Source organism: Oncorhynchus keta, chromosome 28, assembly GCF_023373465.1.
Source record: "Oncorhynchus keta strain PuntledgeMale-10-30-2019 chromosome 28, Oket_V2, whole genome shotgun sequence".
In the NCBI taxonomy this organism is placed as follows: Eukaryota; Metazoa; Chordata; class Actinopteri; order Salmoniformes; family Salmonidae; genus Oncorhynchus; species Oncorhynchus keta.
The window spans coordinates 38,650,157-38,770,878 of NC_068448.1; the positions used below are offsets into that span (position 1 = coordinate 38,650,157).

General features: G+C 42.8%; 8 protein-coding genes and 1 non-coding gene across 11 annotated transcripts; 5 read left to right on the plus strand and 4 right to left on the minus strand.

The window, feature by feature from the left end:
* The first annotated feature begins 14,032 nt into the window (after positions 1-14,032).
* LOC118361285 (protein RCC2 homolog) lies at positions 14,033-50,778 on the plus strand. Its single transcript, XM_052482961.1, has 11 exons — positions 14,033-14,055; positions 34,591-35,036; positions 35,257-35,350; positions 35,594-35,737; positions 37,175-37,395; positions 39,413-39,527; positions 47,122-47,288; positions 48,205-48,385; positions 49,065-49,243; positions 50,114-50,191; positions 50,316-50,778. Exons 2-11 carry the CDS (start codon positions 34,611-34,613, stop codon positions 50,418-50,420), a joined length of 1,710 nt encoding a protein of 569 aa, XP_052338921.1. The 5' UTR covers positions 14,033-14,055; positions 34,591-34,610; the 3' UTR covers positions 50,421-50,778.
* Positions 14,038-20,505, plus strand: LOC118361284 (protein RCC2 homolog). 2 transcript variants are annotated; one of them, XM_052482962.1, is made up of 11 exons: positions 14,038-14,055; positions 15,947-16,167; positions 16,386-16,479; positions 16,724-16,867; positions 16,996-17,216; positions 17,334-17,448; positions 17,598-17,764; positions 18,054-18,234; positions 19,056-19,234; positions 19,381-19,458; positions 19,586-20,505. In XM_052482962.1, the coding sequence occupies exons 2-11, from the start codon at positions 15,961-15,963 to the stop codon at positions 19,688-19,690; spliced, it is 1,491 nt and encodes a 496-aa protein (XP_052338922.1). In that variant the 5' UTR covers positions 14,038-14,055; positions 15,947-15,960; the 3' UTR covers positions 19,691-20,505. The 2 variants fall into 2 exon arrangements, with proteins under 2 accessions (XP_052338922.1, XP_035596999.1); XM_035741106.2 differs by lacking the exon at positions 14,038-14,055 and adding an exon at positions 15,138-15,468.
* A 5,997-nt stretch (positions 50,779-56,775) lies between the features above and the next one.
* Positions 56,776-61,679, minus strand: LOC118361286 (60S ribosomal protein L22-like). The gene is made up of 4 exons (XM_035741107.2): positions 61,566-61,679; positions 60,898-61,011; positions 60,362-60,486; positions 56,776-56,962 (listed from the first exon to the last, which is right to left on the minus strand). The coding sequence occupies exons 1-4, from the start codon at positions 61,575-61,577 to the stop codon at positions 56,818-56,820; spliced, it is 396 nt and encodes a 131-aa protein (XP_035597000.1). The 5' UTR covers positions 61,578-61,679; the 3' UTR covers positions 56,776-56,817.
* Positions 61,680-65,770: 4,091 nt separating this feature from the next.
* On the plus strand, positions 65,771-86,618 carry rnf207b (ring finger protein 207b). 2 transcript variants are annotated; one of them, XM_035741108.1, is made up of 19 exons: positions 65,771-65,887; positions 66,200-66,390; positions 70,971-71,103; positions 80,381-80,431; positions 81,118-81,262; positions 81,447-81,528; positions 81,620-81,695; positions 81,874-81,999; positions 82,397-82,443; positions 83,376-83,448; positions 83,590-83,658; positions 83,798-83,866; positions 84,214-84,338; positions 84,593-84,770; positions 84,972-85,157; positions 85,410-85,461; positions 85,551-85,668; positions 85,849-85,956; positions 86,069-86,618. In XM_035741108.1, exons 2-19 carry the CDS (start codon positions 66,200-66,202, stop codon positions 86,211-86,213), a joined length of 1,974 nt encoding a protein of 657 aa, XP_035597001.1. In that variant the 5' UTR covers positions 65,771-65,887; the 3' UTR covers positions 86,214-86,618. The 2 variants fall into 2 exon arrangements, with proteins under 2 accessions (XP_035597001.1, XP_035597002.1); XM_035741109.1 differs by lacking the exon at positions 80,381-80,431.
* Positions 86,619-88,699: 2,081 nt separating this feature from the next.
* LOC118361289 (protein-S-isoprenylcysteine O-methyltransferase-like) lies at positions 88,700-92,233 on the minus strand. The gene is made up of 5 exons (XM_035741110.2): positions 91,931-92,233; positions 91,430-91,518; positions 91,157-91,326; positions 89,322-89,539; positions 88,700-89,233 (listed from the first exon to the last, which is right to left on the minus strand). Exons 1-5 carry the CDS (start codon positions 92,147-92,149, stop codon positions 89,048-89,050), a joined length of 882 nt encoding a protein of 293 aa, XP_035597003.1. The 5' UTR covers positions 92,150-92,233; the 3' UTR covers positions 88,700-89,047.
* A 7,685-nt stretch (positions 92,234-99,918) lies between these two features.
* On the plus strand, positions 99,919-101,312 carry LOC118360432 (transcription factor HES-5-like). The gene is made up of 2 exons (XM_035739685.2): positions 99,919-100,016; positions 100,127-101,312. Exons 1-2 carry the CDS (start codon positions 99,957-99,959, stop codon positions 100,547-100,549), a joined length of 483 nt encoding a protein of 160 aa, XP_035595578.1. The 5' UTR covers positions 99,919-99,956; the 3' UTR covers positions 100,550-101,312.
* An 8,786-nt stretch (positions 101,313-110,098) lies between these two features.
* LOC118360433 (transcription factor HES-5-like) lies at positions 110,099-111,305 on the plus strand. The gene is made up of 2 exons (XM_035739687.2): positions 110,099-110,217; positions 110,343-111,305. The coding sequence occupies exons 1-2, from the start codon at positions 110,155-110,157 to the stop codon at positions 110,796-110,798; spliced, it is 519 nt and encodes a 172-aa protein (XP_035595580.1). The 5' UTR covers positions 110,099-110,154; the 3' UTR covers positions 110,799-111,305.
* A 906-nt stretch (positions 111,306-112,211) lies between these two features.
* trnag-ucc (transfer RNA glycine (anticodon UCC)) lies at positions 112,212-112,284 on the minus strand. The gene has a single exon. It is a non-coding gene; the product is annotated as a tRNA-Gly (tRNA).
* Positions 112,285-112,462: 178 nt separating this feature from the next.
* Positions 112,463-118,130, minus strand: LOC118361290 (taste receptor type 1 member 1-like). Its single transcript, XM_035741112.2, has 6 exons — positions 117,476-118,130; positions 116,998-117,301; positions 115,536-116,291; positions 115,128-115,349; positions 114,823-114,946; positions 112,463-114,054 (listed from the first exon to the last, which is right to left on the minus strand). Exons 1-6 carry the CDS (start codon positions 117,643-117,645, stop codon positions 113,129-113,131), a joined length of 2,502 nt encoding a protein of 833 aa, XP_035597005.1. The 5' UTR covers positions 117,646-118,130; the 3' UTR covers positions 112,463-113,128.
* Positions 118,131-120,722: the final 2,592 nt, after the last annotated feature.

Consider the following 120,722-nt stretch of genomic DNA (forward strand, 5'->3'; position numbering starts at 1 on the left):
AAAGTCCCAGAGAAGAATAGGAACCAAGAGAGACTGCTATAAAGTCCCAGAGAAGAATAGGAACCAAGAGAGACTGCTATAAAGTCCCAGAGAAGAAGAGGAACCAAGAGAGACTGCTATAAAGTCCCAGAGAAGAAGAGGAACCGTGAGAGACTGCTATAAAGTCCCAGAGAAGAAGAAGAGGAATCATGAGAGACTGCTATAAAGTCCCAGAGAAGAAGAAGAGGAACCATGAGAGACTGCTATAAAGTCCCAGAGAAGAAGAAGAGGAACCATTAGAGACTGCTATAAAGTCCCAGAGAAGAAGAAGAGGAACCATGAGAGACTGCTATAAAGTCCCAGAGAAGAAGAAGAGGAACCATGAGAGACTGCTATAAGGTCCCAGAGAAGAAGAAGAGGAACCAAGAGAGACTGCTGACAAAACAACTAACTACTAAACACACAGCAAGGCAGTGCATTTAAACTAGCTGTGTACATATGCTCCTCAGTTTAGGATGAGTGTGTGTTTATTAACCCAACTGTAGTTGAATTAAACACTCATACCTTTTCAGTGGAGGCTGCTGAAGGGAGGACGTCTCATAATAATGGCTGGAAGGGAAACCATGTGTTTGATGTTGTTGATAGCTTTCCACCTATTCCGCTCCAGCCATTACCACGTGCCAGTCCTCCCCAGTTAAGGTGCCACCAACCTCCTGTGGTTTGTAGAGTCAAGTGTTAGCATATTACACCATAGGGCTACTAGTAAAGTTGGACATGCATACTAAAATGCTACTACAACCAAAACCTCTATTGGTTACAATTTGGGATTGAAAAGTGATGTGCATTTGACTTCATAATATGATTTTCATATGATATTTGAGCCTACATAGTACTGCTATATTTTGAAAAAGACATAGCAACATACCATAGAGACCAGTGGAGGCTGCTGAGAGGGAGGACGACTCATAATATTGTCCGGAATGGAGAGAATGGAACGGTATCAAACACTCCATTCCAGCCATTACACTCCATTCCAGCCATTATTATGAGCCGTCCTCCCCTCAGCAGCCTCCACTGATAGAGATGTACAGAGATTGCAATATTGTAACTGTCCCATTATGTTGTGTGCGAGCGCACAAGCAGTACCATTTTGAAGTAGTTAGCTGAAAGGGTACGTACTGCCACCTGTAGTGTGTTGTTTGAACAGGTATAAAGCCAAGATTGGCGATTTACTGCCACCTGCAGTTATGGAATGTTTGCTCACAAGTATAATTCATTGGTTGATCCATCCTGATGACCCGGATGGAATTATGTGATCCTTCCTTAACCCATAGGAAGTTCTACCCAGTTGACTACTTCAAAATGGTGAAGTTCTCAATGGCGCTGCCCATGCTAAAACAGGCTTTTGGGCACTTGAGTCCTCAATACATGTCCATTCAACAAACAACAATGCTTACATTGACGCAACAGACATCCTTGGGTGTCACTAAATAATTGTAGCACCAAGTTATGTATAGTATCAAGGTCTGAATAACACATACAAAAAAATATAGAGATTGCAAAAGCAGCTGAGTATACAAAATAAGAGCCCTCCCTATCTTCCTACTGCTGTGGGCCATGCAGGGTCTTGACTTTGGTCCCACTGTCTGACTGCTCATCATAGCTCTCAAACTCACTGCCACTCCAGCTGTTGTTGGTGCCATGATGGTCCACTTGCCTCTGAACGTTCTCATAGATGCAATCTGACACACAACTGGGGAGACATTAATCACATACATTATTTTCTCGCACAAATGCATCTGCAGATGCACACACACACACACATGTATGCACACATGTGTGCACTTACACACACACACATATGCACACGCACACACCACTGTATGAGTCCCCACCTTCCACAGGAGAGAGGAGGCTCTCACAGGGCACGTCATCATAGTTGACCTCTGGACGACTGGTCCTGAAAATGACGTCTGGACTGGTCATGTAGGGCAGGTCGGGCTATTCAGGATGTCATAGCGGCTGGTCGGATTGGTTGTGATGACGTCATCGGGGCCAGTGGGGCTGTCTGTGCAGGCCATATCATCTGGACTTTGCAGGCCCTCCGGACTAGACACGTTTTCCTTTTCAGAACTTGCTGCATCACCTGGACCTCCTACATCAAGCGTGGGGGAGGTTTCCCTGCAAGAGAGCAGTGCGTCATTCCAACCTTAGTTAATTGGTTTGAATGCATTCAGATCAGGGGTCAGCAACAGGCGTTCTTTTGGGCCATTGTCAAAAAGTTGTTACATTTTGGTGATTTTAGTTTTTGGTAAAGCAAAGACTACAATTATCAGAAATTCAGGTAAAACGTAGTTTAATTTAAGAAATTTAAGAGACGTGATCGTGTAATCAAGGTATGAAATGATTGTTATTTTCAATACAATCAATCTCATTTCGGGCTCAGTTGTTGTCAATTTGCAATGTATAAATGATCAGAATTATCTTCCAGCCTCCAGACCATCTGCTCCGACAGAAATCGTCCCCCGGCTGAATCTAGTCGCCTACCCCTGAGTTAGAGCATGCTACATTGGACACTACTACCACTCCCCAGGGTTTTTAGCCATGGGTGATTAGCTAAGTAAAAATAGTGACTAGCTAAGTAAACAGATACAAATTGTGGGTTACAGGTCAAGAGAGGACTTTCAAGGTTACTACAAGATTACCAATGCAAGGTCAATCTGGTGTACAATCCCACTGGATTTTCCACTGCAATGGGTATCGTGGGAATTTCTACCCAGCATCAAGAGCACTTACAGACAGGAGACTGAAAATCAAAACTATCCCTACAGCCCTGACTAGTGTGGAGCGAATTAGCTTTGGGCCCCTCAGGTTTGAGAGAAAGCATGTTTCCATGTGGAAAAGTCTGCCCTATCGCTGAAGAATAGGTTTCATGTCCTGGTCAATATAGCATGGCCAATAAATGCACTCCTATTACAAAGGTGAAGGTGACAGCTGTCTCTTGCCCCTATAGGAAATCAAGTTGTATCTCTCCATATGTAGGACCATAATTTGATCACTCTTTTGTTGCTGAGAATGATCCTGTACTGCAGGCCATGCAAACTTGTAGTGCATTTGAGTTTTAAAAAGGCTTCTAAAGTATGTAATTTTCCACTGAAAATTCAGACTTGATTTTCCCTAACGAAAAATGTATCACCCCAACAAAAATATCCATCAATTATAATCCACTGAATAATTTGCATTTCCTGTTGCTGCTGAATTATTTTTCCTATTGTAGCACACTGGCTCAAATTAAGATCCTACATCTGTAGCTCTATAGTACTTGCATGTTTTGTATCTATATCAGGGAGTATTCTGTTTGCAAAGGGGTGTAATATGTCAAATATCCAATAATTGTCACACCCTGATCTGTTTCACCTGTCTTTGTGCTTGTCTCCACCCCCCTCCAGGTGTTGCCCATCTTCACATTATCCCCTGTGTATTTATACCCGTGTTCTCTGTTTGTCTGTTGCCAGTTTGTTTTGTATTGTCAGGTCTTACCAGGGGGCTTTCCTGTCTTCCTTTTTGTCAAGTTCTGTTTCCTCGGTTCTGACTATTCTGCCTGCCCTGACCCCGAGCCTGCCTGCCGTCCTGTACCTGTTTGACTCTGACCTAATCAGAAACCCCTGCCTGTCCTCAACCTGCCCTTTGCCTGTCCTGTGTTTACAATAAATAATCTGAGAACTGTACTATCCGCCTCCTGTGTCTGCATCTGGGTTATATCCTGAGGCGTGATAATAATGAGGTTGGCTACTTTACCCACCAAGAAAGACTATTGTTAATTCCCAATTTCACAAAGTTACTTCACAATAACAATGGTCAATTATTTTCTAAATGAATTTGGCAAGGCCGACATTGGGTATGATTTTGCTACACTGTGTAGGGTTGAGGTTGAGATGATAGTGACAGAGACAGGTTGCTTATACTAGAGGAGCTCAGGACTGTGGATCATGTAGGGCGGCTAGACTAGTCTGGGGTTTAGTAAACGTTTATGCAGTCGCAGAGTGAGCTCTGACACCACACTGAACCACTCCTTGGCTTAGGTGGCTCTGTACGGTGCTTGAACTGAACAAATAATGCACACGCTGCTGTGAGGAAACACACCACTGAGCTCACACACGCACGCAACTGGGATATCTCATACACTTCGCTTGCTCGCATGCATGCACGCACACACTCCCACATGACTGAGATCACACGTGTAAATGAGATTCTCATTGACATGCACACCAGTGGAGGCTGCTGAGGGGAGGACGGCTCATAATAATATCTGGAATGGAGTCAATGGAGTGGTATCAACAACATCAAAGACGTGGTTTACATGTGTTTGATACCATTCCATTGACTCCATTCCAGACATTATGAGCCATCCTCCCCTCAGCAGCCTCCACTGATGCACATGCACGGCTGAGAGACAGACCCCGCTGTGTTCTAAATGGGACTTGTAGCCTGTCATGTACTATTATATTTAAATAGATGTTTCCTGTTTTAGAACAATGATTTGTCTGTACTTAATTGATACAGCTTTGATTTGTCTGCATTTGATTGATAAGGCATCCATTTCCATTCGTTTGATGAGGATCTGATTAGTCCTGGTTTGATTTGTTCAGTGTGATTGTGGGCTGGTGTCCCAGGCAGTGCTGATGTCGTGCTATATTCGTGATTGTGCTGCTTGTAAATTTGTATGATTGTAAAAGTAGGGGAGTGCCCAATGTGTGACACCACAGCCCTGCTGGAAGATGGTCACGAACCTGTCTGAGTGTCTATACGGTCAGCCTTTTTTAAGACAGAGGTGTACTAGCACTCATTCACAGAACCTACAGGATATGGCATTGACAGACACAAGGCTAGATATTGGGTAAACATAACAATGTGATCAAACAAAGCTTCGGACGTCATTGATGACACATTGCTTCAAAGTTAGCTGCTTAGCGATTGCGACGCATTCCTCGGAGCTCCAGTATCAAATGTAATATCACTAGTAGTCTCCTTTATCAATGTTTATAACCCTGACAGTCATTCTGAATGCAGCTTGCGGGTGACTGAAAATTCCAACTGTTGGCTATCCTAACTCAACAGGAATTACACATCACTTTGTAAGCCAGCATAATGTGTCTTGATGTGACATGTAAACAAAGAGTTTCAGGCCACTGTGTTAGCGTAAAACTAGGCCTCAAAATAAGGCCTCATGATATACACTACCGTTCAAAAGTTTGGGGTCACTTGGAAATGTCCTTGTTTTCCATGAAAACATACGTAAAATGAGTTGCAAAATGAATAGGAAATATAGTCAAGATGTTGACAAGGTTATAAATAATCCTTTTTTATTTAAATAATAATTGTGTCCTTCAAACTTTGCTTTCGTCAAAGAATCCTCCATTTGCAGCAATTACAGCCTGGCAGACCTTTGTCATTCTAGTAGGTAATCTGAAGAGATTTCACCCCGCGCTTCCTGAAGCACCTCCCACAAGTTGGATTGGCTTGATGGGCACTTCTTACGTACCATACGGTCAAGCTGCTACCACAACAGCTCAATAGTGTTGAGATCCGGTGACTGTGCTTGCCACTCCATTATAGATAGAATACCAGCTGACTGCTTCTTCCCTAAATAGTTCTTGCATAGTTTGAAGCTGAGCTTTTTGTCATTGTCCTGTTGTAGGAGGAAATTGGCTCCAATTAAGAATCGTCCACAGGGTATGGCATGGCATTGCAAAATGGAGTGATAGCCTTCCTTCTTCAAGATCCCTTTTACCCTGTACAAATCTTCCACTAAATCAACCTAAAACCATCACATTGCCTCCACCATGCTTGACAGATGGCGTCAAGCACTCCTCCAGCATCTTTTCATTTTTTCTGTGTCTCAAGAATGCTCTTCTTTGTGATCCAAACACTACAAACTTAGATTTGTCTGTCTATACACTTTTTTCCAATCTTCCTCTGTCCAGTGCCTGTGTTCTTTTGCCCATCTTAATCTTTTATTTTTATTGGCCAGACTGAGATATGGCTTTTTCTTTGCAACTCTGCCTAGAAAGCCAGCATTCCTGAGTCGCCTCTTCACTGTTGACATTGAGACTGGTGTTTTGCGGGTACAATTTAATGAAGCTGCCAGTTGAGGACTTGTGAGGCATCTGTTTCTCAAACTAGACACTCTAATGTACTTGTCCTCTTGCTCAGTTGTGCACCGGGGCCTCCCACTCCTCTTTCTATTCTGGTTAGTGCCAGTTTGTGCTGTTCCGTGAAGGGAGTAGTACACAGCGTTGTACAAGATCTTCAGTTTCTTGGCAATTTCTTTCATGGCATAGCCTTTATTTATCAGAACAAGAATAGACTGACGAGTTTCAGAAGAAAGTACTTTGTTTCTGGCCATTTTTTGCCTGTAATCGAACCCACAAATGCTGATTCTCCAGATACTAAATTAATGTTAATTTCTCTACCATAAGCCACTTCTCATTTTAGAGAATTTGGCAGTACGTCCAACTGGCCTCACAACCGCAGACCACGTGTATGGCATTGTGTGGGCGAGCGGTTTGCTGGTGCCCCATGGTGGCAGTGGAGTTATGGTATGGGCATGCCTAAGCTATGGACAACAGACACAATTACGTTTTATCAATGGCAATTTTAATGCACAGGATACCGTGATGAGATCCTGAGGCCCATTGTCGTGTCATTTATCTGCCACCCTAACCTTATGTTTCAGCATGATAATGCACGGCTCCATGTTGCAAGGATCTGTATACAATTCCTGGAAGCTGAAAATCCCAGTTCTTCTATGGCCTGCATACTCACCAGACATGTCACCCATTGAGCAAGTTTGGGATGCTCTGGATCTACGTGTACGACAGTGTGTTCCAGTTTCTGCCAATATCCAACAACTTTGCACAGCCATTGAAGAGGAGTGGGACAACAGTCCACAGGCCACAATCAACAGCCAACTCAATGCGAAGGAGATGTGTCATGCTGCAAAGGCAAATGGTGGTCACACCAGATACTGACTGGCTTTTAGTATCTATCTTAAGGTATCTGTGACCGGGCCTCCCGGGTGGCGCAGTGGTTAAGGGCCACCAGAGACTCTGGGTTCGCGCCCAGGCTCTGTCGTAACCGGCCGCGACCGGGAGGTCCGTGGGGCGACGCACAATTGGCATAGCGTCGTCCGGGTTAGGGAGGGATTGGCCGGTAGGGATATCCTTGTTTCATCGCGCACCAGTGACTCGTGTGGCGGGCCGGGCGCAGTGCACGCTAACCAAGGTTGCCAGGTGCACAGTGTTTCCTCCGACACATTGGTGCGGCTGTGTTAAGAAGCAGTGCGGCTTGGTTGGGTTGTGTATCGGAGAACGCATGACTTTCAACCTTCGTCTCTCCCGAGCCCGTACGGGAGTTGTAGCGACGAGACAAGATAGTAGCTACTAACAATTGGATACCACGAAATTGGGGAGAAAAAAGAGGGTAAAAAATAATAATAATAAATCAAATTAAAATAAAGGTATCTGTGACCAACAGATTCATATCTGTCTTCCCAGTCATATGAAATCCATGGATTAGGGCATAATGAATGTATTTCAATTTGACTTCCATATATGATCTGTAACTAAGTAAACTCTTCGAAATTGTTCCATTTATATTTTTGTTCAGTATAGTTAGTTTAGTTTCACCTGACCGTTAACTTAGCAAGTAGAGTAGGGAACTATGGAACATTCAGCGATGTGAGGTTATGAGGTCAAATCCCATTGAAGGCACATTATTTCAAAAATTGTTTTATGTGAAACCAAACTTTCTGCACTGTTGTTAAATTGTTTTATTTTATTTAGTATAGTATAAGCTTATATGTTAAGCATCATAAATAATGCCATAGATTCCTTTAAAAAAAATAGTAAACTTGAATGCAAAAAAGTGAAGAATGATGTAAACCTGGTATTCCAACTGATTATAGGCTACTATTGCCAACGATTTACCACTGCGCAATGGAGTTTTGATGAAAACAGTGGAGAAAAAAATGTATATATCTGATAATCACAACCTACTATTTATTGCTGACCAGCAAATGTCACTCATGTGAATTGTGCACAGATAATGAAGCTATGAAGCTCTGAGTAATTATCCATTTTCCAGCACAGTTTGGTGAAAGCCCCAAAACCTTCAGAAATCCTCAGGTTCACATCACTAGTGGAAACACACCAATAGTGGGAAAATGCACATATTTTCTTCATGCAGATTTTAGAATATGGGTATGAAAATGTGTCGCCAATTGGATGGAAACCTAGCTATTGCCACTAGCAAATGCAGTCATGGATGGTAACTCTACAATTCACTCGAAAATGCAATGAACACTAGGAAAATATATTGGAGGTGTGGCTTAGTCGGGGCATAGCTTTCAGTTAGTTATTTTTGGCCACCCGTGAGTGGAAGTGTTGTATCAGTTTAAGTGGTCTATCATTATGTTAATACACTGACAAAGTGTAACAGTGTCAGCACTAAGCACAGTGCTAATTTAACGCTGAAAAGTGTGAACCCATATACACACTGGCCCAGTCTTAAATTTAACACTTTTAGTGTTGATTCAACACTGTAGAATTTTCTGTGTGAACAACTCCCTCACATGCTCTGTAATAGTTTTGACACTTGATCTCTTTCAACCTCAAAACTACTCTGTTTTCATCTGAGGCTGTAGAGGCTACATGTACAGTACAAACACAAACACAAATAATAATAACTTTATTTGTATGGTGATTTTTAATACAAGTAACAAAGTGATTCCAAAAAATAAATAAAATAATAAAAAGTACGAACAAATAAACAAAAACAAGAGGAAAGAGAAATTAAGAAAAAAAAGGATTAATTAAAATCATACATTGAAATCATACATTAAAAGCGTGTCTCCAGCAAGAAAAGAGGCACTGAATCTGCAAGAAAGTGACATTTGCTGACCATTCCAAAGTCTAACCCAAATGGCAAATTCCCAGTCTCCTTTAGGTCTCAACCTAGACTTTGGAATGGTCAACAGTGCCCTGCCAGAGGATCTCAGGCTGCGTCTTGGCTCGTGGGGATATAAACGATCTGAGATATAGGATGGTGCTAAATCAAGCTTAGTCTTAAACGTGATTAATACCATTTTAAAATCTATTCTAAAAGTGACTGGTAGCCAGTGTAGAGAAGCTAAAATAGGTGTGATATGGTTTCATTTCCTGGTGCCTTGGGGTTCTATGTATACCGAGCTGTAGCGTTCTGAACTTACTGTGGACGATGGAGTGATTTCTGACTGAGACAGCAAATAAAAACGTTGTATACGTTTCTCTAGATCAATGATTGAGATAAAAATACTTGACTTTAGATATATTTCTTAGATGATAAAAGCAGGACTGGACAACCGTCTTTACATGCAGCTCACGGTTTAGGTCAGGGTCAAAGAAGACACCAAGGTTTTTGGCCGTATGATTTACATTTGTGGACAATTGACAAAGGTTATCTACAATCTGAGTTATAGCATGGTGGGGGCCAAATACAACAACCTCAGATCTTTTTTTAATCATTGAGCTGGAGAAAATTGTCAGACCACATTTGATGTCATCAAGACACTTGTGATGGATAGCTACGCTAGCTTGGTCACTGGGTCTGATTGGTTAATAGAGCTGCGTGTCATCCGTATAGCAGTGAACCTGAATGTTATGATTGCAGATGATACAGTATCACCAAGGGGAAGCATATACAGTTGAAGTTGGAAGTTTACATACACCTTAGACAAATACATTTCAACTCAGTTTTTCACCATTTCTGACATTTAATCCCAGTAAAAATTCCCTGTCTTAGGTCAGTTAGGATCACCAATTTATTTTAAGAATGTGAAATGTTAGAATAATAGTAGAGTGAAAGATTTATTTCAGCTTTTATTTCTATCATCACATTCACAGTGGGTCAGAAGTGTACATTGCCTTTAAATTGTTTAACTTGGGTCAAATGTTTCGGGTAGCCTTCCACAAGCTTCCCACAGTTACTACTGACAGAGCTGGAGTAACTGAGTCACATTTTCTATGGGATTGATGCCAGGGCTTTGCGATGGCCACTCCCAATACCTTGACTTTGTTGTCCTTAAGCCATTTTGCCACAAGTTTTGAAGTGTGCTTGGGGTCATTGTCCAAATGGAAGACCCATTTGTAACCAGTCTTTAACTTCCTGACTGATGTCTTGAGATGTTGCTTCAATATATCCACATAATTTTCCGTCCTCATGCTGCCATCTATTTTGTGAAGTGCACCAGTCCCTCCTACAGCAAAGCACCCCCACAACATGTTGCTGCCACCCCCATGCTTCATGGTTGGGAGGGTGTTCTTCGGCTTGCATGCCTCCACCTTTATCCTCCAAACATAACGATGGTCATTATGGCCAAACATTTCTATTTTTGTTTCATCAGACCAGGGGACATTTCTCCAAAAAGTATGATCTTTGTCCCCATGTACAGTTGCAAACCGTAGTCTGGCTTTTTTATGGTTTTGGAGCAGTGGCTTCTTCCTTGCTGAGCGGCATTTCAGGTTATGTCAATATAGGACTTGTTTTACTGTGGTTTCCTCCAGCATCTTCACAGGGTCCTTTGCTGTTGTTCTGGGACTGATTTGCACTTTTCACATCAAAGTACGTTAATCTCTAGGAGACAGAACGCATCTCCTTCCTGAGCGGTATGATGGCTGCGTGGTCCCATGGTGTTTATACTTGCATACTATTGTTTGTACAGATGAACGTGGTACCTTCAGGCATTTGGAAATTGCTCCCAAGGATGAACCAGACATGTGGAGGTATACAATTTTTTTCTGAAGTCTAGGCTGATTTCTTTTTATTTTCCAATGATGTCAAGCTAAGACGCACTGAGTTTGAAGGTAGGCCTTGAAATACATCCATCCATACATCCAATTGACTCAAATTATGTCAATTATCCTATCAGAAGCTTCTAAAGCCACGACATCATTTTCTGGAATTTTCCAAGCTGTTTAAAGGCACAGTCAACTTAGTGTATGTAAACTACCCATGGAATTGTGATACAGTGAATTATAAGTGAAATAATCTATGTGTAAACAATTGTTGGAAAAATTGTGTCGTGCAGAACGTAGATGTCCTAACCGACTTGCCAAAACAATAGTTTGTTAACAAGAAATTTGTGGAGTGGTTGAAAAACTAGTTTTAATGACTCCAACCTAAGTGTATGTAAACTTCTGACTTCAACTGTACAGGGGAAAAAATATGGGGCCCAGAATTTACCCCTGAGGGACACGATAGTGAATAGGTGCTGGGGACGATACTGAACCACCCACGCTCACTGAAAAACATCTGCCACATATACATGACCTGAACCAGTCGAGAGAAACGCTGGAGATTCCCAATCACCTCTCCAGCTGGTCAACAAGGATGTTATGATCAATTGTGACAAATGCGGCAACTAAAATAGAGAATGAATCGGTAGCCAACAGAAGGTCATTAATGACTTTCAAGAAAGCAGTTTCCGTGCTGTGAAGTGTGGGTAAGCCCGACTGGAATTTTTCAAATACGTTTTTCATTCTCAAATTAGCTACCAATTGCTTGAAAACAACAGTTAATTGCATCCTTGCAGTTGATTGTTCTGCCATAAGATACCTGAGTGTGTTACATTCCTCAGAAGTATATGGCAGATCCAGACATGCAGTACAGACTGAGTCAACACCATCGTGAGATGGCCAAGGCAGTCAGAGACCTTAAACACAACTAACACAGGATGACTAGCCGCTCAGGCATAAAATATCATATATACTCTTACAATCAAAATGGCTCCCAACACGGTGGACCTTTTCATTCTAAAGACACACCTACAGTTTGACTTACTAACTAGGGCCTTGAGCTCGCCTACAGCACCAGGACCGGTCTGGTAGGGCTTTCTCACTGACAACAGACAATTGACTTGTGAACCCTCTCAATCACGTGTGAATGTCAAAAACAAGACGACATGGTGAGGCAGCAGCAATGATTCCACCGGTGGAATTAGGGTGACCACATCTAAAATGCCCAAATGCAGGACAAGGGAAATATGCTGTGGGACATTCGCGGAACAGGGGACAGAATGCATTTTTGGGGCAGGTTAATGGATCACGTTCAAATGGTGTCATAGTTCTGCTGTATGAAGGTCACTGCCTGTTAAAAGGGCAACCCTTAGTTGCTACATCAATTTTTGGACTTATAAATGAATGATATGTACCCATTGATTCGTGTAAATGCCTCATGAGCATATTTCAGCTGTCGTACCCCATCAAAAACCAAAATATAACTTGTTTGATTGACTCCAATGTTTGTAAACAAACTACATGTAAACAACCTAAAAACATGATTAAAACTATTGACATCATGGATGGTCAGCCCTTGCACTCATAGCGTAGTGGATGGATTCGAGAGTGGTTGCATTTCTCAAGCCCCATCCCTCAGCTTTTTACTGAAACTGTGGCGGGGAGGACACTTTGTTAATGTTTCAATTAAGGATTGCTGCTTTAAACACCTTTAATAGAGTCATAGTGTTATTATATGGTGCAATCCTCTCGTGAGTGAGTTACTTTTGTGCTGTTAATATCAAGCAAAGTTGAGAAAAAAATTCTTAGTATTTGCAAACAAAAATGATGATATTGAAGGCAAAACATAAACACAAAGGTATTGATAGCGAAACTAAATATTGCAAGGAGTTTCTTTCAAAATGTGAGAACAAATGAACGTATATGGATGCCCCAAAAATAGTTTCCAGTGATTTTTTTTGTCTGATAACGCAATTAAATAAAACGTCTTTGGTTATGTTACCCTGGCCTTTGCTTTTTCTGCCTTTTCTTTCTAGTTGCAAGTTTTGGCACATTCCAACAACATAGTATCCTGTATCCCACTGCTGGTTTGCCTCTGAAGCTAAACAGGGTAGGTCCTGGTTGGTCCCTAGATGGGACACTAGATGTAGGTGAAATGTACATATGAAACTTCACACACGTCCGACAACCACGTGTCTGATTCGTGAAGACCCCCCCCCCAAAAAAAAAAAAAATGTATAAGGGCTCTCTCTTAACAGTCAAAGGGAGTTAACTTCAGGCATTTGAAGACCCTCTGCAGTATTGCATAATTATGTTTTTCCTCTTTGTTATCTACATCTATTTCAGAATGCACATCTCCTCGCAATTGGTTGCTCTGTAAGCCAATCAAATGCATCAGGTCACTCTCCTGAAATCTGGAGGTCACCCCCCACCACACCACAGGAGGTTGGTGGCACTTTAATTGGGCAGAACAGGCTCATGGGAATGGTTTCCATGTGTTTGATGCCATTCCATTCACACCATTCCAGCCATTATTATGAGCCATTCTCCTCTCCACTCACTAGTGGGGTCGAGGCTCTATTGTGATGATGCAGAGTGTAATGGACAGACACAGACAATGAGGTCTCACACCTTGTTCTCGGTAAAGACAGTTTTAGCTTCATGAACTTAGTGCAACTCAGCTTACCCTATCATACAAATCTAAGGCTGTTTTGCCCCCCATTTTGTTTTTACATAGTCTACAATGTATAGCTCCAAATATGTTTCCAACGATCATGTCAGTCTATTTGACCTTCAGGCATTCTGAATTTCAGAGTGGTTACCTAAGCCCCATCCCTAAGCGTACTAGCTTAGCAAACAAAGTGGAAGGGTCAGGCTGCTGAAATTAACACTTTCAAGTATGTAATTCACTGACATTTAGCAATGAGTTCCAGTCAAAGATTTCCTCTTTCATCTGTAGCTCTAGCCTAGATAATACAAAAATGTGCTTTTGGATGATATGCACATTCCCGTCACAAGAGGGCGACATGATAATTTGGTCGCTTCATGGGTTGTAGTTTTCTTGACATTTTCCAAGTCCCATGTATTTCTATTTTGTAGTACCCGCCAGGCCGGCATGTCACGTCTCGGCACATTCACATTTGAACAAAAAAGACAGACGACAAAGGGGGAGGGCTCATAGCGATAAAGCAGGCCATCAAACAAAAGACTTGTAGGCCAGACATCCACAGCAAACGAATCCCAGGTAAACATTGAAACATATACTGAACAAAAATATAAACGCAACATGCAACAATTTCAAATATTTACTGTTCATAAATTCATTAGGTCCTAATCTATGGATTTCACATGACTGGGAATACAGATATGCATCTGTTGGTCACAGATACCTTTAAAAAAAAGTTAGCGGTGTGGATCAGAAAACCAGTCAGTATCTGGTGTGACCACCATTTGCCTCATGCATGCAGTGCATGCTACACATCTCCTTCGCATAGAGTTGATAAGGCTGTTGATTGTGGGCTGTGAAATGTTGTCCCAGTCCTCTTCAATGTCTGTGCCAAGTTGCTGGATATTGGCGGGAACTGGAACACGCTGTCGTACACCTCGATCCAGAGCATCCCAAACTTGCTCAATGGGTGGTGATGTCTGGTGAGTATGCAGTCCGTGGAAGAACTGGGACGTTTTCAGTTTCCAGTAATTGTGTACAGATCCTTGCGAAATGGGGCCATGCATTATGCTGAAACATGAGGTGATTGCAGCGGATGAATGGCACGACAATGGGCCTCAGGATCTCGTCACGATACCTCTGTGCATTCAAATTGCCATCAATAAAATGCAATTGTGTTCGTTGTCCGTAGTTTACGCCTACCCATACCATAACCCCACCACCACCACGGGGCACTCTGTTCACAACGTTGACACCAGCAAACCGCTCGCCCACACGATGCCATACACATGGTCTGTGGTTGTGATTTTGGAGGCGGCTTATGGTAGAGAAATAAACATGACATTTTCTGGAAACAGCTCTGGTGGACATTCTTGCAGTCAGCATGATTTTGCATGCTCACACAAAACTTGAGACATCTGTGGCATTGTATTGTGTGACAAAACGGCACATTTTAGATTGGCCTATTATTGTCCCCGGTACAAGGTGCACCTATGTAATGATCATGCTGTTTAACCAGCTTCTTGATATGCCACGCCTGTCAGGTGGATGTATTATTTTGGAGAAATGTTCACCTACAGGGATGTAAACAAGTTTGTGCCATGTCTGGGATATTTTATTTCAGCTCATGAAACATGGAACCAACACTTTACATGTTGCGTTTATATTTTCGCTCAAGCTGTAACGTATACATAAGGGAGAGTTATGGCTTTTTGCATTATCCAACTGTAGTTAATTATAAATGTAGGCAGTACTCACGTGGTTTCATCGAGCCGGAGACTGCAGATTCTTTTGTTCAAAAAAATCCATCAAAAAAAACGAGGAAGACGGACAGACACTAGAGAATCAGGAAATCCTTCTGCAGACGTTAATTAGTCACCGAATTAGAAGTCAAATAATCGGAACTCAAGAGGTTTAGCAACTTTTAGTTGGAGAAAGCGAAAGTTTTTCATCGGTGTATTAGCTAGCTAACGTTAGTTAACGTTACCCAAGGTTTGTGTCTTTGTTGAGATATCGATAGCTCACACTAGCTGGCCTTAGTTAGTGACGTTAGCTGGCTAGCTAAATTAGCTAACTAATTCATTTTTTTATCCAGTGAACCCGTGCACTGTGTAGCTATTTTCGTATTTTACCGTAGTTTAATAGTTGTCTGTTGTTCAGTAGGTAGTAGCCTCGGATTATGTTAGCACAAAGACAAAGAAATGCGGACAACTGAGTGCTACAATTCATTACTAGCGCGAGTTGCTATGTTAATCGTGCCTAAGATAGGTGGCTTTCTAACTTGTGTGTACTTGGACTTGAATTTAACGTGTAAATGACAAGCCATTTTACGCATAGGTTTCCTTTGACTGTTGACATGTCTTTCCTCTCAAAGAGCATTGCGTTGTCAGCAATTCAGCAATAATAGTTTGGTTTCGGTTGTATTGATATCTAAATGCATGTCTGTGTTTTCACCCCCACTTTAATACAGATATTTTGACAAACATGCCACGCAAGAAGGTAACAGAAGTCTCAGGGAATGGTGGGATCAAGAGGAAGAGGGCAGGAGGCAAAAAGAAGGAACGGGAGTTCAGCAGTGATGATGAGTTTGACGATTATGAAGAGCAGGAGAACACAAAGAAACCTGGCAAGCCTGCTACAAAGTCAGGCCTTCAACCAGTCACTGTCGCGGACGATATCAAGGAAAAAATAGTAAGTCCTCCTGACCTGCATGAGGTTGTCGAACATTGTTCAGATAATCAAGGGAGGGGGTTTGTGATGTGACTATATAGAATTGTGGTTAATGTGAATGGAGAATGTAACAACATGTTATTAGTCACTTGTAAATCAAGGGTGCTTATGCAGTGCTAGGACAAAACATCAGGAGAAACGTTAAGCTAAAGCTGATCCCTGTATTGTCATTTCTATAGAAACTTGACTTACCTAAAGTCAAAGGTCAACTGCTCATTTTCGGCGCCACCAACTGGGATCTCATCGGAAGGAAAGAGGTGCCAAAAGCACAAGGTATAACCCTGCCCAGTCCTGTACATTGTTGTATGCAATACTCTACTTGGTTGTTCCTCAATAGCACTCGTGCTACCAACTTTGAAAGTATTTTTTTCCTGTCTTTCTACTGACAATCTTGAAACAATCCTCATAATTGACTGCAGTATTGAACTGTTCCTGTTTCTTATCAAATCAAACTTTAAAGTGCATTTACAATCGCAGCAGACTTTACGTTAAAATTGTGATGTGTGGGGTCTCGCAGCGGCCTTCAGGAACCTAGGCCAGAACTTGTGGGGTCCTCACCGCTACGGCAGCATGAGTGACGTGCAGGTCAGCAGTGTGGTGTCTGGGCCCTGTGCTGCCCACAGCCTCCTAATCACCACTGAGGGCAAGCTCTGGAGCTGGGGTAGGAATGCTATACTGTAATAGCTCATAGTTTGTACTTGTATGTATATGTTTCATAGATGTAATCATTCTAGCTTGTTTTGAGTCCAGGAGAAAGGATCAATATTGACTTCTTTCTCCCTTTGTCAGGTCGAAATGAAAAAGGTCAGCTGGGTCACGGGGACACCAAGCGCCTGGAGGCCCCAAAGCTGATTGAGGCCCTCGCAGACGAAGTGGTGGTGGCTGCAGCCTGTGGACGCAACCACACCCTGGCATTGACAGAGGGTGGCACCGCCTACTCTTTTGGAGAGAACAAACTGGGCCAGCTGGGTCAGGGCAACCAAACAGATGCAGTCCTCAGTCCGGCCCTGGTAAGCAACATCAACCTCATTATTCATCAGCCTAATTATTGTGGCTGATTTATTATAGGTTTAATATGGCCACATGCTGAGCCTGTGCTTATGAAAGCTTCTCCTTTCCCCTCTCAGATCCAGTACAATGGGCAGCCCTTGGTCAAGGTGGCGTGTGGGGCAGAGTTCAGCATGGTGGTGGACTGCAAAGGAAACCTCTACTCGTTCGGGTGCCCAGAGTATGGCCAGCTAGGTATGTATGCAACTAACGAGCAGGACTGGACAGATTTAAAATGTTAAAATGTTTTTCTAATGACACATTTTAAAGATTCACAATGACCCCTTCAAAAATCATTCTAGATCAAACACTGGCATTGCACTTATTTTTGTTTTGGGTCACAGGACACAACTCTGACGGCAAGTTCATTGCCCGCGCCCAGCGCATCGAGTTTGACTGTGAGACCATTGCACGCCGCGTGGCCATTTTCATCGAGAAGAGTAAGGACGGCCAGGTGACGCCTGTACCTAACGTGGTGGTCCGAGACGTCGCCTGCGGAGGCAATCACACGGTGAGGAGGGAAGACCAGGACGCGTATTCAGCTTGGAGAACGATCAGTTTGGCCTTTTTTAGATCGTAATGAATAAAATGACATGTACATGGTGGACCTGATTCTAGATCAGCACTCCTACTCTGAGACACTTTATAAATACAGGCTCTGATCCCTATTGTCACAAATACCCCTTGAGCCAGAAATGTGCATTTTAGAAATAGAAATCAAGCAATGATATAGAGCTTTATGTCTCGCAATAGTGTTTGTGTATATTAGTGATGTTAGCGCGAGGTGTGTGTGTTTCCAGCTGATATTGGACTCCCAGAAGCGGGTGTTTTCCTGGGGCTTTGGTGGTTATGGACGTCTGGGTCACACGGAGCAGAAGGACGAGATGGTGCCCAGACTGGTGAAGCTTTTCGACTTCCCCGGGCGCGGGGCATCCCAAATCTACACTGGCTATCAGTGCTCCTTCGCTATAAATGAGATGGGTATGGGACACAATGCTTAACCCCTTGAATGTCGCACTGATGAGTAAATCTTTTTAGAATTATTTGATTGGACTATTATCAATTTATACCACTTTAAACCAAGAATACTACCGTTACTTCCCCACGTCTGTTGCTCTACCTGATATACACTCTGTACAAAACATGTGTCTTTCCATGACAGACTAACCAGGTGAAAGCTGCTATCTCTTATTGATGTCACCTGTTAAATCCACTTTAACCAGTGTAGATGATGGGGAGGTCTGGTTAAAGAAGGATTTTTAAGCCTTGAGAAAATAGAGATGCGGATTGTGTTTGTGTGCCATTCAGAGGGTGAATGGGCAAGAAAAAAAGTGCAGTTGGAACGGTATGGTACGGGGCTGGTAGTAGGTGCCAGGCGCACCGGTTTGAGTGTGTCAAGAACTACAATGCTGCTGGGTTTTTCACGCTCAACTGTTTCTCTTGTGTGTCAAGAATGGTCCACTACCCAAAGGACATCTAGCCAACTTGACACAACTGTGGGAAGCATTGGAGTCAACATGGGCCAGCAGCCCTGTGGAACGCTTTCAATACCTTTTAGAGTTCATGCCCCAACGAACTGAGGCTGTTCTGAGGGCAAAAGGTGGTGCAGGTCAATATTAGGAAGGTGTTCTTAATGTTTTGTACACTGAGTGTATATTGTAGTGATTTTCAAGGGGTGTGCCAACTGATTTTGAACCTTACATCCGTCAGTCTAAACAATATAGCCATAACGCCAAAGAGTTGGACAAATTTTACAGGTGTTTTTTGATTAGGAAGCTGCAATATTAACATTTTGTGTGCAGGAGGGCTATTTTTCTGGGGGGTCACCAATACCTCGCGGGAGTCTACCATGTACCCCAAGGCCGTGCAGGACCTGTGTGGCTGGAAGGTCCGCAGTCTGGCGTGCGGGAAAAGCAGTATAGTTATCGCTGCAGACGACAGCACCATCAGCTGGGGACCCTCCCCCACCTTTGGAGAACTGGTACGTTTTAATTGGTGTATTTATAAAGCAGACTTCTCGCACCCAAAGTGCTGTAGCATTATAGAAATGTACTTGTGTGCTCAAGGGACTGCTGAATTGGCACACCTGTTCCGGCTTCACCTCTTATGCCATGGGTTTTGTTACAGGGATACGGAGACAACAAGGCCAAGTCCTCCACTACTGCTCAGGAGGTGAAGACCCTGGATGGAGTTTACACTGAACAGGTGTGGAGCAGCAACAGAGAATGAAAACCGTGATGAATTTGAATTCCCACTTATGTATTCTGAAGATGGGAACTGCATTTAGTAGGTGCATGTTCACTCTGAAACTTTTTGTTGTTTGTGGTTGCAGGTGGTGATGGGATACGCACACTGCCTGGTCATCGCCAGACAGGATACTCCACAGGAACAAGACAAGCTCAAGAAGCTGCCAGAGTACAACCCACGCACGCTCTGATAGGGCACCATCCAGCTGCCTCTTTTTTTTTTTCTCTCTTTTTTTTTTTTTAACTCCAGAGACAACCGATTCTCTCCAGAATGCACCCGCCCTTTAGGTCACCTTTATAAGTCATGATGGATGGCTGGGGAGGGTGGGCTCCCATGAATATGTATGCATACACTTTGAAAAACAAGTCGGGTCTAGGCCATAGATTGAGGTTAAATGAACAAAAATGTGCCACAACTAAGACTGAAAGAAATCTACTCTGGGCAGAATACATCCTGCTCACAACGCCTGTCAGATTTCTACAGCTGGATAGAGGAACTCTACCACTCAACTCTCCCAAGCACATTATTCCTCTCTGGGTTCTACTCCTACCCCAAAACCCATGCAACTCCACTGAAGCGTTCACTATATTTTCATGAAGTCTTTTTTGCTGTTGTTATTATCCTTCTGTTGAACTGATCAATGTCCTCTCCCTCACCATAACAGGTGCTACATCAGTCCTTCATTGGGCAGATTCATTTCCAAGTGAGGGATCACTTCAAGACCAACACTTCATGCCTTTTGAAATTGTCGTTTGGGGTTATGGAGTAAATGTGTTTGTTCCCAAAGACCAATTGCGGAATTTAGTTTAATTTGTTCATGAAGTCCGTGGCAGTATTACTCTTTGTCAGGTCGATCTGTATGCATTGTCAAAACACAATGGGCATCTGAGACATTTGTGCCACCAAGTTGATGCTCTCCAGCCATTGACTTGTGTTTCATTCCTTGGTTTCTCATCACTTGTATGATTAAATGTTGGCGTTGGGGATGCGCAACTGTCCCTCAAAGGCCAGTGTCTGCTTGTTGTCATTCCTGGTGTTTTTTTTTTCTTTTTTCTCAGTGACTCCTTTTTAGCCTGGGAAACCAGCTGTGGACACTGCAGTCTTGGGAATGAAAACCAGCATGAATGTGATTTTGGGAGGACTCAAGTTGTGTGCCTCTGTTTTAGTGTGAAACTACACTTTCTGCACTGCTGTTAAAATTATTTTTCATAAACTTCTGTGTTGAGCATCCTAAATAATCCCATAGATTGTTATATTTGAAGGGGGGGAGGGTGGCATGATGTATGACGCTAACCTGGTATTCCAAATGATGTATTGGCTACGAAAACCACAACTTACTGCTGTGCCATGGAGTTTTGATAAACAGTGGAGGGGAAAAATCTGAATCAAATGCTACTATTTATGCTGCCCTAATTTGAATTGTATACACAAAATGAAGCTGAGTAATAGTCTGTTTTTCTGGCACAATTTGGTGATAGCGCAGATGCCTTCAGAAAGCCTTGGTTTCCCCATTTACTAGTGGAAACACCACTGGTAGGAAAATGCAGATTTAATTTGTCTGTAGATCTCTCAATTACAGTAATCTAGGCGTGAGCAAAAAAAAAAGCATTGTACAGTGCATTCGGAAAGTATTCAGACCCCTTTTTCCACATTTTGGTAAATTTGTATTAAAATGAATTCAAATTACCCACCCCCCTGCAATCTACACGCACATAATGACAAGGCAAATGCAGGTTGACATTATTGCACAATTATTATTAAAAAAAATAATAAATCACAAGTATTCAGATCCTTTACCGAGTACTTTGTTGAAGCACCTTTGGCAGCAATTACAGCCTCGAGTCTTCTTGGGAATGACGCCACAAGCTTGCCACGCCTGTATTTGGGGAGTTTCTCCCATTCTTCTCTGCAGATCCTCATGCTCTTTCAGGTTGGATGGGGAGCGTCGCTGCACAGCTATTTTCAGGTATCCAGATATGTTCGATCGGGTTCAAGTATGGGCTCTGGCTGGGCCACTCAAGGACATTCAGAGACTTGTCCCAAAGCCACCTCTGCGTTGTCTTGGCTGTGTGCTTAGGGTCGTTCTTCTGTTGGAAGGAAACTTTCACCCCAGTCGGAGGTCCTGAGCGCTTTAGAGCAGGTTTTCATCAAGGATCTCTACTTTGCTACGTTCATCTTTCCCTTGATCTGACTAGTCTGCCACCACCATTCTTCACTGTAGGGATGGTGCGAGGTTTCCTCTAAACGTGACGCTTGGCATTCAGGCCAAAGAGTTCAATCTTGGTTCCATCAGACCAGAGAATCTTGTTTTCATGGTCTGAGAGTCCTTTAGGTGCCTTTTGGCAAACTCCCGAGTGGGCTGTCATGTGCCTTTTACTGAGGAGTGGCTTCAGTCTGGCCGCTCTACCATAAAGGCCTAATTGGTAGAGTGCTTCAGAGATGGTTGTCCTTCTGGAAGGTTCTCCCATCTCCAGAGAGCAACTCTGGAGCTCTGTCAGAGTGGCCTTCGGGTTCTTGGTCACCTACCTGACCAAGGCCCTTTTCCCGATTGCTCAGTTTGGCCGGGCCATCAGCTCTAGGAAGAGTCTTGGTGGTTCCAAACTTCTTCCATTTAAGAATGGAGACCACAGAGTTCTTGGGGGCCTTCAATGCTGCAGACTTTTTTTGGTACCTTTCTCCAGATCTGTGCCTCGACACAATCCTGTCTCAGAGCTCTACGGACAATTCCTTTGACCTCATGGCTTGGTTTTTGCTCTGAAGTGCATGGTCGACCTTAAACATGTGTGTGCCTTTCCAAATCATGTTCAATCAATTGAATTTACCACAGATGGACCAAGTTGTTGAATCATCTCAACGACGATCAATGGAAACAGGATGCACCTGAGTTCAATTGAGTCTCATTGCAAATAGTGAATATTTATGTAAATATCAGGTATTTCTATAAAATATATATACATTTGCTAAACTTTCTGAACCTGTTTTTCCTTTGGAAGCTTAGAGATAGGTCTATAATTATTCTGTGAGGCGGGATCTGGATTGGGATTTTCAATGAGGTTGGACCAGAGCAGTTTTAAAGTAGGCTGGAACAGAGCCAGAGGTCAGACAGAATGTTGGGGCCAACAGTATGCATAAACCTCTTTTAGTAGTCTAGTAGGGACCATGTCACAGGGTTAGGAAGAAGTTGCCACATTACATACACTAGGCGACAGTTCCTTGCATTCTCGCCATTGACTCTTCTGCCATATGCTACCTGAGTGTGTTACATTCTTCAGGGGTGTGTGGCAGATCCAGATATGCAGTACAGACTGATTCCACAGGCAGGCAGGGACCTCAAACACACAACACAGGATTCCTATCCCCTCAGGCATGAAAAATCATGACAACTAGTACTCGTAAGGAAAATGGCTCCCAACAAGGTGGACTTTTTATTTCTTAAAGACATGCCCAGAGTATACTGTGGTCAGGTCTTTATCTCAAGAACGCTTAGCAACAAAACGGCTGTAGCAGAATGCAAACGTTCCGATAAGTGAACGTGGTACCAGTGTGCTGTTTGAGGGGTCATATTACACTTTTAGCTCTCAAAACTCCAATGAGGGTCATTCCTGAGCTCAGGCCAAAAGTAGTGCACTATGTAGGGAATATGATGCAATTTGGAATGCAGTTGTTAGGAATAATTCACAAGGCTTTTGGGAGAAGGACGGCCATAGATGGAGTGGTCTTGTGATTAGACCCCAGCAGAGAGAAGCCTACGTGATCTACGGTCAGTCAGAACAGTGCATGGATTGTTTGGCCGAAGGGAATCCCAGTCAGTGGCTGGCTCTATACTCCCATACCAAGGACGTTACTAAATCAAAACCTCTATCCTGGTGTCTGGGATGTAGGTCGTAAACAACATTGCCCCACTGCAGCAAGAAAGTAAAAACAATATATACAATTTCGTTTTTTTTTTATTCACCCAAAAGTTGTGTTGATAACTAACCCAAATGTGCATTCTTGCAGCACACAAAGAATGTTGTTTTGAACCTGGGGACCAAGTTTGACTTACTAAGTTTGACTTACTCTGTAAGCCTATGCAGTCACTTTCCTGAAATATGGAGGTCACCCCCACCACCATACACACCTTCCCATCCTCCCTAGTGGGGTCCGGGCTTTGTTGCAATACGATGATACAGAGAGTAATGGACAGTCACAGCATCCAGGGAGGGCTGTAGATGTCCTCTGTACGGTCCACTCTCACACAACAGGGTTAGCCCTGAGCTCCTGGCTCTAACCACACAAAGGCAGTCACTAGTTGCTGCTCCCACACTAGGATCAGGAAACGACCCTCTCTCTATGGTTTTAGCGCTCTCCCCCCGTTTCCCTCTCTCCCTGCAGTGCATTAACAGGCGCAGAACCTACACTACTGATGTACAAATACTCACAACACCCCATCAGCCAATCAGGAGCATAGGTTCAGCATTTCCACCAATCACAGCTTTGTGTGAATCCTGGGACCTCATGCTCAAAACGTGGGCTGGGATAAGGAGGAGAGCATTGTCAGAGGCAAGACTGGCACCTATAGGCCTTTACTAAGTAACGCTGGCACAATGTATCAACTCATTATACTATTGAAGTCACATTAAGATTTCCCACTGTTCAATGGTCAATTACTTGATGATACCCACTGATTCTTGAAAAATATTTGTATTGTTTATTGTTTTACCTTAACCTATCATACAAATCCATAGTTTTTTGCCCCATTTTTTGTATACATTATCTACAATGTATAGCTCCAAATATGTTTCCAACGATCATGTCAGTCTAATTGACCTTCAGGCATTCTGAATTTTAGAGTGGTTACCTAAACCTCATCCTAAATTTAGTAGCTTAGTAAACAAAGTGGCAGGGTCAGGCTGCTGAAATGAACACTTTCAAAGTATGTAATTCACTGACATTTGGCAATGAGCTCTAGTATAAGATTTCCCCTTTCATCTTTGGCTCTAGCCTAAATATTCTCAAATTTGCATTTGTTAAAAATAAATAAAAATCCACTCTTGGATGGTATGCACATCCCCGTCACAAGAGGGCGACATGATACTTTGGTCGCTTCATGGGTTGTAGTTTTCTTTACATTTTCCAAGTCCCATTCTATTTTGTAGTACCAAACGGGCCGGCATGTCACGTCTCTGCACATATTTACATTTTAACAAAAAAGACAGACGACAAAGGGGGAGGGATCATAGCGATAAAGCAGACCATCAATCAAAAGATTTATAGGCCAGACATCCACAGCAAACGAATCCCAGGTAAACATAAAAACATATGTGTTACAACTTGCATCACACGCTGTAACGTTAATATACATAAGGGAAAGTTGTACGTATTTTACGAGTTATGGCTTTTTGCATTTTATGACTGTAGTTAATTATAAACATAGGCAGTACCCATGTGGTTTCATCGAGCCGGAGACTGCAGATTCCTTTGTTTAAAAAAATATTTTAAAAACTAGGAAGACGGACAGGTACGAGAGAATAAGGAAACCCCTCTGCAGACGTGTTAATTAATTCGTCACAGAATTAGATAGAAGATAATCGGAAGACTGGTTCCTATATAGTTCAATGAGCTTGTTACACAGTAATCTGAACAGATTCGGGGGAGTGGGTGTGCATTTGTAACGACGAACAGCTGACACAAGCTTAGTTCATTTTCATTTTTTACTATCAAGATATAATTTCGAATCGGTTTTTGTATTGACGAAACGTGAATAAATCCGGTGGAGGTGGTTGAGCAACACTGGGCTGTGACTGGAACAGAGATGGATGGAAATGTAGGCGGGTTAGGAGTTGAGGAGGACCGGATGGAGTGGAAAAGGTGGAGGTAGAGTAGTAAAGGTTAAGAAGAAGAGGACGCCCGAGGAGCCTTTGCAGGTCTTGTGGGGGGGAGAGTAGTGATGACAGAGGTTCGGTTCGCAGTGTTGTATTGGCGTTCAAGGTGTTGGTGAAATTTAAGGACCATATTCAGATGGTTTAATGGTCGCATGTACAGGTTGCAGGTGTGATTACAGGGCGCAGTGGAAATCTTAGGCTTTGAGCTCCAAAATGCAGGACTAGGGAAATAAAATAATGAAAATGGTAAAATAAACAATATGCATAATAACAAAGGTGGCAGTGATGAATAAATACATTTCTATTGGGGTGGAGGCAGAGTAAAGACTTGAGGGGGTGGGGTGGAATGACCATAGGGGGACAGCAGCATGATCATTGAGTGAAATAAAAACCAAAAAGTAATAATATACATATTAACAACTACAACAGTGATGAATGTCATTATGGGGAGGGGGGGGGTTAGCCGGTAGCGGGTGAAGGTCCATAAGAGGAGTAGCAGTGGAGCGGGGAGCAGGTAGCTGACTAGTGGTGGCTATTCAGCATCCTGAGGGTATAAACTGAAGGACTGGACAATAGTTTTTGCCATGATGCTCCTGTTCTACCTGCGTCTGAGTGATTTGAAGCGGGTAGAACAGGGCAAGGCTTGGGTCGCTGGGGTCCCTGATGATCTTCTTTGCCTTCCTGCGACACCTGGTGGTGTAGGTGTCCTGTAGGGCATGGAGTGTGCTCCCAGTGGTGCGTTCGGCTGCACGTTTTAACATCTTCTGAAGAGCCTTGCGGTCTGCAGCGATGGAGTTGCCATACCGGGCTGTGATGCAGCCCGACAGTGTGCTCTCGATGGTGCTCCTGTAGAACACTGAGCATCAGCATCCTTAGGTTAAATAGTCACTGTCGTGCCTTCTTCACTATGGTGACCGTGTGTTTAGGCCATTTCAGATTCTCTCAGATGGTTTCGCAGAGGAATTAGAAGTTATTGATCGTCGTACACGGCGGCGCCCCGTTGATGAGGTGGTGTCACGGCGGACTGTACAATCACTTTGACTAGGGATTTGGAGAGTAAAGTAGGAGAGGATGTGTCTGCCGAAGCTCTTCGTGATGGAAGTTTGGTGGTGCTGTGTTTCAATGTTAAACAGTATGAGAAGGAGCTCAAACTCAAGCAGGTATGTAAACGTGTGGTTGATAGTAGCATGCCGGATCAAGCTGGACGGCAGTGGGTGAAGGGACTTATTACAGGAGTTCCATAAATGAACGTGAAAGAAATAAAGGACCACTTGAAGGGAGGCTCTCTTATTGAGGCAAAGTGCCTGCAGGTGACACAAAATGGGAAGAAGGTGGATAGCTTGTCAGTGCTACTAAGATTGGGTTTATGAGTTACTATGTGTGACCATGCCGAAACCATTGCGTTGCTATAACTGTCAATGGTTTGGGAACGTTGCGGCGGTGTGTAAAGGCAAAAGGAGATGTGTGGGGGAGAACATGCATGTGGAGATGGGGTCCAGTTAAAGTGCTGGTAAAAATAATCTGTCCTCATTTGCAACACTCACTACCGAGTTCAAAACTGCCTCTGGAAGCAATGTCAGCACAATAACAGATCGCCGGGAGCTTCATAAAATGGGTTTCCATGGCCGAGCAGCCGCACACAAGCCTAAGCTCATCATGCACAATGCCAAGTGTCGGCTGGAGTGGTGTAAAACTCGCCGCAATTGGACTCTGGAGCTGTGGAAACGCTTTGTCTGGCGTAATGAATTATGCTTCACCATATGTCAGTCCGACGGACGAAGCTATGTTTGGCGGATGCCAGGAGAACGCTACCTGCCCGACTGCATAGTGCCACTACCAACTGTAAAGTTTAGTGGAGGAGGAATAATGGTCTGGTGCTGTTTTTCATGGTTCGTTCTAGGCCCCTTAGTTCTAGTGAAGAGAAGTCTTAATGCTACAGTATACAATTGCATTCTAGAAGTTTTTGGGCTTCCAACTATGTGGCAACAGTTTGGGGAAGGCCCTTTCCTGTTTCAGCATGATAATGCCCCCATGCACAAAGCAAGGTCCATACAGAAATGGTTTGTTGAGATTGTTGTGGAAGAACTTGACTGGCCAGCACAGAGCCCTGACATCAACTCCATCGAGCACCTTTGGTGTGAATTGGAACACCGACTGTGAGCCAGGCCTAATCGCCCAATATCAGTGCCACTAATGCTCTTGTGGCTGAATGGAAGCAAGTCCCCACAGTAGTCCCATTTGCTGTTGTAGCAGCAAAGAGGGGACCAACTCCATATTAATGTCCATGATTTTGGAATGAGATATTTGACGAGCAGGTGTCCACATACCTTTGGTTATGTAGTGTAACTTGGGATCACAGGACTGATATGGGAAAATGTACAGGATGACCTCCATAAGATTATCAGTCCAGCCAGGAATCATGTATTGGTTAATTATCACAATGGTGTTAATCCCTCAATGGAATGTCAGAAGTTTGATGGCTAATGGTGTCTTGAGGAGATACCAGCCGAACCTGACGTGATATGTCTCCAGGGGACCTGGCTTAAACCTACTCTCAATTTTGTATTACAAGGTTGTGTTGCAGTCTGTAGAGATAGGGTGGCAGGGGAGGAAGAGGGTGTGTTTCCTTTATAAAGTGAGGGCTCCCATATAGGTGTGTGGGAGTTGAACAGGAGTATGTAGTGTTAGAGGTGTGGTTGGCAGGGGGGGGTATGGAAATAGTGAACTTTTACAACCCGTGTAAGAGACTAGAGTTGATGGCCCTTGGGAATGTAGAAGGTCCAGATAGGAGACTGGTAATGTGGGGATGTTAGTGCTCATAGTACACTCTGGGGAGGGTTAAGGACTGATGTAAATGGACAAGTGTTGGAGGAACTACTGGATGAGAAAGATCTTGTGAGTCTTAATGCCGGCCGGGGAATCAGGATTGACCCAGTAACTGGAAAGGAATCTGCTCTGGATCTTACCTTGATCTCAAGTTCAATGGCAGGCAGATGTAATTGGGAGGTTTTTTGGAGGAATCTACAGGGGGTACGGATCACTATCCTGTTGTGCGCTATAGGCTTGAGGGTGAGAGATTCAGTAGGAAATGGATTGAGGGGATGGATATTTGGGAAAGCAGAGTGGGCTTAGTTCCAGGAGTTGAGTAAACAGGCGCTGTCTAAGGTCGATCTCAATTCAGATACAGAAAGAGTTAATGATGCAGTAAGAGGAGCAGCAGTAGGAGCGACAAGGCAGGCGATTCCTATGGGTACAGGGGGGAGAAAGAGTAACGCAGTCCCCTGGTGGACTGAGGAGTGTTGAGAAGCAGTGAAGAGTAAGAACAGGGCTTTCAGAATGTTGAAATGGTTCATCACCAGCACCCGATTCAGTATAAACAAGCACAAACCGTAATAAGGAAGATCATTAGGACAGCTAAGAGGAAGTGTTGGCGCCGGGTTCTGTGGATACATAGGCAGGACCACTCCTATGGGGGATGGGTGGGGTCAGATGGGATTGGGATCTCCCTGTGCTGTGGGGAGATATGGAGAAGGCAGATATGTTAGCCCAGGCATTTTAAGGTGCATTGCTAAAATAATCTGACAGCAGCGTCAGAGGAGAACATCCTGCGGTCCTGGATCAGAGAGAGATGGTGGTGGGGGGGATGCATTGAATGGCCCTTTCCCGTTGGCTGGGATGAAGAGAGCTTTAGCTAAAGCTGGGGTAACATCTCCTGGGAAGGATGAGATGTGTTACATCATGATGGCTCATCTCCGCGACACTGCAATGAAGAAAGTATTGGGCCTTTACAATAAGGTGTGGCAGGAGGAGAAACCGCCTGGAAGTTGTAAGCAGGCTGTAGTGGTGGCGCTACGGAAACCAGGGAAAGACCCAACTAGCCCTTTTAATAAGCTGTAGGCCGATAGCGTTGACATCTCATGTATTTAAACTTATGGAAATGGGAAATGCTGACTTACTTTCTGGAGTGTAGAAGACTAATGTCACCAGATCAAAGTGGGTTCAGGAAAGGCAGGATCCTGTACTGTGCTTTGAGTCAGTCATACGGAAGGCACAGGCAATAAGGAGGTGGTGGTAGCCGTTGTCTTTGATGTAGAAAAGGCTTATGATGTGGAAGGAAGGCCGACTCATCAAGCTGGATAACATGGGGTTTGGAGTAGAGGTCGACCGATTATGATTTGTCAACGCCGATGCCGATTATTGGAGGACCAAAAAAAGCCGATACCGATTGATCAGACAATTTATTTATTTATTTGTTATGACAATTACAACAGTAATGAATTAACACTTATTTTAACTTAATATAATACATCAATAAAATCAATTTAGCCTCAAGTAAATAATGAAACGTGTTCAATTTGGTTTAAATAATGCAAAAACAAAGTGTTGGAGAAGAATGTAAAAGTGCAATATGTGCTATGTAAGAAAGCAAACGTTTCAGTTCCTTGCTCAGAACATGAGAACATATGAAAGCATGAGTCTTCAATATTCCCAGGTAAGACGTTTTAGGTTGTAGTTATTATAGGAATTATAGGACTAGTTCCCTCTATACCATTTGTATTTCATTAACCTTTAACTATTGGATGTTCTTATAGGCACTTTAGTATTGCCAGTCTAACAGTATAGCTTCCGTCCCTCTCCTCGCTCCTCCCGCTCGAACCAGCAACACAACGACAATTAGTGCGTGCTAACTAGCTAGCCATTTCACTTCGGTTACACGAGCCTCATCTCGGGAGTTGATAGGCTTGAAGTCATAAACAGCGCAATGCTTGACACACAACGAAGAGCTGCTGGCAAAACGCATGAAAGTGCTGTATGAATGAATGTTTACGCGCCTGCTTCTGCTAACCACCTCTCAGTCAGATACTTGTATGCTCAGTCAGATTATATGCAACGCAGGACACGCTAGATAATATCTAGTAATATCATCAACCATGTGTAGTTAACTAGTGATTATGATTGATTGTTTTTTATAAGATAAGTTTAATGCTACTTAGCAACTTACCTTGGCTTACTGCATTCCCGTAACAGGCAGGCTCCTTGTGGAGTGAAACGAGAGAGGCAGGTCGTTATTGCGTTGGACTAGTTAACTGTAAGGTTGCAAGATTGGATCCCCCGAACAAGGTGAAAATCTGTCGTTCTGCCCCTGAACAAGGCAGTTAACCCACCGTTCCTAGGCCATCATTGAAAATAAGAATGTGTTCTTAACGGCGCCCAAAAATACCGATTCCCGATTGTTATGAAAACTTGAAATCGGCCATTCCGATTAATCTTGGGGGTCTGGTTTGACACTCGAGTGACATGGGCAGAGCATATTAACAGAGTACTTGTCAAAGGAAAGAAAATATTGAATGTGATGCGTTGCTTGTCAGGAATGGAGTGGGGGGGCAGATAGAATGGTGTCAAATGCTATATATAGTGCTGTTAAAGTCATCACTGGATTATGGAAGTATGGCATATGGATCAGCAGCTCAGAAATCTTTTAAAAAAGCTAGATGTAATCCAGCTTCAAGCCCTAAGAATATGTTGTGGAGCACTCGAGACCTTTCCGATGGCAGCGATGCAGGTAGAGTTGGGAGAGATGTTGTTTAAAGTTAAGACATTACCTATTGGGTAAATCTACAAGGACATAAGGTTACACACGCTACAAGAAAATGTGCTCCTAGAACCTTAACGAAATCTGAATACAATTATTTGGGTGGATAGGCAATGGTATGGCGAGAGAGATGGGGTTGTTTGGGAGGGAGTTTAGCCCCTCTGTGGTTCTTCCTACTGATTGCGAGTGTAAGATATGGGAGGACAGGTGCAGAGAGGACAGGTACAGCTTTTAGTGTTACTGAGTTTAAGGTGGCAGTGACAAAAAGAGCAACGGATAATTTATCTGTTTGCACAATGGAGTTGTTGGCCATACTGTTGGCTGCAGAGTGGGTGGAGGAGAGGTAGTCTTCTGCTCTGACTCCTGTGCAGCACTGATGAGCGTAACTTAATACACCCTGTCTGCTGCGAGATGCAAATGATGAGGTTTTGCAGTATTTGTATAGGGGGAAACAGGTTGGGGGTATTTGTGATGTTCCTCTGGGTACCAGCTCCAGTGGGAGTAGAGGGGAAGGAGGAGGTAGGTGGGTGTTATCACCAAGCAGGCTCTTAAACATCCTAATGTTGAGATGGAATTGTGAATTAGTAAAGCAGAAGCCAAGCGGTTTAATAAGAGCAGTGGTTAAAAACAAATGGCAAGAGTTGTGGAACAGGGAGAGGAAGGGAAGACGCCTGTTTCAGATCCAGGAAAAGGTGGGGACAGGGAGGTCCTCAAGGTGGGGACAGGGAGGGAAGTGTAATCACAAGGCTGAGACTGGGACACAAAAGGCTCAATAGTACATTGAAATTGGTGGGGAAACATCTGACTAGGAGGTGTGATCATTGTCAGGAGGAGATGGAGACAGTGGAACATGTTCTATTTCAGTACCAGAAATATCGGAGGGAAAGGGAGTGATTGTTATTAGATTTGAGATGTAATTTGGGGCGGCAGGTAGCCTAGTGGTTAGAGCGTTGGGACAGTAACCGAAAGGTTGCGAAATCGAATCCCCGAGCTAACAAGGGAAGAAAAAAATGTCGTTCTGCCCCTAAACAAGGTAGTTAACCCACTGTTCCTAGGCCGTCATTGTAAATAAGAATTTGTTCTTAACTGACTTGCCTAGTTAAATAAAATAAATAAAAATAATGGGGTTGAAGAGCCAGGATTCATTGAACTGCTGGGGGAAATCTTCAGGGGATGTAGTATTTACTTATGTATTTAGTTTCCTTGGATTGATGAGAATCTTGGGTAGGATTTAGACCTTCACTGTCTCTGGTCCACACTCCAGTCCAGTTGGTGGCGGTAATGCACCTTAAAATTGGTTGCCAACTGCCATATAAAATCCACAGAAAATCTGAAGCCAGGAGATTTAGCAACGTTTTAATCTCACCTTCAACTTTTAGTTGGGGAAAGATACTGTTTTTCATCTAGCTAACTTTACCCAAGATGTGTGTCTTTGTTTAGAAATTGATAGCATACACTAGCTGGCCTTAGTTAGTAGCTGGTAGTAAAACCCGTGCATTGTGTGGGTATTTTCATATTTTTCTGGAGTTTAATAGTTAGTTGTCCGATAGGTAGTAGTCATTGATTATGCTAGCATGACGATAAAGAAATGCGGAGAAGACTGAGTGCTAGAATCTATTACTAGCTAATACAAATCAAATCTTAACGTTTTGTCACATGCACCGACTACAACATGTGTAGACCTTACCGTGAAATGCTTACTTACATGCCCTTAACCAACAGTGCAGACCAAGAAAAAAACAAATAAGCTAAAGTAAAAAAATAAAATAAAAAGTAACACAATAAAATAAAAACAACGAGGTCATATATAGGGGGTACTGGTACCGAGTCAATGTATGGGGTTACAGGTTAGTCGAGGCAATTTGTAGATGTAGGTAGGGGTGAAGTGACTATGCGTAGATAATAAACAGAGTAGCAGCAGTGTACAAAACAAATGGGGGGGGGGTGTCAATGTAAATAGTCCAGTGGCCATTTGATTAATTATTCAGCAGTCTTATGGCTTGGGGTAGAAGCTGTTAAGGAGCCTTTTTGTCCTAGACTTGGCGCTCCGGTACCGCTTGCCGTGCGGTAGCAGAGAGAACAGCGACGAGTCTGACATTTTTTGGGAGCTTTCCTCTGACACTGCCGAGTATATAGGTCTTGAATGGCAGGAAGCTTAGCCCCAGTGATGGTCCGTAATGTAGTGCCTTACGGTCAGATGCCGAGCAGTTGCCATACCAGGTAACCGGTCAGGATACTCTTGATGGTGCAACTGTATAACTTTTTGAGGATCTGGGGACCCATGCCAAATCTTTTCAGTGTCCTGAGTGGGAAAAGCTGTTGTGGTGCCCTCTTAACGACTGTCTTGGTGTGTTTGGACTATGATAGTTTGTTGGTGATTTGGACATCAAGGAACTTAACTCTCGACCCGCTCCACTACAGCCCTGTCCATGTTAATGGGGGCCTGTTCGGCCTGCCTTTTTCTGTAGTTCACGATCAGCTCCTTTTGTCTTGTTCACATTGAGGGAGAGGTTGTTGTCCTGAACAGGGAGTACAGGAGGGGACTAAGTACACACCCCTGAGGGGCCCCAGTGTTGAGGGTTGAGGATCAGCGTGGCAGACGTGTTGTTGCCTACCCTTGCCACCTGGGGGCGGCCCGTCAAGAAGTCCAGGATCCAGTTGCAGAGGAAGGGGTTTAGTCCCAGGGTCCTTAGCTTGGTGGAACAGTTTGTGGGCACTATAGTGTTGAACGCTGAGCTGAAGTCAATGAACAGCATTCTCACATAGGTGTTCCTTTTGTCCAGGTGGGAACGGGCAGTGTAGAGTGCGATTGAGATTGCGTCATCTGTTGGGGCGGTATGCGAATTGGAGTGGGTCTAGGGTATCTGGGAGAATGCTGTTGATATGAGCCATGACCAGCCTTTCAAGCACTTCATGGCTACTGACGTGAGTGCTACGGGGCAGTAATCATTTAGGCAGGTTACCTTTGCTTCCTTGAGCACAGGGACTATGGTCTGCTTGAAACTTGTAGTTATTACAGACTCGGTCAGGGAGCAGTTGAAAATGTCAGTGAAGACACTTGCCAGTTGGTCCGTGCATGCTTTGAGTACATGTCCTGGTAATCTGTCTACCCATGGATTTGTGAATGTTGACAGGTTTTAAGGTCTTGCTCACATTGGCTACCGAGAGCGTTATCACACAGTCGTCCAGAACAGCTGGTGCTCTCATGCATGCTTCAGTGTTGCTTGCCCCCGAAGCAAGCATAAAAGGCATTTAGCTTGTCTGGTAGGCTTGTATCACTGGGCAGCTTGCGTCTGGGTTTCCCTTTGTAGTCCGTAATAGTTTTCAAGCCCTGCAACATCCGACGAGTGTCAGAGCCGGTGTAGTAGGATTCAATTTTAATCCTGTATTCACGCTTTGCTGGTTTGATGGTTCGTCTGCGGGCCTAGCGGGATTTCTTATAAGCGCTATGACGTTACTAGCGCGAGTCGCTATGGTTAATCATGGCTAGGATAGGTGGCTTTCTAACTTTTGTGTACATGGACCAGATCATTGCAAATTGCATTGGCAGCAGTTCAGGTAGAAGACTTTGGTTAAGGTTGTATTGATATCACAATGCATGTCTGTTTTGTTTTCGCCCCAACTTTTCTCCAGTGACAAACATTGGCAGTATAATGGTCCGTACTAAAGAGCTCAGTGACTTTCAACGTGGCACCGTCATAGGATGCCACCTTTCCAACAAGTCAGTTCGTCAAATTTCTGCCCTGCTAGAGCTGCCCCGGTCAACTGTAAGTGCTGTTATTGTGAAGTGGAAACGTCTAGGAGCAACAACAGCGCAGCCGCGAAGTGGTAGGCCACACAAGCTCACAGAACTGGACCGCCGAGTGCTGAAGCATGTAGCACGTACAAATCGTCCATCCTCTGTTGCAACACTCACAACAGAGTTCCAAACAGCCTCTGGAAGCAAGGTCAGCACAAGAACTGTTCGTCGGGAGCTTCGTGAAATGGGTTTCCATGGCCGGGCAGCCGCTCACAAGCCTAAGATCACCAAGTCAGGCCTTCAAGCAGTGACTGTCGCTGACGATATCAAGGAAAAAGTAGTAAGTCCTCCTGACCTGCATGGGGTTAAGTCGAACATTGTTCAGGTAATCAAGGGAGGGGGTTTGTGATGTGACTATATAGAATTGTGGTTAATGTGAATGGAGAATGTAACAACATGTTATTAGTCACTTGTAAATCAAGGGTGCTTATGCAGTGCTAGAACAAAACATCAAGAGAAACATTAAGATAAAGCTGATCCCTGTATTGTCATTTCTATAGAAACTTGACTTACCTAAAGTCAAAGGTCAACTGCTCATTTTCGGCGCCACCAACTGGGATCTCATCGGAAGGAAAGAGGTGCCAAAAGCACAAGGTATAACCCTGCCCAGTCCTGTACATTGCTGTATGCAATACTCCACTTGGTTGTTCCTCAATAGCACTCGTGCTACCAACTTTGAAAGTATTTTTTCCTGTCTTTCTACTGACAATCTTGAAACAATCCTCATAATTGACTGCAGTATTGAACTGTTCCTGTTTCTTATCAAATCAAACTTTAAAGTGCATTTACAATCGCAGCAGACTTTACGTTAAAATTGTGATGTGTGGGGTCTCGCAGCGGCCTTCAGGAACCTAGGCCAGAACTTGTGGGGTCCTCACCGCTACGGCAGCATGAGTGACGTGCAGGTCAGCAGTGTGGTGTCTGGGCCCTGTGCTGCCCACAGCCTCCTAATCACCACTGAGGGCAAGCTCTGGAGCTGGGGTAGGAATGCTATACTGTAATAGCTCATAGTTTGTACTTGCATATACACTACCGTTCAAAAGTTTGGGGTCACTTAGAAATGTCCTTGTTTTTGAAAGAAAAGCATTTTTTTTTGTCAATTTAGAAGAAACTCAAATTGATCAGAAATACAGTGGAGACGTTGTGAATGACTATTGTAGCTGGAAACGGCTGATTTTTAATGGACGATCTACATCGGCATACAGAGGCCCATTATCAGCAACAATCACTCTTGTGTTCCAATGGCACGTTGTGTTAACTTATCCTTTTTTAGACTAGTTGAGTATCTGGAGCATCAGCATCAGGGTTCGATTACAGGCTCAAAATGGCCAGAAACAAACTTTCTTATGAAACTCGTCAGTCTATTCTTGTTCTGAGAAATGAAGGCTATTCCATGCGAGAAATTGCCAAGAAACTGAAGATTACGTACAATGCTGTGTACTACGCCCTTCACAGAACAGTGCAAGCTGGCCCTAACCAGAATAGAAAGAGAGGCCCCGGTGCACAACTGAGCAAGAAGACAAGTACAAGACAAGTGTCTAGTTTGCGAAAAAATACGCCTCACAAGTCTTCAACTGGCAGCTTCATTAAATAGTACCCACAAAACACCAGTCGCAACGTCAACAGTGAAGAGGCGACTCCGGGATGCTGGCCTTCTAGGCAGAATTGCAAAGAAAAAGCCATATCTCAGACTGGCCAATAAAAATGTAAGATTAAGATGGGCAAAAGAACACAGACACTGAACTCTGCCTAGAAGGCCAGTATCCCAGAGTTGCCTCTTCACTGTTGACTTTGAGACTGGTGTTTTGTGGGTGTTCTGCTTCTGTGAAGGGCGTAGTACACAGCGTTGTACGAGGTCTTCAGTTTCTTTTCAATTTCTCACATGGAATAGCTTTAATTTCTCAGAACAAGAATAGACTGACAAGTTTCAGAAGAAAGTTCTTTGTTTCTGGCCATTTTGAGCCTGTAATCGAACACACAAATGCTGATGCTCCAGATACTCAACTAGAAGGACAGTTTTATTGCTTCTTTAAAATAAGCCGTTTTCAGCTGTGCTAATATAATTGCAAAAGGTTTTTATAATGATCAATTAGCCTTTTAAAATGATGAACCTGGATTAGCTAACACAATGTGCCATTGGAACACAGGAGTGATGGTTGCTGATAATGGGCATCTGTACGCCTATGTAGATATTCCATAAAAAATCTGCCTTTTCCAGCTACAATAGTCATTTACAACATTAACAATGTCTACACTGTATTTATGATCAATTTGATGTTAATGTAATGGACAAAAAAATGTGCTTTTCTTTAAAAAACAAACTTTTGAACATAGTGTATATATATGTCTCATAGATGTAATCATTCTTGCTGAGTCCAGAAGAAATCGTCAATATTGACTTCTTTCTCCCTCTATCAGGTCGAAATGAAAAGGGTCAGCTGGGTCATGGGGACACCAAACGCCTGGAGGCCCCAAAACTGATTGAGGCCCTCGCAGACGAAGTGGTGGTGGCTGCAGCCTGTGGTCGCAACCACACCCTGGCATTGACAGAGGGTGGCACCGCCTACTCTTTTGGAGAGAACAAACTGGGCCAGCTGGGTCAGGGCAACCAAACAGATGCAGTCCTCAGTCCGGCCCTGGTAAGCAACATAAACCTTGAAAAAGAAAGGAGAGCCGCACACTCTAGGAGCTCAAATGCAATAATTGAATGACCTAATAACCAACGTGTCTTCATCAGGGTATGACGACAAACACTGCGGTCACTAGTTTATATAGTGTCAAAGGACACACAAGTGTCTGTAATCATGGCCGGGTGTGGCTTGATACCATTGGTTCATTTACAGATATAAGTAGAACATATAAACATAAAGAACATAAATGGAGAGCATACGATCATAGATTCAATTTGGCTACATAGGCCTACAAACATGTACAATGAATAGCAAAATCACAATGGCTTCAGATCAAAGTCTACGTTGAGACCGAAGGGAGAAAGGGTCTTTTAAATGAAAGATCCAGGCAGCCTCTCGTTTTAACAATAAATTGTCGACGTCACCCCCTCTCGTAGGGAGGGTGACGTGTTCGATGCCGATATAAAGTAGGGCCGAAATCGAGTGGTTCGCTTCCGTAAAGTGGGCCGCAACTGGGTACGTCAAATTTTTGCACCTTATGGTGCTACGATGCTTCGTAGTTTTAATTCACACATCGTTTTACCCACATACTTTTTACCATAAGGACAAATGATAAGATAAATAACTGTCTTTAGTGGAGCACGTAATCACACCTGTTGATTTGTTTCCCTGTTTGGGGTTGTTTGAAGGATCTACATTTGTAAGTGTCATTGCATTGAGTGCAGCCACTACACTTGTAGTTTCCATCTGGTAGAGGCACGAATAGAGGGATATTTTGTGGCGGTAAATCAGAGTTTACCAACAAACAAAAAAACTTTTATTTTACTAGGCAAGTCAGTTAAGAACAAATTCTTATTTTCAATGACGGCCTAGGAACAGTGGGTTAACTGCCTGTTCAGGGGCAGAACGACAGATTTTGTACCTTGTCAGCTCGGGGATTTGAACTTACAACCTTTCGGTTACTAGTCCAATGCTCTAACCACTAGGCTACCCTGCCGCCCCGATTGATCTCTGAGATTTCTTCCCCGCGAGAATACGACCAAGGGAGGGTCGGAAAACACATGACTAATACTGTCATCGGATCTTAGAACAGCAGAGTAGATAACAGGATGGTAACAGCAGAGTGGATAACAGGATGGTAACAGCAGAGTGGATAACAGGATGGTAACAGCAGAGTAGATAACAGTGCCAATGTTTGAACGATTCCCTTAATTTGCTCAGAGCACTTTGAATAGCGGGTAGTAAGAACACAAGAATGCTTATTTTTGGGAGACTGTCCTTGAAAGAGATCATGTCTCGATTTATTTAGGATTTTTTTCAATGACAGTATTAATCTGACCATGTTTGTACCCTCTCTCCTTGAATTTTCTTTGCGTCTCAGCAATATTTCGGTCAATCTGATTGTTTTTTGCAAAGTCTTTTGATTTGACAGAATTGGCTGAAGGGACACTGTTTTTCAATGGAAGCTGGTGACAATTACCAGCCCTCAACAAACTGTTACGATCAGTAGGTTACCTGTAAAGATCAGTGTATAGACAATTATCCTCACACAAAATCAGAAGATCAAGGAAACTGATTTGATGTGTGTCAGATTGCATAATAAATCTCATAGTGCTCAGGACAAGAGTTAAGAAAAGCATGGAACGCCTGGAGCTGTTTTGCATCACCCCTCCATAGAACAAAAATATCATCAATGTACCGTTTCCAAATAATTATGTTAGGCAAGAAAACATTTTTGATAGGATTGAGAATTGACTGTTTCTCCATGTAACCCACATACAAATTAGCATAGTTAGGAGCCATAGGGGATCCCATAGCAGTACCCTTCATCTGAATAAAGTAATCGTTTAGAAACATGAAATAGTTGTGTGTGAGTACTATTTCAGCCAATTTTATAATGCATGCACTGGTAAGCAACATCAACCTCATTATTCATCAGCCTAATTATTGTGGCTGATTTATTATAGGTTTAATATGGCCACATGCTGAGCCTGTGCTTATGAAAGCTTCTCCTTTCCCCTCTCAGATCCAGTACAATGGGCAGCCCTTGGTCAAGGTGGCGTGTGGGGCAGAGTTCAGCATGGTGGTGGACTGCAAAGGAAACCTCTACTCGTTCGGGTGCCCAGAGTATGGCCAGCTAGGTATGTATGCAACTAACGAGCAGGACTGGACAGATTTAAACTTCTAAAAAAAGGTTTCTCCAATGACACATTTGAAGAGTCACAATGACCCCTTCAAAAATCATTCCAGATCAAACACTGGCGTTGCACTTGTAACAGGGTTATATTGGTGATTCCCCTTGCCACTTTATTGTTAAGCCAATGGGTTTTTGGTTATAGTTTTGTCTTGCCTTCACCTACTCAACATGGCATCTTATTGGCTGGTTTGCGTAGCTTGCTTACGACGGAGGATGTTTCAGTTAGAATCGTCCCAGTGAACAAGCACCAAACCAGCGGTAGTATGGCCAGCTAGTTGGTTGCAAAGCACTGTATGTCAAAATTGATTTTTATACTCTCAAGTGATGATTTAAATGTACAATTTACAGTGGGGAGAACAAGTATTTGATACACTGTAATGTTTATCATGGGTATACTTCAACTGTGAGAGATGGAATCTAAAACAAAAATCCAGAAAATTACATTTAAGTAATTAATTTGCATTTTATTGCATGACATAAGTATTTGATCACCTACCAACCAGTAAGAATTCCGGCTCTCACAGACCTGTTTGTTTTTCTTTAAGAAGCCCTCCTGTTCTCCACTCATTACCTGTATTAACTGCACCTGTTTGAACACGTTACCTGTATAAAAAACACCTGTCCACACACTCAATCAAACAGACTCCAACCTCTCCACAATGGCCAAGACCAGACAGCTGTGTAAGGACATCAGGGATAAAATTGTAGACCTGCACGAGGCTGGGATGGGCTACAGGACAATAGGCAAGCAGCTTGGTGAGAAGGCAACAACTGTTGCCGCAATTATTAGAAAATGGAAGAAGTTCAAGATGACGGTCAATCACCCTCGGTCTGGGGCTCCATGCAAGATCTCACCTGTGGGGCATCAATGATCATGAGGAAGTTGAGGGATCAGCCCAGAACTACACGGCAGGACCTGGTCAATGACCTGAAGAGAGCTGGGACCACAGTCTCAAAGAAAACCATTAGTAACACACTACACCGTCATGGATTAAAATCCTGCAACGCACGCAAGGTCCCCCTGCTCAAGCCAGCGCATGTAGTTTGCCAATGACCATCTGGATGATCCAGAGGAGGAATGGGAGAAGGTCATGTAGTCTGATGAGACAAAAATAGAGCTTTTTGGTCTAAACTCCACTCGCTGTGTTTGGAGGAAGAAGAAGGATGAGTACAACCCCAAGAACACCATCCCAACCGTGAAGCATGGAGGTGGAAACATCATTCTTTGGGGATGCTTTTCTGCAAAGGGGAGAGGACGACTGCACCGTATTGAGGGGAGGATGGATGGGGCCATGTATCGCGAGATCTTGGCCAACAACCTCCTTCCCTCAGTAAGAGCATTGAAGTGGCTGGGTCTTCCAGCATGACAACGACCTGAAACACACAGCCAGGGCAACTAAGGAGTGGCTCCGTAAGAAGTATCTCAAGGTCCTGGAGTGGCCTAGCCAGTCTCCAGACCTGAACCCAATAGAACATATTTGGAGGGAGCTGAATGTCTGTATTGCCCAGCGACAGCCCCTAAACCTGAAGGATCTGGAGAAGGTCTGTATGGAGGAGTGTGCCAAAATCCCTGCTGCAGTGTGTGCAAACCTGGTCAAGAACTACAGGAAACGTATGATCTCTGTAATTGCAAACAAAGGTTTCTGTACCAAATATAAAGTTCTGCTTTTCTGATGTATCAAATACTTATGTCATGCAATAAATTGCTAATTAATTACTTAAAAATCATACAATGTGATTTTCTGGATTTTTGTTTTAGATTCCGTCTCTCACCATTGAAGTGTACCTATGATAAAAATTACAGACCTCTACATGCTTTGTAAGTAGGAAACACTGCCGATTTTAGCAGGTTATCAAATACTTGTTCTCCCCACTGTATATCGATTCGTTCGAATAACATTTACAAACATCACACATAAGATGCAGCGTTTTTTGGTGCATATTTGTTATGCATTTTGTTGTAGAGAATTCCAGCTAATACTAGCTAGCAACTTACTGTGTCTGGTGGGGGGGTTTGTATATTTTGTACAGTGCGGCACGTGCAGAATTGGATGGTGAGCTGTGCATTGCATGACGTGCAATTTTGTGCTACAAATTGGAGCTCGTGTCGATGATTGATTGTACACAACGCAAGAAGAGTACTGTTACAGTGGTGCCGTGACCATCCGTCGCTGGATTTCCATCTCAGAACTTCGCCGTGGTTGCCGTTGAAGAATCAGATAAGACGTTGCTGGTGCAGTTTATGGCGATATTGCATTTCGCCACAAGAGGGCGCTACTGCAGCGTTTTATTATCGAAATTGGTGATTTCTCTGGCTGAGACTCTCCTCACAGATAAACGATAACTTTTGTAATACTTGTTTATTTGCAATTCTAACGTATATCTGAAATAAGTAGGGTGAGTTTTACCAGTGTACTAGATATAGGTTAGATTTTGAAGTGAGGTTGAAAATATATATAATTTTTTGCTATTTACATTTTAATTAGTGTGTTGATTTCCCATTGTTAAGATGGAAGGCGTTGGGAGAGGTAGGGGTTTCCTGTCATTTAATCTGTCACCATCTGTTGGTAGGGGTTCAGCCAAAATTCCATTTGCTTCTACACCTATGCCTAAACTGGAGGTTTTTGGGAGAATTGATGATAGTTTACCCATGGAAACGCCCAAGGATGTGTGTGTGATAGTTTTGCCAAATAGAGGGAGTGGGGAGGTCTCCATGGATTTCATAGCAGACATAGTACAGCAGATTGGTCATTCCATTGGGGAGAACATTGCCTCCTGTTTGGAGTCAAAGGCAATCGTTGGACATGTTGAGGACAATGTTATGGGGAGTGTATGCAGTTCTAGGGTTATGGATGTGTCAGGCCTGAACCTGGTATTGAAGTCTGATATCAGGGAACTGGTGTACTTTTGGGGGGATGGCTCTGAAAAGTGCACAGTGCATGAGTGGGAGGATATGGTCATGGTTTACATGCGTAAGAGGGGCGTGTCTGTGATGGACCAAGCAGTTGAGGTTATGGGAAAGCTTATGGGAAGGGCCCATTGTTAAAGTGGGCATACGCAGCAATCCCTCTGTTGATATATCTAAAGGCCGAGTCCCATCTTTGACATACTGAAACAACATTTTAGTGACACTGCTTTTTCAAGCATGCCCCTCGCCGACTTTTATGCCACATTACCTCTGACTGATGAACAACCATTTGAATATTGGCTCAGACTGAACAGGGCTATGGAGGTTGCTGAAGATTGTCTAAAGAGACAGAAAAAAAAAGTGTTGAAGACCCATCTCGTTAGCTCACAGTCATGTTCATCAGACATTGCCCTAATGCTGAACTGTCGCTTATCTTTAAGTGCAAGCCATTACAGCAGTGGACCGCTGCAGATGTTCATGAGAGGTTGAATGAATACAGGAGGGAGCAGAGGTACTCTCACTTATCTAAGGTGACCCCAGCCATCGCAACAATGAAGCAGGAAGTTGGTGCTGTCTTTTGCCAATCACCATGCCTGCTGTGAGGCCCCACATGGAAGTACCCAATACATTGCCTTACCCAGCCCAGACTATTCAGGGCTCAGCTGAGCCCATGGAACGTATCCTTGCAATGCTGGAGCAGAGGCCACAACCGTCTGACCATAAGTTCCAAAAAGGGAATAGGAGCAAATTGAAGTCTAATGGGCCATGTAACGTGTGCAGGGATGCTGGACATGATACTTACTTTCACTGCAGGGCCAATCACCTCTGTTTTCTTCGTCATGTAGCTGGCCACGCACGCTCTCAGTGCCCCAAGGCCGCAGCTCTGAGCACAGCTGGTGGAGTCCCTACAGTAACTACTGCTCAGCTCCCGGAAAACTAGTAGGCCTGCATGTAGAAGGGGAGAGTGTTGGGCCTTTTGTAGAGTCCCCATCAGTGAGCGCTGTTGATTTGGAGTCTGTATATAAAAGTGTTTGTGATGAAATGAAGACTGAGAAGAGTATCATAATGCAGAACACACAGAGACGTTCCCCATATGATTATTTATTCTATGCCGAGGTGTTAATAGGAGGGGAAGTAGAAGTGAGAGCTATGCTTGACAGTGGATCCATGGCTTGTACCTTGAGCTCTAGGGTCTTACCTGAACTGTTGCATGCAGGAGGAGTGTTGAAAAGTCCATCATTGAGTCCTACAGAGGTAGTCTTGGTTGGTTGTGGTGGGTTGAAGATGAGGCCTTTGGGAGTATGTGAGCTGGAGATGGAGGTGTAAGGATGTAGAGTTGCTGTGCCTACACTGGTGGTTGAAGGCCAGAGTGATGACCTCATCTTGGGCAGCAATCTTCTAAAGCACTTGATTCGCCACCTGAAGACGGATGGAGATCTCTGGAAGAGGGTTTATACTCCTGTGTGTGACGGGGTGAGGAGAGCAAGCTAATTGATATGATGGCTAATGTGGAGAGATGGAGAGACAGTGAAGTACCTGACAAAGTTGGAACTGTGAGACTAAAAGGGGCTGTGACTCTAGAGCCTATGCAGGAGCACTTAGTCTGGGGCAGACTACAAAACACTCAGAATCTATCAGCGGGCAGTGCTGTCTCATTGAGCCCAGCAGTTCAAGGTCAACACCAAGGTCAATACTGGTAGGGAGGACAGTAGCTCTATTGCGGGGGAATGGGTGGCTCCCTGTTAGAGTGATAAACCTTTTTCAGAAGACAGTGACTTAGAGACGAAACGCCACTCTAGCCAATGTCTTTCCTTGCATGGCTCTAGAGGACTTTGACTGTTCGTGTGTGAATGATGATTCATCAGCAGCTTTACAGCAGCAAGTGCAGAGAACGGCTGATATACTCACTGACTGCCAAGATGACTTGACACTGACTGACGGTTCCAGCCAACTTCACGATACTGACGGACCTGACAGTTCAAGCGATCCTGAGGTCTAACGTGACTTCGGTTTGACTGATATTGATGTCGACTCCTGTCAAGTGTCTCCTGCTGGTAAGAAGAAACTCATCCAGCTCATAGCTGAGTACCAGTCCATTTCTTTCCAGGCACAAGTTGGATTGTGGAAAAGCTTCCGGATGTCTTCGCCACATTCAACTGAGTGATGAGAAACCCTTTCGGATGCCCTACCGACGTCTTTCACCAAATCATTATGAGAAGCTCAAACAAGCATTGAATTAGATGGAAGAACGTGAAATCATAAGGAAGTCTAGTAGTGAGTTCGCCTCTCCCCTTGTCCTTGTATGGAAGAAGTCTGGAGACCTGAGACTCTGTACTGATTTTCGTTTGCTCAATGCTCGCACCATCAAAGACGCCCACCCACTCCCTCACCAGGCTGATGCACTGGCTGCTTTAGGTAGAAATGCCTTTTTCTCGACGATGGACCTTACCTCTGGCTTCTACAATGTGGAAGTGCATGAGGATGACCGGAGATTCACAGCTTTTACGTCGCAATTTGGATGGCCACATGGGTTAGGTAATAGTCCTGCAACCTTTATGAGGATGATGCTAAACATCTTTGGGGATCAGAACTTTCTTAGCGTGCTGTATTATCTTGACGATGTCACTGAAGATCTGGCTATACAGCGCCTGGAAATGGTTTTTGAGCGTCTCAAGGCGGCAGGGTAGCCTAGTGGTTAGAGCGTTGGACTAGTAACCGGAAGGTTGCAAGTTCAAACCCCTGAGCTGACAAGGTACAAATCTGTCGTTCTGCCCCTGAACAGGCAGTTAACCCACTGTTCCTAGGTCATCATTGAAAATAAGAATTTGTTCTTAACTGACTTGCCTGGTTAAATAAAGGTAAAATAAATACAAATAAACAACCTGAAGTTGGCGCCAAAAAAGTGTAACTTTCTGCAGAGGTCTGTGAAGTTTCTGGGTTATATCATTAGTGCGGATGGTGTAGCTACAGACCCTGAGAAGGTGAAGGCCATTAACAGTAACAGAAGCTGATCTGATGGAAGATGGCACTGACATTCCATCTCAGAAGAAATTGAGGTCATTCCTTGGGATCTTTGGATTGACTACTGGACACAAGGCTCCACGCTGGAAAAAGAAGCGACGCTCACCTGTCAGGAAGTTGACGGCTGCCAACTGGACAACAGAATGCAGACAGGCCTTATTCCAGCTAAAGCAAGCCTTACTGAACCAGGTTTTGTTGCTCTCGTCCGGGCCCTGCCGACGAGAGCAAAGCACAGAAGGCCTCAGGCGCTGAAGTCCCTCACGTTTTCGTACAATTGTACAATACACGAGACCACAGGCTTTGCCCCTTTCCTGCCAATGTTTGGGAGGACGCCAAGACTGCCTGTTGACATAGTCTTTGGCTCTGTCATAGAGAACCCAGAAGTTGTCTTCTATGACCAGTTTGTTCAGTCTTTGAGGCGAGATCTGAAAGAAGCCATGAATACAGCACAGCGAAGCAGTTGAAGAGGCATGCTGACCTTTATGACAGCAGAGTCAGAGGAGCACCAGCGGAGATTTGGGGCTAACAAGGGGGAGCGAGGAAAGCGGAAGCTTGCTGACCGTTGGGAGGATACTGTCCACCTTGTCACTGAATTGAATGCTGACAGTCACACTTAAGATTCAGAACAGCTCCACTGGACAGGAGAAGACGGTACATTGCAACCTGATAATGCCAGTCAACTTTCTTCCTCTTCCCCATGCTGCCGTTGATGAGGGAACAGACATGTCTGGATTAACAGAGTCTGAGGACATGAATGACAGCCTTGTGGTCTCAGCTGCCAGGGACACTGCAGTGGATGATGATACTGAGTACAGAACAAGAGTGTGGGTGTCGGAGGTGCCTTCTGAAGGAACAGGTGACACAAGCCTGGAGGGTGATGTGCGATCCTTGGATGCTCAGGATATTCCACCTTTGGATTCTGTGGATGATATACTGCAGCTGGAAGGTCTGCCTCGATCAGAGAGTCTTCAAGAATCTGACCGAGACCGTAACAGTGTAGTGAGTGAGCTAATTGACCAGTCTGCTTACGATATCCATACTGACCTACCAAACGCAGACCATTCCTTACCTGATCAGGTACGCACTGACTGTGTTGACAGACCCACTATTGCAACAGTACACAACACTGTTACCTCTTATTGAAGGTAGTCGGGGTCGTATTAGGTCAAGGGCAGGAAGGCTATTTAAACCAGTGTCAAGACTGATTGAGATGATGAATCAGCAGAAAGTTAGCTCTTGAAGGTTAAATAAGTGAATAGAGGGACAATGGTATTGACATGTTTTATTTGTTTTGCTTTTACCATTGTGACCGTGATTAGAGGTTGCAGGATGGTAATGTGACGGATATGATAAAGTCTCTTATGGTTGTTTATTTTATTACTTGGATGTTTTAAAGTCACTGAGTGTACTTAACATGTAACAGGCATGTTTACCTATGAGGGCTAAGGGGATTGATCAACCACTTTTCACTCTAATTCTCATGGAGTATAGTCTGACTGGAATATTTAGTGACTGTTTAAAGCAGGGTCTGCATCCTCGATATACATAGCTTTACCAACGCAAGAAGAGTACTGTTACACACTTATTTGTCTTGTGTTTTGGGTCACAGGACACAATTCTGACGGCAAGTTCATTGCCCGCGCCCAGCGCATCGAGTTTGACTGTGAGACCATTGCACGCCGCGTGGCCATCTTCATCGAGAAGAGTAAGGACGGCCAGGTGACGCCTGTACCTAACGTGGTGGTCCGAGACGTCGCCTGCGGAGGCAATCACACGGTGAGGAGGGAAGACCAGGACGCGTATTCAGTCTGGGAGAACGATCAGTTTGGCCTTTTTAGATCATAATGAATAAAATGACATTTACATGGGGAACTTGATCCTAGATCAACACTCCTACTCCTGAGGCGCTTTTATGAATACGGGCTCTGATACCTACTGCCACAAATACACCTTGAGCCAGAAGTGTGCATTTTAGAGCCTCCCGGGTGGCGCAGTGGTTAAGGGCACTGTACTGCAGCGCCAGCTGTGCCACCAGAGACTCTGGGTTCGCGCCCAGGCTCTGTCGTAACCGGCCGCGACCGGGAGGTCCGTGGGGCGACGCACAATTGGCCTAGCGTCGTCCGGGTTAGGGAGGGTTTGGCTGGTAGGGATGTCCTTGTCTCATCGCGCACCAGCAACTCCTGTGGCGGAACGGGCGTGTTTCCTCCGACACATTGGTGCGGCTGACTACTGGATTGGATGCGCTGTGTGGCTTGGTTGGGTTGTGTATCGGAGGACAAATGACTTTCAACCTTCGTCTCTCCCGAGCTGCTACTAAACAATTGGATACCACGAAATTGGAGAGAAAAAAGGGGTAAAATTCAACAACAAAAAAAACACAAATAGTGATGTCTCCATCCCCCAACCTTTGCATAATCACTGAATGAAGAGTCATTCAACAGATGCTCTTATCCAGAGCAAGCTACAGTGTTCCCTTAATGAATGAACCTGCAGATGGAGACCTCTTCACTCTGGTCCTTAAATCTGGACACTGAGCGGGTCTGATAACATTTGGCACCAGCCTGTGTTTAAAGGGACAGTCCAGTTTTCACTTATATTGGCCGTAGTTGATTCGCAAAGTCAGGTTTCTTTTCTTCTCACTTTTTGTTTTGTTAGCGTGAGGTATGTAAACTGTGTTTGTGTGTATCCCCAGCTGATATTGGATTCCCAGAAGCGGGTGTTTTCCTGGGGCTTTGGTGGTTATGGACGGCTGGGTCACACGGAGCAGAAGGACGAGATGGTGCCCAGACTGGTGAAGCTCTTTGACTTCCCCGGGCGCGGGGCATCCCAAATCTACACTGGCTATCAGTGCTCCTTCGCTGTAAATGAGATGGGTATGGGACACAATGCTTAACCCCTTGAATGTCGCACTGAAGAGTAAATCTTTTTAGAATTATTTTATTTATTACCCCTATTATCAATTTATACCACTTTAAACCAAGAATACTACCGTTACTTCCCCACGTCTGTTGCTCTACCTGATATACACTCTGTACAATACTTGTATATGGTTAAAGAAGGCTTTTTAAGCCTTGAGACAAGGACTGTGTGTATGTGCAAGACAAAATATGTAAGTGCCTTTGAACAGGTTATGGTAATAGGTGCCAGGCGCAACGGTTTGAGTGTGTCAAGAACTGCAATGCTGATGGGTTTTTCACTCTCAGCAGTTTCCCATGTGTATCAAGAATGGTCCACCACCCACAGGATATCCAGCCAACTTGACACAACTGTGGGAAACTTTGCAGTCAATATTGGCCAGCAGCCCTGTGGAACGCTTTCAACACCTTGTAGAGTCCATGCCCCAACGTACTGAGGCTGTTCTGAGGGCAAAAGGTGGCGCAAATCAAAATAATGTTTCGTTGTGTATGTTGTAGTGATTTCAGGGCGTATCCCAACTGTGATTTGAACATAGCATCTGTCAGTCTAAACAGTGTAGCCATAACGCCAAGAGCTGGACAAATTTTGCTAGTGTTTTTTGATCAGGAAGCTACAATATTAACATTGTGTGTGCAGGAGGGCTGTTTTTCTGGGGGGTCACCAATACCTCGCGGGAGTCTACCATGTACCCCAAGGCTGTGCAGGACCTGTGTGGCTGGAAGGTCCGCAGTCTGGCGTGCGGGAAAAGCAGTATAGTTATCGCTGCAGACGACAGCACCATCAGCTGGGGACCCTCCCCAACCTTTGGAGAACTGGTAAGTTTTTTATTATACAATTATACACTGAACAAAAATATAAACGGAACAAGTGTTGGTCTCATGTTTCATGAGCTGAAATAAAATCCCAGACATTTTTCATATGCACAAAAATCTTATTTCTCTCAAATTTTGTGCATAAATTTGTTTAAATTCCTGTTAGTGAGCATTTGTTGTTTGACAAGATAATCTATCCACCTGACAGATGTGGCATATCAAGAAGCTGATTAATTATACAACTGCACCTTATGCTGGGGACAGTAAAAGGCCAATTCATAGTCACACAACGCCATGCCACAGATACCTCAAGTTTTGAGGGAGCGTGCAATTGGCATGCTGACTGCAGGAATGTCTACCAGAGCTGTTGCCAGATAATTGAATGTTAATTTCTCTACCGTAAGCTGCCTCCGTCGTTTTCGAGAATTTGGCAGTATGTCCAATCGGCCACGCAACCACAGACCACGTGTAACCACGCCAGCCCAGGACCTCCACATCCGGCTTCTTCACTCATGGGATGATCTGAGGTGGGCAGGGCTGAGGAGTATTTCTGTCTGTAATATAGACTTTTGTAAGGAAAAACTCAATCTGGTTGGCTTGGCCTGGCTGCCAAGTGGTTAGGCCTATGCCCTCCAAGGCCCACCCATGGCTTCACCCCTGCCCAGTCATGTGAAATCCATAGATTAGGGCCTAATGAATTTATTTCAATTGACTGATTTCCTTATATGAACTGTAACTCTCAAATCTTTGAAAATGTTGCGTTTTATATTTGTGCTCAGTATAGAAATGTACTTGTGTGCTCAAGGGACTGCTGAATTAGCACACCTGTTCCGGCTTCACCACTTATGCCATGGGTTTTGTGTTTTGTTACAGGGATACGGAGACAACAAGGCCAAGTCCTCCACTACTGCTCAGGAGGTGAAGACCCTGGATGGAGTTTACACTGAACAGGTGTGGAGCAGCAACAGAGAATGAAAACAGTGATGAATTTGAATTCCCACTTATGTATTCTGAAGATGGGAACTGCATTTAGATACATGTTCACTCTGAAACTTTTTGTTGTTTGTGGTTGCAGGTGGTGATGGGATACGCACACTGCCTGGTCATCGCCAGACAGGATACTCCACAGGAACAAGAGATGCTCAAGAAGCTGCCAGAGTACAACCCAGGCCCCCTCTGATGGGGCACCATCCAGCCACCTTACCATTTGTCAACAGATTCTCTCCAGAATGCATCTCCCCTTTAGGTCACCTTTGTAAGGCTTGATGGATGGCTGGGGAGGGTGGGTTCTTGTATGTATGCGAACACAAACAAGTCAGTTCTTTTTGTGTTTGTTCCCAAAGACCAATTACATTTTCTTTGTTCATGAAGTCCATAGCAGTATTACTTTTTGTCAGGTCGATCTGTATGCATTGTCAGAACACAATCGGGATCTGAGACATTGTGCCATCAAGTTGATGCTCTCCGGCCATTGACTTCTGTTACATTCTTCTGTTAATCTCTTCACTTGTATGATTAAATTGTAGCGGTATTTATTAGAGAGGGGTAAAGAATGATTTTGTTCGGGCGCCAGGCAGGTATTAATCATGCCGAAAGGAAAAGAGTAGAATAGAGAGAGTACCACTACCAGATCCACACACATCAGCAGAAGAGACTGCCTAGAGTGTAGCCTGTTTAGCAGATAGCCAGTGGAGAGAAAAAAGAATACACACCATATAAAACCCACATCACAGCACAGGGGTAACCCCAACAAGAATACCTCATACAATAATAATAATACTAATAATGGCAGAGCAATTTAACAGCAACTTCATACAAGAAAGAACCCAGTCATCAACAGGATTTGCAATCATATGTATTATCGTCCAGTGGAGGAGGGCAGAGGGTATGAATGTGGGGGGTGTTCATAGACACAACAAAGGCCTTAAAAAAAGTCCACAATCTTCTCGGCCACATGTCATTAGTATACCTCAATACAGTTCACATAACAATACACAACTTGCAAGCAACCTCCCTTTTAACTAAAATGTCCAAATACTTCTGGCAGGGCAATAATAGTCCAGCTCTAATGAACTTCAATGGGAAGTGCATTGGAAAAAATAGAGAGTCTGTTGCAGGGTAAAGCACTGGAACGATAGAGGGAAGAGAGAAAGAGAAGAAGAGAGATCTTAGCTGTGGTTTTCAGGCGTTCAGGTGTACTGTCTGACTGTCCGATGGTTTGTTGGTTTGTATGTTAAAGCTTCGCAACAATGTTGCTACTAATCCATGCGATCCATAACGGGCGCAGTCCCAAAAGAAAACAACCACGACCTAGAGCGATTACACCAATGATTGAGTTAAATACTTTATAAACTACACACACTGAAAACAAACAAAACTTCTGCAGCACAGCACACACACACACAATCAAACTGTCGCGCCACCAAAGAGCTCCTCCCCAAAGAGCTGAATGAGCTCTCTTTATTTCCTCCTTCCTTACTGCTCATGCGCTCTTAAAGTGGCAGTGCACGGTGAAGGCTCCATGCAGATTTCGCCACACTCCTCCCCCCATGAAAAAACAATGCCTGTAGAAAAAGAGAGGCTGCAGGCTTTGACAGGTTCATGTTCCTGCTACACAAAACCAGGGAAGTCCTCATCAGAGTCCTCCACGAAGAGGTCCTGCAGGTGTTTCTTTTGCCTGCGATCCAGCTCTTCTGCCGTAGGGTAGCAGGGCTTTAGGTCAACAACATGCACTGTCCTGACATCTTCCCCAGTGTCCTCCAAACATACCAAGTAGTTCACTGGTCCCAACTGCTGCATTACACGGTATGGACCTTTCCATCTCGAAGCTAGCTTGGCAGTGAACTTCTTAGATGCCTTTGACAGATGATGTGAACGTACCCAGACACGAGACTGGGGTGGAAAACACACGTCTTGTCTTTGTCATAGTTTCTCAGCTGTCGTTGTTTGGCTTTGGTTTTGCTGGCCTCCACTCTGGCTAGCAAGGTGTGGTGGTGTTGTACGGCATCAAACGCTGGGCAGTCAGGTGAAACATTCGAACTTTGCAAGACCCTGTCCATCGGACCTTTTAGTGATCATCCCAGGTGGAGTTCGGCGGGAGTGACCCCAGAAGTCTCCTGCACGGCAGAGTTCAGTGCAAAGCGAAATTCTGGAAGATGCTGATCCCACCTTGTGTGCTGATCCCCCACGAATGAAGCAATCATCCCCTTCAGGGTTCGGTTTACCCTCTCGGTCAGGTTGGTCTAAGGATGGTAGGCTGTGGTCAGCTTGGCAATTACACCCCAGTAGGTACAGAGCTCTTTGTATATTCCTGAAATGAACTGCGGACCTCGGTCAGAGAGGATTTGGTCGGGAATTCCGAATCTGATAAAAACCTCCCTTCGCAGAATTAGAGCAATGGCTGATGCAGTGGCTTTGCGGAGGGGAAACAACTCCACCCAGTGTGTGTAGTAGTCCACTACCACCAATACAAATTCATTGGCATGATAAACTTGGATTATCTGATCACTCAATGTAGAGGGAATGAAGACGCGATAATGGGTGCTGTGTATTCCATCTCCTATTGGAGTTTTTCGATACACTTTATCCTGAATTATGCTATACGTATCATTGAAGCGACTCTTGGAGTCTTCTTCAGACAGACTCTTGTGGATCGCCATGATGGCAGCATCCTTCTGCTGTGCTCTCCATACACTCTCATCATCCAGAGGAAAGGAATCATCCAGACATTTAGCGGTAGTATAAGTACTGCACAAGGGAGGACAAACATTGGCAGTCTCTGTAATCCGAGAAAGGGCATCTGGTACAACCTTCAGTTTTCCTTTGCGATACTCAATGATGAAGTCAAACATCTGCAGTCTGATGGACCAGCGAATAAGACGGCTGTTGGTCTTGCCTGATGCCAGAACCCACTGCAGAGCAGTGTGGTCTGTGACAACGGTGAAGATCTTTGCCTCCAATTAGTAGCTCCATTTCTCCAAAGCCCAGATCACAGCGAGGCACTCCCTTTCAGACGTTGAATAATTCCTCTCAGCTGAATTAAGGGTGCGACTTGCATAGGCAAGAACTTCTTCTGTTCCAAGTCCTGTTTGTTGAGCCAAGACTGCTCCATGTCCTGTTTGACTTGCATCCGTGTACGCAACGAAATGAGCATTCAGGTTAGGATGTCCAAGCACTGGAGGAGTAATTGCTGTTTTTGAGTGCTTCAAATGCACTTTGGCATGCAGGGGTCCATTGGAATTTCACACCTTTCTTCTTAAGGTGGATGAGGGGTTCGGCTACCTTTGAAGAGTCAGGCACAAACCTTTGGTACCATCCAGCCATACCCAGAAACCGCTGAACAGCCTTGAGGGATGTGGGAATTGGGAATTCATGCACGGCTGCAACTTTGGCTGGATCTGCATGGATACCTTCAGCATTAACCACATGACCAAGGAACTTGAGTTCTGGCAGACAGAAACAACACTTCTTCAAGGTCAAACCTGCAGCCTTTAGTCTGTCGAAGACGGACTGAATGTCTTGCAGATGATCGGCGACAGAGTAGATACATCCAGATACACAAGACAATTTCTACCCCTCAGATCTCCCAGGACAGTCTCCATCAACCTTTGGCAGGTTGCTGGAGCATTCTTCAAACCAAAAGGCATGACTTTGAAGGAGTACAAACCAGCAGGGGTGACAAAGGCAGTCTTGTCCTGACTAGCGGGATCCATTGACACCTGCCAATAGCCACTGTTCAGATCCAGATTACTAAAGATGGATGCTCCTGCCAGAGATTCCAGTATGTCATTTATGTTTGGTAGAGGGTAGGCATCACTTTCTGTTATGGCATTCGGCTTCCTGTAGTCTACACAGAATCGATATCCACCATCTTTCTTAGGAATCAGGACAACCGGAGAAGCCCATCCGGAAAAAGAAGGTTCCACAATTCCATTCTCCAACATGCTTTTGAGCTGTTCATTGAGAATTGCCAGTTTGGTGGGGGACAGCCTGTAGGGACGCTGCTTAATGGGGACCTCATGCCGGGTATAGATGTTGTGTTTGAAGACGGTTGTACCGCTACAGAATTGGCACCCAAACAGGGACTTGAAGAGAAACACCCATGACACCATCCACACAAGGTTGAATCATGTCTTTTGTTGGAAGGATGCGCAACTGTCCCTCAGGCCAGTATCTGCTTGTCATTCCAGACATTTTTCACCTCCTTTTAGCCTGGGAATCCAGGTGTGGGCACTGCAATCTTGGCAATGAGAACCAGCATGAATGTGGTTTTGCGACTCTTTTAGTGCAAATGGTTAACAGGGTGTGGTTATCCTAGTTTTAAATCAAGACTGGTTGTTTTTCTTAATTTGTTTTGGTGTCTTGGTCAGAAGGCCCGCATGTTTTTTACATTTAAAACATGGTAAAGGTTAATTAAATTGGTTGATTTTGGTCAGTCTGTTCTGACATTGCCTCTCTCCTGCCCCATCTTGTCATCACTGCTGTCAACAGTATGTAGCAGTTAGTATGCATCCATCTGCTGACCAATCATCCACCGTACTTTGGGTGAGCTAGGAGTAGATGACTGGGATCGTACAGATGGGCAAGTTTCTTGTACATACCGATGATGTGCACTCCATGGGTTGATTTCGGGCCACACTTCTAGCACCAATTTGATTTAACCAATTCTGACAAGCAAATTTCCCCATTTACCAATGAGCATATCACACCTTACACAGGTTCTGAGCTGCCAAATACTTGAGATTCATTTACAGATGGTTATGCTGGATTAACATTGTGGAAGGTTGACGGTTTTGTCTGCATTTTGGGAGTTATGGCTAGCTGAATCTAGTGCCTTCAGAAACTATTCATACCTTTTCACACAGTTGTTTCAGCCTGAATGCAATTTTTTTTAAATTTTACCTTTATTTTACTAGGCAAGTCAGTTAAGAACAAATTCTTATTTTCAATGACGGCCTAGGAACAGTGGGTTAACTGCCTGTTCAGGGGCAGAACGACAGATTTGTACCTTGTCAGCTCGGGGATTTGAACTTGCAACCTTCCGGTTACTAGTCCAACGCTCTAACCACTAGGCTACCCTGCCGCCCCATGTACTACATTGTTTTTTTTTTACACTTGTATACAAACATCCCATAATGTCAATTGTTTACATTTGTACAAATGAAATAGCTGAAATGTCTTGATTCATAAGTATTCCACCCCTTTTGTTATGGCAATCCTAAATAAGTTCAGGAGTAAAAATGTGCTTAAGTCACAAGTTATGTATAACATGATTCTTTAATGACTGCCTCATCTCTGTACCCCACACATACAATTATTTAAGGTCACTCAGTTGAGCAATGAATTTCAACCAAAGACCAGGGAGGTTTTCCAATGCCTCGTAAAGGACACCTATTTGTAGATGGATAAAAATGACAAAATCTGACACTGAATATCCCTTTGAGCATGGATAAGTTAATGACACTTTGAATTCTGTATCAATACACCAGTCACTACAAGGATACAGGCGTCCTTCCTAACTCAGTTGCCGGAGGGGAAGGAAACCATACATTTCCCCATGAGGCCAATGGTGATTTTAGAGCTGTTTAATGGCTGTGATGGGAGATAATGGAGGATGGATCAACAACATTGTTACTTCACAATCCTAACCTAGTTGACAGGGTGAAAAGGAAGCCTGTACAGAATATTCCATCAAGGCACTAAATACAAACGTATGTTTGTGGCAAATCCAAAACTGCACTTTAGAGTACCACTCTCCATATTTTCAAGCATAGTGGTGGCTGCATCATGTTATGGGTAAGCTTGTAGTCATTAGACACTGGAGTTTTTCAGGATAAAAAAAATGAAACAGGAGCTAAGCACAAGAAAAATCCTAGAGGAAACCTGGTTGTCTGCTTTCTGGAAGTTGAATTCACCTTTCAGCAGGACAAAAGCCTAAATCTACACTAGTAATTTACCAAGAAAACAGTGATGTTCGAATGGCCGAGTTATTGACTTAAATCTATGGCGAGACCTAAAAATGGTCTAGCAATGCTCTGCTAATTTGACAGAGCTGGATGAGTTTAATGAATAATGGGCAAATGTCACAACCCAGGTGTGGAAAGCTCTTAGCCAAAAAGACTTCTACAAAGTTGACTCAGGGGTGTGAATACTTATGTAAATGAGCCATTTCTGTATTCCTTTTTCAATAAAATTGCAAAAATGTCTAAACATGTTTTCACTTAGTCCTTATGGTGTAATGTGTGTATATGAGTGAGAGAAAGTATATTTAATCAATTTTGAATTCAGAATGTAACAAAATGTGGAATAAGTACAGGGGTCTGAATACTTTCTCTAGGCACTGTACTGCATTGTCACAAGAAGGTTGAGTGATCGTCACCCACAGTGTGTATTCAGGAGTGCACACGTTTTGCAATGAAAATGTGTTTCTTGTTGGACAAATTCAGGTAGGTCCCTCCCTGTTTTAGACTTTTTGCGTCCTAGTAAATATACCCGCTCCATGTCTCGTCACCGTAGAGAAAAAATTTAAAACAGGAGTACTCTAAGAATTTATTGAATGTACAAAATCCAGACAATGTTTAATCCTCATCCTCTTCCTCCTCCTCGTCCTGGTTGATCTGGAAGTAGCGTAGCTCGTAGCTCTCCTTTGTGTTGGCCACAACACGCAGCCAGTCGCGAAGGTTGTTCTTCTTCAAGTACTTCTTGGTCAGATATTTCAGATATCTGCAGACAGGAGACAGATGGCATTCAGATGTGAGAGGTTGGGCTTTTTCCCCCAATGCAATACACATACTAACTTACTAAAGAAAACAAATATACACACACAGTACCAGACAAAAGTATGGACACCTCATTCCAGCGTTTTTTATTTTTAAAATATTTTCTACATTGTAGAATTATAGTGAAGACAAACACATATGGAATAATGTAGAAACCCCACAAAAAAACGTTAAAGCTAAATACATTTAATATTTGAGATTCCTCAAAGTAGCCACTCTTTGCCTTTGACAGCTTTGCACACTGTTGGCATTCTCTCAACCAGCTTCATGAGGTCATGTTAAAAGTTAATTTGTGGAATTTATTTCCTTCTTAATGCATTTGAGCCAATCAGTTGTGTTGTGGTATGATTGTGTGGGGGTACTTTGCTGGGGACACTGTATGTGATTTATTTAGAATTCAAGGCACACTTAACTAGCATGGCTACCACAGCATTCTGCAGCGATACGCCATCCCGTCTGGTTTGCACTTAGTGGGACTATCATTTGTTTTTCAACAGGACAATGACCCAACACACCTCCAGGCTGTGTAGGGATATTTGACCAAGGAGAGTGATGGAGTGCTGCGTCAGATGACCTGGCCTCCACAAATCACCCAACCTCAACCCAATTGAGATGGTTTGGGATGAGTTAGACCGTAGAGTTAAGGAAAAGCAGCCAACAAGTGCTCAGCATATGTGGGAACTCCTTCAAGACTATTGGAAAAGCATTCCAGGTGCCAAGAATGTACAAAGCTGTCATCAAGGCAAAGAGTGGTTACTTTTAAGAATCTAAACATTTGACTGGTGCTGTATGTATGTAAAGGTTATGAAATACACCATCTTGGAAACAGGTGCTTGCGCAAGTGAAATTCCCAGTTTTAAGGATTTTGGAGTCATTGTGGACAAGGACAACAACCCGGAAGATGGATGCAAAAAGTTCAAGAAGGTATTTGTTTACGATAAACTATATAAGCCTATTTTCAAATTAGTATAACGTTAAATCGTTCTTTTGTTCTTTTAGACCAGTGGTCACCAACCTGTCGATCGCGATAGGTGCCCTTGACTCAAAAGTCAGGCGCTCCGGGTAAACAAAGTGTTCCCATAAGACAAACTCTACCTACCCGGTGGACCAGCAAATCTGTGACTAAGTCAAGTGCACCTACTGCGCTGCCCAATCGGATAGCTCAAATCACAGTGGCTACAGAGCTTCCATGACCCTGGTCACAGCCAAGTCGAATAGGCTACTAGCCTATGTAAGATTTAATAACTTTTAAAACCATGACCACAGACAGACTTTCAACGAATACAGCAAAGAGCTGCTGTTTTGATGAGTGAGTTCATGTTTAAGTTTATATTCAGCACTGTCACTGTTTTTATTCAACACTATTACAAAATATGCTTCTCCGTACTTCCACTCGGGCTGCAGCTGCAATGAATGAGTAGCCAAGTATTGATAGCCCTGCGTTTTATTATTATTAGCAGCTCATCATGCCGATGTTAATATTAAGGAATATTTAACTTTCTCTGGTCATAGGAACAACATGAATTTGTGCATGAGGCAGATGTGGTGCAACTCGAGTTTCGCCATCGGGTGGAAGAGTGTCCCCTCTCTGGTTAGTCTTACCAAAGGAAAGGAAGGAGAGAGCAGGGACCGTGAGGGGCGGATGGGAAAAATAGTTTAGAATGGTCATCCAACTCGGAATTCCAAGTCGGAAACGATGGCATCTTTCTAGAGCTCTGACTTTTCCACCTTTCCAAGATCACTGACGTCGTGATTTGACCTCGTTGACCATCAAATGCAGGTACCATCAGTCCAGTAAAATAAAAAAGCTAATTATTTCAATTCATGCTCCACAGTGCCTCACAAGTGCTAAACAAACTGATCTATTGTGTTATCAAAGCTCGAGTTTTGAAATATGTGGTCTGATTAACAATATTGGCAGGCCAATCATATAGCCAATATGCTGTGATAATGTATTAAGCCTACTGCCCAAACCTCATTCCTACAAAACTGTTTGTTTGAGGTAAAGAAATATATATATTATTTTAATGTGAGCAGTAGATCTCAGCTTGCTTTTTGATAGGAAAGTGATCTTGACTTTGGTTGGTGACCACTGATTTAGACCATACGCAGGCCATATCAAGTTTAAACCGGTGTGGCTGGTAAATGTTTGAATATAGCCTACTAAAATGCATTTTTGCAGCCTAGATTCTGGGATTTGTTGGTTTCAATTAAACTATTGGATTATCTAAACAATATTGAATGTAAACCTTTGTCAGCTATAGTTTTTCATTCGGTAAGAAGACTAATTAAAGGCCCTTTTTCCCCCAGAGTGATTTCAGTTGTCAATGTGCCGCATTTCATTGTGAAAATATAATTGTCGTTCATGGCATTGTTTCCTTTCATCCAAATGTTAAGTAGACATGCAGACCAATTCATGCAGGGAATGGAATAATAGCCTAGGCTACTACTCTGGAGTCATACAAATTATACAGTAAATTGATGTTATTCGACAAGTCACGGATTGGCCCTCAGAAAAGTTCTAATCAGGTGGGTTGGGTTGCGGTGAAAAACCTGTCCTGGTGGGCCGGTGCGGCTCCAAACAACACCTGTGCAGGACTCTAAACGTGCAGGACTCTAAACGTGCAGGACTCTAAACGTGCAGGACTCTAAACGTGCAGGACTCTAAACGTGCAGGGGAGTCTATGATTTGATAGAGCAGTCTGACTGAGCGGTGGTAGGCAGCAGCAGGCTCGTAAGCATTCATTCAAACAGCACTTTACTGCATTTGTCAGCAACTCTTCGCAATGCTTCAAGCATTGCGCTGTTTATGACTTCAAGCCTATCAACTCCCAAGATTAGGCTGGCAATACTAAAGTACCTATTAGAAAATCCAATAGTCAAAGGTCTATGAAATACAAATGGTAGAGAGAAATAGTCCTATAATAACTACAACCTAAAAGTTCTTACCTGGGAATATTGAAGACTCATGTTAAAAGGAAACACCAGCTTTCATATGTTCTCATGTTCTGAGCAAGGAACTGAATAGTTTTTGCTTTTTTACATGGCACATATTGCACTTTTACTTTCTTCTCCAACACTTTGTTTTTGCATTATTTAAACCAGATGGAACATGTTTCATTATTTATTTGAGACTAAATTGATTTTATTGATGTATTATATTAAGTTAAAATAAAAGTGCTCATTGTTGTTTCAGTATTGTTGTAATTGTCATTATTACAAATATATAAAAATCGGCTGATTAAATCGGTATCGGCTTTTTTGGTCCTCCAATAATCGGTATCGGCGTTGAAAAATCATAATCGGTCAACCTCTAGTTGAGTTGCCAGTGCAGTCACCATACCTTTTGGAGAAGGGGACCTCAGAGGACACAGTGATCTTGCTCTTGCTCCTCTCAATAGACACCACACCACCACCCAGGTTGCCAGCTTTCCCGTTCACCTTGATGCGCTCCTGAAGGAATTGCTCCTATAACCATTAAGACATGCTGTGTAAGCATATACTTCTAATTTCCCCAAAACCAAAGATTGACAGCTGCCCAACATGACTAGTGAAGTGCAGGGTTTCCCAAATGCCCCCCCGCTTGGGATCTAACAGAACGCACTCTTACATTAGCATAGTAATATTCTGTTCAACATATCTCATGTCGATCCCATGGACTGTAAAATCCTTAGATATGTATATGAATTTGAGAGTGATTACATTTCGCAAGCTCCATCTGTCCCTCAGCTTTATACTAAATCAAGTGGTAGGGCTGCCACTGCCTGGGACAGGCTGAAACACAATTCAAGATGGTGGCTAAAGTAAAGGGGATTCAGAAGGCTGTTTGAGAAACTGACATTTTCACTGCAACCTGGCACAGGTAAAAAATGTACTTACAAAGTTGGCAGCATCCATGATGCCATCTTCAACAGGGTGGGTGCAGTCCAGAGTGAACTTCAGGACCTGCTTCTTCTTCTTGCCACCCTTGGAGCCTTTGTTGCTCTGTTTCTTCTGCAAATTAGATTAACAGACAAATAAAATGAGACCGTCCACCAACGCTTCTCCGATTAGCTACCTGTCTAGGTCATTAGCTAGCTGTCGCTCTAAAAGGCCACCCTGCTAGTTCTAGTAATCAAGTTAGGTAGCTGTCTAGAATCTAACTAGCTAGGCTTCTAGTTCAAACATACGCGCAACAACCGCTCAGACATCAACTAAATTAGCGATCTGTCTATCGTCAGTTAATGGCCAACTCAGAGGAAGCTTTAGTCAGTTAGCTAACCAGACCTATACTTTTATCACTTAAACTATTGAGTACTGCGAACTATAAAACGAACTGGAAAACGATAAGCTAGTTTTCTGTAGCTAGCTACAACGTGGTGGATCTCTAGGCTAGCTAAATTAGCAGGCCTCGTGAATAACAAAACCCAATGCAGTATTAACCATGACATTGCCCCCCCCTCCAAATATGTCCATATTCATACGAATATGACACAAATCAAGTACAGTCGTTTGAAGTGTGCAACATGTACATATTTGGACACTTGTTCACACGCGATTGTACCCACCACAGGAGCCATGGCGAAGAATTTAGCAGAAAGGAAGAACTAGGTTTGCGCGTGCGTTACATTTCGGGCCTGTTAAATCAATCGCTGATTGAGTCGATACAATCACTGAATCAGAGTTCGATTACTATTGTTTTCAACAAACATTTTTATTTAAATTCCATACATTTTGAAAGATGAATTAGTACCATAGAAACCATGCATAATTCTACAAATTGTAACACAACATAACATACAAACACTCTGGATAAAAGAGCATCTGCTAAATTACTAAAACGTACAGCCTTTTACATTCAAGGACTTTTGAAAAGTAGCTATACAATTAGCTACACGCTGCGATGATACAGTATGTGAACGCCTCCATACAGCTGTTACATCTTAGCTAACCTTCTCAATTGCAGGTGGTACTCCAAAAAACAGAATATTCAGACGAGTTCTCGTCATTTTAGTTGCCAGACATATTGCATTTCCCAACGTATTTGATTTGATATTTGCAGGAACGAGTCATTCCTATGCGATGCGGCCAAATTGTATAAGTCACTGTGCGACCAGAACAACGATCGACATACGTGCAAGAGGCATTTCTCATTGGAAACAAAAAGGGGATTCAATATTTGTAGAAAAATTATGTTTTTTGGTGTTCCACCTGCAACTGGACACCTAACTGCTGTATGAAACACCGCGTTGAGGTGCTAGTCGGAACTAGGAATCTCGGACATTTCCGACTTGCTAATTGGTTGTAGTTATACACCTGCTGCGTTCAATCAGTTAGCAATTCGGACATTTCCGAGTTTCTTAGTTCCAACCAGCACGTGAACTTGGCAGAAGCGTTCCCATTACACGGTTACAATGTGTAGCTACTATTTGGTGCCCGAGTGCCAGTCAATGACGTAGCATGCAGCCATTGGTTGATTCATTCAACGTCTGAGCAGAGGATTTGACACTCGTCAATGGGCGGGATCGAGTAAACTGACCCGCGGGGCACTGGTCTATGGCCCGTGACTGGAACGTCTCAAATCGAACACTAATTTGCGCCACTCGGTCATGTTATCAACATGGCAGCATGGTACATCGTCCAGAAACATGCATAATCTCTTTTCCATAAAATATATGTTTAAATTGTCAAACTGGTTTTCAATGGGAAGGCAGATAAACCTTTTTTATCAATAGCAATCACTTTTGAAAGTATAAACACAGAATCTTACTCATTACTCCTCTTGCTTAATTAAGTCAGTTTTGTTTTGGGGGCACCTTTGCTCATCAATGCAATCAACTTTCACCAGGTGCAAAATAGCTGGGTGCTGGGGCAAATCCCTTCAGTTTAAAATGTATCATAATGCAAATTATGATTGGTCCATCATAATGACTGTCAAAACCCAGCTCTCTGATTGGTCCTTCATAACGTTGCTCTCTGATTAGTCCCTTAATTATGATAGCGTCATGTCATAACCCTGCTCTGATTGGTGCTTCATAATGACATTGTAATAACCCTACACTCTGATTGGTTCCTTCATTATGACATCTCATAACCCTGTTCTCTGATTGATCCCTTCATTACGACATCATCATGACCATGGTCTCTGATTGGTCCCTTCATTACTTCATCGTCATAACCCTGCTAGCTGATTGGTCCCTTCATAATGACATTGTCAACCCTGCTCTCTGATTCGTGCTTCGTGACATCGTCATAACCCTGCTCACTGATTAGTCCTTCATAACGCTGCTCTCTGATTGGTACTTTCATAATGACATCATCATAACCCAGCTCTCTGATTAGTCCCTTCTTTACAACAGCGTCATGACTCTGTTGTCTGATTGGTCCCTTCATAATAATATCTTAAAACCTGCTCTGATTGTTCCTTTAATAATGACGTCGTCATAACCCTGCTCTCTGATTGGTCCCTTCATATTTGTCAAAACCTTGCTTCCCCATTGTTCATTACAATCAACCCATACTGGGCTACAGTTCCTTGCCAAAAGTTATGCAATGAACTCTGGCATAGTGAGCAGGGAGGCTGACATCAAGGTGACATAACCTTTAACAAATTAAAAGATACAGTTGAAGTCGGAAGTTTACATACACCTTGGCCAAATACATTTAAACTCCGTTTTTCACAGTTCCTGACATTTAATCCCAGTAAAAAATCTCTGTTTTAGGTCAGTTAGGATCACCACTTTATTTTAAGAGTGTGAAATGTCAGAATAATAGTAGAGAGAATGATTTGTTTCAGCTTTTATTTCTTTCATCACATTCCCAGTGTGTCATAAGTTTACATACACTTAATTAGTATTTGGTAGCATTGCCTTTACATTGTTTAACTTGTGTCAAATGTTTTGGGTAGCCTTCCACAAGCTTCCCACAATAAGTTGGGTGAATTGTGGACCATTCCTCCTGACAGAGCTGGTGTAACTATCAGGTTTTTAGGCCTCCTTGCTCACACAAGCTTTTTCAGTTCTGCCCTCAAATTTTCTATAGGATTGAGGTCAGGACTTTCCAATACCTTGACTTTGTTGTCCTTAAGCCATTTTTCAACTATTTTGGAAGTATGCTTGGGGTCATTGTCCATTTGGAAGACCCATTTGCGACCAAACTTTAACTTCCTGACTGTTTTGAGATGTTGCTTCAATATATCCACGTAATTTTCCGTCCTCATGAAGCTATCTATTTTGTGAAGTGCACCAGTCCCTCCTGCAGCAAAGCACACCCACAACATGATGCTGCCACCCCCGTGCTTCACGGTTGGGATGGTGTACTTCAGCTTGCAAACTTCTCCTCTAACCTCCAAACATAACAATGGACATTATGTCCAAACAGTTCTATTTTTGTTTCATCAGACCAGAGGACATTTCTCCAAAAAAGTACGATCTTTGTCACCATGTGCAGTTGCAAACCGTAGTCTGGCTTTTTTATGGCAGTTTTGGCGCAGTGGCTTCTTCCTTGATGAGCGGCCTTTCAGGTTATGTCGATATAGGACTCGTTTTACTGTGGATATACATACTTTTGTACCTGTTTCCTCCAGAATCTTCACAAGGTCCTTTGCTGTTGTTCTGGATTTGATTAGCACTTTTCCCACCAAAGTATGTTCCTCTCTAGGAGATCGAACTCATCTCCTTCCTGAGCAGTATGACGGCTGCGTGGTCCCATGTTGTTTATACTTGCGTACTATCGTTTGTACAGATGAACGTGGTACCTTTTGGCGTTTGGAAATTGCTCCCAAGGATGAACCAGACTTGTGGAGGTCTACAAGTTTTCTGAGGTCTTGGCTGTTTTCTTTTTCATGATGTCAAGCAAAGAGGCACTGAGTTAAGGTAGATCTTGAAATACATCCACAGGTACACCTCCAATTGACTCAATTAGCCTATCAGAAGCTTCTAAAGCCATGCCATCATTTTCTGGAATTTTCCAAGCTGTTTAAAAGGCACAGTCAACTTAGTGTATGTTAACCTTTGACCCACTGTAATTATGAATTATAAGTGAAATAATCTGTATGAAACAATTGTTGGAAAAATTACTAGTGTCATGCACAAGTAGATGTCCTAACCGACTTGCCAAAACTATAGTTTGTTAACAAGAAACGTGTGGAGTGGTTGAAAAACGAGTTAATGACTCCAACCTGTGACGGCTGTTGAAAGATGAGGACCAAGTTGCGCGTACATTTTCTCTTTTATTTGACGCCAACAAAACAAACCATGACGCTTCAGGCTATGTGCCATCAAACAAAGTTAACTTCCCACAAACACAGGTGGGGGAAAAAGGGTACCTAAGTATGGTTCCCAATCAGACAACGATAGTCAGCTGTCCCTGATTGAGAACCATACCCGGCCAAAACATAGAAATAGAAAATCATAGAAACACAAAACATAGAATGCCCACCCCAACTCACGCCCTGACCAAACCAAAATAGAGACATAAAAAGGATCTCTAAGGTCAGGGCGTGACACAACTAAGTGTATGTAAACTTCCGACTTCAACTGTATGCTATTTCCAAAACTAATAGTCATTGCTCAATTGTCCCCTTTATTGTTCCATTCTGAATTAGCAACCGATGCATGACGTTTGACAGGAGTCATTGGAGGCTGCAGTGGGGGAAATAGAGGGATTAGAGAGAGTAATGTATTTTGGTCACCTGTTGACAGATGAGTGGTGTCTGGTTACTCTGTTGTCATCCAGTACTGCCGTGCTATGATCACACCTCCTCCTATACCCACTGAGTACCCTGTCTTGACGTCAGGGCCGGCACTGCATCCCCTCCACACACACTCAAAGACCCTCCACATATCTGTCATTCCTGCTTGGGACAGCAGCTAAGGCAGCAAGCAATAAGGTAAAGGTTCAGCTTTACTTCCATATTCTTATATTATTAAGTATCTGCTGCTTGGCTCATTCATTAAGTATATGCTTAAAAGGAATGTACTTTAATGTACTTCCATGGAGTTGAAGGTTGGGAGTACTGATTGAATATTGACTTCCCTGGAATACTTTCAACTATATGATGTGTTTGTAACAGTATATCACAGTTGATACATCATGGAATGATTAGGGTGTCTGTTGAAACGTGCATTTTCACTAATTCTCTCAAATGTCACTAACATAGATCAGCATCACTCTGATGGGCTTTCCTGTGTTGTTTTTACAGATGTCTGGAGGAATCTTCTGCCCTTTGGAGAACCTATATGACCCAGACAGTGCCAACTGCCACCCCTTGGTATGCCACTTGTGCCATGAGCAGTACGAACACCCCTGTCTACTGGATTGTTACCACACATTTTGCGCCAGTTGTCTGCGTGGCAGGGCAGTGGAAGGCAGACTCTCCTGCCCCCTCTGTGGGTAAGTAAGAATGGGCATTCCATTGATTTACTGGATGGCATAAATCATGAAAAACAGTACCAGTCAAAAGTTTGGACAAACCTACTCATTCAAGGGTTTTTCTTTATTTTTAATATTTTCAATATTGTAGAATAATAGTGAAGACATCAACACAATGAAATAACACATATGGAATCATGTAGTAACCAAAAAGTGTAGATTTTAGATTCTTCAAAGTAGCCACCCTTTGCCTTGATGACACCCTAGGCATTTTCTCAACCAGCTTCACCTGGAATGCTTTTCCAACAGTATTGAAGGAGTTTCCACAAATGCTGAGCACTTGTTGGCTGCTTTTCCTTCACTCTGTGGTCCGACTCATCCCAAACCATCTCAATTGGGTTGAGGTCAGGTGATTGTGGAGGCCAGGTCATCTGATGCAGCACTCCATCACTCTCCTTCTTGGTCAAATAGCCCTTACACAGCCCGGAGGTGTGTTGGGTCATTGTCCTGTTGAAAAACAAATGATAGTCCCACTAAGCCAAACCAGATGTGATGGCGTATCGCTGCAGAGTACTGTGGTAGCCAGGCTGGTTAAGTGTGCCTTGAATACTAAATAAATCACTGACAGTATCACCAGCAAAGCACCCTCACACAATCACTCCTCCTCCTCCATGCTTCACAGTGGAAACCACACATGGGGAGATCATCCGTTCACCTACTCTGTGACTCACAAAGACACTGCGGTATCGCGTTTTAGGGAAGACCCGGATGCAGTGTCAAAATAACAAAAGTTTATTACTAGAACAGGGGCAGGCAAAACGACAGGTCAAGGGCAGGTCAGTAATCCAGATCAGAGTCAAAGGGACAGAACGGCAGGCAGTCTCAGGCTCAGGGCAGGCAGGAGTCAATAATCCAGGGCGGAGTGACAAGGTACAGAACAGCAGGCAGGCTCAGGGTTAGGGCAGGCAGAATGGGCAAAACTGGGAAAAATGTGAAAACATTTTGGAACTATAGAACAAATTTGGAACTATAGAAAAAGACAGGAGCAAGGGGGAAAACGCTGATAGGCTTGAGGGACAAAATGAACTGGCAACAGACAGAGAACACAGGTATAAATACACTGGGGATAATGGGGAAGATGGGCGACACCTAGAGCGGGGTGGAGACAAGCACATAGACAGGTGAAACAGATCAGTGTGTGACTGTTGGAAACAAAATTTAAAAATGAGCTCATCAGACCGAAGGACAGATTTCCACTGGTTTCTTGGCCCAAGCAAGTCTCTTCTTCTTGGTGTCTTTTAGTAGTGGTTTCTTTGCAGCAATTAGACTACGAAGGCCTGATTCACACAGTCTCAACTGACCAGTTGATGTTGATATTTGTCTGTTACTTGAACTCTGTGAAGCATTTATTTGAGGCTGGTAACTCTCATGAACTTATCCTCTGCAGCAGAGGTAACTCTGGATCTTCCTTTCCTGTGGCGGTCCTCATGAGAGCCAGTTTCATCATAGTGCTTGATGGTTTTTGCAACTGCACTTGAAGAAACCTTCAAAGTTCTTGATATTTTCTGGATTGACTGACCTTCATGTCTTAAAGTATTGATGGACTGTCGTTTCTCTTTGCTTATTTGAGCTGTTCTTGACATAATATGGACTTGGTATTTTACCAAATAGGGCTATCTTCTAGATACCACCCCTACTTTGTCACAACACAACTGATTGGCTCAAACGCATTAAGACGGAATAAAATTCCACAAAATAACTTTTAACAAGGCACACCTGTTCATTGAAACGCGTTCCAGGTGACTTCCTCATGAAGCTGGTTGAGCGAATGCCAAGCGTGTGCAAAGCCGTCATCAAGGCGAAGGGTGGCTACTTTGAAGAATCTCAAATATAAAATATATATTTTTGGTTACTACATTATTCCATGTGTTATTTCATAGTTTTGATGTCTTTACTATTATTCTACAATGTAGAAAATAGTAAAAAATAAAGAAAAACCCTTGAATGAGTATGTGTGTCCAGACTAGGTATTTGAAGTTCTTATGGAACAAATTAGCTTTGATTTATCATATCAATGACCAACTCAGTGGCTTTGTGGTTAACGTTTAAGCCCTAAGATTGGAAAGTTGGGGGTTTGTTCCACAGTCGAGTCATACCAAGGACTGTCCCAATGGGACCTGATGCCTCAATGCCTGTCACTCAGCATTAAGGAGATGGATTAGGGGTAAGGACCTGGAACAGACGAGCATCCAGGGCATGTACATGTACAGTGGCTTGCAAAAGTATTCACCCCCTTGGCATTTTTCCTATTTTATTGCCTTACAACCTGGAATTAATATGGATTTTTGAGGGGTTTGTATCATTTGATTTACACAACATGCCTACCACTTTGAAGATGCAAACAAAAACAAACAAAAACTAAGACAAAAAAAATGAAAACTAGAGAGTGTGTAACTATTCACCCCCCAAAGTCAATACTTTGTAGAGCCACCTTTTGCATCACTTACAGCTGCAAGTCTCTTGGGATATGTCTCTATAAGCTTGGCACATCTAGCCACTGGAATGTTTGCCCATTCTTCAAGGCAAAACTTCTCCAGCCCCTTCAGGTTGGATGGGTTCCACTGGTGTACAGCAATCTTTAAGTCATACCACATATTCTCAGGTCTGGGCTTTCACTAGGCCGTTCCAAGACATTTACATTTTTCCCCTTAAACCACTCGAGTGTTGCTTTAGCAGTATGCTTAGGGTCATTGTCCTGCTGGAAGGTGAACCTCCATCCAAGTCTCAAATCTCTGGAAGACAAACAGGTTTCCCTCAAGAATTTCCCTGTCCCTGCCGATGAAAAACATCCCCACAGCATGATGATGCCACCATCATGCTTCCCTGTGGGGATGGTGTTCTCGGGGAGATGAGAGGTGTTGGGTTTGCACCGGACATAGCATTTCCCTTGATGGCTAAAAAGCTCAATTTTAGACTCATCTGACCAGAGTACCTTATTCCATATGTTTGGGGAGTCTCCCACATGCCTTTTGGCGAGCACCAAATGTGTTTGCTTATTTTGTTCTTTAAGAAATGGCTTTTTTCTGGCCACTCTTCCGTAAAGCCCAGCTCTGTGGAGTGTACGGCTTAAAGTGGTCCTATGGACAGATACTCCAATCTCCACTGTGGAGCTTTGCAGCTCCTTCAAGGTTATCTTTGGTCTCTTTGTTGCCTCTCTGATTAATGCCCTCCCTGCCTGGTCCGTGAGTTTTGGTGGGCGGCCCTCTCTTGGCAGGTTTGTTGTGGTGCCATATTCATTCCATTTTTTAATAATGAAGGAATGATGCTCTGTGGGATGTTCAAAGTTTCTGATATTTTTTTATAACCCAACCCTGATCTGTACTCCTGAATACTTCTGCAAGGCACTGTACGGTAGTTTAAGCTGCCTCATGCTACAGAAACAGGAGATAGGCTCCTGCCCCCATGGGCAGTTCTGGCTCGGACAAGGCAAACTTGTTCTAGGCTTACTTTATCATATCAATAGTTTTTGTAGTGAAATGTCCCATGGACTCTTCAACTCCATTTTCTACATCATGCCTGATGACATTGGAAGGGCTGAAGTATTTATCATTGATGCGTGTACACTAAAAGATACCTAGAACAACATAGCCTCTCCAGTTAGTAGTGCCAGGATGAAAGTCTTATGGGATTATATGGGGGAAATAGACAGCTGCAGTGTAAGTCATGCCTTTGTTTCATCCTGCCTGGCAGAATTGAGAACAGCTTGGTCCTAGATAGCTGGCAACTCTCAGTAAGAAGATAAAGAGAATTTGGACACCTTGACATTTGAATGATTGATCCCTCTGTGCTCAGATTACGTTAATTGCTGTGCCCTCCAGGACTGGATTATGTAACAGTGTTGTCATTATGCAGTACTGTGGATATGGATATGGTAATGTAAGTACAAACTAGTTTAGATGAGATTGTGGTGGTATTTCCAGGACGCCTATGAGTTTATTTTTGCCTGAGTCACATGAAGCTCAACTAGTACATGCTCTGTAATAAAGGATACATGCTTTGCTTTCTATGACAGCCTGTACATTTGAGATTAAGTATTCATTGGAGGTCTTCTTATGTAAGGGTGAGAGGCTACAATGGACCTTACTAAGTGTAGGACACGCCTAGTCAATAATCTAGCCCCCCCCTTTAAACAAAGGAAATTTGCTTTAAGCAAACTGTTTGTTTGTGACATTCATTAAATGAATGACATGGGAAATCACACTGTAATAAAGCAATAGTGTAGTTGTTGCTATTCTTGTCATTGACATTACCTTGTGTAATTCAGAGCGATGCTATTTGTGGCTGTGTTGCCGTGAATACTAGGTGAATACTTGGTAATGGGAGAGGCAATAGCCTACATGAGGACAATAGTTCAACAGCTGTAACATGAGATATCCAACACACACAGAACAAAGGGTAAAACTGCAAACACAATCACTTTGAAATATATTACTTTGTTTCCATTTACTTTTCAGGGATCTCTTCACTTTAAGATTGTTAGTAGCTAAATGTGTTGGATCCTATTTGTAAGTTTTATGTAACCACTCTTGGTTTTGGTACAGACAACAGTCCATTGTCAAAGGCCTAAGTGCCTTACCCCAGGAGGACCGCCTGCTCAAATTCCTGGTGGATAACTCTACTGACTGTGAGGAGACTGTTCAGTGTTCCAACTGTGATCTGGAGTGCAAGAAGCAGGTATTAAGGTTTTATTAACTCTGAATGATTTATTTGAACCTTAGCCATGTATGCAAAAATTCTCCTAACAAACACAGGTTTGGATGATCACATAATTGGCGTATATATATTAGTCTTACAGTATTTCCACGTGGGCAAGGATATTGGAAATGTAATCAAAGCCTACTGGATGATAACTTGTTTTTAACTAGGACAGAAGAATCTATAACTGACTTTTTCCTGACATAACATAGGTACAGCAGATCCCCTTATTGTATGGGACACTTTTAAATGTGCCTTTAGAAACTATGCAATTCAGTACTCATCCAATACAATAAAAGCAATTTAGGTCAAAAGAGACCATATTAATAACAAAGGAAGTTGAAAGAGTAAGAGTACAGTTAGATAGCAATAAAAACTGCACCATAGAGGCACAGAATAAGTTAGAGGAAAAACAAAAAGAAATGGAGGAACTTATTCAAGAAAGATCCAGTGTATATGGGGAAAAATGCACCAAATTCTTTTTCAATCATCAACATGGAAATACTACCCCAAAAAATGTATTGAAACTGGTTACTAATGATGGAGTCACGCATGATTCACCGAACAATATTGTGAAAGAGGAAGTAAAGTACATTAATAATATTCCTCCATCTCCGCTAACCAAAACTAATTGTATGGATGTTTTTCCTATTAATAATGTAGAATTAACATCTGTACAGAAGGACTCATGTGAAGGCCAAATTACAGAGGAGGAACTTCTTGATGCAATTAAAGCCTTTCAATCCAGGAAACTGTAGGACTGGATGGCATACCAGAGGAAGTATAACACAATTTAAAAAATATATTCAGAGGAGCATTATTAGCATGTTTTAACCACTCCTATATAAACGGTAGATTAACGGACACGCAACAAGAACGTCTGATTTCATTAATACTGAAACAGGATCCAAGTGGTATATATATAGATCCAGTCCATTTAAGAAATTGGAGGCCTCTTACACTTCAGTGTTGTGATAAAAAAAATCCTAGCAAAATGCTTGGCGCATAGAGTTAAAAAGGTGTTGTCAGATATTATTCATCCTAATCAGACAGGTTTTTTTTTCATGGATGATACATTGGAGATAATATAAGACAAGTACTGGAAACAATAGAATACTATGAAATATTCGGGAAACCAAGCCTGGTTTTCATAGCTGATTTTGAAAAGTATTTTGATAAAGTACGACTGGAGTTTATATATAAATGCCTGGAATATTTCAATTTTGGAGAATCTCTTATAAAATGGGATAAAGTTATGTATAGTAACCCTAGGTGTAAAATACTAAATAATGGCTACATCTCAGAAAGTTTTAAACTGTCAAGAGGAGTAAAACAAGGTTATCCACTATCGGCATATCTATTTATTATTGACATCGAAATGTTAGCTGTTAAAATTAGATCCAACAATTATATTAAGGGATTAGAAATCCGTGGCTTAAAAACAAAGGTGTCATTGTACGCTGATGATTCATGTTTTCTTTTAAAACCACAATTAGAACCCCTCCACAGCCTCATATAGGGTCTAGATACTTTTTCTAAACTCTCTGGTTTAAAACCAAATGAATATTATGTATTGGGTCTTTTGCCTTAACGTGTAGTTTACCAATAAAATGGTCTGACAGGGATGTGGACATACTCGAGATACATATCCCGAAAGAAATAAATGATCTCTCTCCAATACATTTTAATATAAAGTTAGCAAAAATAGATAAGATCTTGCTACCATGGTCTATTTTTGCAAAAATCACCCTAATTAACTCCTTAGTTATATCACTGTTTACCTATTTGCTTATGGTTTTTGCCTACACCTAGTGACCTGCTTTTTAAATTATATGAACAAAAAATATTCAATTTTACTTGGAATGGCAAGCCAGACAAAATTAAAGGGGCCTATTTATATAAAGAATATGATTTTGGAGGGCAGAAATGATTAAATATTAAAGCATTAAACCTCTCACTAAAGGCATCAGTCATACAAAAGATATACTTAAATCTTAAATGGTTCTCTCGTAAATTAGTAAGAATGTCTCACCCCATGTTCAAGAATGGCCTTTTTCCCTTTATTCAGATTACAAATGCTCACTTTCGGTTATTTGAAAACGAAATAATCTCCAAAATATTGTTATTTTGTAAACAAGCCTTAGAAAGTAGGTTGCAATTTCAGTTTAATCCACCTGAAAAGACAGAACAAATAATACAACAGATATTGTGGTTAAACTCAAATACACTAATTGATCATTTAAAAAAAAACATTTTTAGAGATTCTTTTTTTTTAAAGGTATAATCTTTGTAAATTAGATCAGAAATAGGACTAGTGGAGTTATGTCACACATGCAGCTAACACAGACATATTGAAATGTCTGCTCTACCCAAAATTACAACCAACTATTTGCAGCATTACCACAGAAATGTAAGAGGTAAGTAGAAGGGGGAAAAAGTAAATACATATCAATTTAATTTAAGGACCGAACAATTGACAACTCTGTCATATAAGTTGCAAAATAGTTGGGAAGACATTTTTGATGTACCGATTCCATGGCACATTGACACGCAAAACATGAATTGACACGCAAAACGACGCCAGATTCAAAACTTAGAATTTTTCAATTTAAGTTATTATACAAAATTCTTGCAACCAACTGAATGTTTTACATTTATGGGAGATACAATCTTCCCAGCTCTGCAGATTTTGCTGTGACGAGGCAGAGTCATTAGATCATTTATTTTGGTACTGTCCATATGTACCTTGTATTTCGTCACAGGTCAAGAAAGGGCTGAAGAATTGCAACATTTACCCAGAACTAACACTGCAGACAGCAATACTGGGTGATTTGAAAAGTCATAGTCAATCGATCAATAATATCTTCATTATTTTTGCAAAAAATGTTATCATTATTTTACAATCTGTAGAAGCTATGAGAATAGAAAGGTTCAGTAGTTTTATGAAGCATCACAGCACAGTTGAAAATATATGGCAAATAGAAATTCTAAATGGATGGGGTTAAGAGATAGATTGGAGGGGTTGAATGGAGCTAAAGGGTGGGACTAATAACAACAAGATAACCAATTTAAAACATACGGGGTCTGTAAAATGTATATAGGTTCAGAAATTTTGTGAAATAACACAGTTACAAATAGAAATCAAACTGGATCGACATCAGAAATAGAGGAAGGCCAGGACTAAAAACAAACTAAATATAACTATTGTAAAATAGATTGTGTCTGTAAAATGTGTATAGTATGTATAAACTGAATGTAGAAGCCTAAGTGTTATTGTTCATTAGTTTACTCCAATTGGGGGAGGGGTGGTAGGGTTTGAAGAGAATAATAAAGATATATTCTTTAAAAAAGTGTGTATGTGTGTATATATGTATGTGTATATATAATATACAGTGGGGCAAAAAAGTATTTAGTCAGCCACCAATTGTGCAAGTTCTCCCACTTAAAAAGATGAGAGAGGCCTGTAATTTTCATCATAGGTACACTTCAACTATGACAGATAAAATTAGAAAGAAAATAAAGAAAATCACATTGTAGGATTTTTATTAATTTATTTGCAAATTATGGTGGAAAATAAGTATTTGGTCAATAACAAAAGTTTATGTCAATACTTTGTTATATACCCTTTGTTGGCAATGACAGAGGCCAAACGTTTTCTGTAAGTCTTCAGAAGGTTTTCACACACTGTTGCTGGTATTTTGGCCCATTCCTCCATGCAGATCTCCTCTAGAGCAGTGATGTTTTGGGGCTGTTGCTAGGCAACACAGACTTTCAACTCCCTCCAAAGATTTTCTATGGGGTTGAGATCTGGAGACTGGCTAGGCCACTCCAGGACCTTGAAATGCTTCTTACGAAGCCACTCCTTCGTTGCCCAGGCGGTGTGTTTGGGATCATTGTCATGCTGAAAGACCCAGCCACGTTTAATCTTCAATGCCCTTGCTGATGGAAGGAGTTTTTCACTCAAAATCTCACGATACATGGCCCCATTCATTTTTTTCCTTTACACGGATCAGTCATCATGGTCCCTTTGCAGAAAAACAGCCCCAAAGCATGATGTTTCCACCCCCATGCTTCACAGTAGGTATGGTGTTCTTTGGATGCAACTCAGCATTCTTTGTCCTCCAAACACGACGAGTTGAGTTTTTACCAAAGTTATATTTTCGTTTCATCTGACCATATGACATTCTCCCAATCTTCTTCTGGATCATCCAAATGCTCTCTAGCAAACTTCAGACGGACCTGGACATGTACTGGACCTGGACATGTAAGCAGGGGGACACGTCTGGCACTGCAGGATTTGAGTCCCTGGCGGCATAGTGTGTTACTGATGGTAGGCTTTTTTACTTTGGTCCAAGCTCTCTGCAGGTCATTCACTAGCTCCCCCCGTGTGGTTCTGGGATTTTTGCTCACCGTTCTTGTGATAATTTTGACCCCACGGGGTGAGATCTTGCGTGGAGCCCCAGATCGAGGGAGATTATCAGTGGTCTTGTATGTCTTCCATTTCCTAATAATTGCTCCCACAGTTGATTTCTTCAAACCAAGCTGCTTACCTATTGCAGATTCAGTCTTCCCAGCCTGGTGCAGGTCTACAATTTTGTTTCTGGTGTCCTTTGACAGCTCTTTGGTCTTGGCCATAGTGGAGTTTGGAGTGTGACTGTTTGAGGTTGTGGTCTTTTATACTGATAACAAGTTCAAACAGGTGCCATTAATACAGGTAACGAATTGAGGACAGAGGATCCTCTGAAAGAAGAAGTTGCGGGGGGGACAAAATGGCGCCGTAGAGAGAACAGTGTTTCAGCGAGCTCTCGTGGCATTCGTAAATTTATATTCTTACATTAATCTCCTAGCTTGAAAAAGTGGTAGAATTGGCTAAATAAGTTACCATATAATGAGTCTTGACGACTATTTCGCAAAAATCTCAGACAACATGCCCAATAGAACTACTAAGAAGTCGACCAAAACCACCACCCCTGTGGATGTGCATGAGGAGCTAGCTAACGTTATCGAAGCTAACACCATTGCGGATCCAGGCACAATGGACCTGATGATTCAAAAGATGACTGATAACATTACTAAAGTGATCGATGCTAAGATAAGAACGGTCTTGGAAGCAATAGCAGGCCATTCAGCTGAAATACAGAGGGTTGTGAAACGTGTTGTTGAGGCGGAAGGAAGAATTGCTGCAGTGGAAACTTCAACTACATCTATGGACGCTAAGATAAAAGCACTTGAGAAACAGGTGCGCGAAATGGCGGGGCACATTGACGACTTGGATAATCGAGGACGCAGATGCAATATTCGTGTTGTGGGACTCCCGGAAAATTCTGAAGGGACACGTTCAGTAAAATTCTTTGAGGAATGGATCCCTGGCCACCTACAAATGGACACTAAGGCTGGTCGTGTGAAGCTGGACAGAGCCCATCGCTCTCAAGCACCGATACCCGGTCCCAATCAGCGCCCACGGCCGGTGGTTATAAAGCTCCACAACTTCACCGACAAGCAGCGCGTCATGGATGCGGCTAGAAACATCGGCTCTGAAGGTAGTCAACATAAAGGTCCAAAGGTCTCATTCTTCAATGATTATTCCACAGCGGTTGTACGAAGATGCAAAGCGTTTGATGAGGCGAAGGCTCGACTCAGGAGAATGAAGATGGACTACGCACTGTTGTACCCGGCCACATTGAAGATTATGGTCAACGGATCACCTAAAAAGCTCTACACACCTGAAGAGGCTGCTGTGTTTATTGACTCTCTCGGGTAAATAACTTTAAGCTGCACCTCCACAGCATTGAATAACTTTGTTTATTTTTGGTTGAATCTGATCATGAAACAGTGGTGTGAGTCCTCACGTACTCCGGCTCAGTAATATTCGTATCTTTATTATTTTTCTTGCTAAAGTAATAGCCCCTATAGCTCAGGCTGAGATATGTGTGAATCCATATTGGTGCCCAGGCTTGGTTTTAGGTGGAAGAGCCTCAATCTTCTTCTATTGATTTCCTTTTCCATACATATAAAGGATGAGGCTATTGAGCGGCAATGTGGACTTAAGAGTCTACATTGGAGAGTTGAAATCCCCTGCATGTTAGCTAGTGGGAAAACCCCCTTTTGGATCTTTACATGTTTAATTTTTGGGTTTAGTATAGTTCGAGTTCAGGGTTCATATCGTTTGTTTATGCTCAGTGACATAGACGAGAGTTCAAAACATGGAAAAAGGTACCACCCCACTTTTACAGTCGGATCCAGTCTGGATATTGAATGGTCAAGATACAATGGCAGCTAACAGACTGCGTTATGTGTATGTACATAGAACATCGGAGGGAGCCATAACCCCATTAAAAGGAAGAAGGTACTGTCTTTTTTGAAAAAAGAAAATATTGATATTGCCCTGTTGCAAGACACTCATTTGGATGATAAGGAGCACCTGAAATTACAACAAGGGGGTTTGGTCAAGTGTTTTTCTCATCATTTACATCCAGAAGTAGAGGTGTAGCAATTCTGGTGAAAAAGAACTTACCACTTAAGGTCTTGAATAGTGTGAAAGATAAATGTGGTCGCTTTGTTATAATTAATGGTACTTTACAAGGGCAGAACATTTCCATAATGAATATTTACTTCCCCCCTGCTCACCCCCCTGATTTCCTCACTAAGGTATTTCTAGACTTTTCAAAATTAAACTCGGACACTGTAGTGGTTGGAGGAGATTTTAACTGCTTGTTGAATCCCCTTATTGATAAGTTTCCCAGCGGTATAGCTTCACTCTCTCCTCAAGCTAAGTCACTTAAAGCTATTTGTGATGATCTGGGGTATGCGGATGTCTGGAGAGCTTTTCATCCCTCCAACAGAGAGTTCACTTTTTTCTCTGCACCTCGTGGATGTCAGACTAGAATAGATTATTTTTTTATGCCCAAGATGTCTTTGCAGTCTGTTTTATCCGCTAGGATAGGAAGCATAGTCATATCTGATCATGCTGAGGTGATCCTGGACATAAAACTCAACAGGGCATTCAATTGGTCAAGACATTGAAAGTTGAACACAACCATTCTTAAAGACCATACATTCACATCATATTTTATTACAGAGTTTTAAGCATTTTTTTCTATTAACTCTCAATCAACAGATAAACCCTCGCTCCTTTGGGAGACCTGTAAAGCGTATGCCAGGGGTCTGATTATGTCATACACAGCTACTAAGAGACGGAAAAAGCGGGAAAAGCAAAAAACGTTAGAGGGTATATTAGGAACTAAAGAGAAGGACTACATTAAAACGCCCACTCCTGCCCTATTAAAGGAAATATCAGTCATTAGATCAATGTTAGACTCTCTCCTAACACAGGACGCTGAAAAGACCATTGGATTTGTCAGGCAAAAGCTATATGAACATGGCGATAAGCCAGGAAAGTACATGGCATACCTAGCTAAAAGGAGGGCTGACTCTCAGTCAATTGCTACTATTACTGATTCTGATGGTAATCATTTATATGAAAATAAATTGATAAGTGACTCATTTAAGACATTTTATACAAACCTTTATGCCTCAGAACTGCCAAAGGATGCACCTAAATTCATGGAGAACTTATTTTGTAAGATTGAGCTCCCTACTATCTCTGAAGAGCAGAGGTCCCTCCTTAATGCCCCTATTACCAAGGAAGAGATAATGTTTGCAATTAAGAATCTGCAAAATGGTAAGGCCCCAGGACCAGACGGGTTTTGTGGTGAGTTCTATACATAGTTCCATGGCCTGATCCTTGAGCCATTGCGTGATATGTTTAACCACTCATTTTCAAATGACCAACTCCCTCAAACGCTGAGAGAAGCCAACATTTCACTTATTCTCAAAAAGGGAAAATGTCCAGAGTCTTGTTCCTCGTACAGACCAATTTCCCTTCTGAATGTGGATAGAAAATTGCTTTCTAAAATTCTAGCCACAAGATTAGAGGACTCACTGCCACTAATTGTGAAAGGAGACCAAACTGGCTTCATTAGGGGCCGTAAGTCATGCAACAATGTCAGGCGGCTTCTTAATGTAATTCAAGCCTACCAACAAAGTGCTGTGGATGGTCTTGTGCTCTCCCTAGATGCTGAGAAAGCATTTGATCGTGTGGAGTGGTCTTACCTATTATTTTCTCTAAATACATTTGGTCTGGGGGACAACTTTATAAAATGGGTGAAAGTTTTGTATGATGATCCTCAGGCTGCTGTCCTTACTAATGGGCTAAGGACAAATAGCTTCTCTATACACAGAGGTACCAGACAGGGCTGTCCTTTATCCCCCCTCCTCGTTATGGAACCACTGGCCGAGGCCATCAGGGTAACGCCTGCTATACAGGGGCTGCTCATTGGTGATGTTCACCATAAAATAAGCTTGTATGCTGATGATGTCCTGATATTCATCTCTAGTCCCGAGACTTCAATTACATCTCTTATTAATAGTATTGAATTATTCAGCGAATTCTCAGGCTACAAGATTAACCTTACTAAGTCAGAGGCTATGCCACTTGGTAGCCTACACTCTGTACCTAATACTTCTCCCCCCTTCCCTTTTAAATGGTCTCCCTCAGGTTTCATGTATCTGGGTATATTTGTAACTCCTAAATTCCAGCTAATGTACAAAGCCAATTTTGTTCCCTTGTTTGATACAATAAGACAGGATCTGGAGCGCTGGAACTCTCTCCCGATTTCTTGGTTGGGTAGAATATCCCTCTTGAAAATAAATATTTTACCTAGACTACTTTACCCAATCCAAATGATCCCAGTATTACTCTCCAATAAGGTAATAAAGGATGTAAATGGATGGCTAAGTTCCTTTATATGGAGTAAACGCAAGCCAAGACTTAAGATGGCAATATTGCAGCTGCCAAGTTCTATGGTCGGCTTGGACCTGCCCAATATCAGGTTCTATCAGTGGTGTGCCCACCTGTGTTATATTTCTGACTGGATCACAAATGATGACTCCTCTATTTGGTTAGACATTGAGACTTCTCTTTCAAAATACCCCTTACAGGATCTTTTATTTTTCAAGTTTCAAGTCTGTAGAAGATCACTGCAATAATCCTGTTACACTTAACACACTCAAAGTATGGAGGTCAGTTCAACGCTTCCTGGGAAGGTCCAAACTAACCTCTGCTCTTACCTCAATTCTTAACAACCCAGATTTCAGTCCAGGATTGCTGGATGCTGGCTTTAACTTATGGCTTAATAAGGGCATACGCAGGCTAAATGACTTATTTGCTGATAAGATTTTGTTGTCATTTGAGCAGATGGTCGAGAAATATCGACTCCCAAAGCAGGACTTTTTCCGCTTCCTACAAGTAAGACATTATATGTATGTATGTATGTATGTATGTATGTATGTATGTATGTATGTATGTATGTATGTATGTATGTATGTATGTATGTATGTATGTGTATATATATGCGCGTAGATATGTGAAAGTGGGTGCTGTTTTTCTTGTTTTTGTTCTGTGTGCTTTGTCTCTTTTGTTTCTCTTAATATGGGTGAAAATTGTGAAATTCCAATAAAAATACTGTTACAAAAAAAAAGAAGAAGTTGCAGGTCTGTGAGAGCCAGAAATCTTGCTTGTTTGTAGGTGACCAAATACTTATTTTCCACCATAATTTGCAAATAAATTCATTAAAAATCCTACAATGTGATTTTCTGGATTTTCCCCCCTCATTTTGTCTGTCATAGTTGAAGTGTACCTATGATGAAAATTACAGGCCTCTCTCATCTTTTTAAGTGGGAGAACTTGCACAATTGGTGGCTGACTAAATACTTTTTTGCCCCACAGTATATGGGTATGTATGTATGCATGTATGTATGTAAAATATGGGAGATTGGAAATGATGCAGACAATTACATTGATGGAAGAAACAATCTCCGCAATCTTAAAGCTGATCCACCCCCTGAAGAAAAAAAAACATTTTTGGTTCATACCTGTAGTTGCTGTCTGCAGTACAAGCTTTTGAATATGTTTGTGGTCTTGTGTGTTGACAGGATGTGGAAGCGATGTACTATTGCAACACTTGTAGCCAGCCGTTGTGTGGAGCTTGCAGGGAATCAACCCACAAGGCCAAAATGTTTGCCCGCCATGATATTGTCTCCCTTGCCAAACGCACAAAGGAGGTCCACAAAAAGTGTGGTGTGTTTAAAGTCCAATCTTCTTCAAATACAGCTAGACACCTTTTATGAATAAACTAGCATGTGCACAGAACATTTTGGTTAAGTTAAATCCAAGGCTCTCCAGCTCATATTCTCTCCTCTGAGATGACATTGTAATGACTGTCTCGCTCTGCCTGTCTGTTTGTCTGTCTGTCTACCCACAGCCCTCCATGACGAGCTATACATTATGTTCTCCACAGAGAAGAAGTCCATGCTGTGTATCAACTGTTTCAGAGACATGCAAGTGTGAGTTAGAGTCAGCTCCTATCCCCAATATTGTATCACTTAAATAATTAAATCAACCATTAAGCAATTGCTTTTTGTGTGTGTCCTTCAGGGAGAGCAGAGCACACTGCATTGATATTGAGACAGCATATATGCAAGGCTGTGAAAGGCTGGACCAAGCTGTAATAGTGAGTGCATTCTCTTCATTAACTCTGTATTACCTACTTATTCCATATTGCTGTAGAGTATACCTATAGACAATTCATGTGGGGGATCATGGTGAAGTTTAGTTTAGTTTGTTGGGTGGGTGTGTGTGTATGTGGTGGTGTCCAGTGCCCTCTCATGATGTGACCCCTGACCCCCTAGGCGGTAAAAGAGCTCCAGACGTCTGCCAGGGAAGCCATCATCATGCTGAAGGCGATGATCAGGGAGGTTCGAGAGAACGTGGATGAGGAGGAGAGCGCTATCAGCACACTGTTCAACAACATGCAGGTGAGCTGGCACAGGCATCGGCCATTTTGAAAACATTCAACTCAACTCAAAGCTGGAAATTTCCCTCCATTCCAATGACAGTTTTTTTTCAATCAATCAATGTTCTTTAAAAAATTGTTGAATGTTTTTTTTGTTTTCTGACTGCAGTTTATTCTACCGCAAGGTGTCACCCTTCGTGTCTTATCTCCTAAAGTAGCTGAAATTTCAATACATTGCACATTTACATCAGAGCAAAATTTGATCAAATTGGAATGCTCAAGTAGTGCTTTTCATTTACAAACTTAACGCTGAGAGGAAATGAATGTCATTTTTTATTGTAATAGTTTTAATTCGGCAGTCTAAATAATTGAATTTCATCATTTAATCTTGACACAGATAATATTGTCCTCTTTTGAAGGAAAAACTGTCAGAAAGAAAAAAGATTCTCCTGAAAGCAGCTCAAAGGTGAGAATGAATTTGACTTCAGGCTACCGTGCTTGAAAACAAGTAAAGGTGGGCGCCACAGGAGGTTGGTGGCACCTTAATTGGAGAGAACAGGCTCTTGGTAATGACTGGAGCGGAATCAGTGGAATTATATCAAATAGATCAAACACATGGTTTCTATGTGTTTGATGCCATTCCATTTGTGCCGTTCCGACCATTATTATGAGCTGTCCTCCTTCAGCAGCCTCCACTGCTGGGTGCAGAGTCAATAATGTGTATAATGTAATGTATAGCCTGTGCTCAGAGAAACTGTGAAATATTTGGTACTTACCGGTCATTGTTTGAATTGGGCCATCTGAGTACAGAACACACAGATTCAGCCTCAATGGTTGCATATAGCCATTAAAAATCACTGTAAACTCAATGAACTCTCAGGGCAGGAAGTCTTTCCACAGACAGACACCACCTGCATCCCAAATGGCACCCTTATCCCTTTATAGTGCACTTATTTTTACCAGGGTCCATAGAGTAGCGCACTCTACAGGATATTTGGGATGCACATAGAGTAGCGCACTCTACAGGATATTTGGGATGCACCCATAGATATTGAACAGGCTAATGGCTCATCTAATGCCTGCCTATGTATCCTGTTCCACATATATAGATCCTGCTGGGAGATTAAGGTATCCATGGCAGCAGACCAATCGAGATAAAAGCCTAATTAATGATAATAATGTGTCAAACTAGCTACATCAGGCTTGCATGGCACCACTTTGAACCCTTTGGCAGAAATGTTTCCCGAAAAGCTTGGCTTATGCTACACAAGCTAAAGAGTAAGGATGATAATCACATGAGATTCTTGCTATTGACACGTGGGTTAAGATCATGCATGTTGTTCCAGTTAGATACGGTAAGAGATCCATTTCAAATGGATTCTCTCTTGTTTTTAACAGTCAGCATGAGGAGAAAGAGAGAGCCTTCAAAGAACAGCTGTCTCATCTGGCCGCACTCTTACCCACTCTCCAGGTAATGTCCTGTCTATGGCACGCCTTTCTATCCTGGAGTGGTTACGCATCTGTTGCATTTGTCATCCAAACGGATGGCCCATCTTGAGCAGGTGTAATATGCTCAACTCAAGCCAATGTTCTCTGCCTTTCCTGTCTCTAGGTTCATCTGGTCACTTGCTCAGCCTTTCTAAGTTCAGCCAACAAGTTTGAGTTTCTTGACATGGGATATGTATGTACAATACAGTAATGATAAATAATGCCCAATCTGGTTCCATGAATCCAGAAGAGCACATACCAAAACATGAAATGTAATACTAGCAATTGTGAATACCGTTTTGAAGCAAATTACTTTAATATATGTTATCCAGCAACTGATGGAGAGACTGAAGAAGATTGTCAAACTTCCACACAGACTGAGACCAGCTCAGAGTAGCAAGGTAAGGTAAATAATTAGATGGGTGCTTATATTTGTCCTCCTTCACACATGTATACGTGTGTACTAATATGCATGTGTGAATTGGAAATACCCCAATTCCACCTGAGACACCCTCGGAGAGTGGGGTCACGGCCAGAGTCGGCCATTATCAACGGTGACTCTGGATCAATTAGGGTAAAGTGCCTCGTTCAAAGGCACGCCGGCAGATTTTTCACCTAGTCAGCTCGGGGATTCGAACTAGTGACCTTTCGGTTAATGAAAAGACCCTCTCTTGTCATATGCCTTTTCAACTGATGTTTTGTCATATCACATCCCAAATATACACCCCATTCTATGTTTCTGGTTTAGATCAACACAGAGTATCGGTCCGAGTTTGCTCGTTGCCTTGAGTCTCTGTTACTGCTGGGCCAAAGACGCTCTGTGTCCATTGCTGGGAGTGTGACTGGATTGAGTTTGGGCAATGCCAGCGGACTGTGAGTCATATTTCATTCCTACCATATGGAAATAGTGCAGACCTACACGCTCAAAGGGAACATGTCATCAGCATGTTATTGGTGCTCCCAATGAGTGAAACCTCAAATTTCAAGACAGTATGCTTGTACTTCCCAAGTATGCACTTGTCATGTTCTAAAATATCCAGCGGAAATATGAGGACCCCCTGTGCCTGATGCCCAAACTTATGTAAAGATATCGATTTATTCATTGTTTTGTGTAACTGTCCCCTCAGCCTACAGTCGTCCCTGTCCATGCCCTGCCACTCCCCAGCCATCAGTGACATGTCCCTGGGCTCGTCCGTGGTGCGGAAGCCCACCCCCCACCGCTATTTCAGCACCAAGGTCCTCCTGGCTGAGGGGGGAGAGACCCCCTTCACCGAGCACTGTCGCAACTATGAGACCAGCTACAGGGTGTGAGCTTCTACGACTCTTTTCAGTTACTGTACAGCTCTTACGATATTACTGAGGACTAGCACAGCCAAACGCAATGTTTTGGTGTGTGTATTGGAAATACATTAGAGATGCATGGTCTATTGATTTCAATCAAGGCGCTACCCTGATTACTATACCCCGATGTAGCCCATTTAAAACCTTGCCTTCTCCTGACTCCAGACGCTGCAGATGTCCATTCAGCAGCTGAAGGACCAGGTGCAGGAGACCCACAGGGATCTGACCAAGCACCACTCCCTCATCAAGACAGACACCATGGGAGACATCCTGGATACCTCCGTGCAGATGGACAGACAGATCTCCTCTGAGTACTCTGCAGTGGAACTCATGAGGGCCATGTTTGAGGAGGTGGGAATCACTAAAGCGACCGATCAAATGTATTTATAAAGCCCTTTTAACGTCAGCTGATGTCACAAAGTGCTGTACAGAAACCCAGCCCAAAAAAACCCAAACAGCAAGCAATGCAGATGTAGAAGCACGGTGGCTAAGAAAAACTCCCTAGGAATTATGATTATGAAAAGGTATTCACACAACATTGTTTGTTAATGTAACCCGGGTTACCTTTAGAGCTCATTTCCATCTTGTTATCCTTCACCATAGGTCTGGGAGACAACCTTTCAAAGGGTTGCAAATGAACAAGAAATCTATGAAGGTAATGGGGATTTTGTTTTTCTGTTAGCTGTGAGATAGCTATGGTCAAGTTGGTGTTTTATATACTGCATGTGTCCATTCTGGTTTCAGCCCAGCTTCATGATCTGACCCAGCTAAGGCAAGAGAACAGTTATCTGACCACCATCGCCAGGCAAATTGGCCCGTATATCCGATCCATCGCCAAGGTGAAGGAACGCCTTGAACCCAGGTACTGGAGCAGTCACTGGAACTCAATATCACAAACTACAATGTCTTGACTAACAAGATAGTTTGGCAAATGTACAATTTACTCTGACGAGCGGTCACAGACTGAGATGTTTCTTTCTGTCATGGTGACTGTGCAAGACATGGTTTACCACAAAGTGTTCCCTTTTCAATGTTCCCACAGACTGAAAGAGCCTAAGGAGCTGAAAGACGACCGTACAGAGGCCATGCTGAAGATCTATGAGGACACCACTGCGGCCAAAGATAAACAAACCATTTCAACAACATTGACGTAAGCTAGTGAGGAGATTAATGAATAACTTGTTGGGAGAATTGATCTGACTGATTTCAATGAAAACTATACATCTTTGTTAAACCTCAACTTTTATGCTTTACCTCAACAGAAATGACCTGACCTGTCAGCCTACCACAGATGACAACCACACTCTCAGCAACCTCTCTGATGAGGCTGCCCTCAAGAATAATTTCTACTGGCCAGGGAAGCAGAAGACCACAGAGATAGCCATTTGGAAGGAGTTGTCTCCCTAAACAACTGGATAGGGGCATGGGACTTCACCAACAAAGTGCTCACCTTTGACTTACTGTATGTAAATTATATTGAATATAAAATCCAATATTTCCACATTGTGTGTAACAAGGTGTAATGTATGCTATTGTAACACCGTCACTGTGTTCAGGTTGGCTTCTTGTAGTAATTTAAGCATGCATCCATTATCCATATTAGGACTACATTGGCAACAACATGAAAGACAACCTAATGAGGAAGACAATTTTCTTAGGATAAACTTTTGATTTTATTTGACAGGACAATGGTGTTCATTCAATTCAGAAAATGTCAGTAAAGTGAAAAAAAGTTATCAACCAAGAGTTAGATAAGTACACCCTCTGCATGATACATTTTTTATTTACCTGTAATAAACTGTAGTATTGTTATACTGTAGTGCAACACAACTGGATTTTTCCACCTTCAGCTCAGCTGTATCATGCTTTGAGCAGCAAACTATCATACGTCTGCAGCCAACTGAATGTGCTCTTCTATTTATTAAAACAGAATCTCATCTGTATTCATGTAACACATGACTTTTACAGTGCTCTAGACTGTCCTAATTTCAGAAACTAACTCACACACACTCATCTTGCACAACAGTTAAGTGCTTTTGACTGTTCTAATTTCACAAATTCTCTTTCACTCACAGACATACTCCTCTTGCACTCCATACAGTCTGGGCATACAGAGTGGAGGGCTGAGCGACCTTTCACCTGAGACAAGCTGCGGTAGTTCAGAAGGAAGCCATATTGGGTGTAGCTCTCTGAACCCCTTAGCCATAGGAATGCATCTTTTGGTTGGTTTTAATACACAGTGAGCATGAGGAGACAAGCACACAGAACAAATAAATAGATGGGAGTGATGATCAAGTGGGGGTAGAGAGAAACCGTGTGAGAGCAAATGCATTTTAAAGATAACTATTAGTGAGTGCCCCTATTACTAAAAACCCTATGAAAGAACACCCCTGATTCATAGTCTATACCCAGGGGACATTAAGACTTACAGCAGACTGGAATAGAACAGTGAACGGATTGTCAGTGTTCCTTATGTTTTCAATGTCTTACAAAGTAGATGTTTGACTTATTACGCCGAACCGATTGGAGAAATCCGAGAACCAGGCTGCAACTTGCTCAGGTTGTCAAATTAGCAAAAGATTTCTGATTGTACAGCCTTTTGATCCTGAGCGGACATGGGATTTGCCAATTTAAAATCAGGGGTTGGAACCAAAGTTTTTTTCTCAACAAAAAAATAAAATAATTTCTTCCATTCCATTCTACAGTTCCGATCAGCAAAATACATTTCTGAACTATTTTTAAACCTGTGAAACTTATCTTTATTTTTTACATTTAGCTCATTGAAATGACTTCAGCAATCAGTGCAGATGGAGCAGGCAAGCTAGTTGTTTACATGCGTGATGGGCGCAAGATGCTACTTAAATTTTACGGGTGGGGGGAGAGCGAGAGGGTTGAACAGGCTTGAAGCGCTGGCCTGCTCAAGACATGCATTATCTGAATTAGGGAAAATTCTGTGAACCTAGGAGAGGCTTTGAGCTAGCTAGCTCACAAGCTTGTGTGAAGAGCAGCACCGGAATTAAACACACAGCTTACCTTTTTGTAGTTAACAAATCCAATCTAAAACTCAACTAGGCCTATAGTATCCTTAACTAGCATTGAAAAAGTTAATCCACTTCTCTAATTAAAAAGATCTCTCCCTATCTTCTCATGCTTCTAAGTTCAGTACAGTAGCCTATGCTTCAGATGGGGGAGGGGCAGGTAGCCTAAACATGCACAGGCAAAGATTTTCAGTTTGCAGGCAGACGCTGGAATAAGTTTGAGTGACAGAGTGAGGGCTTTTCACATGCCCTTTGTTGCATTTCTTTTGTGGGACGAGAAAAAAATATCTAGAATGTTAACCGGTTTGCATGCTTCTAAAATAACGGTTCTGTTCCGGAACAGTATGGATCGCTTTCGTTCCTTCATTTTATTTTCCAGTTTTGTTCCCTGAACCGGTTCCAACACATTTAAAATAAATCATTTTGGGTAAGGATGCATCAGTATAGAAATTCTGGGCTGTTACCTATAACCAATATTTTCTCATGGCATATTTTGACATTTGATTACCATCAAAAGGCATTTTATAATTTATGAAAAGTTCATTAACTTATGGGGCAAAGACCATGTTGCAAGCAACCACTTTGCCAACCATTTTTGGAAATTTTTGTAAATGTACAACAGTCACACAGAAATAAATGCTTCTTGCGCAGATTTACCTACTGGGAAAGAATATGTACGAGGGCAGTTGAAATTGTGCATCCCTAATCTTGTGTAAAACTATTGTTGTAAACGCTGAGACCTAATAATGATGACTTAGTGATAAGCCAGACAATCAAGGAATAGCAGACACTCGACCAGGCTCATTACAGCACTTTGATTCAGTAACACAAGCTAAAAATCCATTCAGCATCCACTGAAGAAACTCAACTCCTCCCTATGGAAAACACAGAAAAGGGAAACATTGGAGATGAAAGAAAGAAAAAAAAAAACTTAGTAGTCAAACTAACCAAACCAAAGAGGCGGTTGGATGTGTGCAATAGATATACAACATTGGGGGGTGTCGTTTCTTTTTGAGTGAGTCCGTCTACCCAGGTTTTTGGGGAGCCCTTTACCACGCTCGTAGGTGTCAGTCTCCGTGAGCTCTAGACCCCACCCAGGGCGGGCGACCACAAGGGCTAATCCACAGTATGCTGACCTGGGCTGCCCCTCACAGTGCCTGTCTGTCTGCCATGTTCATACATCCAGGACCCCATCTCTCACACCTAGGAGCTGTTGATGCGGATGCCTGAAATAAAGGGCAGGCCGGTGCCCACCTTCTTCTTGTATTCCAGGTAGTCCTCTCCAAAGAAATGGAGGAGAGAGAGCTCCTCCTCCTCAATCCGTTCACGGAAGAAGCGCCAACTGGCCATGGTGTAGCCCGCGATGCAGACAGGGTTGCACAACATCACCTGGAACATTGGACACAGAAAAGTGAAATCAGTGTAGTGGGCTTGATTGTAACATGTTTTAAGAAAAATGTACATTTTAGGCATGTACCTGTGTGCCAATGCTCCAGTAGAACCAGCCCACGTAGGACGGGTGTCTGAAGAAGGCATAGACCCCATCGGTGACCAGCACGTGGCTCTGGGCCTTCTCGTTCTGGACGATGTGGTTAAAGTTAGAGCCAGCCGTCAGCATGGCAGACTTACGCAGGAAGTCCCCACACAGCACCATCACCAGGCCCACCAGGCTGAGCCAGCTCAGCTGCTTCAGCTCTGAGACAAGAGGGAAAAGGTTCAGAGCCAATTGAGACATTTCACTCCTCCTGTGACAACATGTCATGCCATTTCAACTGAGACATGAAGTCATTGGCTGCATTCCAGGCTGACTACAGCTCAATCCCAATACCCCCTAGCCCTCCCCTCCATTTTGCATGATCCCGCGAGCCACATTGAGTCGGAGTGGTGTTCCAATTCAAATTTGAGCGAGGGGGTAGAGCCTTTTCAGCCCTCCAAATGAAGAAAATCAACATGCAGACTTCCTATTGAGTGGTTATTAAAACTACCATAAAGTCCTGCGGTCCAAGGCTCTAAAGTTGCTTCAGGAAGGTGGCTGACAAGAATAATAGGATGGAAGGACATGTAATTAATTATAACTTCCCAACAAATCACGCAAAGTATTTACATTTAAGATGAATATGTTAGTTAATGTAGAGAACAATTAATGCACATTTCTTGGTCATAAAGTTAATTTACAAAAAAAAAAAAAAAAATCACTATTTAACAAGCTAGCAACAACTAGCTAACATTAGCCAACTAACTACACATTTAGCTTTCTATACAGGCATTTCACATTTGTATGAATTGTAATTCATGTTGTAGGGACTCCTGAGCAAACCAGGCTGTCATCTGTGAAACCCAATGTATGTAAAGAATCTCGCTAACGAAAGCATCTACTGCAAATTTTATGTACAATTTTGTAAGCTTGCCGTCCTGTTCATTAAATAAAAATTAAATACTTCAATCACTTGTAATTGTTCTTTATTGTATTTAGTAACATAAGAGACTGAAGATATGCCAATGCAGGTAACGTAGCAGTAGATAACTATTTTCTTCCTTATTGTATAGTGGTGGATAAAAAGACCGGTATGCTATGGATGTGTCGGTGTATGGACCCTTACACATTTGGTAAATTATTTTAAAAATGTTCAGAACAGTGATTTTAAATGTTCTAGCTACAATGCCTCCACTGTTAAGGACTGAGTGAAGGGAACGCAACTGTTACATGCCAAACTGCTATGGAATGAAAGTCCTGCTTCAGTACTACTCCACATTGAACCACCGCCAGAGGATGGGTACATTACAGGCACGTTGTTTTTCATTTGATGCTCATATGGTAAGTATGTATTTGCTGCATGAGAAATATAAGAAAAGCTATTACTGCAGCCAGTACTGGCTCATCGTCAGTCAATTGCGTGGTATGCGTTGGCAGTATCTGACGAGTGAAAGGGAAAAGTGGATACCGAGCCAGTTGTACAACTGAAATGTGTCTTCCGCAATTTAACCCAACCCCTCTGAATCAGAGAGGTGCAGAGGGCTCCCTTATATCGACATCCATGTCATCGACGCAAGCGATGTAATGATGTCCCATTCCCTAGGCCTAATTTCCCTACCACTAGTTGCTCCGTTTTCGAGTGTCACTCCCCCCCACACGAAAGACACTCAAAAACTAAGGGGAGGGCTAACGGGAGTATTGGGATTGAGCCTACATTGCAGACGCCTGCCTGCGCAGAATGACGTGGTATGCAACCATTGGTTGATGCAATGCAATACCAGCTATGTAGTCAGGCTGGAACGCAACCATTGAGCACAAGTGTGGTATGAGGGAAAGACCTGGGATAGAGAGTTTCTCTATAGTGAACTCCACCCATGAGGAGACGGCAGCCACGGTGTACTCCACACTGTGGTTGAGCAGGAATGAGTCCAGAGACAGGCTGCGGGGGTTAATGATGGCCGTCACCAAGTACTCAGAGTAGTGGAAGAAAGACATGGAACACATGTACCTGCAAATACATTCATTGACTGAGAACTATGCATAGACAGGTATCGAACTAACATCAATTAGTTGTGTGTGACAGAGAGTATGTACAGGTGCTGGATGCTTACCAGCCAAAGTGTGTCCATGTAGTTTGGGAAAAGCTTATGATCAAGCCACACCCAAAAGTAAAACCAAGGAAGCAGGCTCGCACAGCAACCTGGGAGAAAAGAGCATGCTCCGATAACCTTTCTAACTTGAACTTGTGAAACTACAAAGCTGGCTCCAAATCAACAGCTAAGACAATAACATAAATGGGCCATCCCGAAGGTTGACTTCAATAGTGTCATCTAGTTTACCGTTAAATTAGAGTTCTACTTTAGGCAATCAGGGTGACAGCTGTCTCAATCCAATTCAGCTAATAGGATTAGCCAGCTAACATTAGCACAATACATTGTCAGAAAGAAGCGCGCCAATTAATAACTGATAATTTAGAATAAGCCTAGCTAGCCGACTGCCGTTTTGAATGGGCAAATACAACATAAATCAAGATGGCTAGCTAAGTAGCTTAGCTAATGTTACTGCTAGCCATCTTGTTTCAGACGTTAGCTTGCTACTACTGTAGCTCTTACCTTATATAGAGGTCCCTTATATATGATTAGCAAGAAGCCATTGAGAACAGCGATGTACACCGCAATAGCTATTTTCACCCTCACTCCAGTGAGATAGTCGAATACCCAGTCAAGGTGTCCAGCGAATGTTCTAATAAGGGGAATTATAACAACGCCAAGCCCTAAAAGAAAGCTTATAATACTTATTTTTCCCTCTAAAGCCAACTTATTGCCTGCCATGATGAAGTAACGCTACTCCCTATGGGCTCTCGCGAGTTTTCCACAATCACAGAATTTCCTCATTAATTTTGGCTCAGTTCCAGGAGGTGACGCTGCGCAGATGATCAAATCAGATTTTATTTGTCACATGCTCCGAATATAACATTGAAATGCTTACTTTACAAGCCCAACAATGCAGTTTAAAAAAAAATACGTGTTAAGAAAGTATGTAATAAACTGAAGTAAAAATATATATATATAATAATCATATAATAAAAATAAAATAACAGTAATGATGCTCTATACAAGGTCAATGTGGGCACAGGTTTGTCGAGGTAATTGAGGCACTATGGACAGTACCAGTCAAAAGTTTGGACACACCTACTCATTCTAGGGGTTTTCTTTATTTTTTACTATTTTCTACATTGTTGAATAATAGTGAAGACATCAACAGTATGAAATAACCCACATGGAATCATGTAGTAACCAAAAAAAGTGTTAAACAAATCAAAATATATTTTCGATTTTTCAAAGTAGCCACCCTTTGACAGATTTGCACACTACAATGTAGAAAATAGTAAAAATAAAGAAAAATCCTTGAATATGTAGGTGTGTCCAAACTTTGTATTAGTACTGTACATGTAGGTAGAGGTAAAGTGACTATGCATAGATAATTAACAGAGAGTAGCAGCAGTGAACATAGTCTGTGTAGCCATTTTATTATCTGTTCAAGAGTCTTATGGCTTGGGGGTAGAAGCTGTTAACCTCCACGGGATTGGGTCCCAGGACATAGACATATCTGATATGGGCAGAAAGCTTAAATCTTGTTAATTTTTAATTAAAACAATTTTAAAAATTCACCTTTATTTAACCAGGTAGGCTAGTTGAGAACAAGTTCTCATTTGCAACTGCGACCTGGCCAAGATAAAGCATAGCAGTATGAGCAGACAACACAGAGTTACACATGGAGTAAACAATTAACAAGTCAATAACACAGTAGGACAAAAAAAAGGGGAGTCTATATACATTGTACATCTAACTGCACTCTCCAATTTACAGTAGCTATTACAGTGAAATAATACAATGCTATTGTTTTAGGAGAGTGCACAATTATGAACTTTAAAATGCATTAATAAACCAATTAGTCACATTTGGGCAGTCTTGATACAACATTTTGAACTGATATGCAATGGTTCATTGGATCAGTCTAAAATTTTGCACATACACTGCTGCCATCTAGTGGCCTAAAATCTAGATTGCGCCTTGGCTGGAATAATTATGGACTTTCTCTTGCATTTCAAAGATGATTGTACAAAAAAACAAATGCATATGTTTTTTTCTTTGTATTATCTTTTACCAGATCTAATGTGTTATTATATTCTCCTACATTAATTTCACATTTCCACAAACTTCAAAGTGTTTATTTTCAAATGGCATCAAGAATATACATATCCTTTCTTCAGGTCTTGAGCAGTTAGATTTGGTTATGTTAGATTAGGCGAAAATTAAAAAAGGTTTGGATCCTTAAGAGGTTTAAGAAGCCTTTTGGAACTAGACTTGGTGCTCCGGTACCACTTGCCATGCAGTAGCAGAGAGAACAGTCTTTGACTAGGGTGGCAGGAAGCTTGGCCCCAGTGATGTACTGGGCCGCTAACACTACCCTCTGTAGTGCCTTGCGGTCGGAGCCCGAGCAGTTGCCATACCAGGCGGTGATGCAAGCAGTCAGGATGCTCTCGATCGTGTAGCTGTATAACCTTTTGAGGATCTGAGGACCAATGCCAAATCTTTTCAGTCTCGTGGGGGGGAATAGGCATCGTTGTAACCTCTTCACGCTGTCTTGGTGTGTTTGGACCATGATAGTTAGTTGGTGATGTGGACACCAAGGAACTTGAAGCTCTCAACCTGCTCAACTACAGCCCCGTCGATGAGGATGGGGGTGTGCTTTGCCCTCCTTTTCCTGTAGTCTATGATCATCTCCTTTGTCTTGATCAGGTTGAGGGAGAGTTTGTCGTCCTGGCACCACACGGCCAGGTTTCTTGACTGTAGATGGGGCTATAAAGCCATATAATCAAACCTCTCTCTACTTGAGGTTGAGCTAATCTTTTTTGACCAGGCATCACTTTTTTTAAATGGAGGGGAACTGTTTTTAGTAATGCTTAGGCTGTCTAGCAGAGGACATAGCACAGACTGAGATATCTCATCTGTCATGAATTTACCATACTATTCACAGGAAACAAATTCAATAAATGGTAGTGGTCAGTCCAACAGACAAATTAGACTGCTGCTTAATTTTTGTGAATGGGAACAAGTTTTGATACTCAACAGCCTGTTGAAACCAAAATGTATCATTATTCTAAATGTAATGTATGAAGCAAACATTGCATTTATTATCCAGATAAGACAGAGTATCATTCACATAAAATAATAGACAGATAAACATTACATCTCTCATTTGCTTGTTTTGGCTACTAGCAATATGCAAACAGAGTGTGTGTGTGTGTGTGTGTGTGTGTGTGTGTGTGTGTGTGTGTGTGTGTGTGTGTGTGTGTGTGTGTGTGTGTGTGTGTGTGTGTGTGTGTGTGTGTGTGTGTGTGTGTGTGTGTGTGTGTGTGTGTGTGTGTGTGTGTGTGTGTGTTGGGTTGAATTTGTGACTGCTTGGATGAATAGGTTACATGGACATATGCAAAGACTGGTGGGCTGGTAGAGCTGAAAATTGAGAACTATTATGTACTACCGGTTATTAGGGAAACACTTATTGAAGAAATCATGATCCATAGATGTTGAGGTCATTTTTGGTGGATTTAAAATATTTTAAGTTGTCAGGTTATTTCGTAAGCAATGGTGCAGAAATTGACAACATCAAAAATAACAAAAAAAGCAGACATCATCAGTTTTTTTACAACAAAATGTTTACATTGTGTCACACCTTGGTCTTAGTGTTTTGTGTTTTCGTTGATTGTTTGGTCAGGCCAGGGTGTGACATGGGTTTGCTTTGTTGTATTTCGTATTGGGGTTTTGTGGTTATTGGGATTGCGGCTGAGTAGGGGTGTTGTATGGGCTTGGCTGCCTGAGGCGGTTCTCAATCAGAGTCAGGTGATTCTCGTTGTCTCTGATTGGGAACCGTATTTAGGTAGCCTGGGTTTCTCTTTGCATTTCGTGGGTGATTGTTCCTGTCTCTGTGTAGTTTCACCAGATAGGCTGTAATTAGGTTTCACGTTCCGTTTGTTGTTTTGCTTTTGTATTAAGTTATTTCATGTATCGCTCTTCATTTATTAAAGACATGAGTAACCACCACGCTGCATTTCGGTCCGACTCTCTTTCTACAAACGAAGAACGCCGTTACACATTGGATATCAAAAATATAATTTCCCTTGTGATGTAGCCAACCATAAGGCTCTATTATTTAAGCTTCATTTAACTAGGCAAGTCAGTTAAGAACAAAGTCTTATTTACAATGACGGGCCTACTGTACCCCGGCCAAACCCTAACAATGCCGGGCCAATTGTGCGACGCCCTATGGGACTCCCAATCACGGCCGATTGTGACACAACCTGGAATCAAACCAGGGTCTGTAGGGACGCCTCTAGCACTAAGATGCAGTGCCTTAGACCGCTATGGTTTTCAGTAATAACTCTTTCCTCAGAGAGTAGTCTTCATGTGACCATCTCAGCAAAAAAAATATTAAAACAAAATGGCATACAATGAACGGCATATACATAAAGCATAGACTAAAATCTCTGTCTTTACAAAAGACCATTAACTTTGAATCTATTGTTTAAAAAATATATGTCTGGAAATATATACACATATTGTTGAAAAATTATCCCAATCATTTCAGTTGCAAAATAGTACATATCAATTGAAATGGTCCAAATAATAGTTAAATAAATGTTACATTTAAAAAAATATATTATAATAATCTTTAGCTCTTCCAGGTGTGTAGAGATGACGACAGATTTGGTGTGAGAGTAACTTTGCATAGGGTACAGAAACTGCTCAGTGTTACCATGCTCAGTCCCACTGCTGGTCTTGGTGTTTCCATGGAGATACACACTGGATCAACAGTGGGGCAATATCTTCAGCAGGTAATGTATGCAGTCATAGAGTATCTCTAGAGTACTTTGAGTAGTTTTTGTGGAAGAGCAGGGGCCTCCTGACTGAGAAGAAAGAGTCTGTGCTGGAGACCCTGTTGTGGAGTTGGCTCTCGAGTGCCGTGCGAAGCTTCTCCACCCTATCAGTGTATTTCCTCTCAAGGATCATAACTTTACCCCTGTAGGAGCAGAGAAAGGAAACATGAGTTAAACAGCCCTACAATATATAGCTCCCGTAAGCTTCATTGAAAGACATCCTCATCAGTTCAATATGGTCCATTTGATGTGGTCCCTTATGTTGGATGTGCTGTAAGGTCTTTGTATATTGCCTGCTTTGAAATGAGGATGACTCAGTGTGCTTTCAGTGTGCGATGTCTCTGATTTTAACCTCATTTTCCTTTACCTTTATATCAGCTCTCACTACGCTTTAATGTGATGTAGCTTCTCATAGTATTTTTGGCAATCACGAGGCCCTCGTGACAATAGAAAGTGCACAAATTGCTTGAATTAATTCAATACAATGGCCCTGATCCAAATGAACAGGTGGGAGGTGCCCTTAAAAATGCCCGCTTCCCCCCTCCCATTCGTAGCATGATGTGTTATGGATGGAAACTAACCAATGAGCATTGACTACAACTGATACGTGGTGGGAACGTGGTGAGAACATGGAGTACATCCTCTGTCTGTGGACATTTCACATGCTCATTGGAGATGTTAAGCATGAAGTGTCCATGGCAGAGAAAGGCATTTTCACTCCAAATTCCTTTACTGTGAACATTGCTAGAGTACTCAAGTAAGATCCATTTCATTGCATCATATAAACTATTAAATGAAAATAATTTAATACAAATTGACATTGTAGTGCTATTACAATTGTAATAAGGGTGGTATTGGTATTAGTCATTTGTATTGACTATTTGATTCGGTGGTAATAGTATAATACAACATGTTTTTTTAATCTTGTATGTTCATATATTTAGTGAAAAAGTCATTATAATATCTAAAAGACTTTGAAGTTTGACTTTTTACTTGCCCTTTTCCTACATTCTCACGCTTTCTATTTCATCTCCCTGAGCAGGTCTCACGTGGCCCATTGGGTGATTATAGTGTCCCATCTGTCCAGATGGTGTGCCTGTGAAAGCCTTGTGAGAGCCTGGTTGACTGCACTGTGGCTGGGCAGGAGGGAGGAGGGAGTAGAAGGGCCTTGGTCACTTGAGCTTTGTGTGACGGGGCACACTTCCTTTGTGTGTCCGCCCCAGTGTCATTAACACTGAAGTGTGGGAAACTCAGGACCATGGCAGCTCTCACGTTCCACTTGGGTAGGAAGGGAGCTTGTGACTGGGACGCAGCCAGCGGCAGGCAGGACAGGCAGCTGTGTGTCTAAAGGTTGTGGGGCCTGCATTTCTATCAGTAGACGTGAAAGTGTGCTAAAAGAGTAACAGTCCATATCTACATGTGGAGCTTTCCAAAACTCAATTCTGGATATATTAATGGGTTGATGTGAAGACTTTTCATGGCAGTAACTGCTACAACTGTGCAATGTTTATAACTCACAGAAATCTACTACCTGACAAATATACAGACCACACCAAAGACTAACTTTATTTTTTATTATTTTTATTTTTTTCACCTTTATTTAACCAGGTAGGCCAGTTGAGAACAAGTTCTCATTTACAACTGCGACCTGGCCAAGATAAAGCAAAGCAGTGTGACACAGACAACAACACAGATACACATGGAATAAACAAACGTACAGTCAATAACACAATAGGAAAAAAAGTCTATATACAGTGTGTGCAAATGGCATGAGGAGGTAAGGCAGTAAATAAGCCATAGTAGCGAAGTAATTACAACTTAGCAAATGAACACTGGAGTGATAGATAAATGTTGTCCTATCATTACATCATTACATCTTTACATGACATTACACCAAAGACCCAAGGATTTTGAATAGCTCATGGATATGAACAATTTAGGCTATTGGAAACAACCTGCTCCATGAAGCTAGTGGACAACACAGTAGCTCCATGTGCCGTTAGACTCACAGCCCTGCCCCAGATCTCTCAGTCTCACACCTACTGTATGTGTGCCCTGTGCCGAAACACTTTGTGCTCACTCTTTATTCTGTGATAATGGCAGAAGATGAGCAAACTCCTTCCTCTGGGGTCACCACTTTCCCAGATCCATAACAACACCATGTCAGCCCCCCTCCCTCCCTCCCTCCCCTCCCAGCCTTCCTCTCCCTCCCCATCTATTCAAATCAATTCAAGGGGCTTTATTGGCATGGGAAACATATGTTAACATTGCCAAAGCAAGTGAAGTAGATAATATACAAAAGTTAAATAAACAATCAAAATTAACAGTAAACATTACACTCACAGAAGTTCCAAAATAATAAAGACATTACAATTGTCATACAGTGTTGTAACGATGTGCAAATGGTTAAATTACAAAAGGGAAAATAAATAAACATAAATATGGGTGGTATTTACAATGGTGTTTGTTCTTCACTGGTTGCCCTTTTCCTGTGGCAATAGGTCACATATATTGCTGCTGTGAATGGCACACGGTGGTATTTCACCCAGTAGATATGGGAGTTTATCAAAACCAGGTTTGTTTTCGAATTCTTTGTGGATCTGTGTAATCTGAGGAAGATACGTGTCTCTAATATGGTCATACATTTGGCAGGAGGTTAGGAAGTGTAGCTCAGTTTCCACCTCATTTTGTAGTCAGTGTGCACATAGCCTGCCTTCTCTTGAGAGCCAGGTTTGCCTACGGAGGCCTTTCTCAATAGCAAGGCTATGCTCACAGTGGTCAGGTATTCTATTATCTGTTAATTACCAAACAGCATTATAGTTTGCTCTGTTTTTTTGTTAATTCATTCCAATGTGTCAAGTAATTATATTTTTGTTTTCTCATGATTTGGTTGGGTCTAATAGTGTTGCTGTTCTGGGCACTGTGTGGTCTGTTTGTGTTTGTGAACAGAGCCCCAGGACCTGCTTGCTTAGGGGACTCTTCTCTAGGTTCATCTCTCTGTAGGTGATGCCTTTGTTATGGAAGGTTTGGGAATCTCTTCCTTTTAAGTGGTTGTAGAATTTAACAGATATTTTCTGGATTTTGATATTTAGTGGGTATCGGCCTAATTCTGCTCTGCATGGATTATTTGGTGGTTTACGTTGTAGACTGAGGATATTTTTGCAGAATTCTGCATGCGGAGTCTCAATTTGGTGTTTGTCCCATTTTGTGAATTCTTGGTTGGTGAGTGGACCCCAGACCTCACAATCATAAAGGGCAATGGGTTCTATAACTGATTCAAGCATTTTTAGCCAGATCCTAATTGTCATGTCAAATTTTATGTTCCTTTTGATGGCATAGTATGCCCTTCTTGCCTTGTCTCTCAGATCGTTCACAGCTTTGTGGAAGTTACCTGTGGCGCTGATGTTTAGGCCGAGGTATGTATAGTTGTTTGTGTGCTATATCAACCTGCTCCCGAGAGGCACACTCTTTGTCCTCCCAGCAATAAACACTTCATAAACACTTCATTGAGCATGATCTCGCAATGCCCCTCCCAGCCCTCCCATTGGCTCCAGGCTGTGAGAACCTCCAACAAGCCCAAGACCTACACATTCATGTGGAGATTTAGGAGTATAAATAGGAGGGAGAACCAGAGGGAAGACAGCACATATCCAATTGGCTCTTTACTGAGACTTCAGCTCAACATTACGACTGCCACAGCCATGACACCAACAATGACTAGACAGATTACCTACTCTGAGCAGAACCTCTCACTTACTAAGGTAAACAAATGCTTTGAATACATTCATACAGTACATTTCAATCTTATTCTATTGCTGTTAATTATACATGGCAAGTTGACTAAACTGTTCCTTGTTTTCTCTTTGTGCAGGTAAAGAAGCCAGCTGTGGAGAAGATGCGCAGAGATCGCATCAACACCAGCATCGAGCAGCTCAAGTCCCTCCTGGCTCCCGAGTTCCTCCTGCAGCAGCCTGACTCCAAGCAGGAGAAGGCTGACATCTTGGAGATGACCGTCTATTTCCTGAGCCGACAGCAGCAGGCAGGGAGTTCCTCCACCGTGGTAGCCAATGGGAGCTACTCTCACTGTGTGCAGGAGGCTGTTAGCTTCCTGTCGCAGTGTGAGGTGAAGACACAGTCCCACAGCAGGCTGCTGACCCACCTCCACAGCCTGCAGACATCCAGCCAACACAGCCAGGCCCCCAGGTCCCTCTCCCCGCTGGGCTCCCCAATAGACCAGGCCACCACCAAGGGTGTGATGAGACCCATCTCCCATCCGCTCTGGAGGCCCTGGTAGAGCACCGCTTCAGACCTTTTCATGTCAGACAAACGGAATTAGACAGGCCAGTGTATGTTTTGACAAGCATGGACAGTGGTGTTCGGAGTGACGGAGGTCTACTTCTTCTGCATTTGGCAAGAGATGCTATGTCATTAGTCTTCATCCAGATGAAGAAAGGGCATGTTTTGCCAGTATTCCTTTGAAAGGAAGGATTCTATGAAATTGTTCAGATTGGTCTGGATACATACTATGTATTTGAAAATGTACACTGATTTAATAACAGTGTTTCTCTTATTTTATGTTCTCGTTTGAGAACCTTAACTCTGACAGTACAGAGTTAAATTATTGTAATAACATACTTGCATTGTATTTCTAACCGATATTGAGTTGCTACTCTTTGGGTCTGTGACCACCTGTTTGTTAGAATTTGTCAAACTCTTTGTCATTGAATGATAAAATGTATCAATTTGATGTAGCTATATTATCACACAAATGGATCCAATGGATCTACACTGAATGTAAATCATGTTATGATTATGTCAAATCAATGTCATTGATAATACAGTATTCAATGTTCAAAGAATATGTTCAAAAGTTCATTGTAACTTCGAAGATACACCTTTCCTAAAGAGATTTTGTGTATTCCACAAAAGGTTTTGTAAAGAAAAAAGCTTTTCTGTGAAAAGTTTGTTTTGCCTTTATTGGTTTAAATGACACTCCATTTGGAGTGACATGCCATCAAGTGTTCGAAAATAAATTAAAAACGGCATTTTTGGTTTTATCTTCTCTGTTGTACGGAGTCATATATCTACACAAATTTCTCCACCCACATCCATTCTGATTACAACAGTAGTATGGCTAACTTTGTCATCCACAAAGTTAAAAAGAAGACCACTCTAGTTAGCATATAAAACATATTGGTTGATTGACTATATTCACAAACCTAAATTTAGATTGTGAGGAGCACCTATCCTAAAGGTATAGAGATGTCAGTTCAATATTGGTTCCTGATTGATAAACCAAAACCTTGAAACCTATTGTTGATTTGTGGTTGGACAAAACCTATGTACAAAACCATTCAAACGTTTGGACACACCTACTCATTCAAGTGTTTTTCTTTATTGTTACTATTTTCTACATTGTAGAATCATAGTGAAGACATCAAAACTATTAAATAACACATATGGAATCATGTAGTAACCAAAAAGGTGTTAAACAACTCAAAATATATTTTATATTTGAGATTCTTCACTGTCGTAGCCACCCTTTACCTTGATGACAGCTTTGCACACTCTTGGCATTCTCTCAGCCAGCGTTATGAGGTAGTCACCTGGAATGCATTTCAATTAACAGTTGTGCTTTGTTAAAAGTTCATTTGTGGAATTTCTTTCCTTCTTAATGTGTTTGAGCCAATCAGTTGTGTTGTGTTGTTGGTCAATTTCTTCAACAGATGATCAGGTCTATATAATTATCAAACTTATACATATTGGTAGGAGAAAGGAAACACAGACTCTTTGTTTAAGTATAAAAATGATCCTTTAGTAATACAATTGCACTGTGGCTAGAAAAAACTACCTAGAAAGGCCAGGACCTAGGAAGGAACCTAGAGAGGAACCAGGCTATGAGGGGTGGCCAGTCTGGCTGTGCCGGGTGGACATTATACATTGAACATGGTCAAGATGTTCATAGATGACCAGCAGGGTCAAATAATAATAATCACAGTGGTTGTAGAGGGTGCAACAGGTCAGCACCTCAGTAGTAAATGTCAGTTGGCTTTTCATAGCCGATCATTCAGAGTATCTCTACCTCTCCTGCTGTCTCTAGAAAGTTGAAAACAGCTGGTCTGGGACAGGTAGCACGACCGGTGAAAAGGTCAGGGTTCCATAGCCGCAGGCAGAACAGTTGAAACTGGAGCAGCAGCACGACCAGGTGGACTGGGGACGGGAAGGAGTCATCAGGCCAGGTCCTGAGGCATGGTCTTAGGGCACAGGTCCTCCGAGAGAGACAGAGAAAGAAAGAGAGCAAGAAAGAGAAAAAGAGAGAGAGAATTAGAGAGATCATACTTAAATTCACACAGGACACCGGATAAGACAGGAGAAATACTCCATATATAACAGACTGACCCTAGCCCCCCGACACATAAATACTGGAGGCTGAGACAGGAGGGGTCGGGAGACACCGTGGCCCCGTCCGACGATACCCCTGGACAGGGCCAACAGGGCAGGGCCACTAAAGGGATATCTTCAACCACCAACTTACCATCCTGAGACAAGTATAGCCCACGAAGATCTCCCCCACGGTACAAACCCAAGGGGAGGCACCAACCAGGACAGGAAGATCAAGTCAGTGACTCAACCCACTCAAGTGACGCACCCATCCTAGGGACGGCATGGAAGAGCACCAGTAAGCCAGTGAGCCCCTGTAATAGGGTTTGAGGAAGAGAATCCCAGTGGAGAGGTTGGAACCTGCCAGGCAGAGACAGCAAGGGCGGTTCGTTGCTCCAGTCCCTTTCCGTTCACCGTCACACTCCTGGGCCAAACTACACTCAATCATAGGACCTACTGAAGAGATGAGTCTTCAATAAAGACTTAAAGGTTGAGACCGAGTCTGCGTCTCTCACATGGATAGGCAGACCATTCCATAAAAATTGAGCTCTATAGGAGAAAGCCCTGCCTCAAGCTGTTTGCTTAGAAATTCTAGGAACAGTAAGGAGGTCTGCGTCTTGTGACCGTAGCGTACATGTAGGTATGTACGGCAGGACCAAATCGGAAAGATAGGTAGGAACAAGCCCATGTAATGCTTTGTAGGTTAGCAGTAAAACCTTGAAATCAGCCCTTGCCTTAACGGGAAGCCAGTGTAGAGAGGCTAGCACTGGAGTAATATAGTCAAGATTCTAGCAGCCGTGTTTAGCACTAACTGAAATTTATTTAGTGCTTTATCCGGGTAGCCGGAAAGTAGAGCATTGCAGTAGTCTAACCTAGACGTGACAAAAGCATGGATGAATTTTTGGACGAAGTTTCTGATTTTTGCAATGTTACGTAGACGGAAAAAAGCTGTCCTTGAAACAGTCTTGATATGTTCGTCAAAAGAGAAATCAGGGTCCAGAGTAACGCTGAGGTCCTTCACAATTGTTTTTGAGACAACTCTACAACCATCAAGATTAATTATCAGATTCAACAGAAGATCGCTTTGTTTCTTGGGACCTAGAACTAGCATCTCTATTTTGTCTGAGTTTAAAAGTAGAACATTTGCCTCCATCTACTTCCTTATGTCTGAAACACAGGCTTCCAGGGCAGGCAATTTTGGGACTTCACCATGTTTCATCGAAATGTACAGCTGTGTGTCGTCCGCATAGCAGTGAAAGTTAACATTGTGTTTCCGAATGACATCCAAGAGGTAAAATATATAGTGAAAACAATAGTGGTCCTAAAACGGAACCTTGAGGAACACAAAAATGTACAGTTGATTTGTCAGAGGACAAACCATCCACAGAGACAAACTGATATATTTCCAACAGATAAGATCTAAACCAGGCCAGAACTTGTCTGTGTAGACCAATTTGGGTTTCCAATCTCTCCAAAAGAATGTGGTGAACGATGGTATCAAAAGCAGCACTAAGGTCTAGGACCACGAGGACAGATGCAGAGCCTCAGTCTGAAGCCATTAAAAGGTAATTTACCAACTTCACAAGTGCAGTCTCAGTGCTATGATGGGGTCTAAAACCAGACTGAAGAGTTTTGTATACATTGTTTGTCTTCAGGAAGACAGTGAGTTGCTGCGCAACAGCTTTTTCAAAAATGTTTGAGATGAACGAGAGATTTGATATAGGCCGATAGTTTTTATATTTTCTGGGTCAAGGTTTGGCTTTTTCAAGAGAGGCTTTATTACTGCCACTTTTAGTGAGTTTAGTACATATCCAGTGGATAGAGAGCTGTTTATTATGTTCAACATAGGAGAGCCAAGCACAGGAAGCAGCTATTCCAGTAGTTTAGCTGGAATAGGGTCCATTATGCAGCTTGAAGGTTTAGAGGCAATGATTATTTTCATCAATGTGTCAACAGATAAAGTACAAAAAAACTTGAGTGTCAGAGTTGTGCAGATTCGGGACAACTGAGCTTTGGAGGAATACGCAGATTTAAAAAAGGAGTCCCTAATTTGCTTTCTAATGATCATGATCTTCTCAGCAAAGAAGTTCATGAATTTAGCACTACTGAAGTGAAAGCCATCATCTCTTGCGGAATGTTGCTTTTTAGTTAGCTTCGCAACAGTATCAAAAATACATTTTGGATTGGTCTATTTTCCTCAATTAAGTTGGAAAAATGGGATGATCGAGCAGCAGTGAGGGCTCTTCAATACTGCACGGTACTGTCTTTCCAAGATAGTCAGAAGACTTCCAGTTTGGTGTAGCGTCATTTCCGTTCTAATTTTCTGGAAGCTTGCTTCAGAGCACGGGTATTTTCTTTATACCAGCGAGCTAGTTTCTTATGACAAATGTTTTTTGTTTTTAGGGGTGCGACTGCATCTAGGGTATTACGCAAAGTTAAATTGAGTTCCTCAGTTAGGTGGTTAACTGATTTTTGTACTCTGATGTCCTTGGGCAGGTGGAGGGAGTTTGGAAGGGCATCTAGGAATCTTTGGGTTGCCTGAGAATTTATAGCATTGATTTTGATGATCCTTGGTTGGGGTCTGAGCAGATTATTTGCGATTGCAAACGTAATGATATGGTGGTCCGATAGTCCAGGATTATGAGGAAAAACATTTAGATCCACAATATTTATTCCACGGGACAAAACTAGTTCCAGAGTATGAATGTGGCAGTGAGTAGGTCCGGAGACATGTGGGACAAAACCCACTGAGTCGAGGATGGCTCCAAAATACTTTTGGAGTGGGTCCGTGGACTTTTCCATGTGAATATTAAAGTCACCAAAAATTTGAATATTATCTGCCATGACTACAAGATCTGATAGGAGTTCAGGGAACTCAGTGAGGAACGCTGAGGCCTGTAAACAGTAGATATAAAAAGTGCTTGAGTAGATTGCATAGATTTCATGACGAGAAGCTCAAAAGACGAAAACGTCTGGGTTTTTTTTGTACATTGAAATTTGCTATCGTAAATGTTGGCAACACCTCTGCCTTCGCAGGATGCGCGGGGGATATGGTCACCAGTGTAACCAGGAGGTGAGGCCTCATTTAATACAATAAATTCATCAGGCTTAAGCCATGTTTCAGTCAGGCCAATCACATCAGGATTATGATCAGTGATTAGTTAATTGACTATAACTGCCTTTGAAGTGAGGGATCAACATTATGTAGCCCTATTTTGAGACGTGAGATATCACAATCTCTTTCAATAATGACAAGCATGGAGGAGGTCTTCCAGTGAGATTGCTAAAGCGAACACCACCATGTTAAATTTTGCCCGACCTAGATTGAGGCACAGACACGGTCTCAATAGGGATAGGTGAGCTGACAACACTGACTGTGCTAGTGGCAGACTCCACTAAGCTGGCAGGCTGGCTAACAGCTCTCATTGTGGAGTTAGAGTCCTGTCTATGTTCGTAGATAAGATGAGAGCACCCCTCCAGCTAGAATGGAGTCCATCACGCCTCAGCAGGCCAGGCTTGGTCCTGTTTGTGGGTGAGTCCCAGAAAGAGGGCCAATTATCTACAAAAACAGTTTTCAACCAGCAATTGTGTTGTGAGACTCTGCTGTAGAGCTCATCACTCCCCCTAACTGGGAGGGGGCCAGAGACAATTACTCAATGCCGACACATATTGCTAGCTGATTTACACGCTCTAGCTACAGTATGTTGCGCTTGGTGACCTCTGACTGTTTCATCCTAACATCGTTGAATCCGACTTGGATAACAATATCCCTTTACTCTCTACAGTGTAGAGTCTACACTCACCAGTTTTAGCTTAAGCCAGCACCATCTTCAGATTAGCCTTAACGTCAGTAACCCTGCCCCCTGGTAAACAGTGTATGATCGCTGGATGATTCGTTTTAAGTCTAATACTGCAGGTAATGGAGTCGCCAATGACTAGGGCTTTCCATTTGTCAGAGCTTATGGTGGGAGGCTTCAGCGTCCCAGACCCCGTAACGGGAGGAATAGAGACCAGAGAAGGCTCGGCCTCTGACTCCGACTCGTTGCTTAATAGGGAGAACATGTTGATAGTTTCCGTTGGCTGAATGAGCGACACTGGCTGAGTATTCCTACAGCATTTCCTTCCAGAAGCCATGAGAAAATTGTCAGGCTTCGGGGACTGTGCGAGGGGATTTATACAGCTATCTGTACTTATTGGTGGCACAGACGCTGTTTCATCCTTTCCTACAAGTAAATTGCCCTTGCCTAACGACTGCGTCTGAAGCTCGGCTTGCAGCACAGGTATCCTCGCCATAAGGCGATCATTCTCCTGTATATTATGAGTACAGCAACTGCAATTAGAAGGCATAATGTTAATGTTACTAATGTTAATGTTATCTTCGGCTGGTGAAGGTCCTGACGAACCACGTCCAGATAAAGCGCCCGGGGTGAATAAGTTAAATGAAAAAAGTTGAGCTAGGGAAAAAATGAACATATGAAACGGAAATTAAAAAGTAAAACACGTAAAGTTGGCAGGTAGCAAAGTAAGGTTAGCAACAAACCGCACAGCAGCATGTAAGCAAGTCTACAAGTTGTGAAAGCAAATGACGTCAAGGAACACAAAGACACAAGTATAGGGTCATAACGAACTGAACGAGTCTAAGTATCTTCTGACAGGTGACTGTTTTCATCAGGCTTGCGGCAGCCTTGTGTTCTCAGAAAACCAGTCGTATTCTCAGAACCTCAGACAGCCATGGTGGGGCCCAGACAGGAGGAGTTTGAGCGTAGGCGGTTTCCTGCCTTCTCATAGGGCACAACACTCAAGACAGGTTTTAACACACACACAGAGGCCTCGTGAGAGGAGACCTTACAGTTTATCATTAAACCAAGGTATGAGGCCTTGGTTTAACCCCTTCAGTGACAAGGTAGGGGTGGTATACAGAAGATAGCCCTATTTGGTAAAAGACCAAGTCCATATTATGGCAAGAACAGCTCAAATAAGCAAAGAGAAACGACTGTCCATCATTATTTAAAGACATGAAGGTCAGTCATTCCGGAAAATGTCAAGAACTTTGAAAGTTTCTTCAAGTGCAGTCAGAATAACCATCAAGTGCTATGATGAAACTAGCTCTCATGAGGACCGCCACAGGAAAGGAAGACCCAGAGTTACCTCTGCTGCAGAGGATAAGTTCATTAGCCTCAGAAATTGCAGCCCAAATAAATGCTTCGCAGAGTTCAAGTAACAGACACGTCTCAACATCAACTGGTCAGTTGAGACTGCATGAATCCGGTCTTTATGGTCAAATTGCTGCAAAGAAACCATTACTAAAGGACACCAATAAGAAGAAGAGACTTGCTTGGGCCAAGAAATGCGTATCCTTTTTATTGTGGCAAAAAGTTTGAAAGAAGTTTCTCAGGGTTAGTCCTGCAGATGGTCTGGCGGTGATTACGGAGCCCTCCCTCCCTCCAACCAGAGATCAAACACCGTGGCTAATGTGATGTGTAACAAGACACACTTCTATTGTCCCCTTATTGAGGCCGAATGGACAGAGAGTGTGGGAAACAGGAGCTAGCACACTCCCAAAGGCACAGGGCTGATGGGAACCTGCCTTACTCCACCACATGCCTGGCAGTCCAGAGTGTATGGCAGGAATTCAGACTGACTGTTGTCTATCTTTTGGTGGGTCACTGTTCACACACACTAAAAGACCCCAGACAAAGGCGAGCAAAAACCTTCCCGTCCCCACACTGTCAATGTGGTCAATGCACAGCTAGCCAAAACCTTCCCTTCCCCACACTATCAATGTGGTCAATGCACAAGCTAGCCAAAACCTTCCCTTCCCCACACTGTCAATGTGATCAATGCACAGCTAGCCAAAAGGGAATTTCTAGCCAACAGTTAAAAAATATTATTGTATAGATGTAGTTGGACAAATTCCCCTTTATGAGTAGTTTTAACACCATTGAAATGTTCAATATTCATCCAGGCCAAAGTGGAAGAAGAAGACAGGGCGCTCTTGTAGCTCTTTGTCGATGTGCAAGGCCCCATTAACTTGATTTTTTCCCCAGATGGTCTGTGACATAGGGTTTCTGTTTGTCCTGCAACAAAGGATCAATTAACATTCCCAATGGGACATTGAGGGAGCGGCCTGGCTTTTGTAGCTCATCTACCCCAGTGCTAGGGACTGGTGGGAAACTAGGGAGAGTAGTCTCCTCACAGCGCCCACAGGCCAGGCCAGACATGTGTGACCTTTGCACTGCCTGAAACACAGCCATTGCACTCTGCCAGTGACTGTGGCATTGTCCCCAGTCTCCCCACTCTGGTCCAGCAGCACATAGTCCGACATTGAACACAGTCTGGGATTTTTCTTGGGAAAGTAACCATTTATCTTATTAGTTACAATGTTATACTGTAGTTCCTCTTCTTTGTATTTAATGCCACGATATTTACCGTCTACGAGATAAAATACCTCTTTAGTCATACTTTGAATTGGAAAAATACACTAAAACACTTGTTGTGGGACAAAGCATTCTAGAATTAATCTTTCCTGGGGGGCAATAAATCCACATGTGGGCATGAGTTGTCATGAGCTTTCCCACACTCGACAGCCAATGAGAACAGAGGTATAGACAATAGATAACACAATGGTTATATGTCAACTGTCTGTCAACGTGGAGGCTACTTGTCTGGACGAAGTGTGTGGGGTGTGTGGGGTGTGTGACAAAAGGTTTGATATATACGTAAGTGTGTGTAACTCCCACATTCCAACACAGCGACAGACATCTGTGTCTATGTGAATGTTTTCTTCATCAGACATGAGCATCCTTTAGCATTAGCATCATTTTTATAACAACACAAGCCCAATGGTTACGATACCACTAACTTTCAAAAGTGTTGTAACCACACTGTTGCAGTACTGACTGCATATGAATTGTATCCAAATTGTATGTTTTTTTATTGAAACTATGCGACAATTCAACTAATGTTGGGTTAATTACAACAATAACATTGTCTGGAGAGAAAGATAACTCTCCAGAGTAATGTTATTTTGTAATTATACTGGCGAGATTGTGTTAGAAATGAAAGGGTTCTGAAATTACTCAGATCTTTTTTTTATGGTATAAATGACCCTCTTTTAAGAGGGCTCTTCCCTTCAGAAGTGTGTTGGCTTTTAACTTGTTTTCACGCCATAGTTTTCTAATTTGATAGGTATGAAAACCGAGATGTGATGTTAATTGCATGTATAATGGCTTAACCTATTCATCCATTAATCAGTAGTTAATAGTTTATCTTGGGAAACATCTCTGTGTTGCCTCTACTACCCCATAATCCATCAAGTTATTGATGTTTCTCCTATTGTTGCGATGGGCGGCCCTGTGGTCTCAGTAGTGTGGGAACCCCAGCCTGGTCTGGGCCACATGGCTTTGTCATGGTAATCTCCTGCTATATAAAGGGGGAGAGATCCCTTAGAGGGCCCAGACCACACTGCGGCCCAAGAGAACTAGCAGACAGACCTGTCACTCTCTCACACCTACAGACATGGCTCCCTGTTCAACCAACTTCTCTTTCCAGCACCTGAGGTTCGCAGAAAAAGACATTAAGGTATGCAAATGATGTTCAATCAATGTGTATATACAGTATAAAGTGTGTATGTTTATTGTGGCTTTTTCAGGTTATTGATGTCATATTAGAGCTGTAGACTAATCAAATGTTCTTCTCTGCGTCAGATAAGGAAACCCATCGTGGAGAAGATGCGTCGGGATCGCATCAACGGCTGCATCGAGCAGCTCAAGCTCATCCTGGAGAAGGAGTTCCACAAACAGGACCCCAACACCAAGCTGGAGAAAGCCGACATCCTGGAGATGACCGTGAGCTTCCTGAGGCAGCAGCTGCAGCCGGATCCATCTCAGAGGGACTACGGCGAGGGTTATTCACAGTGTTGGAGGGAGTCTCTGCAGTTCCTGTCCGGAAGCCCCAAGAGAGACACCACTTCCATCATCACCTCGGCTGGACCTCTTCAGGGGCTCCAGCAGCGGCTCTCCACCCAGGTCCAGAGATCCATCCAGCAGCGCCCAGTGGTCCATTCCACCTCTCCAGTCTCCTCCACCCTCCGACCCACCACTAACACCAACACCACGCTCCACGACACAGGAGCTAAAGGCCCAGTCTGGAGGCCCTGGTAGAGAAAGACGGTGGACTGAAGTCACTCGAAAACCTGAGGGAAACAATGGACTGTATGTCCCTCACTGTGTAGGAAATATGCATTTCCAACCTGCTCAACCGTTGTGGGTTTCCTGAGCTCTTATTTTCTCATCACATTGATGGACAGATGTGTGTGGCACATTCGGGGCATATTTGAGGGTAGTCATTGAGTTATGATCTATTATTGTGAAATGTGCATTTTTTCCCTTACTCCAATGGAGTCTATGTGTTATATGATAGATGTAACAGCATCTACAATAGGCTACTGTATTTTTTACATCAATTCTTTGAGGATATTTCTCTATCGTTATTCATTGTTTTGTTATCTTATGGATGTATCTTTTATAAAAGGCAATAGAATGTTGGTATGCTTTGTAATAGTACCGTTATTGTTTTATATTGCATTTAAAGAAGCTCTTAAAACTATGTATGACATTTGTATGACAATAAAACTACAATCAATTTTAAATAAATAATAACCTTTTGTCCGGGATTGTGATTTTTGACCAAATTGTAGTGGATCTTTTGCATTCCATACATTTTGTTCTAACTAGTTCATTTGACCCTTCTCCATGAAATGTTTTGTCAAATTTGACTAACAAATTTAAGAAAATCCACATTTAACTTTTGCAATTGTTACCCCCTAAGAATCTTGGTTTAAGTATGAACGTTTTGCATGATCAAATGAGACAGTTTTACACATTAAAGTGCAATACTACCACTTTTAAAACCTAATTTATTATCTCCATCACCATATCAGTGTCTGCATATGGTAACAGTGTCTATCGTGTCTACATATATTTACATGTTTTGTAAATATGGTGTCCACCTGGCTAGAAAAACTCATTGCATGTTTTGAAAATAATTTTTTTAACTTTTAATTCTTGTTGATGTCATCGAATAAGACATTTTTTAGGACCTTTCTTCTTATCTTCAAATCAAATCAAATTTGATTTGTCACACATGGTTAGCAGATGTTAATGCGAGTGTAGCGAAGTGCTTGTGCTTCTAGTTCCGACCATGCAGTAATATCTAACAAGTAATCTAACAATTTCACAACAACTACCTTATACACACAAGTGTAAAGGAATGAATAAGAATATGTACATAAAAATATATGGATGAGCGATGGCCGAATGGCATAAGCAAGGGGCAGTAGATGGTATAGAGTACAGTATATACATATGAGTAATGTAGGGTATGTAAACATGATATAAAGTGGCATTGTTTAAAGTGGCTAGTGACACATTTATTACATCCCATTTCTAATTATTAAAGTAGCTAGAGATGAGTCTGTATGTTGGCAGCAGCCACTCAACGTTAGTGGTGGCTGTTTAACAGTCTGATGGCCTTGAGATAGAAGCTGGTTTTCAGTCTCTCGGTTAAATAACGCGTGGTTCTACTGGGGCTTGAACCCAGGACTTTCTGCATGGAAAGCAGATGTGATAACCACTACACTATGGAACCACATGTAGAAATGTGCAGTTTTCATGTAGACCGTAGACACTGGTATGGTGCGGGAGATAAATAAGGGTAAAATTAACTTAAAATTAACTGGGCAAGTCAGTAAAATAATTCATAATGACTATGAAGTTGAAAAATGGTGGAATTTCCCTTTAATGAAATACAAAGAAGGAAAACTAGGTCATTTTATTAGTTGGTTTATTCATTTCAAATAGCGCTATACAAAGAAAAGGTTATTAATTGATTTAAGCATAAATAATCATATGCATATTCTTCAAATAGACTACTGAGTCACACACTTATGGGACTATGGGACATGTGTATGGGTCTTTGGGATAGCTGGGTTTAAATCAGAGGCTTACAGGCTATCTATCCCATTAAGCTCCTGAAACCTGCCACCACAGATGCCCAGTGAGAGGGCACACATACAGGCAGGCACTCACACCAACAGAAGGCGAGGCACCTCTCTATGGCCTGCCCACGCTACCACTTTCTGTTCTTGTAAAGAGAGGCCAAACATATGCCACACAGACACTGAAAAAAAAGTGCACAACACCAGATGCTGCCAAAGAGGTTTAGCTTTGGTTTTCTGAATTCTCCCCAGTAAAAACACACACTTAGCTAAGTCGAAAGGGAGTGCATTAGAAAGCTAACCTCATAACTACATTACAACCATGTTAGAGAACATTATACATACATTTAAATGTGCACGGTCAACATTTACTTTCTCCTTAGCTAAGAGCAGAGCAACATGTACTACGGCATTTTTAAAGCCATCTACCTATGCAATGGATTGGGAATAAGTATCCGGAAATACAAAAGGCAATCTATGATAAGCACATATCTCTCACTGTTTGTTCATGGTATACATCTGAATACAGTTTTGGAAATGGGCCGTTGTGTTCATTTGGGGCCTCAGCACCATGATGTAGACCTTGGGCATGAAATAACCACCGAGAATACCGAGCACACTGGACACTATGGCCAGCACATGCATGGCCATGGCAAACTCTGCCCTTGTGACAAAATAGATGGTGAAGAAGCTGATCCAGGAGATCATGTAGACCATGAGACTAAAGGTGATACATTTGGCCTCATTATAGTTGGCTGGCAGGTCTTTGCCCATGTAACTGAAGGAGAAACAGAGCATGCTGAGCGCAGAGACGTAGGCTAGTTCTATCATGGCACCGAAAGAGAGGGTGTTACTACACTCTGTGACAATGCAGTTGGAGTAGAAGTCCACGTCCTGGGAGGGGTACGGGGGGGTTAGAGCAACCCGGAGCGCAGAGATCGACAACACTGTCATGGACACGACAAGGACGGTGACTTCAGGCCCGTGGTTCTTAGCCCAGGTATCATAGGCACGGGGCAGCTTGGAAGACAGCTTAAAGATGCAGACCACTTGGAAGGAGCGCACGGTGACGCACGCCAGACACACGGTGAAGCTGAAGACGAAGAGGGGCTGCTTGAGGAGGCAGGCGGGCCGAGACGGGAGGCCAAAGTGGCACAGGGCGCTGGCGGCCGCCGCGGTTAGGGCCAGAAGCATCACCAGGCAGGTGCGCCCGCCAGCCGACTTGGCCACAGGGGTGCCCAGGTTGAGGAGGAAGACGACCCCTGACCCAAGGGTCATGAACAGGGTCAGAGCCAGGAGGACCAGCAGAGCAAGAGACAGGGGGGCGTCCCAAGCCAGCAGCAGGACCGTCCGATCCAGACACACCTTGCTCGCCTCTGTGGACCACTGGTGGAGCTCACACGCCTGACACCAGGTAGATCCTAAAGAGTGACATATATATCATAACATCAAGGCTGGGGTCAGTTCAAAATGTACAGGATTTATTTGAGTTCAACCAGTTCAGAAGATGAAGGTGTTTACATTCATGAATTGAGTTAACCTATATCCTCAGTATTGATTTAAAAACAGATATCACTGATCACCATCAGAGACAGTTGCACTATCACTGTTGTTCTAGTTGTGCTACTGCCAGCTGCTTGCTATAGATCATGGGTGTCGAACTATCTTTTCCCCCCGGGGGGCCGCATTCAGTCTTCAACGAGGTCTGGAGTTTGTTCTATTTCCATGCCGTCAAAATTAGCTATAAATAGTCCTCTATCCATCGTTTTGGGGAACTTTTGATGATCTCTGACTGTGCACTGTGATTATTAGTGAGCTGCACAGTGAAAAAAACTGTTAATATAGGTCCATTATCGTTTCTACACATATTAGATTTGGTTTTAGTCATTTTAAAGTATATTGAGTTTGTAGCCCCCCCCCTCCTATTTTATTTTTACCTCCCCAATTTTTTGGACCCCCCCGCCCACACCCTAAAAATGTACAATTACATTTTTTATTTTTATCCTCACACTCACCCGTGGGCCAGACTGGACCCCAGGCGGTGTGTTTGACACCCCTGCTATAGCGACAGTTTATGAGAGGGGCAACATCCGCCACCCGCTGGACACTTTTAAACAGCACAATTCAAATCACTACAGATAGAGGATGAACTATGGATGTGCCCAGTGGGTGTATGACAGTAATCTCACCAGTACTGTTGAGGAAGGTGTGAGCAGGACAGGCCAGGCAGTCGAAGCAGCACTTGTGTTGTCCTGTCTGCAGCTTCCTGTGACCTGTAGGGCATTCTGGAGAGCATATTGACGGAGGCACCTCCTGGACACAACCACAATAAATACAACACACACACACACAGGTTTTCCAAGTCCACATGCAACCATGGTTTACACTCTCTATGACTAGTTTCTACAATTCTAGTACCCAAAATCATTCTGCAATTGCATCTGACAATGGATTGTAATACTACTGTGTAAATACTGTAATATTGTGGCTATACTTTTCCCAGGTTGTCAATGTCACTAGCCCATTCAATTTGAGCAGGGTCCACTGTGAGGTCAGTGGGGTCTGGAGTGTAAGAGCCCACCACTCGGAGAGACCACTCTGTTCCCCTCCAAACCCAGGTCACGATGTCATATCCTGTGGGCGGGTCTCCGTTCTCATCAAAGTACACAGAGGAGTTCCCAACAGAGAATCTCACCTGCTTTAACAGTGGCAGAAGCTGAGGGAGAGAGAGGAAGAAAAGCATGCGCCAATTTAAACATGACTGTAACAGGCCTGGGATAGTGAACATTGTTCATTGTAGATTTCCAATAGCACATCGATATCAAGTGTGTCGTGAACGTGTGCTCACTTTCTTCAGAGTGGGCTTTTTGACTTACAGTACCATCATTTTGAAAACACTCACCTGCCAAGGTTGTACTTCAATCTTTTGGCATTCACCTGAGTCACAACCAAGTGCTTGGTGCAGGGCATGGGCCACAGCATATACAGCCTTGTAAACATTATAAGAGGATGTCATGTCATAGCCATCCAAAGAGAAGTTTTTTACTGCCATGCTATAGAGATCCGTATTTTGCAAACAGTCAACCCTCAGGTCCATCATGCCATTGGAGGTGTCCCTAAGTAACTTTGAAACAACATGGCTTTCGAACGTCTCAAACCCAGCTATGGCTGCGTATTTGATGGAGATGCCTAGAACAGTTCCGATGGTGTGAATCCCTGGTATCCCCGACACTAGAGTGGCCACTGACCAGTCCTCTGTCCCTATCCACACCTTGCCAGTTACACCCTGCTCTATGACAAATGGGAAGAACCCACTAACTTTGCTTTTGCTGGAGAAGACAACAATAGTGTTGACCTTGGTCTTCAAGATGCCCTTGACAATGCTCCTCATGGTCTGATTGGTGGCTGAGGTGAGGTCGGGGATGACTCCTTGGTAGGCGATGCAGATGTCGTAGTAGGCCGCCTGTTGGGAGAGCCTCTGCATGCCCTGGAGGCCGTAGGAGTTATCACTGCCCAGTAGCACGATCCAGGTCCAGTTAAAACGGACCAGCAGCTGGATCATGGCGTCCACCTGGTTCCTGTCACTGGGGATGGTGCGGAAGAAGGATGGGTAGAGGTGCTTGTTGCTCAGCAATTCGTTTGTGGCTTCATAGGATATCTAGAAGAAAAAAATCACAAATAGGAGGACCAGGAGAGGGGACCAGAAGGAGGAGGACCAGAAGGAGGAGGACCAGAAGGAGGAGGACCAGAAGGGGGACCAGGAGGAGGAGGACCAGATGGGGGACCAGGAGGAGGAGGACCAGAAGGGGGACCAGGAGGAGGAGAACCAGGAGGAGGAGGACCAGAAGGGTGACCAGGAGGAGGAGCACCAGAAAGGGGGACCAGGAGGAGGAGGACCAGAAGGGGGGGAACAGGAGGAGGAGGACCAGATGGGGGACCAGGAGGAGGAGAACCAGGGGGAGGAGGACCAGAAGGGTGACCAGGAGGAGGAGGACCAGAAGGGGGGACCAGGAGGAGGAGGACCAGAAGGGGGACCAGGAGGAGGAGGACCAGGAGGAGGAGAACCAGGAGGAGGAGGACCAGAAGGGTGACCAGGAGGAGGAGGACCAGAAGGGGGACCAGGAGGAGGAGGACCAGAAGGGGGGGGGGACCAGGAGGAGGAGGAAGAAGAAGAAATAAAGGGCACATAAATGGAAAAAAAATGTGAAATCATAGGAGGCAAGACATTTAAAAATATAAATAGAAGAACAATAGAAGACAAAAACAAATGGTCACAAATGTGTTCCATTCTCAGTCTAGAGGGCAAACAGATTAGCGTTAGTTTCACCAGTTACCAATAACTGAACTTGGGAAATACAATGTACCTGTGGCACCAGATAGGAGCCCAGCATTGCAGCCGGGGGAAAGGTATAACTGCTACTATCAGGCCCAATCACTGCCACTGCTCTCTGGTCACCACCCGTCTTGTTCCCTGAAGTTCTCTGTAACTGTTGGGCCAGGAGGTCCAGAGTGGCCAGGACACTGGCTGGTGTATTGCAGATGTCATACGCCTGGTAACCCAGCGTCACCCCTGGGAGAAGATGTTGGTTTTTGGTGCCGTTGTTGATCTCCTCCACAGCGAATCTCATGGCTTGTATCAAATGATAGCCATGTTTATTAGATTTGCCTCTGAATAGGAGTGAATTGATTGCAAGCAGAATAAAAAGACATTACAACATAAATCCATTATCGAAAGAAAGTGATTGAGTCAAACAACAATAACTCACTGATGGTCTAAAATGAACTAAAATGCCAGGGAAATAGATAAACAACGTCCTCTTGTGAGATCTTTATTGGACTTACTTTTTGCAGGCTTCCATGTCTGGTAGGTTGGAACCGGAGGTGGCTAAATTGTGGAGCGGAAAGAGACACGAGATGGAGTAGTCCCCTGAAAGCTGCAGACTGGTTCCCTCAGTCAGCTGGTGGCCAGTCAGGACCAGTACCAACCAGCCCAGGACGACACACACACCCATTCCGCAACCTCAACAACCCTCAGCTCTGAACTGGAACTACGGGCAATCTACCTCTTCTTATGTTAGGGTGGATGGGTGGAGTGGAAAGAAGGTGGAATGGAGGGAGAGAAGGAGGGAGGGGGGTCTGGATGTCGAGGGTTTTGCATCTTTCCCGGTGATGGTGATGGAGTGAGGGTGTGCACATTTGCATTTTAAGATTTGTTTTTCATACAGTAGAGTTAGCTTTCCATTGAAATGAACTGCATGATTGTAATAGCCCATGAAAGAGGAGACCGGTGTGTCAATATCAATCACAGTCAAGTGACAGTGCAATTAAATGGTGTTCGACTGTAGTTACATTGCAGTATCGGTGGTATGTTGGACTCAAGGTGCAGACTGGGCCACTAAGGTGCAGGAGAGAAGAAGAGAGCCACTGCACACTTAGAAGCAATGCAAATGTCATATTGTAGCTAACCTTTCAGTCAAAGCAATGTAAATCCGAGCTGGTTTAGTGTTTCTGTCTGTTTTGTTATGAGGGACCATGTCTATGTTCCCTCTGCCTTATGTTCTATCAAATAACATCAAATAAAATATATTTATGAAGTGCTTTTTACATCAGCAGACGTCACAGAGTGCTTTACAGAAACCCTTCCTAAAACCCCATACAGCAAGCAATGCAGATGTAGAAGCACGGTGGCTAGGATAAACTCCCCAGAAAGGCAGGAACATAGGAAGAAACCTGGAGAGGAACCAGGCTCTGGGTGGTGGCCAGTCCTCTTCTGGTTGTGACGGGTGGAGATAGAACATGACCATTAAGGCCAGATTCTTCTTCAATATGTTCAAACGTTCATAGATGACCAGCAGGGTCATTCAGAGGTCGAGACGGCCCTCAGAGCAGCCTCAATTCATCTGGGCATGGACTCTACAAGGTATCGAAAGCATTCCACAAGGATGCTTGCCTATACATTTACATTTAAGTCATTTTACCTTAGTACCCATGTTGACTCCAATGCTTCCCACAGTTGTGGAGAGGTGGAAAAAGTTCCCAATTGTCATACTTGAGTTAAAGTAAAGACACCTTAATAGAAAATGACTCAAGTATAAAAGGGAAAGTCATCCAGTAAAATACTACTTGAGTAAAAGTATAAAAGTATTTGGTTTTAAATATACTTGAGTATCAAAAGTAAATGTAATTGCAAAAATATACTTAAGTATCAAAAGTAAGAGTATGAATAATTTCAAATTGCTTATATTAAGCAAAGTAGATGGCACAATTGCCTTGTTTTTTATTTATTTACGAAAATCCAGGGGCACACTAAAACAACCAAACGTTATTTACAAACAAAGCATATGTGTTTAGTGAGTCCGCCAAATCAGAGGCAATAGGGATGACCATGGATGTTCTCTCGATAAGCGTGACAATTGGACCATTTTACCTGTCCTGCTAAGCATTTGAATGTAATGAGTACTTTTGGGTTTCAGGGAAAATGTATGGAGTAAAAAGTATATTATTTCCTTTAGGAATATAGTAGGGTAAAAGTAAAAGTTGTCAAAAATACAAATAGTGAAATACAGATTCCCTACAAAACGACTTAAGTAGTTAGGTAGTATTTTTACTAAAGTTGGCTGGATGTCATTTGGGTGGTGGACCATTTTCTTGAATGTTCTGTATACTCAATGTATAAAAATAAACATTTTTGCTAATTGTGCTAAAAAGAGTTACACACATTGCTCTTTGCACGATGTTCGCGCTCTGCCATGGACTGACTCCTACATACAATATATACAGTGCATTCGGAAACAATTCAGACCCCTCTACTTTTTCTACATTTTACATTACATTTACAAGTTACAGCCTTATCTTAAAATGGATTAAATATTTTTTTTATCCATCATCAATATACACACAATACCCCATAATGATAAAGCAAAAACAGGCTTTTAGAAATGTATTAAATACAAAAAAATGGAAATATCACATTTACATAAGTATTCAGACCCTTTACTCAGTATTTTGTTGAAGCGACTTTGGCAGCGATTACAGCATCAAGTCTTCTTGGGTATAACGCTACAAGCTTGGCACACCTGTATTTGGGGAGTTTCTCCCATGCTTCTCTGCAGATCGTCTCAAGCTCTATCATGTTGTATGCGGAGATATTTTCAGGTCTCTCTAGAGATGTTCGATTGGGTTCAAGTCCAGGCTCTGGCCGGGCCACTCAAGGACATTGAGACTTGTCCCAAAGCCACTCCTGCATTGTCTCGGCTGTGCGCCTAGGGTCGTTAACCTGTTGGAAGGTCAACCTTCGCCCTCAGTCTGAGGCCCTGAGCGCTCTGGAGCAGGTTGTCATCAAGGATCTCGCTGTACTTTGCTCCGTTCATCATTCCCTCGATCCTGACTAGTCTCTCAGTCCCTGCCACTGAAAAACATCCCCACAGCATGATGCTGCCTCCACCATGCTTCACTGATGGGATGGTGCCACGTGACACTTGGCATTCAGGCCAAAAAGTTCAATCTTGGTTTCATCCAAACAGAGAATCTTGTTTCTCATGGTCTGAGAGCGGGCTGTCATGAGCCTTTAACTGAGGAGTGGCTTCCGTCTGGGAATCCCTAAATATGTTGGGGGGAAAGCACCTCTCCGGGGTACTCAAATCTTTTTAACATACCATCTGCTCCATTTTTCATGAGTGGTGGGCAAGATACAGCCAATTTAGAGACCTACCTCAAGTTGTTATTGCTCCTGGTCGGGTTGAATTTCCATTCTCTGTCCATCAGCAAAACCACGGTGACATTTGAGGCCAAGATTGTGCCATGTGTAAACCAACCTTTAACCACTAATAGCCTATTTGCCTCATAATCACACGCTGCAGGATCTGCAAACTCAACAGGAGACCACAGTTTCCCTTTGTTTCGACAGCAATATTTGACATTTTGTCAACGTCATTATTACAGACGCAAATGCCATGTAAAGTAAGAGCACTGTACAAGCTTGGCAAAATAAGATTTCCATTTGTGTCATGTTACTTTCACTGAGAACATTTCTGGCCATGGAAGAGGGGAAAAACAATGTGTTCTTTCTTTTTAAATGTTATGCTGTGTC

Excerpts from the sequence above, each read along its gene's own strand:
- LOC118361284 (XM_052482962.1), top strand. The coding sequence starts at position 15,961 with ATGCCACGCAAGAAGGTAACAGAAGTCTCAGGGAATGGTGGGATCAAG. Across the intron at positions 16,868-16,995 it reads GGGCAAGCTCTGGAGCTGGG|GTCGAAATGAAAAAGGTCAG; the intron begins GTAGGAATGCTA and ends TCCCTTTGTCAG. Across the intron at positions 19,235-19,380 it reads CCCCCACCTTTGGAGAACTG|GGATACGGAGACAACAAGGC; the intron begins GTACGTTTTAAT and ends GTTTTGTTACAG.
- LOC118361285 (XM_052482961.1), top strand. The coding sequence starts at position 34,611 with ATGGTCCGTACTAAAGAGCTCAGTGACTTTCAACGTGGCACCGTCATA. Across the intron at positions 35,037-35,256 it reads ACGATATCAAGGAAAAAGTA|AAACTTGACTTACCTAAAGT; the intron begins GTAAGTCCTCCT and ends TCATTTCTATAG. Across the intron at positions 35,351-35,593 it reads AGAGGTGCCAAAAGCACAAG|CGGCCTTCAGGAACCTAGGC; the intron begins GTATAACCCTGC and ends GGGGTCTCGCAG.
- LOC118361286 (XM_035741107.2), bottom strand. Across the intron at positions 60,487-60,897 it reads TCATGGATGCTGCCAACTTT|GAGCAATTCCTTCAGGAGCG; the intron begins GTAAGTACATTT and ends TAATGGTTATAG. Across the intron at positions 56,963-60,361 it reads GAGGTCCCCTTCTCCAAAAG|ATATCTGAAATATCTGACCA; the intron begins GTATGGTGACTG and ends TCCTGTCTGCAG.
- rnf207b (XM_035741108.1), top strand. The coding sequence starts at position 66,200 with ATGTCTGGAGGAATCTTCTGCCCTTTGGAGAACCTATATGACCCAGAC. Across the intron at positions 85,462-85,550 it reads TGAACAAGAAATCTATGAAG|CCCAGCTTCATGATCTGACC; the intron begins GTAATGGGGATT and ends TTCTGGTTTCAG. Across the intron at positions 85,957-86,068 it reads ACCATTTCAACAACATTGAC|AAATGACCTGACCTGTCAGC; the intron begins GTAAGCTAGTGA and ends TTACCTCAACAG.
- LOC118361289 (XM_035741110.2), bottom strand. The coding sequence starts at position 92,149 with ATGGCAGGCAATAAGTTGGCTTTAGAGGGAAAAATAAGTATTATAAGC. Across the intron at positions 91,327-91,429 it reads ACATGGACACACTTTGGCTG|GTACATGTGTTCCATGTCTT; the intron begins GTAAGCATCCAG and ends ATGTATTTGCAG. Across the intron at positions 89,540-91,156 it reads AGAGAAACTCTCTATCCCAG|AGCTGAAGCAGCTGAGCTGG; the intron begins GTCTTTCCCTCA and ends CTCTTGTCTCAG.
- LOC118360432 (XM_035739685.2), top strand. The coding sequence starts at position 99,957 with ATGACACCAACAATGACTAGACAGATTACCTACTCTGAGCAGAACCTC. Across the intron at positions 100,017-100,126 it reads AGAACCTCTCACTTACTAAG|GTAAAGAAGCCAGCTGTGGA; the intron begins GTAAACAAATGC and ends CTCTTTGTGCAG.
- LOC118360433 (XM_035739687.2), top strand. The coding sequence starts at position 110,155 with ATGGCTCCCTGTTCAACCAACTTCTCTTTCCAGCACCTGAGGTTCGCA. Across the intron at positions 110,218-110,342 it reads TCGCAGAAAAAGACATTAAG|ATAAGGAAACCCATCGTGGA; the intron begins GTATGCAAATGA and ends TCTCTGCGTCAG.
- LOC118361290 (XM_035741112.2), bottom strand. The coding sequence starts at position 117,645 with ATGGGTGTGTGTGTCGTCCTGGGCTGGTTGGTACTGGTCCTGACTGGC. Across the intron at positions 117,302-117,475 it reads GACATGGAAGCCTGCAAAAA|AGGCAAATCTAATAAACATG; the intron begins GTAAGTCCAATA and ends ACTCCTATTCAG. Across the intron at positions 115,350-115,535 it reads TTGAAGTACAACCTTGGCAG|CTTCTGCCACTGTTAAAGCA; the intron begins GTGAGTGTTTTC and ends TCTCTCCCTCAG.